The 137,395-nt window shown below is 35.5% G+C and overlaps 12 protein-coding genes, 3 long non-coding RNA genes and 1 pseudogene across 24 annotated transcripts; 10 read left to right on the forward strand and 6 right to left on the reverse strand.

Moving 5' to 3' along the window:
- Nucleotides 1-5,629: 5,629 nt before the first annotated feature.
- LOC103440305 (bZIP transcription factor 44) lies at nucleotides 5,630-7,322 on the reverse strand. The gene has a single exon (XM_008378979.4). The coding sequence runs from the start codon at nucleotides 6,547-6,549 to the stop codon at nucleotides 6,079-6,081; it is 471 nt and encodes a 156-aa protein (XP_008377201.3). The 5' UTR covers nucleotides 6,550-7,322; the 3' UTR covers nucleotides 5,630-6,078.
- Nucleotides 7,323-19,268: 11,946 nt separating this feature from the next.
- LOC103440304 (mitogen-activated protein kinase homolog NTF3) lies at nucleotides 19,269-21,772 on the reverse strand. Its single transcript, XM_008378978.4, has 3 exons — nucleotides 21,411-21,772; nucleotides 20,898-21,325; nucleotides 19,269-20,223 (listed from the first exon to the last, which is right to left on the reverse strand). The coding sequence occupies exons 2-3, from the start codon at nucleotides 21,318-21,320 to the stop codon at nucleotides 19,528-19,530; spliced, it is 1,119 nt and encodes a 372-aa protein (XP_008377200.3). The 5' UTR covers nucleotides 21,321-21,325; nucleotides 21,411-21,772; the 3' UTR covers nucleotides 19,269-19,527.
- A 104-nt stretch (nucleotides 21,773-21,876) lies between these two features.
- Nucleotides 21,877-23,022, forward strand: LOC103440349 (uncharacterized). Of its 2 annotated transcripts, none has more exons than XR_011583517.1 (5): nucleotides 21,877-22,018; nucleotides 22,132-22,266; nucleotides 22,371-22,489; nucleotides 22,599-22,721; nucleotides 22,895-23,022. It is a non-coding gene; the product is annotated as an uncharacterized lncRNA (long non-coding RNA). The 2 variants fall into 2 exon arrangements; XR_011583518.1 differs by having other exon boundaries at nucleotides 21,925-22,018; nucleotides 22,105-22,266.
- A 930-nt stretch (nucleotides 23,023-23,952) lies between these two features.
- On the forward strand, nucleotides 23,953-25,181 carry LOC139198215 (uncharacterized). Its single transcript, XR_011583519.1, has 4 exons — nucleotides 23,953-24,089; nucleotides 24,187-24,260; nucleotides 24,619-24,672; nucleotides 24,964-25,181. It is a non-coding gene; the product is annotated as an uncharacterized lncRNA (long non-coding RNA).
- Nucleotides 25,182-29,077: 3,896 nt separating this feature from the next.
- LOC103440303 (alcohol acyltransferase 9) lies at nucleotides 29,078-32,706 on the forward strand. The gene is made up of 2 exons (XM_008378976.4): nucleotides 29,078-29,609; nucleotides 31,616-32,706. The coding sequence occupies exons 1-2, from the start codon at nucleotides 29,178-29,180 to the stop codon at nucleotides 32,543-32,545; spliced, it is 1,362 nt and encodes a 453-aa protein (XP_008377198.3). The 5' UTR covers nucleotides 29,078-29,177; the 3' UTR covers nucleotides 32,546-32,706.
- Nucleotides 32,707-39,800: 7,094 nt separating this feature from the next.
- On the forward strand, nucleotides 39,801-43,445 carry LOC103440306 (cyclin-T1-3). 2 transcript variants are annotated; one of them, XM_008378981.4, is made up of 7 exons: nucleotides 39,801-40,195; nucleotides 40,602-40,846; nucleotides 41,529-41,610; nucleotides 41,767-41,901; nucleotides 41,981-42,153; nucleotides 42,277-42,428; nucleotides 42,727-43,445. In XM_008378981.4, the coding sequence occupies exons 2-7, from the start codon at nucleotides 40,611-40,613 to the stop codon at nucleotides 43,218-43,220; spliced, it is 1,272 nt and encodes a 423-aa protein (XP_008377203.3). In that variant the 5' UTR covers nucleotides 39,801-40,195; nucleotides 40,602-40,610; the 3' UTR covers nucleotides 43,221-43,445. The 2 variants fall into 2 exon arrangements, with proteins under 2 accessions (XP_008377203.3, XP_008377202.3); XM_008378980.4 differs by having other exon boundaries at nucleotides 39,944-40,195; nucleotides 40,496-40,846.
- A 9,220-nt stretch (nucleotides 43,446-52,665) lies between these two features.
- Nucleotides 52,666-56,765, forward strand: LOC103440307 (transcription factor bHLH110). Of its 2 annotated transcripts, none has more exons than XM_008378982.4 (7): nucleotides 52,666-53,064; nucleotides 53,420-54,152; nucleotides 54,706-54,834; nucleotides 54,939-55,004; nucleotides 55,108-55,173; nucleotides 55,809-55,871; nucleotides 56,113-56,765. In XM_008378982.4, the coding sequence occupies exons 1-7, from the start codon at nucleotides 52,928-52,930 to the stop codon at nucleotides 56,275-56,277; spliced, it is 1,359 nt and encodes a 452-aa protein (XP_008377204.3). In that variant the 5' UTR covers nucleotides 52,666-52,927; the 3' UTR covers nucleotides 56,278-56,765. The 2 variants fall into 2 exon arrangements, with proteins under 2 accessions (XP_008377204.3, XP_017189086.3); XM_017333597.3 differs by lacking the exon at nucleotides 52,666-53,064 and adding an exon at nucleotides 53,160-53,333.
- Nucleotides 56,766-66,884: 10,119 nt separating this feature from the next.
- Nucleotides 66,885-70,397, forward strand: LOC103410471 (bifunctional nuclease 1). 2 transcript variants are annotated; one of them, XM_029106614.2, is made up of 11 exons: nucleotides 66,885-67,252; nucleotides 67,629-67,929; nucleotides 68,126-68,296; nucleotides 68,397-68,446; nucleotides 68,584-68,640; nucleotides 68,743-68,808; nucleotides 68,983-69,057; nucleotides 69,237-69,355; nucleotides 69,660-69,751; nucleotides 69,960-70,015; nucleotides 70,105-70,397. In XM_029106614.2, the coding sequence occupies exons 2-10, from the start codon at nucleotides 67,647-67,649 to the stop codon at nucleotides 70,010-70,012; spliced, it is 966 nt and encodes a 321-aa protein (XP_028962447.2). In that variant the 5' UTR covers nucleotides 66,885-67,252; nucleotides 67,629-67,646; the 3' UTR covers nucleotides 70,013-70,015; nucleotides 70,105-70,397. The 2 variants fall into 2 exon arrangements, with proteins under 2 accessions (XP_028962447.2, XP_070683154.1); XM_070827053.1 differs by having other exon boundaries at nucleotides 67,113-67,252; nucleotides 67,619-67,929.
- A 1,205-nt stretch (nucleotides 70,398-71,602) lies between these two features.
- On the forward strand, nucleotides 71,603-83,494 carry LOC103440352 (phosphatidylinositol/phosphatidylcholine transfer protein SFH8-like). Of its 2 annotated transcripts, XR_011583852.1 has the most exons (15): nucleotides 71,605-71,912; nucleotides 72,138-72,453; nucleotides 72,583-72,682; nucleotides 72,788-73,054; nucleotides 73,153-73,230; nucleotides 73,346-73,450; nucleotides 73,537-73,586; nucleotides 73,683-73,782; nucleotides 73,884-73,982; nucleotides 74,081-74,194; nucleotides 74,403-74,532; nucleotides 74,698-75,101; nucleotides 75,422-75,496; nucleotides 75,621-75,742; nucleotides 83,323-83,494. XR_011583852.1 is itself a non-coding variant. In XM_029106615.2 (14 exons), the coding sequence occupies exons 1-14, from the start codon at nucleotides 71,879-71,881 to the stop codon at nucleotides 75,639-75,641; spliced, it is 1,893 nt and encodes a 630-aa protein (XP_028962448.1). In that variant the 5' UTR covers nucleotides 71,603-71,878; the 3' UTR covers nucleotides 75,642-75,914. The 2 variants fall into 2 exon arrangements, 1 of the variants encoding a protein (XP_028962448.1); XM_029106615.2 differs by lacking the exon at nucleotides 83,323-83,494 and having other exon boundaries at nucleotides 71,603-71,912; nucleotides 75,621-75,914.
- LOC103440308 (AAA-ATPase At3g50940-like) lies at nucleotides 75,793-77,369 on the reverse strand (annotated as a pseudogene).
- A 312-nt stretch (nucleotides 83,495-83,806) lies between the features above and the next one.
- On the reverse strand, nucleotides 83,807-84,334 carry LOC103440353 (AAA-ATPase At2g18193-like). Its single transcript, XM_070826762.1, has 2 exons — nucleotides 83,996-84,334; nucleotides 83,807-83,923 (listed from the first exon to the last, which is right to left on the reverse strand). The coding sequence occupies exons 1-2, from the start codon at nucleotides 84,332-84,334 to the stop codon at nucleotides 83,807-83,809; spliced, it is 456 nt and encodes a 151-aa protein (XP_070682863.1).
- Nucleotides 84,335-96,636: 12,302 nt separating this feature from the next.
- Nucleotides 96,637-98,535, reverse strand: LOC108173943 (uncharacterized). The gene is made up of 3 exons (XR_011583522.1): nucleotides 98,210-98,535; nucleotides 97,328-97,711; nucleotides 96,637-97,111 (listed from the first exon to the last, which is right to left on the reverse strand). It is a non-coding gene; the product is annotated as an uncharacterized lncRNA (long non-coding RNA).
- Nucleotides 98,536-98,880: 345 nt separating this feature from the next.
- LOC103440309 (inositol-pentakisphosphate 2-kinase-like) lies at nucleotides 98,881-102,461 on the reverse strand. Of its 2 annotated transcripts, none has more exons than XM_008378984.4 (8): nucleotides 102,045-102,461; nucleotides 101,819-101,957; nucleotides 101,446-101,649; nucleotides 101,080-101,227; nucleotides 100,568-100,608; nucleotides 100,356-100,466; nucleotides 99,547-100,146; nucleotides 98,881-99,338 (listed from the first exon to the last, which is right to left on the reverse strand). In XM_008378984.4, exons 2-8 carry the CDS (start codon nucleotides 101,918-101,920, stop codon nucleotides 99,183-99,185), a joined length of 1,362 nt encoding a protein of 453 aa, XP_008377206.1. In that variant the 5' UTR covers nucleotides 101,921-101,957; nucleotides 102,045-102,461; the 3' UTR covers nucleotides 98,881-99,182. The 2 variants fall into 2 exon arrangements, with proteins under 2 accessions (XP_008377206.1, XP_017189442.3); XM_017333953.3 differs by having other exon boundaries at nucleotides 101,819-101,966.
- Nucleotides 102,462-110,774: 8,313 nt separating this feature from the next.
- LOC103440310 (probable jasmonic acid carboxyl methyltransferase 2) lies at nucleotides 110,775-113,672 on the forward strand. The gene is made up of 3 exons (XM_008378987.4): nucleotides 110,775-110,997; nucleotides 111,143-111,826; nucleotides 113,126-113,672. The coding sequence occupies exons 1-3, from the start codon at nucleotides 110,923-110,925 to the stop codon at nucleotides 113,468-113,470; spliced, it is 1,104 nt and encodes a 367-aa protein (XP_008377209.3). The 5' UTR covers nucleotides 110,775-110,922; the 3' UTR covers nucleotides 113,471-113,672.
- Nucleotides 113,673-122,650: 8,978 nt separating this feature from the next.
- Nucleotides 122,651-124,181, forward strand: LOC103428660 (probable jasmonic acid carboxyl methyltransferase 1). Of its 2 annotated transcripts, none has more exons than XM_070826711.1 (3): nucleotides 122,651-122,781; nucleotides 122,874-123,560; nucleotides 123,669-124,181. In XM_070826711.1, the coding sequence occupies exons 1-3, from the start codon at nucleotides 122,770-122,772 to the stop codon at nucleotides 124,011-124,013; spliced, it is 1,044 nt and encodes a 347-aa protein (XP_070682812.1). In that variant the 5' UTR covers nucleotides 122,651-122,769; the 3' UTR covers nucleotides 124,014-124,181. The 2 variants fall into 2 exon arrangements, with proteins under 2 accessions (XP_070682812.1, XP_070682811.1); XM_070826710.1 differs by having other exon boundaries at nucleotides 122,660-122,807; nucleotides 123,669-124,130.
- An 87-nt stretch (nucleotides 124,182-124,268) lies between these two features.
- On the forward strand, nucleotides 124,269-132,209 carry LOC103428640 (abscisic acid 8'-hydroxylase 1). 3 transcript variants are annotated; one of them, XM_070826712.1, is made up of 10 exons: nucleotides 124,518-124,657; nucleotides 124,780-125,056; nucleotides 125,304-125,640; nucleotides 126,059-126,208; nucleotides 130,490-130,762; nucleotides 130,857-130,943; nucleotides 131,225-131,303; nucleotides 131,406-131,512; nucleotides 131,645-131,766; nucleotides 131,940-132,209. In XM_070826712.1, exons 2-10 carry the CDS (start codon nucleotides 124,806-124,808, stop codon nucleotides 132,061-132,063), a joined length of 1,530 nt encoding a protein of 509 aa, XP_070682813.1. In that variant the 5' UTR covers nucleotides 124,518-124,657; nucleotides 124,780-124,805; the 3' UTR covers nucleotides 132,064-132,209. The 3 variants fall into 3 exon arrangements, with proteins under 3 accessions (XP_008364981.3, XP_070682813.1, XP_008364983.3); XM_008366761.4 differs by having other exon boundaries at nucleotides 125,319-125,640; XM_008366759.4 differs by having other exon boundaries at nucleotides 124,269-125,056; nucleotides 125,319-125,640.
- The last annotated feature ends 5,186 nt before the right edge of the window (nucleotides 132,210-137,395 follow it).

Below are 137,395 nucleotides of genomic sequence, written 5' to 3' on the forward strand. Positions count from 1 at the left end.
TTTGTGCACCTCTTATAAAAGTAATTTTTTTCTAAATATAAAAATTTGAAGTACAATGATATATTTTGTATGTCAGTAATAACATCCGGAAAATGATATATATAAAAATAAGGAAAATTAATGAAAAGGGTTTGAAAACTTTGAGTTTTAATGATAAGGACAAAATAAAGGATAAAGTGAATAGTACCATGATTGACTTTTTAGTGTAAAAATGTGGTTTTTCGTTAAAGTGAACAGTACCGGGTGCTTTTCGTTAAAGTTCCCATAATAATATTATATGTTCAAGTGAAACTTCAAAGTTAGAGTTTTTGGTTTTTTATTTTTCATGTTTGGTTGTTTAATTAAGAATGAACTGCTTTTGATTATTTAGTGAAGGTTATATTTGTAACTCTTTGTACGTATAATTAATAACATTTGTAAACTAGCATTCAATGAGTGTTAAAATTTGTTTTGATTTAAGTGACTGTTTTCTAACCTAAATACATAGTTTTAAAAAAATTAAAAATAAAACCTATCTTAAGGAGGGGCCTCTTTCAAATTTCGCATAGGACATCTAAAATCTCAGAGACGGCCCTGCTTCTAATTGTACTCCCATAGCTATTTCAAACATAAAGTTTCAAGAATCAACAAGGGGAAAAGAAGAAGGAAAAAATTTTATTTGTTGTCCACATTGTGGATAAAGTAAAATAATTCCACATTGTGAATAAAGTTACTTTATTGCCCTCAAACATTTGTCATGTAATCAAAATAGATTGAAAATTGTATTGAAAATTCCAAGATCCAAGGGAGAAATTTTGACTAATTATTAAAGCTCATGAGGCTATCAGTTAAAATTAAAATTGAAAGAGAAAAATAACAACTCTTTATAAGTTCAGAAAAAGAGGGAAATCGACAGATCCGATAAATACCTCTTGGAAAAAGAAAAAAAAGCAGACAAATTGGAAAAAAACCAATAAAACCAAATCTTACGTCGGATGAGGTGGTCACTACGTCATTTCATGAAATTAGTTTAATGGGCTAAGTGGTGGGGTGGAAATGTATGGTTGGGTTTTATATCACGTAATGTAAAACCTTGTATAAATTCAAGTTAAAATAGACGCTAGTAAATTAGTAATTGATTTGAATATTGGTTACATTACACTAGATAAATCTTGGAGCATTAATTCTAAGGTGGAATAGTCGTGTACATGCCTTTTCTTTTACATTTATTATTATCTCATTGCGTGAACAACACGTTTTCATTTATGAAATATGATAAATTTAGTAATTTATTTTCACAATTCAACTTCTCTCAATTCAAGGAATGAAGAAGTGTTAATAACAACTCCTTATATACGTCATATCCTACTAAAGGTTTTTTTGTTTTTTGTTCTTAGAGGAAATGTGGGATACTTTAGAGCATGTTTAGTACTCTATTTGAATCCAACTTTTTGGACTCTAAAACAATTTTTTAGTTTTACACTTTAAATATTTGTTTGGTTAGACTATTTTAAAAAACTGAACACAAAATTAACTTAAAGATAGCCTATTTCCAAAAAACACAAAAAGTGATTTTTTTATTTTTTATTTTTTTGGTTTTTAAACTCCAAAGTACTACTTTCTCTCTCCTCTCTTCTCACTTCTGATATTTCTCCGCTAACTCTCTATCTCATCTCCCTCTTCTTTGACCATCTCTTTAGATCTCTTTGTCTGTCCAATTGAATTTAGTAATAATTTTCAAATTTACGAGGAGTTGGTGCAGGGTATTTTTTTTATTTTCTTTTTAACTATTAAAATTTAAATTTTGAATCTCATAGCAAATTTGTTAATCTTAAAAAAAAATAAAGAAGTTCTTAAGAAATATTTTAAAAATTCTAATTTTTTTTATTACAATACCAAACAGCTCCTGATATTCTAGTTTGCATGCATGTCGTAACAACAGCATGTTTATACTCTGCCTTAGCTTGTTTCTTTTTGTAATTTACCATTTTTTATAAAATGTAAACAACGATTAAAAACTCTTTCTTGCAAGTAGATTTTGTTGCATTTGTAATCTTGAAATTATATTCTTGATTGATAATGCTTCTCGTTCCATTTGATTAATCAAATATTTATCACCTTCAACCAGCCATTAATTTATACAAATTACTGGCTTCCCACTACACCAAAAGTCGTCTAATATGATGGAGAAAATGACAGTCTCCATTTTCTGAACTCACTCGTGGCTTTTAAATGCTTTCATCATCTTCTTAATCCATTGTTTAAACTTTAATTAATTTCTTAATCCATTGTTTAAACTCTAATTAATTACAATGTTCTACAACATTCTATTTGAAAAATAACATTTAGAAATTGGAAAGGCGTGACAAATGATTTCATCATCCTTTTTTGTTTTTTTTTGTTTCCTCTTTTAGATATTCCACCATTGTTAAATTTATTGTCGACCTAATCAAGCCACTCCCTTCACTTCTTTTTATGACCCTATTTGATTTCATTATTATTTACTTTTGGCATAATTTCAATTTATATTAAAAAAAGAATTAGGTTAAGGCATATAATAGTCATTAAAATAATTTGGTATTGAACTCGTAATCTACTAGATTCGAATTACAAGTGAAAAACAATATTATTAAATCGTAGTACTAAGAAACGGCATTAGATTTGTCAATATATCATATTTTGAACCGGATCTGATTTGAATCCAATGCAATTAATATGATATGGATCCATACTTCCAATCTGATTATCTGAATAAGATCCGAATCCAATAATCCAATTATAAATAGATCTAGATGTTGATCGAAATTGATCCGATCCAATAATAATATGACTCGTTTACAAGTTTAGATGCCATCATAATATTTGAGATTACAATGCAATATAAGTAACATAGATAGAGCTCTAGAATTAAACTTTAATTACTACTGATTTTATCTTTGGTTAAATCGAAAGGATGAAAGCTCCTTCCCTCTTGTTGTAGTTTTCTTGTTTTATTTTTCTATAAATAATTAATGAAAGGAACAAAGAAAAGAAGTAGCATCCCACACACTATCAAAATATTTTGATATATGTAGCAATTTCCTGTATAATTAAGTTTTTAATAAATTAAAATAAAACAAAGGGGACATCCCATGTCAACCCATGTTAATCGAGCAAACAAGTACGACACATGATGTACTTGATTGTCCTCTCCATATGTATCAGAAACAGGCTGTGTGACCAAAAAGAAAATAAAACCAGGGATTTCCTACTCGCTTCTGAGGAATCTGGCGTATGCCAGAGTTTTCTCTAGGGACTAGTTGGGCTTCGCCACTTTAATTCATTTTTTTGGGATTAAAAAGATTTACGTAGGTATTTTAATTTTTCTTTGGCCATCATGATGTGATTTATTAGCATAAAAAATTGAACTCAGAGCATACTGTGTAGAATACATACCTGAAATTCGTTGCTGACTACTGTGTCATCTCGTGATTGTTGCATATGCTCGAGTTTGAAGTTCTTACTTTACGTACCATCAATTCCAATTTTGTCCTGCTGGTTTATATTATGGTCTGATCAAAGTTTGTTGAGGTATAGGTGCATCATGAAGTATTATGAGTGAAAAAGTCACAAAATTACCTGGTGTTATTCATTTAAAAGTTATATTATGTATTGATGAACGTTAAAGTTAAAATGTCATACAAATAGAATATGGTGTTGATAAATATATCTAATGTTCCTGGAAATTGTCAATGTCATACACCAATTATATGTTTTTTAAAAAGCATTTCAAGTACGTTTTTACTAAAAATTGTTTTCAAAAATATTTTTCTAAAAGTGTTTACAGTTATTTTAAAAATACTTTCAAACGAGTTATAAATAAAAAATAAATTGAACCAAAGCAAAGTCATTGGCCAAATAATCAAATTGGAGCTATTAGCCAGCACCAATTGGCACAACAATCCAAACATGGGAAAAGAGGTCGAGGAGAAAGGGATAATTTTTTCATATTTTTCTCTACTAAAATAACTTTTTTTCTTGTCTCCTATGGTAGTTATTTATCATATTATTAACATATATATCACCAAGAACAAAGCAGTTAAATATATATGAAACTGTAGAATACTGAATTATTTTTAACTTCATTTTGTTTATTGGGAGTGTGCCCCCATATTGTTTTGTGATTAGATTCACATAAACGCTCTATCAATCTGGAAATCCATCGATCTAATTCTTTAAAATATTCAAAATACCTAATAAACTATTTAAAACAAGCCAAAAGAAGAATCGAGATCTCTCCGGATCTCGAAGCTTACTAGCGTGCCCAAAGATCCGAGCCGCTCAAGAGAGAGATTTGATCCCTTAATTTGTGAAGTGAAGTCCGTAAAATAAACTAATGAGAGTCGTATGATTTAAAATGAATGGTCTGAATCTCTAGATCTGTTAACTGCAAATACAGAGATCCGCAGAGGATTTCAATTTCCAAAAGAAAAACTTTATTTGAATGTGCACGGAATCTCCACCACCGGTATTTGAACGTTCGAGTAATTTGATCGTTTATAAAATGATGGATTATACAGTAACAATGATGGACCCAAAACAGATTAATAGACAGAAAATTCATTTAATATGAAGCAAAGCATCTCTTTCTTCTTGTCTTGAGGAAGATAACATGGCGTAGGCGCAGGAGAACCATAAGTTCTGGATCTTTATTTTCTCTTTTGGAATCTTTTATTTGCATAATTTTATCAATACAACATTGGCTTTACATATTTTTAGACATTGTTAAATGTGATGAAGCTTTATATGTATATACTATTTGAAAGACAATTTGTGGTGCTCGTTTTGTAATTTTTTCAACGATTCAAACTGTTTGTGTTTTAATATATCATTCATTGATCATCCTTGCAAAAAATTAGACAAAACTATTATGACATCCAATTGTAGCAAAGAAAATAGATGAATATGATTTTTCTAAGAAACGGTAATATGACTTTCATTTAATCGAATGGTCAAATAATTTTGGATGTGGGTGATTCCTAGTAAAGATGATCTTTGACGGAATGCCTAAACAATAAATGATTGAATCATTGAAATACGATATAGAGTAAGTCATACAAAAGATCTCTCAGATAAACTTAATTGATGAATCCTTCAACCAAGAGAACTACATGCATGCACACAGAGAAGTGCTCGAATGTAATCCTATTGGTGACTTAACCACTCCATATCATGATATATATTAACCACATTTTTAACTAGGTCGTCATTGAAATCTGGTCCTAGCAAAACTCACTCAAATCATAAAAGTGTTTAGTTTTCTAACTGGCTGTGACCTAAATAAATAAATAAACACAATATTATTGATAAATTGTGAATGTACACGTCCTTAATCAATAAATCAAGACTGAATAATATGATTTTATAGTGCCAATAATAATACACCATAATGCTAAATTACTGAAAATTCAAGTAATAGACCATTGGAGAAACTAAATAACGTGTAGAAGTGTTCTAATTACTTGTTTCAACTTGCATACTCTACGAAAGCAACCAAAACTTTCAGGGCTCGTTTGGTAGGTCGGATGTGATTGGATCTATTTTATAAACATTTTGTGTGTTGATACTTGTTTAAGTCAGAATAAAAATAATACACAAACAAGTGAAGACATTTAAAGTTAATAGAGAAATTTACATTGATAATTTAGCAATTCACACCGTAATACTCATTACAAATTCCAGAACCTACTCCTCTGGTCCCTCTCAATTTTGCCCATTTCCATCACAATCATCATATATTGGATTCTCCTAATATTAATACCTAATTACATAAACAAAACCAAGTTGTTCTTTCCTCCTCCAATCATTTGAGACTATGATGCAATTCCAAACACCACCAACACCAAAGACTAGGCAACAAAACGAATTGACCAATCACCCCCTCTTACCTTACATCAGGAACGTCACTGTAACAATATTTAAAACCAATAACATTTTACCAAACGAGATTTAGAGATAATTAAAATACATAATAATGTGTTAAGATTTTGAAATACCGAATCAGTGACATTCTGGTTAAAGGTAAAATTTTCTATTGTCATTGTTGCCATTGATTAGTTATTAGTATTGGTGAAGCATGTCGGCAGTGGCCATGATTGGTTGGTTAACATAAAGCATGTTCCAAGGGTTTATGAAGCTGTTGTGATCGGCAACCGGGGTGGTTTCAAAGTCTCCGCCGTAACCGCCGCCGGCGTCGATGTAACCTAGGATCTCGTTGAGTGACTCCAGTCTCTGGCTGAGCTCCGCCATCTGCGCTTTCAAGACCGAGTTTTCCGACTCGACATTCATGTGGTGCTGGGTGGTGATGTTTATGCTGGTCAGGATTTGGTTGTTCTCCTTCCGCAGCTGGGCGACCTGCGCCGTCAGATCGTCCAGGTGCTGCTGCTTCCGCATCCGGGACCGCCGCGCCGATTCGCGGTTCGACTGCATCCGTTTTCTCTTTCTTTGATCCACCAGATGATGCAGATCCCCTTCGGAGCCAGAGTTCTGAAGCTGAGTGGAACCAGAGGAATTTCCGCTTGAAGAAGCCATAGAAATATATGCAAACTTATATAAAAACTTAGATTAAACCCTAAACACGAAGAACCAAATACTAATTATTCAGATAATTAAGGGCGATTATATATATAATATAGGTATTAGGCAGTGCGGGGAGCCGATTTATGAGAAAACATAAAACCAGTAGAGGAAGACGACGGAGAAAGATTGGACGAGGTGGGTTCTGCGCCGGAGGGAGGAATCTACCATAAACCCGGAACGGAGGATTTCACTGAGAACTGGCGACATGAATCTCAAACATTAAGATCCAGATTTTCAGCATTTAATTTTCCAGAGTTTTATTTTCCGGAACAGAGAAATAAATCTGGGCAGAAACACAAGATTAAATTCAGATTTCAACTTCAAAGACTAATTGGATCAGAAAATATATGGGTTTTGGGTACAGAATCCAAAGACCCAAGATTCAACAGCAAAAACCCAAAATTAAGCTAAAAAAAAACACCCAGAAATTCTTGGAAGAAAACCCAACAGAGCCTCGGCCCTCAAGAGAAAGAAAGAACTCGGGAGGAGAATTTATGCTCTCAGACTGATCTGTAAACAAAAGAGGAGGAAGAGAAGAGAAGAGGAAGAGGTTTGTAATGGAATTGAGGGGTCAATTTATAGAAGGAAAATGCAATAAAAAATTCCAAAAGCAAAATCAAAGAAATTGGAAAATTGATTAAAAAATTAAAAATGAAGAAAAATAGAAAGAAAAAAGTTGGAAAAGTAAGGGGCTTTGGAATCTCGTCCCAACTCTTCTACAGATGGGTGCATTTTTACCCACCTTACTTATTACTGTTAAATAAATTTAAATTTTAAAATATGTGTCTATTTATTATACATATTTTAAAATTTAAATTTATCTAACGATGATAAAAATAATGATGATTATTATCATTTAATGAGAGTGATGAGTAAATATATTCTCTCTATAAATAGATAAATTATTCAATGCCTTGGAAACACAATGTGTATAATAAATATAATAATACAATTAATTAAAATTGTAAAAATAAAATTTATCATAATTGTATTATTACACTTGATGAATATACCGTGTCCGGCAAACTGAATCTCTCTCCCGCAAATGAGGAAGGGTTTGTTGGGGGAGAAGCTGGTGAGGCATGTGAAGTATGTACGAGATTTTCAGAACTGTCCAATTCCAGCTGGTGAGCAGTAAACTCATAAAAAAAAAATTTCTATAAAAATTTAATGACCCATTTTATGTTTTTTTTTTCTTTCTATTTTTGGGTTGAGAAATTGAGAAAACTACCCGGTATGTGACAGTATATTTTACTATATAAATGTCATAATCTTTACAATTAATTTTTTATCAGCATTTAACTACTTTAAATTTATTGATTTAGATATATTTTAACAATTTTTTTGTCAGAAGAGATATTTTAACATTTATTTGTGTTGAACAGGTAATGGATTATAATAACAATTAGTAACTTCATGATAGATCGTCAATTTTATTGGATTCATTATCAATTAAAAGATTTTTCATTTTTGTCAAATAATAAATGTTAAATTAAAAAGTCGACGAAGTTTCAACTTACGCCGTGATGCAAAGACAATATTCTTCTTCACCATTGTAATAAAAAGGTCATTTGCATCAACTAAAAGATTTTCGGGTCGAATGATAATTAAAAAAAAAAACAAACGATGATTTTGTTTATTTAGTTTGTACATTTTGTACTTTTTACCTCTCTTTCACCGTCATATACCGGATTTATCCGTTTTGGTAGCAAGTGACAGGTTGTGCCCTTTTTATTGATAAATAATGGAACAAGTGACACCTGAATGTAGCAGAAGGAATCTCAGGGACGGAGGTGGTATAAAAGTAGTAGGACAAGGACAATACCGTCTTTTAAAAATATTTTATGTTGGGTTCAAATCTGAAAGGATCGTCAACCCCGTCTCCTTCGTTTCCAACCATGTAAAAGCCCTACAAATTATGTGTTTAAATTTAAAAATTTAACCATGAATGTGTTTGTGTAAATTTTATTGGAATTCTATGATATATTTTAGATAGTTTCTGTTTGTATGTTAATACCTAAATATGCGAAATTTACCTTCTACAATACTATAAATAAAGCACAATAAGGTGAGAAATCATATCTCACAATTCACCAAATTGTCTCTCCTCTTTGTTGTGCTCCCTCTCCGCATATCTTTATAATTCTTTAGTTAAATAGGCCGACAACATATATAACGATTAAAAATAGAATTAAAGGAGTTTTATTTAAATGAAAATTAAAATTAAAAAGAAAAAGAAAAAAAGTAGGACGGAGAGAGTGGAAGAGTAAAAAACTATGATCAGATGTCGGCGAGGGAAAACAAAAAACAACAAAAAATTACTTTTATAATTTATTTTCATGATATTTCTTTCAGTTTATGCATGGAATGGTAGAATACTATTTTCTTTGATTTCTGGTTGATAAAGAATATTTTATTAATAAATAAATAAGCATATTAAGTAAATAATAATTTTATAATCAATAATTTTTAACATTTTATTTAAATAGTTAGTTTCTCTGTGTTACCCTACTTTTATTTGCACCAAGAGATTCTTGACATGTGTAGTTTTACTCGTTTTTATAATTAACCAATGATAGAAGGGTTCGTCGAGAAAACACTCTGTCAACATTTTCCCTCTCTCACTCTCTCTCTCTCTAAAATGTTCTTGGCGTTTCTGAAACTCTTTTTCTTTTTGCTGCTGATCATTTTTCTTTTCCTCATGAATGCTCTGGAGTTCACGAGAAAGAATTTCATAGCACGAGTGCGTTATTATTGAGTACTAATGATAGCATCAACGAAATAATATTCATCTTCATTTGTAAGCGAGATGTTTTAAATTCGATTCTAACCAAATATGAATTTGATCATATTATTGCTAACCTATTATGAGGCTAAACTCATCCCTCTTTATCTTTAGTAAAGATAATATCGATTGTTAAAAAAAAAAACAAAAAGGAAGTTTCATCGAGGGCATCCTAGGAGCTAAGCGGTTGATCACGGCCACGATTAATCCCTAAGCTATTAAAAAATAAGAAAGGGTGCATATACCTACCTAGATACCCATCTAATCCGTCTAGACTCGCCTAGGAGCCCGCTTAGACTGTTTAGGTCACAATTCTTACATAAACAGAAAATAGATAATTAACTTCTATTTTACATTTTATTTTTTCAATAAATTGTAGTGTTGGACAGTTGGATGAACATTAATTATAATTTATATATCATTCTATTTTGTAATTTATGTGTCCTAATACAATAATGTATTTTTTAAGTAATAGTAGATATTTATTTATATGTATATCATAAATTTAACTAAAATTTTTTTAAAAATAAAAATAAAAACTTAAGCCCCCACTTAAAAGCCTAGGTGCTAGGCCTTTGACGCTACCTGACTAGTGCCTAATGCATTTTAGAACCTTGTGTATGTCGTATTATTAGCAGTAGTAGAATTCAATTCCACAGTTTGATAGTTCAATTTTTTTATTTCTTTTCAAAAAAGACGAAAGAAGAATATAAACGAAATGTTAGTGCAATTCAAATTGTGTGTCTCTATCTGGCTAAATATATTTCAACTTTTATAAGTGTTTTAATAGTAGGAACAATACTTTCTTCTTTATTCATATTCATGCCCTTATAGCTAGAGGGACCACGATGTCATTCCGGAATATCGCAATGAACACGACTAACACTCACAACACTTTAAGCTCCAACAACAATGATTGAGGTGAATTCTTGCTGTTTATGGTAGATTTATTCTCTCCTGCAAGATTTTAATCTGTATATCGCATTATCTTAATCTGGATTATGTGGATCGTGGCATCACTTTCATATCAATTTGTCATTGTCATGGACAATTTGCCAGCTCCACAGTAATGTAATAAAATAGCAAAAGATACACAAGTTGAAGGGTTAAAATTAGAAAGAAAACCTTATCATTTACGTACACTGCAAAGAGGGATCATTGTAAGATCAGAAGAAAATTTTCCATCGGATTGGTGTCCTCCTCACTTTTCCTTTTTGTAATGAAGCGCTGTCTATTTTAGCTAGCTATCTGGTGCGTGTATGGTCTCAAGTCACTTATGAGCAGGAATCTCGTTCCACTACAGTAAAATGAAATTATTCTTGCACGAAAGGAAAGTGTATTTCCGCTTGTATCTGGAGCTAAAAAAGGACAGTGAAATATTGAAGAAGTCCTATACAGTGCATATATGGTCCATGTACGATGGTCCTATTCCTGTCTCGAGTTTACTACAGTAAGAAGCTTCTCCCCATATAGTTCTATTCCTAAACCATAGTTCTATATACACACTTAGCGAGTGTAATATTTGTTGACAATGAATCTTACACTTATGAGAGAAGGGACTTCGTATGAGTTTATAAGGAAGTTGGGTTACTCCCTATGTTGCGAACTGATTTATGGTAGAACCTCAATTTTTTTCATTTTATCGTAGTAAATTACTATCACACGTAAGATCTTTTATCGTTGTAAATTACTATCACACTTATCTTACGTTGCAAGTGAAGGAAAAATATCGGCTTTTAATAATAAGTTATAAAGTTTGGTCTTCAATAGGTGGGTAGCAGTTCACACCTTAACAAAGCAAAAAAGTGATTTGGCATGTAACTAAGCAGAGCGTTAAAGTAATTGGTTGTATGAAGAGTGAGTTAAAGTGAATGAATGATTCATTATCCTCCTATAAGGTCAAATTAAACACGCCTTAAGTCCTCCGGTTTGTAGGAAAACCCTAACCCAATTGATGGGTAGCAATTCACACCTTGACAAAGCAAAAAATTGAGGTCTTCACTCTGAATCAGAATAAGGCATGAGAGACGCCAACATAAGCCAATAAGATTATTTGGTGCTCTCTTTGCTCCCAAAGGCCACAACGAGCAGGTTAACTTTAGGAGAAATTAGGTTTTCATCATTCCTTTTGCTACTTCATTGATTAAAAGGAAAACTAATGAAGAGGGTTTGAAAACTTTGAGTTTTAATGATAATGACAAAATAAAGGGTAAAGTGAATAGTACCATGTTTGACTTTTTAGTGTTAAAAAATGGTTTTTCGTTAAAGTGAACAGTACCGTGGGCTTTTCGTTAAAACTCCCTTGATTAAAATCCTATTCCTTTTCAATTTTTGATCAAGGTCCTTGGGTATTAATAACATCATTAATTATTTTAATAATAAAATATTTTTTTTTTCTAAATATATTCATTTAATGTTAAAAATGTTACAATTAGTATATTTATATTTATTAAATTTTTTTATCTTATATTTTTAGTTTTAGTTTGTACCAATTTTCTTTTCAATTTTAATTTGTACCCGTATATTAATTTCTTTTTGTGCCCATGTTTTTTAAAGTTTATTTGTATTTGTACCCATATATTTTTTTATTTGTACTTTTTATTTTGCTAAATGTACCCGTGCTAATTATATGTACCCATTCATGTAAAACTTTTAATCTTAAAATGTACTCATTCTTAAATATACCAATTTGTTATATGTAAAATGTATCATTTTTTTTTATATAAAATCTATTCAATTTTTTTCTAATCCATTTTTAAACTTATATGGGTACATTCTTTTTTCTTTGATTTTAAAATGTATCCATGTCAAGTTTCATCGAAGAAATTTACTAATGTTATTAAACCTAATATCTTTTTTTTTTTGTAATTTTGAAGAATGTACCCATGTTTTTATACAATAATTTTTTTGCTTAATTTTGATGAATGTACCCATGTTTATACAAACACACATAAAATAGTATATTTATATTTTAATATTTTTAATCCCACAAATTATGGTTTTTTATTTAAAATCTCATTTATATAAACAATTAAAATTTCTATTTTTTAATTTAAAAAAATATATAGTAACGTACATAGAAATAAATTATCACATTAATTTCAGGGATCTCGATCAAAATTTAAAAATCAACAAGATTTCAATAAAAAAATATTCATAGTTAAAGATCACATCCAAAGTCTCTTTTAACTTTATCCTGAAACCCTAATTTCTGTGTTCCTCTCTGGTGAGAGTGGAACCCAGCTCTCTCCCCACCATGCACCCTACTTTGTTCCTTTTTTTCCTTTTCCGTGCCTCGAACTCATAGGGTGTACTCTCTCTCGTCCCCTGCACCATTATTTTTACTGTCATTTGGTGCCCACCAGAAGCACTAGTACGCCATATTATTGTCTGCAACTGCAAGCGCTGGAATATCAACCTCACCATTTGTAATTACTTTACTGTATTTCTTGTTTTTGCATCTTCCCTATAAAGATAAAGGATCTTTGTGACTAACAATTCACTCACAACTATGTGGATTGATTTAACACTATACATATCCTAAACATTAACTCATAATACTTCTTTTTAGTTTCTGGAATTCTGCCATACAATTGACGATAAAGTTAGAGAGAAAAACCTATTATTATTTCCGATTACATCCGAGAATTTGCCCTTTGGTCAATACCTAGATGCACTGCAGACTGTACTAGATCGATCTTGTAAATATTATTGTATTACATTCAAGATTTTGGGGACCAGTCTAGGAATTAAACAAAGTCAAAGGGACGAGATTATTGTCGAATATTTTACAGGAGCATTGAAATTACTGTGTCTGTTTGTAACTTAATGATTAATTAGTAGTTTAATACACATAATTAAGTATACTTTACAAAAAGCACTAATATATATTAACATTTCAACCGACTTTTATTTTTCTAATGAAGTAGCGGGCCAATGGTAGACACGAATCACGATGCAGTAGCAGTGTATATCAAAAGGATTTTTAGCCAAAATGGTTTTTAAGATTCACATAACTTTTCATTTTAATCTTTAACATTGAAAATCAATAAAAGTAATCCCTGAATTTGTTCAGCGTAAATTATTTGATCATTTCGTGAAAAATTTGTCAATATCCTCCTTAAATTGTCACCTGAAGGACCATGTGATCGCTTTTTTAATGAATTTTTGTCAAACCAACATCTCTACTTAGCGAGGATATTGACAAATTTTTTACAGATGAATCAAGATGATTTAGCAAACTCAAAAACTACTTCTATCGAACTAAAGAGTTGTGCCACGCTCAAATAACGTTTTAGCTAAAAAACCAAATCAAACTGCATGCCTTCTATACTGGCCTGACCTTTAAATTAATGAATTTTTGTAGAAACATTTGGAATACATTGAAAATGGATTAGTGAGAGTCGTATGCGTAATAGAGGGCTAATTGTTGTGGATTGGATGGGCAGAAAGTGGGATGTGGTCTTTGAGCTGAAAGCTTCTTACTCGTGTGATGCAAAATGCATGCCCACAATTGTTGGAAATTCTTTTGGAGCCAATTAAATAATTCAAATGCTCTTTACAAGTAACGAGTCTTTAGTTTTTGTTGTAGTATAAATTTAGAGAGGGAAGAGAGAGGGAGATCGGCATAGAGATCAGGAAAGAAGGGCTTAAGAAGTTTTTGTTGATATTCTTCATGTTTTGTGTCTTTATTTATAGTATATATGACGGGTTTTACTTGCCCAGATACATAATTTAGTATGAAATAGGATTCATAAACATAATCTATTATGATTTATACAATCACGTTCCTAATTAAATATTAACTGCAACACTTCTGTAATTTTTTTGCTACATTTTCGACTTAGTTTACTCCTATTGTTCGCTGGGCTAATATATATGTAAATAATCAAACAATGATCTTGTGAATGGGCCGAACTCATGACCCTTTTTTTTATACTCTCTTACAAATGAGTTGTCCTTAATTTTTTGGTAATTTTTCTTATTGTTGACACATCATATAATTTACAAATTTAATCTAAAAATTTGATCTACGTAACATTACTAGTACATTTTCCTATTACTTTTGACTTTTTACCTCTCAAATTGCGCCACATAGATAGAAGTTTGTTGAACTAAAATGACATGAGTAGCATCCTTGGATAATTACACAAAAATAAAAATCGAGTTCATGGAAGAAAGTATGATAATCACGAGAACAATGTCATAGACCATTGTCGTAATGAACCATACAAACTTTCTGTGTACATAAAAAAAAGTTGGGTTGGATTCACAAGTGTAGTGTGTGTACAAATAGTTTGGTGGCAATGTATCCTTTTACTCATTCTAGAAAAACAAGTTAATTGTGATGGGTTTGTAATTCCGTTGATTAGCAGTATTCATCTTCGTACTCGAGGTTTCGTATTTGATTTTCTTTTAAACACTTTTTTTTTTGTCAGACGGACAACGCTATCGTTTGTATAAAAAGAAAATTAATCAATATGAAGCAGATACGCAATTAAACTCCTTGTTTACTTTTGTTTGCCTTCTGTTTTCCATCATTTTCTTCTGTCATATACTACCATCAAGTGGACCTAAATTTGAGTTTTCGTTGCCAGAATTCTCTGTCTTTTAGCAAAAACAATTACGTGATGGAGCACATTGAGGAAAAGGTTTGGGAGAGATGCCAATACGTAATTAAAAAGGTCAATCAGCATCGTTTGAGACGTGATTCTCCAACCAACATTACTCCAAGCACCATATTTGCTTCTCTTTTTTTGTTTTTGTTATCAGGTATCGATCAAGATATCTTGAGAGAGATCGAGAAAGATGAGAGAGAAAGTGGTAGTTGGTTCGTAGGGTCTAGTAATTCAGCCTTTTGTAAAGGGGTGCCCCGAAACAAATTTTATTTGGTCTTCTTTTGCAGCCATGATTTTCACCTTTTTTTCTTTTCTTCTGCTTAAACTCTTTCTTAAAAAATAAAAATAAAGTAATTAAAACATTGAAACAGTCTTGATTCAAGCATCTGTTCTATTTGTGGGGTTTTTTCTGCCTTTCCTTAGCATTTGAGGTTGTTGGTGCTTGTGCTTCTTTCATTAGTGAGTATAAGTCTCTAGAAAAAAGTTGGGACTTATCAATCATCTAGTCTTCATGACTGCTTTAAAGAAAATATGGACATGCGGATGCTGTCGATATGTCCTTCATATGTTGCTGTAATTATTGATATATATTATCGATATGGTAAAGTTATATTTGTTAGAATGTATTCATATGATTGTTGGTTTATTGTCTTTTATATCCGCAAGTGCAGTTAACTGCAACGTAGAATGACTGATAACCTCATGCAAGAACATTAGTAGTGATTATAATTATATTTGGACAACATACAAATTCATATGTGTTGGTGAAGAAATCCTCTTCAAGGCTCTCTCCTTTAATTTTGCATATCATTAGAAGCTACTAGCTAGGGTTTCCTACACGTGAATATCATAAGCCCATGATCAAGCATGGAAGATCAGTTGTGTACGTTAAAGTAGTGAGTTTCAGAGTATAAAGTAGGCTAATGTACTTGTAGTGCTGTCGTCTCACCTTTCTCTGCACTCCTCTTACCAACCTTAAAACTAGGGTCACTTACTTGTCCATCAAATACTCTTGCATCTGCCTTCGTTGTGAAGGCAATTATTTTTGCTTGCAAGCAATCACGTCTCCAGATTTCGAGTTTATTATTTGCAGAATAAGGAGTTTTTGTTCATCATTGGTAGAATCCTAAGGAAAGACGTGGTGCACAATTAAGTGTAATGACATTATGGATTTATATAGCCGACACCACTTCATGAAATAAGGCTTGATTGTTATTGTTGTTAATTGGCTCATAGTTCTTACTGAGAAATGATAATGGTAATCTCTTCTACATACCTTTCTTGGTTTCTAGTCCTCTAATTGACTGAATCAAAAGAAAACAACGAATATAATTGAACATGAATGTGTAGAGGGAAAAAATGTGTTGTTTTGCTAACTAGAGTTGGTTGAGTTGGTAAGGATTGTTCTTTTCACTAGACCAATGCCTAGGTTTGGGTTCTTTTGCCGGCAATCCTTTTTGGTGAGTAATCGGTAAAAACTTTAAAAAGGGGTTAAGATCACCCCTCTGTAAATCTCTAAATAGACTTGTGAGATACCATAATGATGAGATGGGGTAGCCTCCTCTCTCTCTAAACATTTATAAAAAAAATGTCATGATTTATCTTTCTTAATCAGTGATTAGTTTAATATTCTGGTGCTGCAACTAGCTAGGGTTCGACACAAAATCCCTAGTTGATATATATGCTGGGAAGTGGAAGGAGCTAGTGATGAACTGTGAGATGAAGGTTTCGTAAATTCCCCCTTGCAATCAGTCAATCAAAACGGTGGACGTAATATTAGAATATATAAAAGTTGAACAAGATGACAAAATCGCCTAATATACTTTAGGTCTAATTATCCTAATTATCTATAGAATTATTATATATGTATGCATGCATGAAACACTTAGTGATCTAGTCGTGCATATGCGCAAGAACCTTCCCGTGCAGTCTTCCAATGTCTGCCAATAACTAGTGGGTTCTTCTATTTTGATCGGCTGGAATTATAAATATATCTGTATAAAAGAATGAAATTCAATACCCAAAAACCTAATTAAATCATGAATAAAAGGTGATTTTATTTTGAAATATGAGTCAATGTACCTCTGTTCATTCTCTAATCAACACGTCTAGCACATGTCTTAGAGTCTATAACAAGATCTCGAATGTAATTGTTTCACTATTTTTTTTATCTATATCTTCTATTACACGACTGGTTACGTTATGCGAATGGTAAAATGTGTTAAAGTGTCAATTCTATCTTAGTAAATTAAAGGACCGACCTTGCATGTCTTTATAAAAAGTTAAGATACTTCTATATTGCCAACCGATTTTGTGATGAAATCTCAACTTTTTTCTCGTGTTGTTATAATAGTTGAATATTTTATGGAATCTCTACATATGAACATAATGCTTAGTTGGCTAGCTAGGTTAGTATTTCTATAACAAGATCTTGAATGTAATTGTTTCACTATTGGTCACGTTATGAGAGTGGTAAAATGTGTTAAAAGTGTAAATTATATGTCAAGTAAATTAAAAGACCGACCTTTCATGTCTTTACAAAAAGTTGGAAAAACTTCTATATCGCCACCTGATTTTATAGTGAAACATCAAAATTTTCCAAGTTATCAGAATAGGTGGAAACTATTTTATGGAATCTCTACGCATGTGAGCATCATGGTTAGTTAGCTAGCTAGGTAGGTTAGTTTGGTAGCTGAAAAGTTGAAAGGTGATTGGTTGGTTGGACGTACGTCAAGAACCAATAAGAATTGACCCAAATTCTTTGGTGGAGACGAAGACAGATTAAAGGGTATAAAATGTCGGTGGTGCCTAATTTTTGCATGGATGTTTTGAGACCAATAACTCCAAAGAAATTTGTGTGTCAAAGAAGGACGACACTCACTCTCATCCAATTAAAACTCTCTCAATTTTCTGAAAAAGGGAAAAAGGAGAAAAGAGTTCCACCAAAAATACAAAAGAAAAAAAAAAAGAAAAATCTTGCTTTAATCGTCCCTTTCTCATATATGGCATTGTTTTTTAATTCATGGGAACATCACCACATGAAACACGACGCCGACTCGGCATGTATTTTAATTAGCGACGAAAAACTAATACGGGTACCGAAAACAAAAGTCACGAGATGAAATATTATACATATTGTGCAAGTGGTCATTTACCACAATGGTGGAAATGAGTTAAGTCCTTGCATGATGACGTGGATTCAAACCTCGTCGGTTGCTAATCTAAGAACTAATCTAACAAAATCTATCGTTTGACAAAAAAAATAAAATTTATTCATGTAATAAAAGCGAACGACAAAGTCAAATACTAAGGACATATGTATATTGGGACCAAGGTTAGGACCACTTAGAGTTCGGGAGATATACATGTGAAGGTCTTACAAGGACCGTCCAAATGTTTGATACATATCCTTTTTGTACCCACCAAGCATTCGTTGTAATGCCTGCAAGCGTGTGTCGACAGGTTGCGTCAATAATACCCAACAAATTATCTCGATATCACTCACCAGATTATTTCCGCATACGTCGATATCTGTTGATATGTGCACAACATAATTTGATTGAAGATAATAACCTCACCAAGTGTTCGATGAAATGCTTGAGTGAATAACTGAAATTGTCTTGTGCGCGTAAAAAATAACTAGTGAGGAGCATGCTTGTAGACCATGAGTTTTAAAACGGACAGGCCCTTTTCTTGGAAATTGGCCCAAGCCTTCTTGAAGAAGAAGGAGACACTCCAACCCAAACACAATTCGGGCCTCGAAAAGGGTACAAATAAAACCCAATGTCATTTATCTGGTAATCCCACATCGACTGTGCTTGCCATAGACGTCTACGTATGTTAAGTACCAAGCTCAATCACGCAACGCTTGTGACCCAAATGTGGGGGACATTAAAGATGGTGCGGAAGGTAAGTGCATTAAGTCGATTAAGTCGATCTCATTCCTCACAAAGGAAAAACGATCCCGACAGTGACTAGTACTGAAGGTATACGCACCACCTATCAAAGCGCGTATACCATGACTCGTCTTCCTGTATACGCAGGAATGTTCCATATGGGTCTCTCTACTAGGACAGCACACGGACCACATCTTATGGACCTCCATTTCTTTTATGATTCATTCGATAAACAGGAATACGCATTGAAGCATGGAAATCACTTCTTAATTTTGAACTGTGAAACTAATCGAACAGTGAAAGGAGAAGTATCACTACATCGGTGTCTCGATAGCATGCCTCCATGGTAAAATTTCAGTCGATCATACAAAATTTTGCGGACGTAAAATAGTATCTTCGTTAATTACAAAAGGAAACCAGTTCCGGACTCCATAGACGTACAAAAACACACATATATACAAACTTAAAACGCCGCCAATCATATGCAGGGCTCAGGCTCATAGCTGCTCGTAACTTATTATTAACAAAGCTATTGAAGGCGTGAGCGACCCACTGAAGCATGCTGCTTCAAGATTATTGGAATGGAAGACGCATTTCAAAGTTCTACATAACGAAGCTAGAAAGAAGATGATCAGGAAAACACCGCGGCATTGTCTGTAGCAGCTTCGGGATGGTAAAGAAGCATTTCCCTCCACATCATCTCCCTTATCGTCTCTTCTCCTAAATCCTCGTCTATGTCGAGATCAATAGGTACCTCGGCTGGAGGGTTATTACTAGGATCATACAATGGGGCCATGTATGGGTGTTGGAGTGCTTCAGTGACGCTAATCCTCTTTGATGGATCAAAAACAAGCATCTTTTGCAGTAGATCAATTGCTAGAGGATGAGCATCAGGGTAAAGGCGGGTTAAGGGGGTCCCCAGAGAAAAGGGCAGCGATTTTATGTATTTCGTTGCCTTAGGATTGTCTATAAATTGGAGATCCTCCTCCCTCTGGCTGCCAAGGATGTTAATTATGAGTTTGAGCTGGTTGAGGCATTCTGTACCAGGGAAGATAGGTTTCCGGCCAAGAAGCTCAGCAAAGATGCACCCAACAGACCACACATCAATCGACGTTCCATAGTTGTCACAGCAGAGCAGGAGCTCAGGGGCACGGTACCAACGAGTGACAACATACTCGGTCATGAACTGGTCCTTTCCCGTGCTGGTGCGTGCTAGCCCAAAATCACATATTTTTAAGTCACAGTTTGCGTTGATAAGAAGGTTTCCAGGCTTCAAATCACGATGGAGAATGTTTGCAGAATGGAGATACTTTAGGCCTCGAAGCAGCTGCAAGGAAATTCTATTTTCTTCAGTACAAGTGAAAAAAAAGATTAACACGAAAGACAACTGTGAACATATCCTCTCCAAAAGTTTTAAATTCGAAACAATGGAGGACAAATTCCGTAGAAAGAAATAAATTAACAACAAGAAGTACAAAAAAGGGTTTTTCCGAAAAAAGAAAAAGAACGAAAGGCATAAAGGAAGCACGGTAAAATCAAATCCACCAGCTCAATCCATCCATCATACTCATCCCTTAAAAGCCCTAGTCTAAACCAAATCAATAATTCAAATTCAAATCGATGAAAGAAACGGTAGCACCACCCAACAATCCAGCATGGTTACGATAATTCTACGTTCAACAATCCAGCATGGTTACGTTAATTATTTGAAACTTCTATGTTCAACAACATTAGTGCTGCGGTCTTGTCTCCGAATTTTCATAAAACCAAGCGAGAACTATCAAAAGTGTTCTGCAGTATCAGCTTCTATGTAGCATTCCAAAATGCAAACATGTTTCATCTTCCAAGTAGCCAACAATGGACAAGATAGCAAAGTAAATTCGACAATATATGCACGAGAGTACGAGTTCATACCGGATTAAATCACCAATTTGGTAACAATTTCACTAACAAAACAAAGCGAAAGATAATCTGAATCCGAAAACAATCAATTTACATTACCTGAAAGAGGAAATACTGACAGTGATCATTCGAAAGCGGTTGCGAGGACTTGATAATCTGGTGGAGATCGGTATCCATGAGCTCGTACACCAAGTACACGTCTTTAAAGCTCTTCCTCTGAATCGGCATCATCACATCCTTCAGGGCAATCACGTTCTCGTGCCGGAGGTGCTGCAGCAGCTTCAGCTCCCGCAGCGTCCGCAGCGCGTCGACTCGGTTCTCGAACGCATTGTTGATCTTCTTAATCGCCACCTTCTCGTTCGTCTCCCTGTTCACCGACGAGCAAACGATGCCGTACGCTCCCCGCCCGATCGGCTTGATCGGCACGTACTTGGTGTCGATCTCGAACAGCGTCTGCCACATCGAGTAGTAATGCTTCCCTTTCGACCCGATCCCGTTCGGAGGCTCCACTGGCGTCGCCATTTTTCCTTCACATTAACAAATTCGATTAATTTCTTCTTTTTTCCCGCAGAAAGCTTTCAGATTCTCATCAAACAAACAGAAAGATTTTACCTTTTTCAGTCCAGTCCCATCCACTCCGCTATCCCACGTCCGAATCAGTCCCAATTCTCATCCAATCCACCGCAAACTTGCCCCAATTTCACCGACACAAACCCTAGTTCCAATTTCGCCACCGAATCAAGTCATCTGGAATTGGGAACTCGGATTCCGATCTGGGTGCGTAGAAATATCGGCGTTTGACGAGCTGAGAGCTGTGGATTCGTGATCTCGTCGCGGTTAGAGCAGAGGGGGGAAGAGCTAGTGACAATTATGCGGATATTAATTATTTTTTAATATTTTCTGGATTATTATTTTAATATAATTATTATTTATTTCGTGTTTTTGTCCGATGGATGACGAATCGCAGCATCTCCCACCGGATTTCGCTCTTTTAACGCTAGCGAGAAGACCGACGGATATTTTTAATCGGCGGGACCCATCTTTGTGCAGGGCGGGGATTCAACGGCCCCGCTACGTCGTCGTCTCGTTGGAGTCACGTGATCGGCTCGTGACTTTAAAACGTGGCGCCAAATCTGTAGCCGGAGCGCCAAGCTTCGAAAAGGAAGAAGAAGCTTCGAGCTTTTGCAGAGACAGGGGCGACGGCATCGTCTTCCGCGGCTGTAAGTCTCACTCTCACTCGCTCGCATTTGATTCGACTCTTCAAAGTTTTCGAATTTTCAAAGTTTTCGAATTTCTATGGTTTCAGGCTTCGAATTTTGAAAATTTGATGCAGATCGCGGCGAAGTTCGGAAGGGAACCGCGGAGGTTTTCTTCCGGAAAGTGAAGGTCTGGAAGGACGACGGCGACGGCGACGTTTGTGGTTGATCCTGGGCAGTAACTGCCTAAGGGTTCTGCTGGAATTTTAATGGTATTATTTATATGATAATTTGCATTCTGGTGGTAGTATTTTTGGTTGGTTCTGATTGAATTGTATGGTTTGATTGACTTGCTAAACTTGCATGTTGGTATCAGGCCAAGAGAATGCCAGTGACGACAATCGCAAAATCTGTTGATGCAAATGAGCGTGGAGGTAGAAAGAGAGGAAATTTTTGTGGACGTAATTGAAATTGAGTGTTACATTCAGTTCCAGTGTAAGTACCTCGTGTTTGTCTCGCCATTTTTAATTTCTTGTTGGCGTCACAACCCCCAGGTGGTAATCAATTTTGAGCTGTTTTGATTACTATGATGTTGTTCTTGCAGGGATATACACTTCTGAGATTGATGGTACCATCCAATTGAAGAGTTATCTCACAAGCAATCCAGAAATTTGACTTGCTCTTAATGAGGAAGTGAGTATTGGAAGAGGTGGAGGCTCAGCCTATGGTAATCATTCCGCTGTAGAAAATGCTTTTAGGATGTCGGTGGTCTTCATGAACTGTCTTTCTTTAATAGTTTGCTGGGATTGAGTGTGATCTGTGAGATTTGATGTCAGTACTGTTAGTAGCATTGCCCTCTTAATCTGATTATGCTGCCTCTTCCAACGGATTATATTTTAGGAACGGGGTTGTTATACTGGACGATTGTAATTTCCACGAATCTGTACATCTTGATAGTTTCGATGTTGACAGAACACTTACATTGGTGAGTCTGATTGAGATACTGTAATTTTTAATCGTCTGCAGTACTTCATGAGGATGGAGATATAACTACTGTTCTGTTAGTGCTAAAGTTAATAGATCACGCCACTGTTTAATAGGTACCAGCAGATGGCGAATTTCCTTTTCTGAATTACCGCATCACTCAGGAGTTCAAGCCTCCCTTTCGTATTAATGCGTTAATTGAAGAAACAGGACTGCTTAAGGTGAAGAAAAAGTTCAAAAAATTCTCGTATCTTAAAATAGTAACATCTGATTCCATCTAAATCATGTTTTGTTAGGCTGATTTCCGCTCAAGCATTATTGCAGATAAAATCCTTGTGCAGATTCCACTGCCAGCATATACAGCAAATGCCTACCTTCGAGTTAGAGCAAAATTAATGTTGGATTTCTGGTCAGCTGTCTTATTTTTTGCTTCTGTTGACTGAAGAGCATAGACTTTAATTGTTAATTTTTATTTGTAGATATTTGACCTATACATTACCAAACTAGCCATTGATCATTAATGTATGATAATGTTATACTTTTATAAGCAACTCCACATATATGATTTACTGAACTTCTCTATCGTTGATTATGATTAACCATATAGAAAAGCATATAAAGGAACTCTTATGTAAACGTTGATACTTTCAAGTAGGGTTCAGGATTGACAGGATCAACAACAGTGGAGCAATTCCAGTTAGGCAGACAATTCATCTCCTAAATTATTCCTTTTCTTTCTCCTCTTTAATATGTTTCATGGAATTGGCCCTTGTATATTACACACTATTTATTATGTTTCAGTTCAAACTTGGGACAGCTTTTAGAAAATTTGGATGAACTTTTACTCAGCGATAAATCTTTAGGCAGCCACATGCAAGAATGGGGAAAAACTTAATCTTTCAAACTGCTTCCATATTTGCATTACCGATTATCTTGTCCGCTCTGGGCTACATCAGGGTTAGTTTTGAGTTGGAACCTGGAGCGGTTGGAAACACAACTGATGGGTTTGCTTCAGTGTTCGAAATTAGTAACAGGTGCCTTACATTGTAGATTGTTGGTGGATCTGAACTTACATTACAGGCAAAGCTGACATTTTCACAGGAATCACTTGGTATACACTATTTTATTTTGGAGCCTGTAATGCTGTATCATATTCAATGTCATTTATGTGTAAATTCTACTTTGTTTCTGCATTTGTACTGATGCAGGAAATATTACCAAAGAAGCTGGACCTCTTAGCATGACCTTCACAATACCTATGGTCAATCCTTCAAGGCTTCTGGTAAGATTTTCTCTTGACCTTCTAAGGACCTAACCGGATGCATCCAATTTCTGTTGACCTATGGTACAAACTCGGAGCTTAAATTTTCTTAATGCTATTAGAATTGTGTAGAAACAAGGGCTGGAAGTCTACGTAAGCAGTGCTACCAAATTAAAACTGACTCGTGTCCTACAAGTGAATGTTATGTGTAATTCAAAATTAGGTTCTACATTAGCCATCTAGGTGAGTTAGTTGACGTTAATTTGAGAATCAAACTCACAACGCGAACCAGTTCTGTATTTTTGATTTTTCATACGTCTATAATCATGTATTCTCAGTTATTCTAAGATGTTGTGTTTCTTCATCTGTCTTGATACAGGTAAAGTACTTGCATATAACAAAGAAGTGGAAGAGCTACAATCCATATCGATGGGTGAGATATGCCACACACTCAAATTCCTACGTTGCTGGGTTGTAATATCTCATCACCCTAGTATGTTTGATTTTTATTTCTCTATCGCTTATTTCGTTTACACCAGATCAAAAAATAGAGCTAGTTGCTTGTACCAAATCAGATTGAATCTTTGTTCTGTGTACTATCATGATTGACTCACTAAAATATAACTTTCTGCAATGTGGTAGAACTTTAGGGATGTGTTCTACTTATTGATGTTAATTATAATGACATGACGCAACTGGGCGTTGGACTCTGATGTATCAGCAGGGAGCATGCCCTCTACTGCAGAAAGGGGAACACATTGGAAGCCCATCGACACAATACACGAGTCACAATCAGGCTAGTAAACTGACCAGTTGAGTTCTCTGTGCTTTAGCGAATGTTTCGATTGACTTGCATCAAGACAAAAAATGTCAAGTTCAATTATTTTTAATACTTGTGTGCTGGAGATTATTAGGGTATATATACTGCGCAGTTTCGATGTCTTTTTGGGAGAACTTGATTCATATCACCATCTCTGAGATTCTGAACAGAAGTGGTGTGAAGGAAACTTGGATGATGGGACTCATCTTTCTCTAGATTATCCGTGGAATAGCCGATAGCGAAATGCCGTCCAGATCGTGTGCTCATTCCAAATGGCTAATACTAAAGAAAGCACCCGGATGCCACTTACTCGATTCAGCTAATCTACGTATAAAGTTTCCGACGAAAGGTATCTGCTGCCCTCAAATTTCAAATTCTTGATAATCTTTGACATCAACAATTATGCACAGATACATTTGCTTTAGGAATATGATGCTTGGTTTCGTTGCTTTTTCTGTTTGGTGATGAATATATTGGTTTGCTTTAGTTTGACTAATGGTTATTAACGACGGGAATCGTGTCTAATCGCCCGTCTAATCCTTCCTATCAGCGAAGGAACTTTGGATTAATTAAAGATATAGACATAATCTGGAATGAATTCTCATTCAATGCAGTAGAAGAAAGAGGACACCATATTTTAAGTAATAAACATTCATCGAATATCTTAAAATTTCTTAATTATACTTGAGGATATAATGAGTGTGTACTCTCGGTTGATTCAGAGCGTTCACCTCGTATAAGGTCCTGTAGTCTCGAGTTTACGATACTCTATATTGATTTTAGGAAAATTTAATTCACCAAACAGAGTAAAGGAATTCTTAAATTAAAGATGATATTAAGTTTCATGGTAATGAAACCTAGGTTTTCCCTTGTTCGCAAGAAATCAGGAATTTTCTAGGGAATAACCGGTGAACACTTACCCTCCGAATTTTATTATGCTCTAGTATATTTTTATGCATTGAATTTTTTTTCTATTGCATTTTAATTATTTGAATTCAAACAAAAAATATAACGGCTAAAAACTAAAATGCATTTAATACATCGAAACATGCTAAAAGAATCTCTAATTAGAAATTCTCTTCAAAAAATGTAACTCTCCGTTAACATGGAAATGGAGGACGTTTACTCAGTCATAGACTTATAAGATGAGTTCGATATTAATTTAAAGGAAAACTAATGAAAATGGCTTGAAAACTTTGAGTTTTAATGATAAGGACAAAATAAAGGGTAAAGTGAATAGTATCAAAATTGATTTTTTAGTGTAAAAATTTGATTTTTCGTTAAAGTGAACAGTACCGGATGCTTTTCGTTAAAGTTTTCTTAATTTAATTGTGCATTGGCTGGTTCATATGGTGGCATGTTTCTATTGCGGGTGAATTATCTCGTTGTAAAATATGGTATTCTTCGTAAGATAACAAAAGAAAAGATAAACTTCAATTAAAAGGACAGATGTTACTTGTTCATTGCAAAATGTTTGGAGAACTATCCATACTCGAGGTACATCAAGACAACGGTGATATACAGCAAGTCCAGCTGAGGGGAATCTTTTCGTTTGCTTCTTGTGTTGTCCAGAGGATTTTTGTTAGATTCTCTTTGTGAGGATTTTGAAGATCTGTTTATCGTACATTGTGTGGTAAAAAATCATTGTAATTTTTATTATTTAAAATTGAATATAAACAGTACCTGACAAAAACTGACCGTACAATATACGATGAATGGATTTAATTGGAGGATCCAACGAGGATCCTCTCTCCTTGTGTTGGCCTATTTTTCGGAAAAGGATTCTCGCCGGATCCTTTTCCTGGGGATCCCATGATCATTACTGTTCATTCTACATCGTGCGGTCAGTTTTCGTTAAGTAATATTTATAGTTAATTTTAAATTTAAAATGATTTCTGATCATACGATTTATGATGAACAGTCATGATTACGGAATCCTCCGGATCTCCAACAAAAGGATCCTCTCGCCGAATCCTTTTCCCTAATTTTTCCCATTTCCCGAAGCACGTGGCATCCAAATCATGACTGACACCCTGGTAGCTGATGATGCGGCCCCACAACCTCCAAACAGGAAGAACAATATGAGATTGTCTATTTCCCAAATCCAAATCCAGCTCGCCCCCTCTTCTTCTAGGTAAAATAAGGTTCTCCTAGAGTATTCTTTGCCATTGGAACGATTACGACGTTGTTTTGACACATTTTACAAAAATATGAGATTTTTTTACTTTTAATTTCACTTAATTTAACTATCCTTTCAATCAATGTGAAAGTTACCCTAATTAAGGTTTCTCTTTGAATTCATAACTCTGATAAATGGTCCAAGCACTCGAGTGCTGAGATGGCTGCACTTAGAGATTATGAGCTTGTTTGGATGTGCTTTTGAAATAATTGAAAACGCTTTTTGTGAAAATGTTTTTGAAACCAATTCTTAGTAAAAATACAAGTAAATTCTGAAAAAGCACTTTACGTGCTTTTGAAACCAAAAAACATTTTTTCTAAAAGCGCTTTTAATAATTTTAAAAGCACATCCAAACAAGTTGTGACCAATTTATTCACAAGAAAACAATAAGCATTCTATTTATAATAAACTAAATTCTAATATCTAAATAAAAACCTAATTCTAACATAGGACTCAATTCCTAAACTTATTATTTTCCAACACGTTTTACTTTCACCTCATCATGTAATATATAAAATGGAAGTGAAAGGTAAAAAGACAAAATTTGATCCTTTCCATCTTGGCAACTTCAAGGGTTGGCGTCTTTGTTGTCCTTTTAAAACGTATGCCTTTGGTTTGGGACAAATATTGAATGATGGCCAATCCATTGTCTTCTCTTTTTCCTTGATCCCTTTTCCTTTTGCTCAGTGCCATCAATCTAATGCTAATTAATCTTGTTTAATTAATCTCGAAACATCCAATATTAATCTAAGCTTGGCTTAATTATTACAAAGAGTCAAAAATGAGGAGAAATTTTTCAGTGTGCCTGGAACACAGAGTGGTACATTACATATTATTATTTAAGTGGATAAATGTTTTATTTTTCAAGTGTCCCTCCATTTGTATAATAATCATAGATGGTACACCACAAGTCATTATATAAGTGGAGAAAGCTTTTGTTTTGCAACTATCCCTCCATTTGTACAATGAAACGTGGTGTACCATCCGTATTCCGGGTATGCTGAAAAACCTCTCGAAAAAAAAGAATATTATGTTGTAATAATTTCCATGGACACTTGCAACGTTTTTGTCACCATTTCAAAGGAATATACTGATTTTGAGTAAAATAAAATTCCCAGTTGGGAACATAAGAGTGAAAAGTGTCTTGTTTTAATTTGAGTGAATTCATACATCAACACAAATTAAGTCAGTGTCTGTTTGCTATTGCGGTCAAAAGCAATAATCATAGTCAAAATTAAATTTTATATTAAATAAAGCATAGGTAAAAATTGAGAAAGAGTTATAGCTAGCCTAACTGACATATAATGACTAATAACTAGACTAAAAGACCTTTGCACGTAGTACTGGTTTGAAGTACGACTTTAATCCCATAATTAGCGCTAACAAATACCTAAAGACATGGGACCTCAAATTACCTAAGAAATGCTTGGTACTTAAATAGAAAGTTATTAGGACTCGAAAATAGTTATTACGCACTTATCAAAAGGACAGTTTGTAGGTTAAAAGAGCAAAACTTACAACGACACCAACAAAAACTTTCATGCATTATTGTGAGATTTTGTCATGCAACATTATATATCTTCACTAGATATCTATCTCATCGCATAACCTAATTACGTGATGAGACTGAAAAAGCGATATAGTCATGGTTACATGCAAGGTTTTGCGCATGAATAGGCAGTAATTTGCAATTAACAACTTTGCTAATGACTTTTTAATAAAATGGAGAAGTGGGGGCATATTGTAACCCCTAATACACACGCCCTCTTGCTAGCCTTACCCCACAAAAGGAATCTCATCGTACCATCCCTCATATCCAACCGTAGATATTGTTTCTCCACTCTACTACTTAGCTACCTAGCTCCCCTCTCACTTGCCTTGTCTCTCGATCATCTCTCTCTCTCTCTCCAGCCATCAGCAACTACTGCAAATAAGCAAGATGTTAAAATCTCAAGAACAACTTCCAGATTGTTACTACCCAAATCAACCAATATTAATCCACCCAAACTCCCCCACCCCAAAGCATTGCATCCACCTCTCAAATCTCGACGACCAAAAGTTTCTCAGATTCTCAATCAAATATCTCTACCTTTTCAAGAAATCTGTCAACTTAGAAACCCTAAAACATGCCCTCTCTAACGTCCTCGTTGGCTACTACCCATTGGCTGGGAGGTTGAGAAGCAACGCTGACCATGACCAGAAGCTCGAGGTTGACTGCAATGGAGAAGGTGCTGTATTTGCCGAGGCTTTCATGGACATCACTGCTCAGGATTTTCTTAAACTTTCCAGCAAGCCAAACAGGTCTTGGAGGAAACTCTTGTACAGGGTGGAAGCTCTCAGTTTCTTGGATATTCCTCCTCTTGTTATTCAGGTCAGTCCGATTCCGTATATTTTTTTTTCTCCTTTCTTTTTTCTTAATCGAATATGTAAATTTCCCATGGAAAAAAAAACAAAATTTTCTAATAAAACAAATTAACTTTGTACGTATATTGTCTTGGTGAATAGTAACTCGTTTGGAAATTGTTTTTAAAATCACTTAAAACGTTGTTAGAGGAAATGTTTTTTGGTCCAAATTAAAACACTTGATATGCTTTTCCAAGATTAACTTATATTTTTATCAAGGGTTGGCTCAAAAAATGTTTTCACCATACGCGCTTTGAACCATTTTAAAAGCACTTCTGAACGAGTTTTAAATCTTTCTCTAAGGTTCATATTTTTTTAATTTTCTTAGATTAATATATAAAATAGTAATATCACTAGAAATTAAATTTTAAAAAATACTTTTGACATTAAATATGGGAAGTTTGGCATTTTCTCAACTGCCTTTGGTGCTCCAATATCTTCTGGAATTACCGCTTATAGGAAAAAAAATTCATTATGACTAAAACATGTGGGGTACATCACGTGTTTTTATATAATTGGTAAGAAATTTTATTTTTTAAGTTATTAACATTTTAACATACATATCCTACTATTTATATAATGACACGTAATGTACCATCTCGTTTACTGGTCATATTGAAAAATTTCTCCACTTGTAGAGGTAAAATATAACATACCAATATATGCATATATATATAGACACACACACACTTCCAAGGTTTTTTCTGCCATATGGACTTTCCTTTTCAATCACTTATCTGAGGAAATAGAGGAAACAAAGTTCCACTGCACAGTCCTACGCTCAAGACAAACAAGTCGCTTTTCACCCAACAGAACCAAAAATATCGGAAAATGAAATGTGGCCAATATCTACCCTCGGTCCACCAGAAACAGGGTTACTTTTGTCTTTCCGTTAAGGTGACGCCAACCTTTTCAAAAATTTCAATCTAAATCTTTGGTATAAATTCTAGTGCTAATTAAGTGAAGAAAAAAAATTTAGAATCTCGTGATTATAATAAGTTTAGTGTTCGATTCTCTTTAAAGTAGCAAAAAGAGAATCGTCACCTCTCCTTTATAAAGGATCGTTATCAATAAAGTAGAAGAGAAGGAAAGTTAGCTCATGTCCAATATATATAGGAAATAGGATGGGTATTTAGTAGTAGTCATCCTTTTTCTTTTGAACTAAACGTTAAAGAAAAGGTGGAGTGCCCCAAAGATAACGATCCAAGACTCCCAAGTTGTGTGATTGTGTTGCGTGAGTGACCCCTTCTCATCTCATCATACTACCTAGCCTGAGACGATAGATGTCAACTTTAGGGTTTGGTGAATTTCATTTCGTGCTTTTTTTTTTTTTTTTTTGAGTGCTTTCATTTACATCCAATGTTTTCTTTATGCTTTTTTGTTCACCAAAACGTTTTTGCACAAATTTCTCATTTTGCACCCTCAGTCCTTTTCCAATTTAACATTTGTTTATTACTTTTTTGATAAGACTATAAAAGAACTTGCACTAAATTATGAAAAAGAGGATTCGAACTTGTGAAAAGAGAGACATACACACTACCATGACTAAGCTACCTAATTTACATCTACGAAACTTGTTTATTACGTAAAAAAAAGATAATTGTGAGGGGTGTGACAAGCAAAATTGGATGGAATCCAACAACTTGGCGTAAATTTGTGATTTTTGAAAATTTAGGTCCTTAACTTACCAAACAAATCATTAAGGGAGTTAATTTCAAATGGGGTGTGATATCCACACACATCCCATTTTACTTCTCACACACCTTTTTAATTTTCGACCGTTAGATCGAATGAATTGAAGAAGATCAACGGATAAAAATTATCAAAGGGTATGTGAGAAGTAAAATGAGATGTGTGGATAGCACACCCTTTTAAATTGTATGATAGTTCAGAAGGTAAACATTTTACTATTTTTATTTTCATGTATACAAAACTCTCTGTATTTTTTATATAAATGCAATTCCAATTTTGTAGGTTACAAATCTCCGTTGTGGTGGAATGATCATGTGTACAGCAATCAATCACTGTTTATGCGACGGCATTGGCACATCCCAGTTCTTACACGCGTGGGCCCACATAACAGCCAAGCCAGATCTCGATCCACCAATCCAACCGATCCACTGTCGCCACGTGTTAAAATCCCGGAGTCCTCCAATGGCAACCTTCCGTCATCCTCAATTTACCCTAACAAGCAACAATGGCCACGTGGACATAATGAGGCTGCTCCAATCGCAGCCGCTTGTCCCCACATCCTTAACCTTCACCCACTCCGACATCCTTCACCTCAAGAGACGATGCGCACCCTCGCTGAAGTGCACCACTTTCGAAACCCTGGCATCTCATACGTGGCGCTCCTGGATTAGATCATTGAATCTGCCACCGTCTCTGAACATCAAGCTCCTCTTCTCCATGAACATACGAAAAATGTTAAACCCTCAGATCCCACAGGGCTACTACGGCAACGGGTTCGTGCTAGCATGCGCCGAAACCACCGTGAAGGATCTTGTCGGCGCTAACTTGCGGCACGGTGTTAAGTTGGTTCAACAGGCCAAACAAGATCTAAATGATGAGTATGTAAGGTCGATGGTTGACTTATTGGAGGAGAAAACATTGAAGACGGATCTGTGCGCGAGTTTGGTTATATCGCAGTGGGCGAAGTTAGGGTTAGAGGATTTGGATTTCGGAGAAGGGAAGCCATTGCATATGGGGCCTCTAACGAGTGATGTTTACTGCTTGTTTTTACCTGTTGTTGGAGATTTGGATGCTGTGAGAGTTCTTGTGTCCGTGCCCGAAAGCTTGGTTGAGAAATTTGAATATTACATGACAGAATTTTCGTCTGCTGAAGAAAGAAACGGAGATCATCGTGCTAATGGATTCCATGACGAAGATCCAATGGAATATTAGATATTTGATTGAGGATTAATGAGAATTTTTGTTTGTTCATTGAATTTTTTTTATCCTCGAGTCTCAGCCAATGTATCATGTATGAGTATAATAATGGGAGCAGCTCACTACTGTAAAATGAGTATCGATAATTAATTGTAAACTGACTGACAAGTTTTTAATTTGTTTGAGTGTGTTTTGGTTTTTGCGACCATATCAAATGCTATTAGAACTATATATATATATATATATATATATGTATATATATATATGTATGTATATATATATGTATGTATGTATGTGTGTGTGTGTTGGGGGGGGGTTTATCTGTTGAAATTAAACTCTATAGCCAAACCCTAATTGGTTTAGATATTTATATATATTCGAGAAAGACTAGAGATGGAGTTTTATTTGGTAAGTTATTTCATGTGTGCATCAATCAAGAGGATGTGACTGGTTTTAATTACTAAGGCAATAAGTGATTTTTGTAAGGAAGTAATTCTATGAGCTTTAGTATTCTAGTTATAAGTTCATTAGGGTTTCTTAAATCCGTTAGTGGGTAGGATTCTAGAAGCATTGAGCATTACAATCACAACCTTATATAGAACTTCACATTAGTACGTGAATAAGGAGCAGTAGTGCATAGATAAGCATGAAATATATTAAAGCTTACAATATGATACCATGCAACACGTGCATGATGAAGATGATCGAACTTGCACATAACGAAGTGTATATCATTTTTTTTTGTCTATATCTTTTTTCTCATATGATAAGATTTGACAGGTTGTGTACTTTTTTTCTCCACATGGCAACACATCTCAAACACCATTAAGCTTATATATGGTTTACTTAAGTATCTTAAATCCAACATTAAGTTCAACAATATTAATTAATAGGTAGTGGGAAAAGTGATGGCCATTACAAAATTCCATGTGTTACGACGTGTAAAGACAAATCAAAGTTTCATCATTTGGTTGGCAATCTTGTACGTTTTACTTTAATTTCCACTGCAAAATAAATTAGCACTAAATCTTTCTTTGTCAATTCACAAGCTATGCTATACTAAAGGCATCATACACTATAGGAACGTCATAATTAGGTCCACTTAAATTTTCATTACCATCATATAAAAAATTCCAGAGGCAAAGATGTTAGGAAATTAATCATACTCATATATATACCATCTCTTCCAATAAAGTTTTTTTTTTTATCTTAAAAATAAAATGGGACTCGTGACACTCCTCCAATAGCTTGATCATTCAATTTCTCATCAATCCATAAGAGAATAAGGTATCTCCTTTGTTTTTTTGGTCTATGGAGGCCTCTATTATTTAGCATGCGTGTTCTAAAGATAACTTAATATAAAGTAGCATATAGTTACATTAAGGTGAAGTGATATGTGTATATATATGTATACATATATATATATATATATATATATATATATATATATTTATGGGAATATAAAATGAGAATCCAAGCCGTCCAAATCATGATTTGCTCCCAAATTGCATCACCTTTATTCCAAATTAAAGCGATTAAAATGTTTGCTTGAAGCATGCACCCCACAATTGAGAAATGAAAATATACGTGAACGATAAGCATCTTAAGTTCTTATGAATGGTTAATTAACTACTTCTCAAGGGCAGGCTAAGAACTGTGAAGATATGAAAAAATGTCCTACATCGAAAGTTTGCCTGAACAGTGTGTGTGGCTCCATAAATAAGATTTGGTTAAGAGTTGAAAACCCAGGTAAGAGTTAACACTTAACACTTCCCTAGCTAATACTATAAATAACAACAAATTATCAATACAAAAATAGAGCCTTCCCTTTCACTTTAATTTATTCATAAAGTAATTGTCAGTGGTGTGATCGTAATCTTTGTTCGAGACTTCGAGTGTGCTGACAAAGATCGATCTCAACTCATCTTATCTACCCCATCGGTTAGATCGGTGCATGTTATCTTTTTGGAGGAATCTGAACTGAAGTGTACGCACTTCACCTATTTTGTACAAGATATGATTTAAAACAATTGATCAAATATATGTCAATTTCCACGCTTACAATCGCACTCTTGGAAGATATAATATAAGTCCACCACCATCCAAAAACTTATATATATTTGGTTAGTTAGGATTCACAGACACACATTATCAAAGTTAGGATTCACAGACACACATTATCAATACATATTTTGACACACATTTTATAGGTCTGCTTTGTAATGTATTTTAACAATCAAATCGTCTATCTTTATGCCTTACCTCAAAGATCATGTCTACTAAAAAATACACAAATTTGAAACCATGTCTATTGGATTAAGTTCAATGTTTCTTTGTAAAATCATATTCGTTCATTTTCTTTACAGCAAATATATGTCTTAATTAGTTTTGGATCAGAATTTTTTGCATGATCTGTGAATATTGTAGTAAAATATAGACGGTATTGATCCTTGATATACGTACATTACGGAATAGACCTTCAAAAAATGTGCATAAAAAACGTATGTCCCTGACCGAAACCATATATATGTAGAAATGATACATTACATATATAATATATTGAAGACAATGCTTTTTTTGGCAATATTTTGAAGACGATGCTTCACAAGTAGCAAAATGTAGTGGGTAATCAAATATGAAGACGGCACATAATAAACATATAAGTTAGTAATGATTACTCGAGGCCACTAGGGCACTACTAGGTTGCAAAGTAATCTTTATAGACCCACATGAAAACAAATCTAGGATCTAAACGTGACACTTGAAAAGCATGCGCACACACATTATATATATTGTCCATTGAAGTCCAAGTTTTATAGTTGTTATTTGCTTTCTTTTGTTATTTTAATGGTACAATTAAGTATAGGCTAAATAGTCAAAATGGTCACTGAGATTTGCATAACTCATCACTTTGGTCCTTAACATTTCAAATCGATAAAAGTGGTCACTCAGATTATCCACCATCCATCATTTTGGTTATTCCGCTAAAAACTCCGTTAAGTGTCCCGGAGCTCTTGGCCGGAAGTTTGGGCAATTTTCAAAGCTTCGTAACTCAATCGTTTCTTAACCAAATTCGACTCATAATATATCAAAATAAAGATAGGAAAGTGTAGAATAAGATTATACCTATTTGGAAGTCCAATGGCTGCCGGAGATGCCCAGAAAATAGCCTCAAAGTTGACTAGTCCGAGGAAAAATTGGAAAACTCACCGGAAACTGGGTAAACTTTAAATGTTCATAACTTCTTCAATACTCAACGAAATCAAGTGATTCAAAAACAAAAATTATAATTCTCGACAAGATGAAGATAATAGTACCTTTTTAGATGGCTAAATCTCCGTGGTTTGGCCGGAAAACGGCTCGGAAGTGGCTAACTTGAGACCAAGACAACTAATTTCGAGCCGTTTTCCAGCCAAACCACGATGATATAGCCATCTAAAAAGGAACCATTCTCTTCGTCTCATCGAGAAGTATGATTTTCGTTCTTGAATCACTTGATTTCGTTGAGTATTGAAGAAGTTATGAACGTTTAAAGTTTACCCAGTTTCCGGCGAGTTTTCCAGTTTTCACTCGGACCAGTCAACTTTGAGGCTATTTTCTGGATATCTCCATCAGCCATTGGGCTTCCAAATAGGTATAATCTTATTCTACACTTTCCTATCTTCATTTTGATATATTATTATGGGTCGAATTTGGTTAAGAAATAATTGAGTTACGAAGCTTTGAAAATTGTCCAAACTTCCGGCAAGAACTCCAGGACACTTAATGGAGTTTTTAACGGAATGACCAAAATAATGGATGGTGGACAATCTCAGGGACCACTTTTATCGATTTGAAATGTTAGAGACCAAAGTGATGAGTTATGCAAATCTCAGAGATCATTTTGGCTATTTAGCCTTAAGTATATATTAGAAAAATGTTCAACACACACTTTCTTTCCTTTTACATATACATCGTTGTTTAACTTTGCCAATTGTTTATGATTTGTAGTTAAATCTAATCGCTAGACCTAAGGAGGGTATGAGAGGCTAAAAAATGAGTGCAAAGAACAACTCCCTAATATGATTATAGGCTTAATGAGTGTCGTTGCACTCCAAAAATGTATTACACACTATTTTTGAAGTGCTAATGTACCACCCTTATAAAATATAGGTAGGGACCAAATTTGTCACATCCCGGCCTGGGGTGGACCACTTCCCGGGCCCAATCCACCACCGTAGCACGATATTGTCTGCTTTGGGCCCCGACTACACCCTCACGGTTTTGTTTTTGGGAACTCACACGAGAACTTCCCAGTGGGTCACCCATCATGGGAGTGCTCTCGCGCGCTACTCGCTTAACTTCAGAGTTGCGATGGAACCCGAAGCCAGTGAGCTCCCAAAAGGCCTCGTGCTAGGTAGGGATGGGAATATACATTTAAGGATCGCTCCCCTGAGCGATGTGGGATGTTACAATCCACCCCCCTTAGGGGCCCGACGTCCTCGTCGACACACTTCTGGCTAGGGATTGGCTCTGATACCAATTTGTCACATCCCCGCCCGGGGTGGACCACTTCCCGGGCCCAATCCACCACCGTAGCACGATATTGTCCGCTTTGGGCCCCGACTACGCCCTCACGGTTTTGTTTTTTGGAACTCACACAAGAACTTCCCAGTGGGTCACCCATCATGGGAGTGCTCTCGCGCGCTACTCGCTTAACTTCGGAGTTGCGATGGAACCCGAAGCCAGTGAGCTCCCAAAAGGCCTCGTGCTAGGTAGGGATGGGAATATACATTTAAGGATCGCTCCCCTAAGCGATGTGGGATGTTACAAAATTGATGTGTTTGGTCAAGAGGATGAAAATTGATCGATTTCAAATTGAGAGACCAAAATGATGAGTTAATTAAGTCAATTTCAGAAACTATTTGAGAGATAAAAACTCTATAATATATGCATATTTTTTCTGACTATCATCACTTCAATTCTTCTAGCATTGCACTCCCAAGGATCATAAGTTTGAAATCATTTTCCCTTTATTATTAGGTGCACTTTTTAAAAGACGAAACGATAGTTGTTGACTTATTAGGTGCACTTCGTTTGTCATATAATTAAAGAATTATCGCCCAATCATATACAAAGCTTGAATCGTATCCATCCATTAAAAACAGTTACATTTGATATCAACCTGTTTGGTACAAACCAAAACTTCAAATCCTAATTCAAAACTTTTCATATATTAGTGGAGGTGGGTGGTAGTAATGAGTGTGCAATGGTTGTGAGGTGACATATAACAACTTAAAATGACACAACATAAAATGACATTGTCACATTGATAATAATTCAGTCGGTGGTGATTACTAAATTGATTTTCGTTACGTTATGTAGGATTATTAATTTACTTTTGTTATTAACACATGTATTAACTTATTAAAATTATAGCGAAAATTTATACAAGCAATATATTATAAGTTTTCAATATTGTGTTATCCGCCATTATTATAACATGAATTTTTTAAAATCATACTACATCGTAATTGTCACACTAAAAAGTTTCTCAGTGTTGTGTTTTCAGTTCACATATTCACATATAAGAAATGCTATCAACCTTTGCATTAACTTTTGTATCTTGGACATTTTTACTTCTTCACATAATACATGTCATTCTTTTATACAAAAAACCAAGACATTTAATGCCTCTCAAGTTATTTTATTTTTATTTTTTAACATTAATTCATAACCAAAGGCATTAAAGGTCTTTTAAAAAAAAATGACACATGTGATTTGTAAAAGTGAAAAAACCCAAGACAAATGCTAAGGATGCTCTCTAAAAAATAGAAATCTTCACGAACTCTCTGACACTTGAATTTTACGTCAATTCTCATACCAACATTATGAAATATTATGTCAAAAACTTGAAATCGCAAAGAATCTATGGAGAACTCTACTTTTGAAACAGTCCCTTAGAGCAATTCCACCGGAGTGGAATTTGCCCAGGACCCAGGAGAAAAACAGGGCTAGCACCCTGTCAACCAAGTCCACCCCTCAATTTGACTGGTACCCAGCCCGAGCTGGGTAAGAGCCCAGCCCAAAACAGACTGAGCAAGAAGCTGGGCAGTTTGCCTGGCGCGTGCGCTTCACGCAGGCGCTGCCGCGAGTAGCCAACAGGGCTGTCAGCCCACTTGTGCTCCGGATCCCATCAGCGACGTGGCATTCTTATATCCGTTGGATTTCCAACGGCTAGTTTTTCTAGACCGTTGGATTTCCAACGGTAAAAAAAATTTAAATTTTACTTTTAAAATATACCGTCCGATCACAGATCAACGGTCCACGTTAATTAACTAATTAAAATTTATTAAAACATACAGAAAAAATATTAAAAAATACATAAAATTTAAAAAAAAAATTATTTATTTTTTCTATAAATACCTAACTCTCATCTTCCACCTTACACCACATTTCAATATTTTCTACACTTTCTACCAAAGCTTTCATATACTTTTTGTGTGAAAAAAAAATACCAAAAAACTTGTGGTTGAAGAATAAAGTGTATTTGATGAGTTTATGTAATTTCATTTTAGTGTGTTTTTTTTTTTAGTTTATTTGATGAGTATGTAATTTTATTTTAGTGTGTATTTTTTTTTAAGTTTATTTGAAATTTTATCTGAAATTGGTTAAAAATCTTATCCGAAATAAACTTAAAAAAAAAAACACACCAAATAAATGCGCTGGGTACCAGCGCATTTTTTTAGGGGTGGAGATGCCTTGGCCTATTACTGTTCACTCCAGTCTATTACTGTTCATTTGAGTGGATAAATGCGCTGGGTGCTGGCGCAAAGTCCTTAGGGGTGGACTTGCTCTTAGGATTTCTTAAATTCAAAATACCAAGGTTAGCACTCCCCTCCACATAAGTTTTAATCTAGAGGCCCAGGACCCAGAAAAGTTGAGGCCCAATAGCAAGTGCTTCGTTGAGGCCTGAGCCCAGTTTTTGTCAAGCGACATGTCGTATCAAGAAGATGTTGGATACCAAACCAAGACACAACCGAACGGACTAAGATTCTCTCATCTTCTCTTTTTATCCCCTTCCATCCACTCCTTTCACATTCTTTATTTTGTCTTTCTATTTCTATAAAAAATTAATATAAAATGTTGACGTGGTTTACTTATGATCGTTTAAATGAGAAAAGAGTATTTTATCTTTCTCTTTCTATAAAAAATTAATATAAAATATTGACGTGATTTAACCGTGACTGTTCACATGATAGAAGAAAGAAACGGAGAGAAAAAAAAGAGAGAGGAGATCATCCTTCTCCCAATCGAACACCTTGACTTCGCAAGACCCAAGTCCGCGGATGGTTCAAACCACGTGCCAGTTAAGCGCGTGGATGGACGCGTGATGCGTGCTTTCGAAGGAAGCAAGTCAACGCAGACCGAATTAGTTAACGGTAGCGGACTTAACAATTCTAGGGTTTCCGATTTCCTCCTTTGGTAACGCACGCCGACGCTGCAGTGAGCTGTCCGCCGTCGTCTCAATCTTCCCTCTTTTCGCCGTCAGTGTTTCCTCGTTTTCATCAAACCCCTGGGAAACGTAGGAACCTCCTACTGCGAGAGGTACGAGATTGCCTGTTTATCTACTCTGGTCTCTTGAAGTTTTCCGTTCGGCTGCGAAGTTTCGAATCCTCGTCTTCGGTTAGTGTTTGATCTTTCAAATTTTCTTTTTTCTTTTTTTAATTTGCATTGTTTCTGGATACTGTTTTTCCTGTAAAGGTAAAATCTTTACTGTGATTTAATCACTATTTTGGCTTGAAAATCTTCAATTTTAAATCTTTTGTTTTTGGGTGAAACTGCAAATTGAAATTATAACTGGGTTTTGGTTTGAATTTTTGTGCTTAATTGAAAAAATAATTGTAATTAATTTTTAAAATTTTGTAGTTAATTATAGTTAGGTGGAGATTGCTTAAGTAAATGTTCACCTGGCTTGTTTTATAGGTTGATTAATCTTTGAGATTGAGATGCTAAAAACCAATGTTGGTTCATCCGTGTCGTGTTGCGAGTTTAATTTTGGTGTGCTGTGGCGTTATGAATTTATGATTAGAAGGTGACAATGGCTAGAGGGGTGCCCGGGAATCCTGCTGAACCAGGGGTTGCGGAAACTTCAACTTGCATCTGCATCCCGGAACCAGAGGAACCCCTGTGCTCTATGCGTAAGTGGTATTTTACGAGAGAGGAGATAGAAGATCATTCTCCATCTCGGAGGGATGGAATCAGCCTGAAGAAAGAGTCACAGTTGCGGAATTCATATTGCTCGTTTCTTCAAGCGATTGGGATGAAGCTTAAAGTGTAAGTTCAGTTGATTTGTGTATTGATAGTATCTCATGGTTGTCTTACTATACGGCATGTTTTAACTTGTTGAATCCTATAGAATAGTCTTCTGTTCTCTGCATCTCTTTTCGGTTTTTGTACTTGCTATATCTTAGATAACTCTACAAACTATGCTGTATTCTCTCTTAGCTTGAACATTGTTTTTGCTTACGTGCCTATCGGCCTCAAATAACAAGAAAATAAACTTCCGTAATGTTGAAGGCATGTTCTTTCTATGTCACGTTAATTAATCTTGCTATATATTGAGCTAACTATGAAGTTCTCTATTTGCTTATTGTCTTGAGATAAGTCGGGTCCCTTAAGACTGTTAAGTTCTTCTTCTGTGTCCCATTATCTTCAGCATTATCCAAACTTTTTAATGTTGCCATAATTGATTGGTTCAAACCTTCGACCTTTTTAGCCATCGTTAAGAAGATATAGATATTTTCTTCTACTCAATACTTTTGTATTTCATGAGGTTCCACCAAGATCCCTCAAATGCGATTAATAAATTACTTTTGGGGGGGGGGGGGGGGGGAAGATTTTTGCTTTCTATCATCTCCCTTTTCTGTTCGTATCCTGCATCTTATTAATCATTTATTGCAATTCCGCAGAAGATAATAATCAATAGTAAAAGTGATTACTACTACGTCTCATTCAGGTCTCAGACGACAATAGCATGTGCAATGGTGTTGTGCCACCGGTTTTACATGCGTCAATCTCATGCTAAGAATGATTGGCAGGTAATTCAAGTTTAATTGGCCCTCTAGCCAGGCTAGGGTTCTAATTAGTTTTGGATTTAGTTACTATTCTTGTCTATTGATTTGCCTTGCTAAAGATTTTCTGTTTTATGTTATTTGGACCTTCTGTTTAACAATATGGTTGTATACATTTCACAGACAATTGCAACTTCAAGCTTCTTTCTTGCTTGTAAAGTACGAGAAACGCCACGCTTTTTGAAGGATGTTGTTGTTGTGGCATTTGAGATGGTGCACAGTTTAGATTCTTCTGCCTTAGAAAGTATCAAACAAAGAGTATGTAGACACACCCCTTTTACGGCATTATACATATCCTTGTAATGATGGTTGCTTAACTTCAACCTTCTGCATTTAGGAAGTTTTCAATAAGCAAAAGGAATTGATTGTGGTTGGGGAGAGACTTGTTCTGGCAACAATTGGTTTTGATCTTGACATTCAGCTTGCATACACGTCACTCGTTGCAGCTTTAAAGAGTTTAAATATTCTCCCCGACCTTGCTCAGGTGGCATTGAATTTTGTTAATGACTGGTGAGCATTGTTTAATTCCTTATAGGAGCTCTGTGTGTGTGTTTTTGTGCTGAAGCATAATTGGATATTACGTTTGTTGTTTTCATAATTGGTCCTTTATATGAATGTATCATGTATGTGCAGCCTTCGTACATCACTGTGCTTGCAGTACAAGCCCCATTATATTGCAGCTGGTTCAGTGGCTCTTGCTGCCAAAGTTCAAAAAGTGAAACTACCAACACAACAGGGAAAAGTTTGGTGGCTGGAGTTCGATGTTTCACCAAAGCAATTAAATGGTGCGTTACAAGTCCTTACTTGGTTTTTATCCTTCTATTATATGGATTCATGAATCATGATCTTTGACGTGTGTATTATATTCATTTGGTGATATCCTCACGTAGTATGCTTTGCATATGGTTCATATTTTGATTAATGCGTTTTATTATATTTCCTCAACAATTACACATGGTTGTTGGATATAGTGTTAGATTTCCCTCTCTCTCGGTACCTCCATTCTATTCATACATCAGGACTTGGAATCATATATGTTTTCCTTTGTTGGAAAATGTCTATAACTTATATGCACTTTCTCAGAGGTCATTCAGCGGATGATGGGGCCAGGTGGAAAAAAAGCTCTAGCGCCCGAGAATGGAAGAGTCGTTGCATCTGAAACACTGCCTAGAAAGCCAAGTGGTATTGACGAGGGTGGTGGGGATGAGATTAAACCAACAAAAGAAGAATTGGATGATCAGAACTCAAACTGCAAGATTGCTTCTGCATCTGAAACTCTGCCTAGAAAGCCAAGTGGTATTGACGAGGGTAGTGGGGCCGAGATTAAACCAATTAAAGTGGAATTGGATGATCAGAACTCAAAATGCAGGACTGTTTCTGCTCAGACCAACGGTAGTAAGATTGATGTTGATCGGATTAGAGATGCTATAAAGAGGAGAAGGCGCGATAAAGTTGTAAATAAGAAGTCGGTTCATGCCATAGATGATGAGATAGATCCTGAAGCCTGGATAGAAAGTGAGCTTGAAAATGGAGTAGAGCTACAAAATGCATCCGCAACGAAGAAACAAAGGTTGTGAGTTTTTTCATGCCGTTACAGGCATCTTCCTTTGTGTATTAGAGTGTGATTCTTCGGTTACAAACTCGATTCTTCTAATTCTGTAAGTAATTTTTTTTTTTGTCGAAAAATTGTGTATGTATTTAAGTAGAGAGTTATTCTAGTAATTAAAATCTTGCAGTATACATCTAAATACGGCAAAATTTCTGCCTCATCTGATGTATGAAATTCAGGTACATTATCTGTCTGATGCTGTAATAATACAGTGGATCATCTCTCTTGTAAATAACAAAAATAAATAAATGGGACGGATTTATCCAGAAGTTGGGCTTCAAAGGTTTGCTATACTGGGCCTTCTGCGAGAGAAAATAAAAGGCCGATCGGTCTTTTAAAGTTCGGCCCATTTTAGTTTTGAAACAAGGGTAAAGTGCCTATTTTATCTAATTTTACGTCAACTCAAGTTAATTGACACACTTTAGAATGTAATATTGTCATTTTCTCACCTATAAACCCTTAACATTTCATATAGGTTGCAAATCTAACGTCTAATCTATCCTCCAAAGTTAACTCCATACACTATTTCTTTGTGGAAATTTATCCATATACCCTCTAATGTGTATCACATGCAAGTAACGTGACTTAAATTGGCAGAAAATTGAATATGGTAGCTTTGAATCTAATATTAGGGATGTAATTGGTAGATTTTTATAATTCAATAACTAATTTTTCCAAAAAATTGCTTTAGGGACTTATTTTTTACTAAAGTGATAATTCAAAGATTAAATTGATAGTTCATCATAAATAACACCAAGTCATTTCTCTTCAATTCATACTTTTTTTTTTAACTTTTTCGAATTAGAGTTTCTACTTATTTTTTAGGATGCTTAAACAAAATGGTTACTCTTATCACATATTTCCTACAAAATCTGTACCATCTTTCAAATAGAGGTAGGACCCACTTGTGTTGGTGGGCCTTACATCTATTAGAGATGTTGTACAAATGTGGTATATAAAATGGAAGAGGACATCCTTGGGATCCCCATATCCTAGTCATTTATCGTACATTGTGCTGTCAGTTTTTGTCAAGTACTATTTGTGTTTAATTTTAAATAAATAAAAAAGTCAAATGATTTCTAACTACATAATATACGATGAATGGCTAGGATGTGAGAATCTCTAAGATCCCCACAATTTGGATCCATATGGGATCCAAATCCATATAAAATGTAGTAGGTGTATCATTACTCATATATATATATATATATATATATATATAACAATATTATCTATACTAAGAGGAGGGGGTAGGCTTAGTCTCACAATGGGTCAACAATAATATGGTTCAAATTCGCGTTTGACGAGAATCGAACCTAAGACCTCTCACTTAAAAGAGGATACTATTAGACCGTGGTACTAAGTGTCGTATCATTACTCATACTTAAAATGCAAAAAGCCAACATAACTATCTATGTGACAATCAAATGGGAGATATTTTTTAGTGTGCCTGAAAAACGGGTACATACACCATGTCATTATATAAGTAGATGGACACTTAAAAAAAAACTTCTTTCCACTTGTGTAATAAAATATGGCGTACCGCCTTCGCATTTCAAACACCTTGAAAAATCTCTTATAAACTAAACAAAGTGAGCTCATTCTATCATCACGAATAATTGAATGATAGATCTTTTATTTGATGAATAAATGATTATTGTATTTTTTTTCTTATGCACAAGTTTATTTATATATCTTAATTCTTCATTAATAATTATGGGTGTAATCACTTCATGTTTACTTTCTCTTTTGCAGATGTCAATGTTCATTCGTACACATGTGGACATATTTTTCTTGATTTCTTTGAAGCCTTTGAATAAAGCATGGGCACTGATCACTTGGCATGTTCTTATATGGGAATTGAATATAGCCATTGAAAGAACATGTTGGTGAGTACCAAATTAATTAAGTTAAAACCATTTGGAACGTCATTAGGTATAGTGGATGCAAAAGGGGCCAAAGTCATAAGAGATTCGTTCATGATAGATTGGTTGTATCGAGCTTAAATCAAGCGAGTGAGAGATTCATCATCAATTTTTTTAATGTCAAATTAAACATGCTTGAAGTTTTCAAATTAACAGAGAATACCTCACCTCTAATGATAAAGGTGGCAAATCAACTCATTGGTTACTTCCATTAAGATCCATTTAGTTTGATTTCACCTTACACCATCATCACAATTACCAATATCACCTCTAAATTACGGTGATATCAACTTAAACAGATTTTAACAGATTCCCATTAACAATCCAATAGACTAATTTACCACCTCTACTTAACGGTCGGTAGCAAAAATCACCTTCAATTGCAGAGATATGTGGCTGAAAACCAAAATATAGCTAGCTAGGAAGATGAGAACTCGCATAGATTAATAACGAAATATTATTTAGGGTTCAGTGGGCGTAGAAAGCAAATGACAAAAAATTAAAATAAAAGTGATGGCCCCTTAGTGTTGGATTTCATGGCCTTAAGTTTTGACAAGCATATATTCTTCTGTTCCAGTTATTTGTCATCTTCTCAAGACACACCTTTAAATCCTGCAACTTTAGACCCTCCTTTTTAGGGTTTTTGCCATATATTTTCTTGAAAAGTTCATTTTATAATCGAGTGGAAAAGCATCACCAAATAATGATCATGGTAAACAATTGGAGGAAATTAAAGAGGGCGAAAAATTATCTAATTATTACAACTTCTTAATTAATCTCTAGCTTGCTATAAAGTGTCTAAACATGCAAATGTTGTATATTATATGTGTCAAAATACTTGTCAATTGTTCCACAGTTTCCTCGTAGCGAGATACAGTGCGTTTTATGGGGGTGTAGCTTCGATTCGTGGTGGTGCAGTTAATGTTTAGTGTTAGTTTAAAGTTTTAATATTGCGAATTGTATGAACTTGGTTTTGAATTATATTGTGTTTGTTATTACCATTCATATCTTGTAGACGTCTTTGATGTATATTTAAATTTTATCTAATGAACATTTCCTATATATAAAAGTGAAAATAAAGTATCATCATCATGTATCTTATTCTTTTATGAAGGGAAAAGGAAAAAAAAAACTTTTTCATGAACTTTATTTATGTGTGTGTGTGCGCGCGCGTGTGTATTTGATGTTTACCTTCACGTCAAGAGAGACTTTATTTCCCAATCCAATGTGTTCTTGTTTGGAGCTACTAAAGTTCTTTTAGCATCTTTCAAGTTCTGTATATAATTTAATTTTAAGGAAAACTAACGAAAAATTAAAAAAAAAACTTCTCTTTTAATGAAAAGTCATTTTTAAAGGTATAATGAATAGTACCAGAGAAATGCATAAATGTGGTTTTTCGTTAAAAATGAACAATACCGGAAGTGTTTTGTTAAAACTCCCTTAATTTTACTACAGTTACATACGACCTTAGAATCTCTTCACAGCTAGTAAACCACACTAAGAAAATTCTTGAAAAGTTTGCTTATCAAACCCTTTTGGGTTTCTCAGTAATTTCAATAATTATAAATAGGTTTAGTTTCTTTGACAAAAAATATATACATACACTTATATACACACACATATATATAGGTCTAGTTTAATGTAGAGAATCAAATCAAATCTCACCCAAAACCCTCTATGCCTTCTCTGTAACTTATCTCATTTGTTGACACCGGACCATTTATTTAAACTTCACTTAACAACGTTAACTCTTTAACTTATCACTTCAATAAAAAATAAAAAAACTCAAGATAAATTAAGTCAAAATAACACGTGTTACTCAATAGGACATAAAAGAGGCCATTAAAGATTTTGAGTACAAAAGATTTGAACTGTTTAGTGAAACGCGAGGCTGACGTAGGCTACGATGACTAGTGATTGGGATTGAATTAAGAAGGTTCTAATATTCGTTCCACTAAGCATTGAACAATACAGTGAAACTAATTAAACACACAGTGTTATGTGTACGTGCGGATTATACTAAAGTAATTAGACAAAAAAATATTGATATATTTGGAAAAGTTTACGATAAAGTAGCTAGGGTTATATTATAAGGCAACATGGTAAGTGCCACAGACCTAGTGAGTGTGTGATCCTGGCGTTGACGAGCAAGGACTCCAAAAAGACCTGTTATCTCTACTTAGTTTAATTAATGATGGTGATGGACCCTAACCCTAAAGTTATTAATCATAACAACTTTGCTTCTTTTTTGTGTGTAGGTTATGGGACATTTTGTTTGGAGATAATTTGGATTAAATAATGCTTCGACGAAGGGTCTACGTAGATAGAGCATCCAGTTTTTTGGTATGCTTACTTGGAAATTATATTTGAAGATACAAAAGCGTATTGGGGGAAGTTCGAGTTCGAGATTTCAGATGCAAGGGCTAATGCTCTTAATCAATTGGTCTACAAATCTCTTGCAATGTGAATTATATCTATGGATGAGATACAATGGATTTGAATGACTGTATAAGGAGTGACTTGTTATCATTTCAAACTGAAGTCCACATCCTTACCCACTGAGGAAGTTTGTTTCCCTCAGTTCTTTTTCAGATGAGATTATAATTAACTTCACTCCTTTGCACATGCATTAAAGAAAGTAGAGAAGAGACCTTTCAACCGAAGCTAAGTTCAATAGTTTGGTTAATTTGTTTTACTAGAGCTCGTGGCGGTAGCTTTTCTTTTCCCATATGTGCATTATATTCCTCAAGCTGGAGAATGATTCCTAGGGTTGATGAGAAAATGATTACCAAAATTATTAAATTTCTGAATATTTATAAAATAATATGTATGTGCATATATTTTAGAGAGAAACTTTCATGAAGGGAGGACACCACTATGAGCTCGTTTGGATGTGCTTTTAAAATGAATGAAAGCGCTTTTAGAAAAAATATTTTTGGATTTCAAAAGCACTTTAAGTGTTTTCTGCAAGAAACACCAGTTATGTGCTTTTTCCAGGAAGCACTTTAAGTGCTTTTCCAGGATTTACTTGCATCTTTACTATTGATTAATTCTAAAAATATTTTCATCAAAAGTGCTTTCAGTCATTTCAAAAACATATCCAAACGAGCTCTGTAGTAGTAGGGGTGTGCTATCCACACACCCCTTTTTACTTCTCACACACCCTTTGTTAATTTATGTCCGTTAATCTTCTTCAATTTATTCGATCCGATGGCCGAAAATTAGAAAGGTGTGTGAGAAGTAAAAAATGGTGTGTGGATATCACACCCCAAGTAGTATATTTCAAATTCAAACTAATCACATATTATTATGTGTTTTAACTTTCACACATAAAACATGATTAGTTTGAGATACTACTATACTACCACCGCGACATTATGTTTTCATACCAAATTGTATGACATGTATATATCCTATGGCACAAAAAATATGAAATGTTGATTAGTTGGATTCTTATTTGAATGCACGATTGAAAGATTGAAAGATTAACAAGTACTACCTAATAAGACCAGAGCAAGTTTGAATCAATTTTTTTTAATTGTGTTTATTATAGTTATTTGGATGAAAATAGTAATTGATGTATATAATGTATGCAACCATTAGTTGCACATTCATAAGGCCCGAATATTTTTTTTTTCAAAGGAAAAGAATTATTAAGATGTACGAATCTTTGAAGAACCATGAAAGTGAAAATAATAATTGAAATTTCTATTGTAAACCAGATGCAGAAGCAGCTTTAGCTAAATGAATCTTGGAAGATAGTGAGAGTAGGAAATTAGTTGAAAAAAAAGGTGACAAGCAAGTAAAAGAAAGAGGGGAAAGAAAAAGCTCATGATAAAGAAGAAAAGCTTTAAAGAAGAAATAAATAGTTGGAACTTTGAAGAAATAAATAAATTGAATTAGTGTAGTTTGTGAGATGGGTGGGCATGCATGCTTGCTGGAAGGCTAGCCAAAAGGCGAAAGAGCAGGCTAAAAGAAAAGTTAAGCTCGCCCATGCTCTCTGATCTCACATTCCCCTTTTTCGTCTGATGTGAACTTTGTGGGGCTGAGAATTATAATATAGCCCCTTCTTTTGATGGAGAATGACAACTTAAACATACTTTAATTGTTCTTTAATTCTTCAGCTAAATGTCTTTGTCAGCAGCTCAAACAAATATTTGATGGAGAATATAATCCATGTCCACAAGTATATATAGTTAATATTTCGATCCCACCCTTATTAGGGTTAATTAGTGAGGCTAATCTAGTTCAACCCTAGCTCCCATTGCAGTACTAGCTCGACCAGAAATAACAAGTAGCTGCTAGCTTTATTTCTTCCAATTGAACATAAATGCACTTGCAGATAGTAGTGACACATGGAGTAGGATTCTCTCCCCTCCAGATTACCTCCCCTTCCTTCCCCTTCACTCCGCTTTGTCTTTCTCTTTCTATAAAGAAACCAATAAAAGATGTTGACGTGGTTTAATTGTGAGTGTTCAAATAAGATAGGACGGGAGAGAAAATGGGAGAAGAGAATCCGGATCCGTAACACACACACATATCTTAAATATCGCATCTATTCAGACTTACATGTACAGAGGCAGCCTCAAATTTATTGTTATTTTTGAAAAATAGCAGACAGTTAGTTATGTACATCAAATATTTATATTTTGTCTGGCAAGAGTTTTTTGGGTTAGAGAAATTGTTTGCCACTAGCAGCTAGGAGGTATATGATTGAACAATTAATTAGGTTACACTTTTTTTTTATCCTGATCTATTTCAACCATCATAAACAAGTATTTTGAACATATATATTTTGACAGTATTCTACTCTTGAATAAGAAGTGAATTGCCTGCCCCTGCCTCCCTCATATTTGCTTTGTCTACCTCAAGATCTGGGCCGGAGAATGGCGAAAATACTAGATATATAATTGACAATATCAGCTGTACTCGTACATGAAGATAAAAAATTAATATTTATTCAATTTGGCGTCTACCAGTTAATTTGTGCCATTTGTGTACAATATCGCTCTTCACATTAATTACAAGCTTCTGTTGTTATATACATATAGATAATCACGAAAAAGATCCACAGATTGAAAGTAAAAATGCAGATTGTTCAGTTCGTGAAGAAGTCGATCATGCAGAAGAAAAGTTTGAATTAGAAAGGTCTTAGATATCCTAATTAAATATCAATCTTCTCTATAGATATCTCCACACGAATCTTTGATTTGTAACTGATGTGATCAATCGTCAATGTTCGTCTAATCTACTCAGCTTCCAATTAATCCATATGCATCACAAAGTTGCTTTAAAAACCTAAGAACAAAGGCTATAAAGTAGAGACCAATCGTATGACCAAAACATAGAAGCAACTGTACTGTCGTTGAACCTACACATGAATGGAAATCTCTTTTTGGGACAAGCCATTCCTAAGTACGTACACATCTCACTAACCCTAAACTATACCCGGTATGCTATTGATCTACTCAGTCGGACCTTCTTGTTTTACCTTCTTTACTATTCTTCTCATTTTCAATGTTACACAATGATTGGAACTATTACTTTCTATTCGACCCTTTATTAAACATTAACTTTGCAAAAAAATAATTAGAAATTGTTTGACCGTTCTGTCGAAATTTGAAAGTTTAATTGAATAACATGGTTTGTGTGTTATTGGATAACCGTTAGATGACTAAACAATTTCACATTTAATTTAGCAGAGTTGGTCTTTACAAGGTGACCTTGAAACTATATGGTTCGTATCATTGTGCAATATTGTATAATTATAAAAAGAGACGAGAATGTTCAATTAAAAAAGTTGCTACAATCACATAGTTATTCTAAAGGGAAAGGGATCCTCTCCGGATCCCTTCCACCAAGTCCACTCATCCGGGTCATTGAAATTTGATCCAACAGCTACAAACATGGGACCTCTTTAAAAGTTATAATAACTTTAACCGTTTGATCAAATTTCAATGGCCCGGATAAGTGGACTTGGTGAACTTGGTAGAAGAGATCCGGAGAGTATCCCTTTCCATTCTAAAGGATCCTCGGGGGCAGAACTCCCTCTTTACTTGATCTAACCCTAATTCCAAGGGGATAAACTAAAGATTATATATGTAATTAATTTGATTCGTACAAACACAAAAGGGCCACATGCAACATGCAGTTCTCTTAGTGTTTTATACAAATGTTGTCATGATAAAAAGATATCTTAGCTATTTCATTCAAAAGTTTATAAAGCCATGACTAGCTATGTCTGGCTTTGCTAGGACTACTTGTGATAGAAGTCTGCGTTCAACGTAGCTATATGCGCTAGTTGATCACACAAGGCTTCAAATCAAAATACTAGATTTGTGTCTACGTGTGCGTCTCAAACACTAAAAAAAAGGTTGCAATCATCGACCTTTCTTGTCCCTCTTGAAAATTACCATCCTCCAAGACGTGCACTTTAATCAATGGAAGTGATGTTCACCACCAAAAACCCTATGGATACAATTTTACGAAAAGGCAAAATTATTGTTGAGCAATATTTGATTGCCTCGACAATCATGTGCTAATTTAGTTATTCCTATAACATTACACACTCGTAATCCATCATTGTTACCTTCTTACAATCTGGTTCATGAAATTCCCAAGTAATTATACTAGCTTGATTATCTCATCTTCACAACATGAACACAAAAAATCTTAGGACGACTTAATCCACAATCCGCCATCACCATATGCATAAACTTTCAATTGAATTTTCATTATAATCGCTTTCCAATTTTACATCTAGTGATGATTTTTACAATTTAGATTAATGATTTTCAATTGTTTAAGCAATCGATATCACAAGATACACAAAAATAAGCTAACCTTCATTTACATCGCTCAGATATATACTCATAATTGAAGATGTACGCGCTATATTTTGCCAAACTGTGATAAGAGTATCATTTTGTTGTCAGATTTAATATCTTTTATAGAATTGACATATATGGTCTTTAAACTTATTTTGTTTACTAATGATGCGAAATTTAAGCCTAATTATCATTCATTGGACAGAATTGGAGACTCATTCACTGCAGAGAACTCCTATTTGCTGATTATACCGAGCATGCCAAATGGGGTATGTGTCTGCGTGTGGTCCGGTTGGAGACTCATTCACTGCAGAGAACTCCTATTTGCTGTATACACGGACATGTGGTCCGGTTGAGAGAGAGAAAGAGAGCGTGGTTACTATCATTTCTCTTCTCAGACCTGGTTGACAGCCTTGGGATCGAAGGCAGAGATTTTCATCATGGCATAGAGGAAGTATACAAATACACAATCATCCACCTGTAATTGCAGAGAGTGCAAAGTAACATATAGCCTAGCTAGAGAGAGAGAGAGAGAGAGAGAGCAAAAAGAAAATTTAAATTTAAAAAAAAAAAAGTGAGAGAGAGAGAGAGAGAGAGAGAGAGAGAGAGAGAGAGGTATGGAGATGATATAAGTACTCACACTCTCTCTTTCTTTCTTTTCAAGGCTACTTTAATCAACACATGATGTAAACTTGAAAGAGTAAAGAGGAAAACTCAGAAAAGTGGCTTAGCTTGGCTAAAAGCAAACCGAGCAAGGTATGTGGGTGTCACACCTGAATAACTCGGTTTCCTTTCTTTCAATTGAGTGATGGATTCTGGGAGCTAAGCTATAGTTACCCCAATTAGGTCTAGTTTATTACTGCTTATCTTGGGATTTTCAAGCTTTTTCAAAAACAAAACAAATAACAATTATATCATTAATTATGGAGTCTGCAAATCTCCATCGCCAACAGCATCATCAGCTCCAAGAGAATATTGTTGGGTCTTCTTCTTTAGCAGCTACTACCCCATCTTGCTATGCAGTTGGAACCAAGCATGCTTGGACCCCTACTACCACTTTGTAAGTCTCTCTCTCTCTCTCTCTTCCCCTCAGAAATTAAAATAATTAATTAGTGAACATTTGGTTGTTCATATATACTTCATAGGCAGTGCAGTGAGGAAGTGCATGGTTCCAGTTCATATATACTTCAGAAATTTTAGAGAATCGGGAATTTATCTTTCTTTTTAATATTTTCTTTTTTGGTATTTGATGCTCATATCAGTGAGGAAGTGCCTGGTCAGAACTAGAAGTTTCTTGCTTGTTAGGTTCTTGCTGTTTGGAATATATAGGTTCTTTAAGCTTTTTTTTCTATATATCATTTCGGAATTCGTTTTAATTAATTTTCTCATGATAACTTTAATTAAATGTTACGCAGGAGCAGTAGTGGTAACTCTTTATCAAATTCAAGCTTGGATCACCTCAACAGTTCCATGGTTCCAGACTTGGGTTTTCACTGGCGCACTAATATTACTAGTGATCATCAATCTGCCCATGACCTTGCTAATATTAAAGAAGAGCTCTCATCATCATCCTCATTAGATCATCACAGTTCCTTCCCAAAATTAACAGAAATGCTGACCGCTGCCGTGTCTAGCAGTAGCATCGATCATGACCAATATTTCCAATTTATGAAAAATGAGCAAACAGATCAAATGGTCATGAATGACCTCAGCGAGAAGCTCTTGCTCAAGACATTGTCTTCTGGATGCCAAATGAATAGTACTTTTAATGCTCCTCATCATCATCAAATTTCACCATCAGCTAGAGATCACCATCAATTTTACTCAAATGATCATCATCATCTACTCCACAACTCTAATCTAATGGGAGGTGTGCCGCCAGCGATGCCAAGCAGATCTGTGGGGCACTTCAGCCAAATTTATCCGAGCATAAACGTTTCCAACTTGAACCGATCGTTGTCTACACTCTCGACCTCTAGCTTGGACATGAACTTACAGGCCATGGATCTCTTAGGTGCTTCTGCAAGATTTAGTACTGGCGATGGTAGTAGTTTTAGTACTCAGCCTAATGATTCACATGATGCTTGTGGCTTATACAAGGAGAGGCAGAAGTCGTTTGGTACTCTTGAACAGATGCATCAAGGAAAGGTATTCTTCTTCTTATTCTTTTTAGCAGGACTAGCTATATTACCCTACTTAAAGCTTAATAATTAGATAAAATTAGCCTTTCTTCTTGAGTTAATCTACAAATGTATTTGTAATGTATTAACGTCCACGCATAACATTATGCCATGTCTTTCCATATACTATTAAAATAGTTGTTATTATGGTTAGTGAGACATTAACTGTTACACTAAGTTAAACCTTAAAACTGATATGTTAGGCTTATGGGATTTGACGTAGCGGAAGTAATTAACATGGTAACAATTTGCTAAACAAATAAAGTAGAATCCAAAAGTTAATAGACTTTTTTTCTAAACATCTTTATTTGCTTATATCACCAAAAGAACATTTAAGCACCTCTCCTTTTTGCAACATTGGGGTATACCTTCAACTTTATACAGTGTTTGCATCTTCTTTTTCAGAAGGCTTTTTTTTTTCTTTTTCTTTCCAAGACTGGTTTTGGTGATCAATTAACATCTGATTACAAAAATCTTAATTTACTCTTAATTATTATAAAATTTAAAAAAAATCAAATTAGGTATCGTCTTTCGACAATGAAATAACAGAAGTGAAGAGACCCGGCAGTTTGATTGAGCCAAAGGCAACTCAAGCAGCTGCGCCAAAGAAATCGCGATTGGAGTCGCGCACTTCATGCCCACCCTTTAAGGTAATATTCATCGTTATAGTAGCCAATTTCTGAAGCTGAAATTATTTTTTTGCAAAAAATTAAAAAAAAAACAAAACCTGAAGATTATTTGCTTTATAATACAGGTTAGGAAGGAAAAATTAGGAGATAGAATCGCAGCTCTTCAGCAATTGGTGGCACCTTTCGGCAAGGTATAGTATTTGTTCTGTTCTTTTTAGTCGACATTTAATTTATTTTCTCTCTGTTTATTTAAGTACCGCACGTAATTAGCAAATCTATACCATTTTATTGCAGACAGACACAGCATCCGTACTGATGGAGGCTATCGGATACATCAAATTCCTTCAAAACCAGGTCGAGGTATGTACTTAAGTGTTTTCATTAATCTTAAATATGCTTTAATCCCACAAACTGTACTATAGGTATAGTTAAGTTCTTCCTACGTTTGACACATGCATACATAACCCTAGCCGCTAGGGTTTCTTAATTTTTGCCATTCTTTTGAAGGTTTAACCTTACCTCTGTGATCTCTTTCTTTAAGTGATTTTTGCCAAGACGTAACACACATACGCGCACATATATATTGGGTCTTCTTCCTGGCAGGTTTTCTACATACATATAGATACCTGCGATTGCTTGTTTTGCAAATTAATCATGCAGTACTATATAAGTAATCTTGTCTCTGGTCTGGTCTTTTCATGCCCATGTGGCTCCATTGGATTGAACTAAACACAATATCAAGAAGAAAATAAAATGGGTTTCATCAATCTTTCTAAAAGAACAAAAAAGGAAACCACTATAGACGTACACTCGAAATATATTCATTTTTTCGTGTCTGGCTTAATCTTATCTTAATTTGCACTTGGGATCTAACTAAAGATGTTTTGTCATTCACTAATCACGACATTCGCAATATTACTCTGCATGCATGCTTGGTATGTGTCACAGATCGAATCATAATATTTCCTTCTTTTGATTTTACACGTTTTGTGCAGACACTAAGTGTCCCGTACATGAAGTCATCTCGCAATAAGACCTCTAAAACAATATTACAAGGGGTAAGTAGTTCGGGTTTTCTTTATGATTTGGAGTTCATGTGAGTCTAATATCATGATTAATCCCATACGCCAACCCTGATTAAAATGCCTAAAAATTGTTAGAAACTAGTTTTTGTTGTTTTATAAGATATTGTTGTTTTTCTTTAGATTTTAGTCTTTGCCCTACATGCATTTTTCTTGTGAAAGTTGTTGTTCATAATTTGGTTTATCTGACATCCTACTAATTAATAATGATGATTAGGGCATGGCGGAGATCAATGGAAATGGAGAGACGCGAGATCTCAGAAGTAGAGGGCTCTGCCTCGTGCCATTGTCTTGCATGTCTTATGTGACTGGTGACGTCCGCGGTGGTGGCGGTGGCTGTGGAGACGTTTGGCCAACGACTAACTTTGGTGGAGGGACTTAATATTAATGAGTGGCAATACATATGGTCAATATCATAAAATCAAGATAAAAAGTCTGGGTCAGCTGAATATTTGGCTTATTCTTTTAGAGAGTGATTTACGCACATTTTTTTTCTTCTTGCACACCCTTGTTTATTTGTGCATTGGATTGCATAAACCAAAATGAAATCGAAATAAACAAAGGCGTGCAGAAGAAAAAAAAAGGTGTACCGAAATCGTTTTCCTTCATGAAGCCAATAATAGTGAATCATAAATCCCCTCTTAGTTTAATGGAGCAAATTTGGTCGTCCTCTAAGGATTCATGGATGGACCAAGTTTGATCCATTAACAATTTATATGTACAACCCTCTCGGCCTTAGGGGACCTTGTTTCACATACTTTATTTATGTATGCAATTTATTAAGGATTTTTTTCACTGTTGGTTTTGAAATTGGACCAATCAATCAAAATGGTTCTTGGAATAGAAAATTATTAATTTGGTTTCTGAAAATGAGTTTTGCGGATTAATTTTATCATTCCGTTAACTTTCTTTTAAATTTTCTGTTAGTAAATCTCACTTATCCAATTATATGGTCCCACGTAAATTAGTCATAAAACTATTTTTTTAAATAAAAATTAAAACTAACAAAACTAAAAATATAAAATAAATCCTCGCTGAATCGCAGCTGCATCATTGGTGATGTCCGAAGGCTCCAAAAGTGGGCCGATGAAATCGAAAGTGGTAGACCACCACGAAAACGACGACGTATGGGCAAAAGCCTCGGACGCCCTACCGCGATTTTATGATTAGTCTGTGTGGCACCTATAATTGGATGTAATCCATTCATATGAAATTTGACGGAAAATTACCAAATAGATTTGGAAGACCTATTTTCAAAGGTTAAATTGATAAATTCTATTTCAAAGGCTATTTTAATTTATTGGTCTAATTTCGGGGACCAAAAGTTATAAAAACCCATTTATTAATGCTCAAAATAACGTATTATTATTTCCGTTTATTGAGCGGTGTATTCAATTGAAATTTTGAGAGATTTTAATGGATTTATAAATCGATGGAGTTCATTTGATTTTTAGAGTTTTCATGTAAAATTTTGATTCAATTTCCTTGAAATCTCAAGGTGAGAAGTAAGATTTGTGACTGTTTAAAATACACTAGCATTTGCCTACACACTTTATGTGTATGGACACATTTTTTTAGAAAATGAGAGAGACATAGAGAGAGAATGCAGAGGGGGTTTATTTTTTGGTTTATTTTTAATTTTTTTTAATTTTAAATATTAGAGATATTTTAAAATCACCTGTAGGTGAGGTTTCAATAAAAAAAAGGTAAAATTTGAACCTATGAAATTACATGATTGCCCATCATTTTTTTTGTGTGATAGAAGACTAAATTGTCTTTTCACCATTTTTTTGTTGACAAAGGGAGTTTCATTAATTAATAGAGATAACGAAATCTCTCAAATTCCCTCGAATTCTTCAACTTTTCAAAATTCTTTAAATCAATTCCTAATGGAATACACTAAAATGTCATAAAACTCTTTAAAATCCTAGTTAAATACATCCGGATTTCTAAGAATTTTAATAAAGGAAAACTAATGATAAGGGCTTGAAAACTTTGAATATTAACAAAAAATCATGTACTAACTTTATTTAATGGTTAGGACAAAGCCCAATACTAAACTAGCCCAATTAAAATGACCTAAGCAATGAATTTTCTATTTTGCCCCTGACTGCAATTTAATGTCCGTTTACCATCCATAACCTCAAATCTCCTTCAATCTTGGCAATTCCAATTCCAACTTTGAACCAGAAAAAGCAAAAGATTCAAAATTCAAATCCAAATCGTTCAATCCAAACGGGACGAATAAGATAATTTTCAAGAAAGATTGAATAATCCATATTATTTGATAGCTTCTTGATGAATTGGTGGGTGGGGTCTTGGAGTCCAAGACAGAGCGTCTCCTGTGTTTAAAATCTCTCTCCGCTGTATCGTCGACCACCCGGCTTGCAATTAGAAGGCTCTCTTCGTCCCAATCGGCCACCGCGGCCATGGATTTGAATCTGGGTTGAATGTAATAGCATTGCCGATGGTGCCTCTGATTTCGACTTCAACTGGGTTTGATTCTCTTTGCTGGTTTTTATCGGACTCTGTTGTGGCTCTTCTTTCCCCGCCAGTTTTCGTTTTCCGTTTTCAAAAAATACATAACGTATTAAATATCTTTTGTTTTATGTTTGTTACGTGTCTATATTTTGTATACGTATGGAGGTATGCATGTGTATGTGTAGAGTAGCGATCCATTGGGATCAGGTAATAGGTAATCTCCCCCTATTTCAGTTTGAAACCTGCACTGCTAACAAGCTAGGTGGCTTAAGTGCTTAATGTAAATTCGCAGGATGAATAAGTCTAGCAAGCTTGGAGGCGAGACCTACACAAAACGTGGCAACATTTGTTCAATGATGTTGCTAGTTAATTGACACGTTTTCATGCATGTGTCAATTTCCTTAGATGATTATGCTGGCATATTGTTAACACAAATACCTTCACAAGCCTAGTCATTTACCCTACATTTATCGACATATTTACTTGGCTGCTAAGTACTTGGCTACTAAGCCTTAGTAGGTTTGTAGCCGACCTCCACATCTATAAATAGCGATCACCACTTCTCAAATTTTCATCTCTCTTCCCACCCGTCAGTCACAATGCAGGTATATGTTGGAGTAGTTGCATACATAATATTAGTATTATATCTATAGAGAGATATTAAAAAACAAAAGAAAAGAGTGCAAATGTGTTAGTAGATTAGAGGTGATACAACCCACTATGATGCAGTTGCGAATCCAGCAGCATTAGGAGTACTTTCAGCCGGATTGAAATTAGCTCGGTGCGAAACAATGCCTTGGAAAGACAATGAAGGTAGAGCTGAATGGAACGAGGGTCACTGTAAAGTCATTTCTTGATTATGTTGACCCTACTTACAATATGATCAATTATTATCATATGCTTGTTGATTAAGATCAAGATGCTTAATTATTATTATTATTCTATTATTTTCTTAAACGAACATTGACTATTTATCAAACGAACACTAGTACTATCACTATTTTGTAAACTAAACACTGACTATTTCTTAAATGGAACACTAGTACTATCACTGTTTCGTAAACTAAACATTGACTATTTATCAAACGAACACAAGTACTATCACTGTTTCGTAAACTAAACACTGATTCGTAAACTAAACACTGACTATTTATCAAATGAACACTAGTACTATCACTATTTCGTAAACTAAACACTAACTATTTCTTAAACGGAACACTAGCACTATCACTTTTTCGTAAACTAAACACTGACTATTTCTTAAACGGAACACTAGTACTATCACTATTTCATAAACTAAATATTGACTATTTATCAAACGAACACTAGTACTATCAATGTTTCGTAAACCAAACACTGACTATTTATTAAACGAAACACTAGAACTATCACTGTTTCGTAAACTAAACACTGATTATTTCTTTAACGGAACACTAGTATTATCACTGTTGTACTATCACTGCTTCGTAAACTAAACACTGACTATTTCTTAAACGGAACACTAGTACTATCACTGTTTCGTAAACTAAACACTGACTATTTCTTAAACGGAACACTAGTACTATCACTATTTCGTAAACTAAATATTAACTATTTATCAAACGAACATTAATACTATCATTGTTTCATAAACTAAACACTAACTATTTCTTAAACGGAACACTAGTACTATCACTGTGTCGTAAATCGTAAACTAAACACTGACTATTTATTAAACGGAACACTAGTACTATCACTGTTTCGTAAACTAAACACTGATTATTTCTCAAACGGAACACTAGTATTATCACTATTTCTTAACTGAACATTGACTACTTCTTAAAATGAACATTATTTCTTAAATTAAACACTGACTATATCTTAAACCGAACATTAGTACTATCACTATTTCTTAAACTGAACACAAGTACTCACTATTTCAAAAACTAAACACTGACTATTTATCAAACGAACACTAGTACTATCACTGTTTCGTAAACTAAACACTGACTATTTCTCAAACGGAACACTACACACACACACACACATGAGTTCAATTTTATAATGAGATAGATCCAAGGCAATTGCATGAGACTTCCAAACATAATTCAAACCAAACATAATCATAAACTAGTTTCCAGAAGAAAAAAAATAACATAATCATAAACATTGATGTCAGTCTCGCACTTTAAGTTTCACTGATCCAAGAAATTTTCCCTTAACCTTCATTATTTTGTAGTGATTTGTGTAGAAGTTTGGATTATACAAGTGAATGTGCAATGTGATACACTCGGTGAAATTATGCCATTTTCGAATCTAAAGTTCATTATTTTGTAGTGATTTGTGGAATTTAATTTTTTTTTTAAATTTATTTGATGGGAGGCAAGGCGAGGAATTGGAGTTAATTAATTATGTTGGGGGTTAATTGGTATCGACTAGCAAAAGATTTTTTTTTTTTTTTGGACGAATCCTCTAGAAAATGGCATATTTGTAAATAAATGAGGCAATGACATATTTGTAAATAAATGAAAGTTTAATTCTAACAAAAGTGGGCTAACGGAAGGCAAGGGCATGGATGGAAAATGAATTTCTTATTTTGCACGTGAGGCTTCTTTGTTTTGGTTATTCTTTCTAGTTTTTGTCCTTTTTCATTAAAGTTTAAGTCATTTTTATTAAATAAAGTTAGTAAATAGTTTTTGGTTAATAAAAAGTTTGAAAAAGTCTTTTTCATTAAAGCTCCCCTATACTAATTGAATACACTTTAAATTTTAGAAAATCACTTAAAATCCTAATTAAATACACCCTATAAAAGTGACATTTGTTATCAACATTATATTTAAGTATGATTGTGTAAATATTAAATTTGATTTGATACTAGTTATTTTTCTCTATTATAACTTGTATTACTATAAATAAAGGCAATGCGTAGAGAATAACATATACTCTACACAACCATGCAAACACATCTCTCACCCTACTCTTTCTGCCGCACCTCCTCTCTCCCTTATCAGATTAAAATAAACCTAAACAACACTCTATTTCAATCCTTTGGTGGCATCAATTATTCTCCCAAGCTCCGTTTAGGTTTTCGGGCTCCAGGTTTATCCTCCCAGCATATTTTATGCGTTTCCACTTTCCACCTCTAGGCCCAATTTTAACATTCTTGATATCTGGTTTTTATTCTCAAAAGGAACATTAAATAATTAACACAATCCCTTTTTTTTTTTTTGACAAACCATATAATAATAATAATATACATTAAATCATCTAAATTACGGAAAGGAAATTCAAACGTATGATCTCAAATCAAGACGAATACTCTTAACCAACTAAAAACTACCCTTGCAAAAATTTAACACAACATAATTGGTCTTTGCAAAAGTTCAATAATAAATTATAAAATAGACAAGAAAAGAAAACATGTATGTAAATTGGTCTTTGCAAAAGTTTAAGTCCGGATACCCACCTAACCTTTATGAGTGATTTCAAATAATTACCTAAAATTTTGAAAAAGGGACATTTGTTAAGTTCACTGACGTAAAGTGATGACATGGATAAATATTAAGCGTGTTTTAACTCTTAAGTCATCTATGAGATTTGAATATTCAAATTGACACCATTTAACTAAGCAAATTTATGGTTTAACTTGACTAAAATGAGTTAATTTGGGGGATTGGAACTCCAAAGATGTCAATTAGTGAAAATCAACTTTAGTATTTGTACACCTCATTATTTAATGTCAGTAACGTCATCACTTAATATTGATAAAGTCCTCAATAACCTATCAAATGTTTGATTTTCAAAACATTTGTAGTTATTTAGAATGTTCTAAAAGGTTGATATTAATTTGAAATCACTCCAAAAAATTGAACAATTTTTTATACTTAACTCTGAAATTTAATAATTAATTTTTTTATAACGATTTAGTTACATTACTAAGTGAAAACTCAATGAACCAACTATAATACTTGAAATCGAACTTATTATCCACAAGAGTTAAAGAAAGACCAATAAGATTGTGGTAGGAGTATATAATTAGATATATTGGTTGCCATGTTTGAATTTAACAACTTAACAAATCTGCTTTCAAAAGAGAGGCCGATAGTTTGTCAGTTTGTGAAGGGCCTCTTCAATCAATCCCAACTGTTATTCTACGATTTCCGAATTTCCAAGGGACGTTGGACTGTGTACATTTCATTCGAATTTTTCTCTGTTAATTTTAAGATATTAATTAACGGACCACTCGGGAAGATTAACAATATTGATTTCTGGACCACGTATCTTCTTTTGTGTTTCGGTGTTTAGGGCTTTTATTCGCATGAAAATTAAGTTTGGTAAACGAGTTGCGTTAGTTGTGTTTGTATTGTTTTTTTGTATCATACTTGTTATCTTAATGGGTTATGAGATATCAAATCCGTTATATTAATAAGTTATTAATAAATGACTTGATTCATTAACGAATCGTGTCGTTTCGTGTCAAGCTAACAAATCCTGCAAAAAATTGTTATATCTAATGTCTATATTTGAAAAAGATATCTTATTGGGTTTTTAATGAGTAATCTGATAATGACCTAACTTGTTGATGGATTATTAACGGGCGACCTAATAACGACCCAAATTGTTAACGGGTTAATTTGAAGCTTGTTATTTTCGTGTCGTTTTATGTCGGGTTGACGAGTAGTGCAAAAAATTTCATGCCTAAATGAAATAGAGAGAAGGCAAAAATTAAGAAAAACAATTTAATTATAAAGTATTAAAAAATACCATATTCCAACTGGTAAGAAAACCCCATCTAAGGTTTTAGTTTGAACTGTCCACTCTCACTAGCCAAAAAGGGTTCCCCAAATGAGTGAGTTATTTAGTACTAAACGTGTGTTTTCTAGAAACAAAAAAAACCATACAGTTTGAGTTTTGGTTATTTTTTTGGACAAGCTCTTTCATCTTATCGACGTCTTTTTCTTGTTGATATAATTGTAGTCGCTTGTTCTCATGATATTCTGACGTAATTTTCTTTCTTTTAGACTTTTTGCTAATAAAAAAAAAATACTATCACACGCCATTTGTTACTTCTTACATACTTTTATTAATTTTTATTCAATGTTCTTCTTCAATCGCTTCAATCTAATGATCGAAAATTAAGAGTAATGTGTAAGAAGTAAAAATTGAATGAAAACATCTTTCATACGTTTTAGATGACTTGATTCACATAAGAGGTTGCCTAGAAAAAGGGTCATGTTACTTTCATTCATTTATTTAGCAAATCAATTATTTAATGGTGTAAGTTGCCTCTTAATTAATCCTTATTACCTTATTAAATTAATATTAGTTTACAATAATATGATGATTTCTTCCTTATTTTTCCTGTAAGTTGTCTCTTTTGTTCCCGATTACTTTAATAAAATTTCCACATTTTATCTGGAATATTAATACACATTAAAAATAAGCGACTCTGAAATTCTGCCAATATTCAAAAAGACTTTTGTTATATTATTATCTATATCTATATCTATACTATTAAGAGAACCCTCATTATCAACTTTTTTTCCCCTTTTTCCTATTTTTCCCTCATTTTTTATACACACTGTGGACAAAAGGAGGGTAAAATAGTAATTGTGTACCTTTTGACAAAATGACAATCATATCCCTATTTTTTCCTATTTTACCCTCTTTTTTTTTTTTTTGAGAAAAATGACAATCATATACTTATTTTTTTTAATTTTACCCTCACTTTTGATATATAATATTTACATAAGGATGATAAAACAATAATTATATAATATTAAAAAAAATGCATTTATTAAGAAAAATTGTTCATACATACAAAATGGATGCATTCTGCTAGTTTATTTATTATAATAGCTTTGTTTTGAAACTAACAGGCCACTGATTCCATTGACATGGACCAGATTTTAATATGATAAAAACCATGACTTGTGTGTATGAAATTCTGGATCAGCACACCAGCAAAACACTTTAATTAAAGGGCACATTTGGTAGGCTTGATTAGATTGGACGTTAGGGATAGATTTGAATTGATAGAGACTTGTAAGACATTATTTATAATTAATGAGTAAGGATTGGTTAGATAGGAACTCGGTTTCTCTGCCCTCCCACTTTTCATACACTTTTATCATCTTCTATTTTATGCAGTCATGGTTAAGTCACGTTAACATTTTATATTGATTTTTTATAGAGATAATAAGATAAAAAACAATAGTAATATAAAATGTTGATGTGGCTTAACTGTGACCGCACAAATAGAAGGAGATGAGAATGTATAGGAAGTGGGAGGGTAGAGAAGTCGGGTCTGTTAGATAGCCTACTTTATTGTGGATTCATAACACATCATGTATAATTATGTTCATCTCATATTTTGACGCAACAAACAATATACTAGACTCAAGTCTATTTTAGTTGGTCAAACCTATTCAAACCAGCCCACCAAATAAGCCTAAAGGTTTTTGCCATAATAGAGTCTTTTTTTTTCGCCACGAGATCCTTTTTTAGATTTTAGTGTTCGAAGTTCAAAGATTAAAAATTTGAGTAGTTGAAGAGAGAGAAAGATATATTCAAATTTTTGGTTTGTATAAGGTAGGCAAAGAAAATAGACTAAATAGAACCATAGAATTTAAAATAAATAACCTCATTTTTCCAATCCGTTGGTCTTCGAACAGTGAGATCCAGAGAGCGTCTTCTCAGCATGAGTTAAAGAGGATTATTTTTATTTTTTATTGAATAGGAGTTAAGAGGATTAGAGGTGAGGAAAAGGGGACAGAGATCATCTTCGGATATCTTTCTACCAAATCCACCTAGTCAAGGATGTAGACCGTTGAAATTTGATCTAATGATTACAAATAGGGAATTCCACTAAAAGTTATAATAACCGTAGCCGTTTGATCAAAATCCAATAGACTGAATTAAGTAAATTTAGAAGAAAGGAACCGGAAAATTGACTATTTTTTGGGACAAAACACAATTTTGTTATTTTTTTAGGGAGAAAGAGAATAAAAAGAAGAACCTTACCCACATCACTCTAAGAGCAAGTCCACCAGGGGTGGGATAAGCCGGCACCTAGTGGAAAAAACAGGCTGAGACTCAGCCAATCCACTCCAGCCCGTGGAATCGACTGGCACCCAGCCCAAGCCAGTCCACAGGCCGGCCTAAAATCGACAGACCTTGGGACCGGCTCAAGTGACGCCTGGCTGACGCCAGCGTGGTGTCGGAGGGCAAGGAGCCACGGAGCCGTCAACATCGCCAACACGAACAACGCCGCCAAATTAACTGCGACGACGAACATCAGCAACAGCCACAGCAGCACTGTGGAGTCCTCCTCCCCGTCGTCTCTCCGCCCGCTTCCCCCTTCCCGTCCCGTGATCTTCTTCGACCCCTTCGCACGGGCCGACAGCACCACCGCCCTCCAGCACGCCCGTGAAACTTGCAGGTTCGACCCCCCCCCCCCCACCCCCACATCAGGCTCGGGCCACAACGACTCGTCCTCGTCCTCGGTCGTCGACTTCGAGCGCACCTCGCCGCGAAAGATCCCCTTTTTTTTCTTTCCAGTCCAAGTTTCACAAAGAAAAAAAATAATCCAAGCTATAAAAAAATAATCCTAGCTTTATAATAATTATTTTTATTATTTTATAATAAAAAATAATAATATTTTAATAAAATTGACTAGGCTATTTTTTATTAGGGGTGGAGATGCATTGGCCTATTACTGTTTATTAGAGTCTATTACTGTTCACTGGAGTGGATAAATGTGCTGGGTGCTGGCACAACGTCCTTAGGGGTGGATTTGCTCTAAATAATGGACACACGTGGCAGTATTCTTGATCTCGTCGACCGCCGGCACCGTTGCACCTCAGTCCATGCAGCAATGATTTCATTCTACGCGCGCAGCCGCTACTTTCAGTCAGACCAGTATTATCCACTCCGCTCAAAAGTCGTAAATACCCTTTCCTCAGATCAAAATGTTGCTAATATTCAGTTGAAGTTAACCCAACACGAACCTCTCTAGATCTTTTCGGTGAAGATCATAGAAATTCGTAAATTGTATTCGTTAATCATAAATTATACGGTTTGTTTTTGTCAAATACTGTTTATATTTAATTTAAAATAAAAATATTTAAAATAATTTATGACCGCATGATGTACAATGAACATATATGATTCACGGATCTCCAGATCCTCACAAAAAGGATCCGGATTCGAAGTTAACTAGAGATTTTGTTATTTCGTACTACAGTTTAGTAGTATTCCTCTAACTTATAACTAATAAGTTTTATGTTAGATTATCGTTAAAGGAGAAAATGAATCATATTATTGCTAAGCTTATTAAAAAATCAGAGATTTTCGTGTACTAAAAACACGATTCGGTATAACCATTGTTATTATACAATTGATTCTTAAAAAAAATTAACCAATTGTATTATGACGCATAGTTTATTGAGTCATGTTTTTGGCAGACTAAAATTTCTATGAGTTAACAAATGAGCTCACATGTCAACAAGGACAGAACCGTAATTTAAGAAAACGGACTTGATTCGAGTTGTCCCACTACGAGTCCTTTTTTCTCCATCGATGAATACAAATTACACGGAGGAAGAAGAATCTCTTATCTTCTCGCCTCACCTTTTTCTGTGATCCTCCTTCTCCCTAATTTCTTCAATCTTCTGCAACCCAAAATAATCTCCATTTTCTTCATCCAGAAGCTTCCTCTCACTCGACTGATCATTTCTCTGTCTTTCGATCGCTTTTGGATTCAGATCCTTTTGAATTTCAAGTTGAAGTTAGTTTCTGGGAATTGGATTCCGGAACCCTTAGAATCTGTGGAGAATCGGTAAAATCGAGCTCCGGGAAACGCACGGCTAAGAAAGCTTTGATCGGTGATTAAAAAGGTCTGATTTTTTTTTTATTACGAAAAAAAGGTTTGATTTTTGGTTCTGATCAGTTTAAGTATTTGTGATTGGCTGACTGTTTGATACTCTCCAAAACTTGGAGCTGACTACTGGGTGTTGGAAATTTGAAAGAGAGTGAGGGAGAGATTGGATTTTTAATTTATTTTTTTAGCATTTTAATTTACTAATTCATGATTCAATTTCGAAATCATGATCTAATTACGAAATCATGCATTAATCAAGCATAAAAATTCCAGCGTATGTACGAATTTATCCAAATATATATGCTAAAAAAATATCGGTTTTTCGATTTTATTTATTTTCTCGGCAACCAAACAGCACATGTTTGATTATTAATTTGTTTATTTTGTTGTAGATTTTGGAGTAGTATAAGATGGCGTGTTTGCAAGGGCCGGTAATTTGCCCCACCGTTCGAGCAAAGCGATCGGGGTTTGACGCTCTGCCTGTGGTAGGCCCTTTGGTGAAGGCTAGGCTTGCATTCCGAGGGATCAGCGGCAGTATCACGAAGGCGGGTTTTGCTTCCCGCCCTCGAAATGCTCGGAAATTCACGAGAGTGCATTGTACTTTCAGTTCTTCATCGGATGGGAACGGAAGCATGGCGGAGAATTTCAATGAAAATGACGAAGATTATGTCAACTCTAGCGTACTTGAAGCCGGTACGCTATTGATCAGCTTGCTCATTTTTGTAAATCGTTAACGCCGTCTTGAAATTGAATTATGAATCTTTATGATTGAAATGCCAATGATCTGAAGCACCTGACTGAATGATTACGGTTTTGTAAACTTTCTTGCATAATTTTATATCGTATGAACCGTTGAGTAATAAGTGTCTGCGTATGGTTTTTGGTATAGTTGAGGTGAAGAGTGGAATTGATGGATTCATGATCAAGATGCGGGATGGTAGGCACATGAGGTGTGTCCATAACAACCCTCAAGGGGGGCATCTCCCCGATTATGCTCCGCATCCGGCAATTGTATTGAAGATGGAGGATGGGACCGGTCTTCTTCTCCCAATAATTGTTTGTATGTTATCCTGAACTAATAATTTCTGACATTACAAATTGTCTACTTTGAATTTTACCTTGGAAAGTCAATTTGAATTCGGGATTGCCTTTGATTGCAGTGGAGATGCCTAGTGTGTTGCTCATGGCAGCAGTCCGCAATGTTCCTATTGTATGGTTTCTCTCTACATTATCCTTCCATTTGAATTAAGATTTCGTCTTTCCGCGTTTGTGGAGCGGGCAAAATTAGGCCTTGCCAACATATTGGTTACTGTAGGAATTTTTAAAATTTTTGGGTTTGGTTTGCAGGCTCGGCCAACTATGTATCAAGTGGTGAAGGAGATGATTGACAAGATGGGTTATGAGGTATGCCTGTGTCCTCCTTCTAGTACAATATGACAATGCTTGTCCATTAATGTACATTCTTCATGATCTTTAATTGTTTTTGTTTGTTTTCGATCTCTGCAGGTCCGACTTGTCAGAGTCACCAAGAGAGTGCATGAGGCGTATTTTGCTCAGCTATACCTCAGAAAGGCATATACCTTCACACTTCATTAGGCTTAATTTTTGTTATTATATCTAATTATTATTACTATTCTTTTATGGTCATTTGAGGTAGGGGGAAAGCGGGGAGGGACTGAATTACTTCTGGAAATTTAAATTCTTAAGTTAGTTAGCGTATAGTGACACTATTAGAAGTGATCACAGGCAGGTAGTGAGACAGAGTGTGTCAGCTTCGACCTTCGACCTTCAGACGCCATCAACATTGCTGTACGGTGCAAGGTACATACTATGCTCTTTAGATCTACATTCTGAATTGTAGAAGTAGATTGCTTAAAATCCCTGCTAAAACTCTTTGAACTTTCAGAAATGTAGGAATATCGTAATCTACAAGGATAGAAGGCTCTAAATGCTTAATAGCCGTTTTGTGATCAACTGTATTCTCTCCACATTCTGTGCAGGTTCCCATACAGGTCAACAAGTACCTGGCATACAGTGATGGAATGAAAGTTATCGAATCTGGAAAGTTTTCCACTCAAGGCCCTGCTTCAGATGGATTATTATTTACTCAACTGGATCGGTAAGTATTGAATGTCTTAGACATGGGTCTTGTTTTCAATCTCGAAGGGATTATTCCTGAATCGAATTTAAGCTAACTGATCAGATGATGTAACGGTTGGTCTTGGATGAGGTGAGTTGTTAAGGGAATGAAATCTGACCGTGATAAGATGGTATGACTGGTTGTCTACATTGAACTTAAATGCATGTTCAGTCTTTCGGAAATTCATGTAGATAGGTGTTTCAATCTGATCAGGGTAGAACCGACGTCTAAATTTGGCATTCTTTAAAATAGAGGAGTTAATAGAAACTTTATATGGTTTCAGGCCAAATGGTCAACCATGTGTTGAAACGAAGGAGTTTAATCTTGTGCGCAACATGCTTATTGCTGCAGTTGAGGAACGCTATAGAGATGCTGGTAAATACGTTCTGTCAATTTAGTATTTTTTTCACCTATCAAAGTCCTGTGATGTTACTTTATTTAGTTGCCTGCTATTCAATGGGACTAGACTTTGGTGCTTCGGGCCCGTTATTGTTGGTGCTCTTTCATTTGTTGTTGGTTGTGTTTGTATAAAAGCTGTTGGAGCTTTTGAATCTCACATATATATTTTCATGCTCACTTACAGCTCAATGGAGGGACAAGCTCCTCCAACTTCGTGCTAGAAAGAACTTGGCATGAACGGTAAGAAGCCCGCCATTGTCCCCATACCAGTCGAAATTTTGAGTGTAACTGTAACTGCAAACCGAATTCATGTGTGTTTTTTTTTTCAGGATCGCCCGTAGGGATTTAAAACTGTACATAAACAGCATTCTTGGAAGTTTGATCAGCTCATCGGCTACACCCGCAATCCGCCGTGCATCTCCGCTTTTCTTATATATATATATATATGAATATATGATGTAAAAAGCTTGTGAATATAGTAAATAATTATATGTATGTATAGAGCATAGGTAAAACTTACTAGCAATGTAATGGCACTTGTTGGTTTCTGCAAATTATTCTGCCACTTAATTGAGAGTGCATATTGTGATTGGCATGCGTGATTCCATGCCAACTTATACCATATTTCTGAATGGCATGCGTTGCGTAGAAAAGTTAAAGCTCAGCTGACATATTGCCATGTGAACAGTTTAACTGTCACGATAGCGTTTTGAGCCACTAATACAAATCTGTGTAAAACTGTTCACATTGCTTTACATCATTGGCTCAGGACATAACTGTTGTGAACCATCACGGGATGGTCCAGTTGGGGATGATTTGAGATCTGTATTTTACACGGTATGTCTTGGGTTAGATCCTTGACGTTGGTGGATCATATGATCTATGACTTTTTCTGGCTCCGGAAGCGTGAACTGCTGGTCCCCTTTGAAATAAAAAGATGGACACCGTGTGGGGGTAAACTTGTTACTATCTTGTTTTATAGTAAATAGTTCACTGTTATGTGACTTTCGGGTCAAATAATGTTAATTAGTGTGGGAAGAAACATATGACGTTGTGTTATTCAAACGAATTGTCATAATAATGGTAGATTTATTTCATGTAAGTTGATTAAAATCATCTGACTACGTCATTTGGAAGACGAGAAAACTCCTTCAAAATTAATATAGGAAACGTAAAAGGCAAGAAAACGAGATGATTTCAACCAAAAAAATACACCGCATTCTATTATTCAGCCAAAATGCGTCATGATTTGTGCTGTTTTCTCTACCAAAATTATTGCTGTTTCCCAACAGGATCCTCTACGGATCTTTTTGGTGAGAATCATGAAGATTTGTAAATTGTGTCCGTGCGATCAGTTTTTGTCAAGTATTGTTTATGTTTAATTTTAAATAAAAATATTTAAAATAATTTTTAACCACATTATGTACGATCAACGAATACGATTCACGAATATCTAGAATTCTCATAAAGAGGATTCGACGAGGATGCGGATTATGCTGTTTCCTGAAGAAGGAAGTTAGTTTCATAATTTCAAACGGAGCCTGATTTACCTTTTTAACCCTGATTTCAGCAGCAATTTACGTTTCCCCAGATCCAAGCCAAGTTAAACACCGAAACCGCGTAAGAGTAAAAAAGAGAGAGAGAGCCAACCGTCGTCACGCCGGTGTTAAATTCCCGCCAAGTCCCACGCGCTTTATGCCGACGTGGCAACCTTCCCCAGTGGATTTAACTGGCACGTGCATATAACTTCCCAAACGGCGTTACACCGTACCAGTTAGTTCATCCGTCACCCGACGTTTTCCCGTGAGCCGTTCTGCAGTCGCCGTCATTTATCAAACAAATTAAAACCTGAATAAATTTAAATTAAATCCTACTTTAATCATGATTACATAAATTCTATCTTAAATCCGTCTCCTCCAATGGCTCCAGACTCCTCCTCTGTCTCACTCCGAATCTTCGTCTAGCTCGGAGACGCTGAGGCCTTTTCCGCCGTCGAAAAGCCCTGGTTCTTGTCTCATTTTTCACTCCAAGAATCGGAAATTCGGAAGAGGAAGTGTCGCTTCTGCGTCCGCCGCCGGTTTCAGCAGCTCTCGGAACGCCGCCATGTCCGGACCTCTCGATCGTTTCGCAAGGCCTTGTGAGTTCTCGCCTTCTTTGACGGATTCCTATCTCTTCTGTTCGTTAATTGCTTCCTATTTTCTTATTTATTTTTTGTTGAAATTTTGTTTCTGTTGCCTGTGCTGGTTCTAGGGTTTTGGATCGGGGTGATTGAATTTTTGATCTTGGACTAGGATTTTATCTTTGATTGGTAGCAATAGGGATTGATGATGGTAATTTTTGTAATTTTGTTGACGTTGATTAGGTTTTGAGGGGTTCTCTAGCCACGACGAAAGGAGGGAAAGGAAATCGGATTTTGAAAACTCGGAGGAGGAGAGGAGGACTGGAATTGGTGGGAATTTGAAGAAGAAAGCAATCAATGCGTCCACTAAATTCAGACGTTCTCTCAAGAAGAAGAGGAGGAAGAGTGGTGGTGGTGGTGGTAGTAGGCTGTCCACTTCGGTTTCGATTGAGGATGTAAGGGACGCCAAGGAGCTACGGGCTGTTGACGCTTTTCGGCAGGTGCTTATTTCGGAAGACTTGCTGCCTTCAAGACATGATGACTATCATATGTTATTGAGGTTGTTCATTGTCCCAGGAAACAGAGTTTCTTTGTTTTTTATTTTCCTGCACACAAGATTTGATATGGAAAGTTTGGTTTTTTCTGTTTACTTTGTATGTTTTGTTGCTGAGAAGTTATTTTGTTGCAGATTTTTGATAGCAAGGAAGTTCGATATTGAGAAAGCAAAGCACATGTGGGCCAATATGATTCAATGGAGGAAAGATTTTGGTACTGATACAATTTTGGAGGTAAATTCACCAAACAATTCTGCAATGCATATTTAAAAAAATGTTTAAAGATGTGGATATGCCACCCATAAGCGGAAGTAAAAATCACATTCTTTTTTCTTTCAGGATTTTGAGTTCAGTGAGTTGAATGAAGTTCGAAAGCACTACCCTCAGTCTTATCATGGTGTTGACAAGGAGGGAAGACCAGTTTACATTGAAAGGTTGGGGAAAGTTGATCCCACCAAGCTTATGCAAGTGACTTCCTTGGAACGCTATGTGAGATACCATGTGCAGGAGTATGAAAGGTGTTTTGCCATTAAGTTTCCTGCCTGCTCTATTGCTGCAAAGAGACATATAGATTCAAGCACAACAATTATAGATGTTCAAGGCGTGGTATGCTTTCAGTTAACTTCTCAAGTGTTTGTTAAATTTTTTTGTTTTGCATAAAATATACAAATGCTAATTTAACATTTCCATGTTGCTTCTTTCAGGGTCTTAAAAACTTTACCAAGTCTGCACGAGATCTCACAGAGCAGCTGCAGAAGATTGATAGTGACAACTATCCTGAGGTATGAGGACTCTATTTGTAATCCTTTCAAGAATTGATGCCTTTTCAGTATATGTGGTGATTTTAATTAAATCCGTATGAATTGTATCTTCTAATTTTTAAATTTCTTTGTGCAGACGCTTTGCCGAATGTTTATAATCAATGCTAGTTATGCTTTTAGGAAGGTGCTCTGGCCTACAGTTAGAGCGTTCCTCGATGCCAGAACAACCAGCAAAATTCATGTATGGTTGATGATACACCCAAGATTTGATGTCACTGTTGACTGAAGTTATCAATGGGGTCAACTGATATTGTTATATTTTTTCAGGTTTTGAGTAACAAGTACCAAAGCAACTTACTTGAAATAATCGATGCAAGGTGATTGATGCTCACTATTTTTTCAGTGGGTATGTGGGTTTGTTATCATTCTGTTTTCATAACTATTAACTGTGGAAATATTTTGGCTCTATTCAGTGAGTTGCCAGAGTTTTTGGGTGGTAGCTGTACCTGTTCCGATCAGGGAGGTTGTATGTCGTCTGATAAAGGGCCATGGAAGGACCCAAACATACTGAAGGTTGTGTGAGATGGGTTGTTATTTTTGTTTCACCTTCTCTTCCTCTCTCTGCTTGTGACCGTACTATTGTATGGCTTAAAAATAATGTTTTTTGCTTGCAGATGGTAATTAGTGGCGAAGCACAATGTTTCAGACAAATAGTTACAGTTTCAAACAGTGAAGGGAGGATAAGTGTTTCTGATAAGCCACGCAATCCATTGGTATGGACTATTCTACATTAGAAGCTGTTTTTTGTGTATATTATTTTGGATTTAATTCGAAGTTTTTCTCTGAGGCTATGTTTATATTTTTCGTTCAGATAAGAAGTAGTGATACATCTACTGCAGAGTCTGGATCTGAAGTGGAAGAAATGGGTTCACCTAAACCAACGAGGAACTACTTACAACCTAAGTTGACTCCTGTTTGTGAAGAAGTAAGTGTTGTGTTTGACAAACATCTGTTATTTGAGAATGATTAGCAACAGTGCAACTGAATCATTAGCAGCAAAAACATGTAGAACCAATCTTTTTTACTTTTGTGTAGCATTGGCTTTCTGAGCACAGATGTATTCCGCTATAAATTGTCATCTCGTTTTGTTGACATTTTGAACTCGTATTTGATATGCTTCAATGCTTTTTTAGGCTAGGGTAGTCGGTAAAGCGAGCATTGCTACTGGCTTGCCGGAGTACGATGAACTTGTTCCCATGGTTGACAAGGCTGTGGATATGGGATGGAAGAAACCAGAATTACAACCACCATTTGCTTCTAGAGGTTGGAAAGTCTAGTTATAGTTCTCCTGTCCCGTGTAATTACAATTTAGTTTATAGTTAGCAGAGGTTATGTTTACAAACACCATGCTACTACGAGAGTTAAAAGTTATTATTATTCGTTACAAATTCATAGTTGATCTAATTAATCAATTAAAATACATTGCAGGGGCATCTTCTCCAAGATCTGTGGGGAAAACAACAGATGCCATGCATGCTAATATCTGGACTATGCTTGTGGCATTCTTTGTAACCCTCATTTCACTAATCCGATCTTTTTCACTGGGGGCGACTAAGAAACTTAAAAACTCTGTTTCTGATTCTGCCCACAACATTCCTGACCTAACCGATGAGTCAACTGCCGTGGAGGAATTCAGGCCCCCATCACCCGTACCGGGGTTATCCAGGGAAAACCTTCTCTCATCTGCTTTGAAGAAGCTTGGTGAACTTGAGGAGAAGGTAGATATGCTGCAAGCAAAGCCTCTTGAGATGCCTTACGAGAAAGTGGAGCTACTGAATGCTGCTGTTTATCGTGTAGATGCGTTAGAATCAGAGTTAATTGCAACAAAAAAGGTAATTTTTCTCATTTGATAGTCGCTTCGTTGTGCCAATTTAGCAACAGTAGTGATATGCTGCTTGTCTTTACCTTTGAAATGTAGATTTACATTTTTTCTGGTGTTTCGGAATCCCTTATGCAATTTTGGATTAATTGTCTTTTTCTTCTTCCTCTGTCCAAGTTATATATATATATATATATAATGTTCATCTTTCCATATTTGCGTACTTAGTCAGTTTCGTGGCCGTTTCTCAATAAGCATAATTCATCTTTGTTTGTCCTTGCATTTTCGATCATTTGATGATTTAATTGGGACTGTACGTTGCTTCCTGATTAGGCTCTGCATGAGGCTTTAATGAGGCAGGAAGAACTTCTTGCCTATATAGACAGGCAAGAACAGGCCAAGCTTCGGGTTAGTGAAACATTATTCTCGTAATTGAATCATCCCAAATTAGAACATTTAATCAATGCCGGCTTTTCCTTTTTTATTTTCTTTTGTGCACGAAACTGAAAATTATGCTCGTTTTCTGTAACAGAAAAAAAGATGTTGCTGGTGAAGACAATCTCTGCTCCAAGAGGACCTGCGTGTGATATTTTCGTCATGCTTTCCTAGTATATTTGAGATGCATCCCCACATATCAAGTTCGTCTCTCCAGAGGTGCTGCTGTTTTTGTTTATAAGCTTCCTTCTATGTTACGCATGATAATATCGTGAGTAATGTAAAGTATTATACAACATTTCTCGAGTTCTTCTTTATCGAACTTTCTGTTTGTGCATACAATTGCTCTTCGACGATAATTTATTTATAGAATGGAGAAGTTACCACAGAATGTGTTTAAAAATTGATGTCTGTTACATCTGCGATCGCAATAGCGATAGGCGGTGGTAAGTATTTGCTCCCATCAGGTTCTATCAGTCTTTCCTCGGAGGAATTCGATAAGACCTTGAAGGGAAACATGAGCATCATCGCTCGTCATCAGCTCTCCGGCAACTTCAGCAGGCGTTGCTTGTGCCCTGTCGAGCAACATCTCAATTTCTCCGAAAAGTGTGTGCTCGTGAATCAGCAGGTAATTATATGCCAACGTCTTGAAACCACCGAAGGTGCAGTAGGACATGTGTATGTGCAGGTCCATCCGGCCAGGTCGCAGCAACGCTGGATCAAGCCGGTCCTTGTGATTCGTCGTAAACACGACAATTCTCTCCTCTCCACAGGTCGACCAGAGTCCGTCGATGAAGTTCAATACAGCAGAGAGGCTGATCTGTGAACTAAGAAAAACATTAAAAACCGATTGCTTTCAAATAACCAAAAGCGCTTCTAAGATTGTTATTACCTTGTCATCTTCCACGGCGTTGGGCTCGTTCTCCGAATCTCTGTTCTGCAACTCAACTGAACAATCAATGTCCTCGATCACCAATATCGACCGGCTCTTCGTTCCGATCAGTAACCTTCTCAGATCAGAATTGCACTGAACCTCCCTCAAATCCAAGTCAAAAATATCAAACTTGAGATAATTAGCCATGGCCGCAACCAAGCTCGACTTTCCCGTGCCGGGCGGTCCGTACAACAAGTACCCTCTTTTCCAAGCCTTTCCTACCCTCCTATAATACTCCTTCCTCTTTCTAAACCTCTCGAGGTCCTCCACCAACGCCGCCTTCATCTCCGGCTCCATCGCCATTGTTTCGAAACTCGCCGGATGATCAAGGTTGATGGAGCTCCAGTAATCCGTGCCATTGTAATCTACCGTGTGAAGCTTCACCACCTTTCTCTCCTCTTTAATTTCTTTGGATTTTTGTAGAATGTAGGGCAAGTAAGATCTCAGCACCATGTCCCTGTGCTTCTTATGGAAGCTGAGCTCTAACTGTCGGACCTCCGACTGCGAATTTTCGCCGCCACGTTTACTGCTCGGTTTTTCGGTGCTTATCAATGGTGATCAGAAACTGCTCCTCTTTTTCGGGCTTGTTGACTTTGATCCTCCGCGTAGCGGCGGAGACCTTGGCGCCGAGGTAGAGGTTGGCCGCCTCGAACATCTGGTTCGGGGTCAGGCCGTCGAGCTCCTCCACAACGACGGTGAGTTGGGAGGAGAGCTTTTGGAGGCCGGAGTAGAAGGACTTTTGGAAGGCTTCCGGGATGAGGTCGTTTGCAATCGTTTTGAACAGGATTGCGGAGGCGGCGAGAGAGGCGGCCGCCGATAGTATGGTTTTCGGCGACGGTAGGTTTTCATGCGACAAGCACCACATGGTTTAGTTCTTTTTTGGGTTGGTTTTTTTTGTGGGGGGGGGGGGGGGGGGGTGTATAGTGGTTGGTGGTGGTGGTGGTGGGGGTGGTAAATGAAATATTGAGATGCGGCTGACGATGGTTGTGTTAGGGGTTTTGTAGGGTTTTGCCTTCCGGGTTTGCGTGAAGAGAAAGACAGAGGAGTTGAGTTTGATCGAAGATAGTTAGGTCGGTGGTTTCTCTACGACAAGCTCGCGCTCTCTCTCTCCCTCTCTCCCTCTCTCCCCGTTCTAGAATTTTAGTTGTACGCTTTCCTATCGTGACTCGAAGTGCATAGGTCTCGTTTGTCTTTCTTTGGGCCATATGTAATGGATGGTCCACTTCAAACTATACATGTGATATCGAGATGTACCAATACCAAAGTTTTTTTCCTGTCACACTACAACGTGGTGTCACGAATTTACACACGTTATATGCGAGTTAGTAACAATGTATCGGTCGTGGTCTTCTAGTGATTTTACCAACATGTTATATGTGAGTCAGTAACAATATATAGGTTGTGGTCTTCTAGTGATTTTGCCACTAATCGTTGTTGCTCAGAGGTCAACATCATCTTTAGAGTTATCTAAATGCAAAAGCGTCATTAGTTTGAGCTTCCTTTCAAAAATAAAATAATACATGCTAAAATGCTAATATTCCATGCCATTTGGTCTATAAATTTTGGTACTAATTAATCAGTATTAAAATATTATCTCCAAACTTAAATCCAATTTTGCCACTTGAAAAATAAAAAAATCATCACTAACCAATTAGAACTCACAATCCGTCTTACCTTTGAAAACTCATAATGTTGTAGTCAATTTGACCATAACAACTCGAAATACCATTTAGAATCAGATCTCATACAACTCGGGAAATACTTCCCAGCATCAATAGGCAACCCCAAGCCAACAAGGTTCTTCGTTTTGTCATAAAAAGTAACCTTTCAGTTGTGTCAAGACTCAACCAATTTGAGCATAGGCAATGGAGAATTATTAGAATATGAATTGTTTAATATTTTACAAACCAACAAAAAAGGGAAGTTATTTTTTGGGGCCTTTAGAGATAAGGAAAAGATCCTTCATTTTAATGCACCATGACATATCACTTATAATAAAACCACAAGTTTTACTACTATTTACAAGAATGCCGTCATTATTGTCTACAATATAACCTCCACCATCAAAATTTGAAAAATGTAACGGTTACATCATTATCACCCATAAAAGTAACATTCATCTTCATTGTCTAAAAAATGTCATCTTTATTGTCTATAACTACCAACTTTTTGTTTTTTGTTTTGTTTCTTTTTATATTTATTCAAATTTTATATTGTGTGGAGAATGCACTAATTTATGTGCGATAGCTTCGGTACAGTCAATTAACTAAGTTATATGGTTTAGGTCCGATAGATAGGTATGGTCAATTTGTTACGATTTGTATTTTTTATGTTTTAGTTCACTGGGTTAGTTTAGGTCCGATCAATTAGGTTGTGATTTCATATTCCATTTTCTCTACATACAAAATTGTTCTTTTCACTTATTGCAATATTCATTTTTAATTTATTCAATCCAAAACTATAAAAACCAAAAAAGAATGCATTGAGAATATAGGTACACTATATTGCTCTACATACAAAATTGTTCATTTAGGTACTGTCAATTAGGTCCTATTCATTCAGTATGGTCGGTTAGGTACTATATAGTGTAGGTTCGATCAATTCGGTACAGTCAATTAGGTTGTGATTTCGCATTCCATTTTCTCTATTTGTATTGTTTTTTTTTTCATTTATCTTTGAATTCACTGTCAATTTAGCATCTAAAAGCCCATTTTTCTTCTTTCTTCCGAATACAACAAGATTTTTCCTAGGTTTTTTTAAGGAAAACTAATGAAAAGAGCTTGAAAACTTTGAGTTTTAATAATAAAGACAAAATAAAGGGTAAAGTGAATAGTACCAAGATTGACTTTTTAGTGTAAAAATGTGGTTTTTCGTTAAAATGAATAGTACTATGGGCTTTTCGTTAAAACTCCTCCCATTTTATTGGAATAACAAGGAGGTTTATGGTAATGTTGTTATGACAAACATGTTAATTATGGATCTAGTGTTTCTCTAATTGGTTTTAAGAGAGTAATAAGGGTAAATAGGGAAACTAAAAATGCAATAATTTTATTTTAAAAAATGATTAAATGTGACATGGAATAGTATAATACGACATTGTATTTTTAGTTTTTAATCTTACATAAGGTATTATTGAAAATGCATTCTTATTTAGGAATCAAAATGAAATTTTCAATTATTTTTTTGGTTGAAAAAAGGGCAGTTACTTAAAAATAACAATTAATAAATTGCTGGTTGAAAACCAGCAAGCAAAGAAAAGAAATTAAACATACAAAAATCTTAAAATCATGAAACAATCACAGAAGTTTGAAGTGCTGCTATGCCCGCCCATCCGTCATAGTTTCTATTTAATATTTGAAGTAGCCCGACAAATCAAGAACCCAATTGCAATCAGGAGTAAACAAAATACTGACACAATACGAGCGCCGACATTCTGCTCGTTCTTTGCTTTTATTTTTTGATATTTCTGCTCGTTCTTTGCTTTGATCTTTTGATCTTTTAATATTTCTGTAATATGTGGTTCAAGTAATAATTCAAAAACATATTGACGTCGCCAACGAAGCCGTCACAGAAGCTTAGTTCAAAGTTACGTTGTTCTCGTACTTGGCCATCACCGGAGCGCGGCAGTTTGGAGGACACCAGAACCCACATGACGCTGACACCTTGGAAAGAGTCGACCAGTTCTTGACTATTGCCGTCAACGGTGATCACTTGCAACAGTTTATCGGCCGCCGTATCAAGTTTCTGATTACTTTCGAATTCGTTGTTTTTGATGAGGTTGGTGTTGTTGCTGACCTTAATTCTGAGTGTAGGGCAAGACAGCCTCTTGTCCACGTAAACGTTGACTGCTTTAAACATTTCGTTGGGGACTTCTCCCTTGGTGAACTCTTCGACGGCGTACGCAGGGACTGGGGACCATGACGGACGCTTGGACGTTGGGAGCTCCTCCAATGCCATAATATTGAACGTCGTCGAGGATGTTGATTATAAGAGTTCTGAAGGTTTTTATAAGGTTCTCGAAAACTAGATTTGAACCCTTGGTTCTTAGATAAGATCAAAATCAAACTAATCGCTTATCTAAGTATTTGACTCTATCTAGATTTGATTTTTTTTTCATTTAACTTTAATATTTTGATGTTCCTATATTATCTATTGTTGAGAATGAATCCACATTAGAACAAGGAACCTGGATGAGTTTATATGGAATTAGACTACCCCATATTACAAATTTGTTTTATTTTCGTCAAATGTGAATTTGAATTATATTAGTGTTAGCGAAGCTAAGCCAACTTTTTAGATAATATCGTTTGTTAAATAAATAAATAAAAAAAGAAGCCTTTCTTCACCCTTCAGTTAAATATGGATTATTTTCAAACTGGTCTAATGAAAAATTTAGCGTACATATTTTTGGCCAATTTGTTGTAAAATTTTGCCCATGAAATTAGTGGCTAGTCTGTTTGCTACTCACTTAGGTGATGGTAGCTAGGGTCCTAATATCTCTTTAACTCATTCAACTCAATGCGTTCATTTGTTTAGTATAGAAGTATAATATATTACTTGTATTAAAAAAAACATCTTCTCTTTCTTTGTACTTTTAACCAAGCCCCATGGAATAAAATATTTGAATATCAATCTTATCGATTCCTATAACTATCATATGAAATTCAATCTTTTTTAAGAAATACGAGAAATTAATAAGAAAAGATAAAATGTGATGATAAGTTTACATTTGTAACACAACTAGAAACTAGGATAATTAAAACAAACAGAAACTTGATACAAGTCTAATTTTTTAAAACAAAATAGAAATAGTCCAGTTCATTAAAATAAGTACAATTCCTTAAATTTAATCATTAAATTATTGTTATTTCTTTCTCTTCCTTCTGCTTTAAACAACATTTATAGATTTTATTTTAAATTTTTATAATCAACCTATATCACAAGTTAATTATATTTATCTACAACATATTCTTTTTTTTTTTATCAAAAAGTGTTTGTAACTAATCATGTCGAGGATTTTGGTTTATTATTATGAATTTTTGTTTTTATTGGATAAAAGGTAGTTTCGAATTATCAACATGTATCACAAATTAATGTGTTTTACTTGTAGGTATATTATGTTTTTCTACCTTTTAGTTAGGTTTTATATCTCACTTATATGTATAATATACATTCATATATTTATTAGGAATTTTTTGTTTTTATTGGATAAAAGGTAGTTTCGAACTATCATCATGTATCACAAATTAAAGTGTCTTGCTTGTAGGTATATTATATTTTTCTACCTTTTAGTTAGGTTTCATATCTCGCTTATATGTATATTATACATTCATACATTTATTAGGAATTTTTTGTTTTTATTGGTTAAAAGGTAGTTTCGAATTATCAACATGTATCACAAATTAATGTGTCTTGCTTGTAGGTATATTACGTTTTTCTATATTTTAGTTAGGTTTCATATCTCGCTTATATGTATGATACACATGCATATATATATATTACTTGAGTATGGTCATATGTTCCGCACATGGATGTGTATTAGTATATTAGTTTTTTTTTGTTAAAAGATATTAAGTAGATTTTAATTTATCTCTAATATAAAATAAAAAAACAAAATAAAATGAGTATAAGAGAAAAAAAATAAAATAAAGAAAAGATAATACTGGACTTAACCTAATAACTGAAAATTCTAAATAGCCAAAATGATCCCTGATATTTGCATAACTCATCACTTTGGTCCCTAACATTTCAAATCAATAAAAGTGGTCCCTGAGATTATCCACCATCCATCATTTTGTCATTCCGTTAAAAACTCCGTTAAGTGTCCCGGAGCTCTTGGCTGGAAGTTTAGGCAATTTTCAAAGCTTTGTAACTCAATCGTTTCTTAACCAAATTCGACCCATAATATATCAAAATGAAGATATGAAAGTGTAGAATAAGATTATACCTATTTGGAAGCCCAATGGATGGAGATGGCCAGAAAATAGCCTCAAAGTTGACTTGTCCGAGGGAAAACTGGAAAACTTGCTAGAAACTAGGTAAACTTTAAACGTTCATAACTTCTTCAATACTCAACGAAATCAAGTGATTCAAAAACGAAAATCATACTTCTGAACGAGACAAAGATAATAGTACCTTTTTAGATGGCTAAATCTCCGTGGTTTATCCGGAAAACGGCTCGAAATTGGCTAACTCGAGATCAAGATAGCCATTTTCGAGCTGTTTTTCGGCCAAACCACTGCAAGTTAGCTATCGACAGAGGCACCATTCTTTTTTTCTGGTCGAGAAGTATGATTTTAATTTTTGAATCACTTGATTTCGTTGTGTATTGAAGAAGTTATGAACGTTTAAAGTTTACTCAGTTTCCGGCGAGTTTTCAAGTTTTCCCTCGGACTGGTCAACTTTGAGGCTATTTTCCAGCCATCTCCGACAACCATTGGGCTTCCAAATAGGTATAATCTTATTCTACACTTTTCTATCGTCATTTTGATATATTATGGGTCAAATTTGGTTAAGAAACAATTGAGTTACGAAGCTTTGAAAATTGCCCAAACTTCCGACCAAGTGCTCCAGGACACTTAACGGAGTTTTTAATGGAAAGACCAAAATGATGGATGGTGGACAATCTCAGGGACTACTTTTATTGATTTGAAATGTTAGGGACCAAAGTGATGAGTTATACAAATCTCAGTGACCATTTTGGCTATTTAGCCTAACTGAAAATTGTGCTTGTTTTCTGAAAGAAAAAAAGATCCTGCTGGTGAAGACAATCCCTGCTTCAAGAGGACCTGCGTGTGATATTTTCGTCATGCTTTCCTAGTATATTTGAGATGCATCCGCACATACCAAGTTCGTCTCTCCAGAGGTGCTGCTGTTTTTGTTTATAAGCTTCCTTCTACGTTACGCATTATAATGTCGTCACTAATGTAAAGTATTATACAACATTTCTCGAGTTCTTCTGTATCGAACTTTCTGTTTGTGCATACAATGGCTCTTCGATGATAATTTATTTATATAATGGAGAAGTTACCACAGAATGTGTTTAAAAATTGATGTCTATTACATCTGTCATCGCAATAGCGATAGGCGGTAGTCAGTATTTGCTCCCATCAGGTTCTATCAGTATTTCCTCGAAGGAATTCGATAAGACCTTGAAGGGAAACATGAGCATCATCGCTCTTCATCAGCTCTTCGGCAACTTCAGCAGGCGTTGCTTGTGCCCCGTCGAGTAACATCTCAATTTCTCCGAAAAATGTGTGCTCGTGAATTAGCAGGTAATTATATGCCAATGTCTTGAAACCACTGAAGGTGCAGTAGGACATGTGTATGTGCAGGTCCATCCGGCCAGGTCACAGCAACGCTGGATCAAGCCGGTCCTTGTGATTTGTCATAAACACGACAATTCTCTCCTCTTCACAGGTCGACCAGAGTCCGTCGATGAAGTTCAATATAGCAGAGATGCTGATCTGTGAATTAAGAAAAACATTAAAAACCGATTGCTTTCAAATAACCAAAAACGCTTATAAGATTGTTATTACCTTGTTATCTTCCGCGGCTTTGGGCTCGTTATCCGAATCTCTGTTTTGCAACTCAACTGAACAATCAATGTCCTCGATCACCAATATCGACCGGCTCTTTGTTCCGATCAGTAACCTTCTCAGATCAGAATTGCACTGAACCTCCCTCAAATCCAAGTCAAAAATATCAAACTTGAGATAATTAGCCATGGCCGCAACCAAGCTCGACTTTCCCATGCCAGGCAATCCGTACAAAAAGTACCCTCTTTTCCAAGCCTTTCCTACCCTCATATAATACTCATTCCTCTTTCTAAACCTCTCGAGGTCCTCCACCAATGCCGCATTCATCTCCGGCTCCATCGCCGTTGTTTCGAAACTCGCCGGATGATCAAGGTTGATGGAGCGCCAGTAATCCGTGCCATTGTAATCTACCGTGTGAAGCTGTTCGTGGCTAGAATTTCCACTGGGGGTGTTTCCTAGCCGACGAGCACACAGCTTCCCGAGAGGTTGGCGTCGGTTGATGATTTCTGTCGGGCTTCTGCTTTACTGGCAGGCTTGTCGGGCAAAGCTTGTCTGGCAAGGCTTGTCGGGCAAAGGCTGAAAGAGAAGGACAGAGTTAACTTTGAAAGGTGCCTTTGTGGGGCCTTAGGTGTAGGCCTTGAGGCTTACAATCAAGATTAAGTTTTAAGTGCTCAGGCGTGCCACTGCCATCTTTAGCATGGCAGATGTAAAATGGATGTTTGAGTTTAGTTGCACATATACCCGAGAGGCCGTGTTAGTTATGACAGGTGCCTTTGTGGGGCCTTAGGTGTAGGCCTTAAGGCTTCCTATCAAGAACTAATTCAGTACTCGAATATATGATGTCTGTTTTATGGTTTGCAGAAGTATTATAACTATCATACTTCTGATTATCTGAGCCCGCAGAGCAGAATGAATCCAAATAGGTGCCTTTGTGGGGCCTTAGATATAGGCCTTGAGGCTTCCTATAAGAATTCCTTCTATACTCAAACGTTCTACTAAAATCATAATATAATAGAAATAACACTAAGAGATAGATCGATTACTTGCGCCCCAAGTAACTTCGGACTTCTTGTTATCAAAGCTTGTCGTGGATGGGTTAAGTCCACATGAGGTTCTTTTTTATACCTTGAGGCTAAGGACTTTTAATGATCAATCTTATATGCCCGAAAGCTTAGAACTTAGATCTGGTTTGAACTATGAAGATATATTCAAATCGGATTCAAGCACTTAGAAAGTCTTTTAATAGCCATCTTACTAGAAATAACGTGAATACAACTGGAAGTATACAACATATTGCTAGGTTAATGATTGAAAAGACAAAAACAAAGAAGGTCGGGCAAGGTTTAACCTTGTCGTGCAAAGCTGATCGTCTAGCACTTCCTATCTTTGTGGTTTCTCAAGGGGTTTAAGAGTTGAAAAGAGGGATAGAGAGATGATTTTACAAAGAGAAATCGATACTACAGCACATGGTGCTGAGATCTTACTTGCCCTACATTCTACAGAAATCCAAAGAAATTAAAGAGGAGAGAAAGGTGGTGAAGCTTCTGTTTGGGTTAAAACTTAAACTTTGGGCTCAAAAGGGAGTTGGCCCAAAAAGAGGAGAAAAGCCCGAAGCCCAGTCGAAAGCTCAAAAGGCAGAAATGGCCTTTCCCGACTAGATGCAGCTCATCAAGGCCATTTGCTCACCTACTTAGAGGCCAAGTGGTGTAGACCAGCTAGCTAATCAGCCCAAAAGTACTTTACAGTGGCAGTACAAGTAAATAGTGGATGAGTCACTACCCTTCAAGCTGCACTCAGGCAAGATTACTGCTACATGAGGCCAAGCCGAAGTGTCTATAAAAGAAGAAAGAGAAATCAGAGATAAGGACACTCAAACAAACAAACAAAAGCACAAACTCTGCTCAAACCAGATTTGCCTTCAAACGAAGCTGTAGTCAGCCCAAGCCTTCATCCCTCTCGGGATAAACCTTTACCAAAAAGCCTTTGTAATAGCTCTGCTACCTGCTTCTTATGGAAGCTGAGCTCTAACAATCGGACCTCCGACTGTGAATTTTCGCCACCACGGTTACTGTTTGGTTTTTCGGTGCTTATCAAAACCCACTTGAAATCTACACCGTTGAAAGAATCAACGATGCCTTGATTCTTATCAATGGTGATCAGAAACTGCTCATCTTTTTCGGGCTTGTTGACTTTGATCCTCCGCGTAGCAGCGGAGACCTTGGCGCCGAGGTAAAGGTTGGCCGTCTCGAACATCTTGTTCGGGGTCAGGCCGTCGATCTCCTCCACAACAACGGTGAGTTGGGATGAGAGCTTTTGGAGGTGCGAGTAGAAGGACGTTTGGAGGGCTTCCGGGATGAGGTCGTTTGCAATCGTTTTGAACAGGATTGCGGAGGCGGCGAGTGAGGCGGCCGCCGATAGCATGGTTTTTGGCGACGGTAGGCTTTCCTGCGACAAGCACCACATGGTTTAGTTCTTTTTTGGGTTGGTTGGGGGGTATGGTGGTTGGTGGTGGTGGGGGTAGGGGTGGTAACAGAATGAAATATTGAGATGTGGCTGACGATGGTTGTGTTTGGAGTTTTGTAGGGTTTTGTCTTCCGGGTTTGCGTAAGAGAGACAGAGGGGTTGAATTTGATCGAAGATGGTTAGGTCGGTGGTTTCTCTACGACAAGCTCATGCTCTCTCTCTCTCTCTCGGTTCTAGAATTCGGACATGGATCCGGAGATGATCCATGTATCCGAATCCACCAAATTCATCATAATCCATTGAAATTTGATTCAATGGTTACAAATAGGAATCTACTTTAAAAGTTACGAACGGCCCCAAGAAATCTATTCATCTCATCTTCTTGTCTTCCATTTCGCATAAGCTATGATCCAGATTAGCTCATCAATATTCATAGCACTACTCTAAGACGTATTACATTATTGAGGTGTCGTTTTCCTCTTTCGTTTTATTTTTTTATTTTTATATATCCAACACATTATTGAATACAGCCAATGAGAAATCTAATCGATTTACGTGGTCCTCAGTGAAGGGTACGTATTCTTACCATGACTTTACGTACCAAACTATCAAAAGAATGAGAGGTTGTTAGATTATCCTTAACTGATTCGGAATCCTCTCCATATAAATTGTAATTTTCAATTATAATTAGTGAAACTTTAGCCGTTAGATAAAATTTCAATGGTCCGGATACATGAATTTGGTGGATTAGGATACATGGATCCGAAGAGGATCCATGTCTCTAGAATTCTAGTTGTACCTTTCCTATTGTGACTCGAAGTACATTGGTCTCGTTTGACATTTATTATATATCACAAACACACGATAATATATTTTCGATGCATAAATAGTCTATCTAAATAAAATAATCAGTAAAGACCGAGTACCAAACCAGAAAGAAAAAGGGGAAAGCCATCTCTTTTGTTTTTGGTCGTTGGGGACTTTTAAACTTTGCTTTTCTGAGCTACTTTCTTTGGGCCATATGTAATGGATGGTCCACTTCAAACTATGCATGTGATATCGAGATGTATCAATACCACAAAAAAATTTCCTGTCATATTATAACGTGATGTCACGAATTTATGCATGTGAGTTAGTAACAATGTATAGGTCGTGGTCTTCTAGTGATTTTGCCATTAGTCGTCGTTGCTCAGAGCTCAACGTCTACGTCATCATTAGAGTTATGTAAATGCAAAAGCGTCATTAGTTTGAGCTTCCTTTCAAAAATAAAATTACACATGCCAATATTCCATGCCCTTTGGTCTATAAATTTTGGTACTAATTAATCAGTATTAAAATATTATCTCCAAACTTAAATCCAATTTTGCCACTTAAAATATAAAAAGAGGTATTCATCAATTTGCCCCCTGAACTTGTGACTATTGGCCAATTTCCCCCCTCAAATTTTGGCCAATTTCCCCCCTCAACTCTCATAATTAGTCAATTTCCCCCCTCAACTTTAATTTTGGCCAATTTCCCCCCTCAACTCTCATAATTAGTCAATTTCCCCCCTCAACTTTAATTTGGCCAATTTCTCCCCTCAACTTTAATTTGGCTAATTATGAGAGTTGAGGGGGGAAATTGGCCAAATTAAAGTTGAGGGGGGAAATTGACTAATTATGAGAGTTGAGGGGGGAAATTGGCCAAAATTAAAGTTGAGGGGGGAAATTGGCTAAAATTAAAGTTGAGGGGAAGAATTGGCCAATGATCATAAGTTTAGGGGGGGAATTGATGAATACCTCATATAAAAAAATCATCACTAACCAATTAGAATTTAAAATCCGCCTTACCTTTTCAAAACTCATAATGTTGTGGTCAATTTGACCATAACAACTCGAAATATTATTAGAATCAGATCTCATACAGCTAGGGAAATACTTCCCAGCATCAATAGGCGACTCAAACCAACAAAGCACTCTTTTGTAAGAATCAGAATGAGATGTCTATCATACGCAACCTAACTTTTATTTTGCAAAGATGTTGCTTTTACAAGTCAAACTCGTGACTTTTTTTTATCATAAAAAACAACCTTTCAGTTGCGCTAAGAATTATTAGAATATCAATATCATCAATAGGCAATGGAGAATTATTAGAATATCAATATCATCGATCTTCCAATGAATTGTTTAATTGTTTTACAAACCAACAAAAAAGGGAAGTTATTTTTTTGGTCTAAAAAAGGGCAGTTACTTAATAATAACAATTAATAAATTGCTGGTTGAAAACCAGCAAGCAAAGAAAAGAAATTAAATATAAAAAAATCTTGAAATCATGAAACAATCATAGAAGTTTGAAGTGCTGCTATGCCCGCCCATCCGTCATAGTTTCTATTTAATATTTGAAGTAGCCCGACAAATCAAGAACCCAAATGCAACCAGGAGTAAACAAAATACTGACATAGTAATAATCATGCAGACTTCATTCGGCTGTGCTTCTATTTTTTGATATTTCTGCTCGTTCTTTGCTTTGATCTTTTGATATTTCTGTAATATGTGGTTCAAGTAATAATTCAAAAACATATTGACGTCGCCAACGAAGCCGTCACGGAAGCTTAGTTCAAAGTGACGTTGTTCTCGTACTTGGCCATCACAGGAGCACGGCAATTTGGAGGACACCAGAGCCCACATCACGCCGACACCTTGGAAAGAGTCGACCAGTTCTTGACTATTGCCGTCAACGGTGATCACTTGCAACAGTTTATTGGCCGCCGGATCAAGTTTCTGATGACTTTCGAATTCGTTGTTTTTGATGATGTTGGTGTTGTTGCTGACCTTAATTCTGAGTGTAGGGCAAGACAGCCTCTTGTCCACGTAAACGTTGACTGCTTTAAACATTTCGTTGGGGACTCCTCCCTTGGTGAACTCTTCGACGGCGTACGCAGGGACTGGGGACCATGACGGACGCTTGGACGTTGGGAACTCCTCCAATGCCATAATATTGAACGTCGTCGAGGATGTTGATTATTAGGCTTCTGAAGGTTTTTATAAGGTTTTCGAAAACTAGATTTGAACCCTTGGTCCTTAGATAAGATCAAAATCAAACTAATTAATCGCTTATCTAAGTATTTGACTCTATCTATATTTGATTTTTTTTTTAACTTTAATATTTTGATGTTTCTATATTATCTATTGTTGAGAATGAATCCACATTAGAAGAAGGAACTTGGATGAGTTTATATGGAATTAGATAAGATCAAAATCAAACTAATTGCTTATCTAAGTATTTGACTCTATCTATATTTGATTTTTTTTTTTAACTTTAATATTTTGATGTTCCTATATTATCTATTGTTGGCAATAAATCCACATTAGAAGAAGGAACTTGGATGAGTTTAAATGGAATTAGACTACCCTATATTACAATTTTTTTTTATTCTTGTCAAAGGTAAATTTGAACCATATTATTGTTAGCCAATTGTGAAGCTAAGCCAACCTCTTAGATAATATCATTTGTTAAATTAAAAAAATAAACATAAATAACCTTTCTTCGCCCTTCAGTTAAATATGCATTATTTTCAAACTGGTCTAATGAAAAATTCAGCGTACATATCTGTGGCCAATTTGTTGTACTATGATGAATGTGCTAACTATGGATATGATGCCGGAAATAGACCGATTTTATATCACTCTTCAATATAAATTAGCAAAAACAATGTCTCCTTGCATAATATGGATTCCAGACATTCATGATGATTAGGATCCTAATTTCTCTTCAACTCATTCAACTCATTGCGTTCATTTGTTTACTATAAAAGTATAATAAATTACTTGTATTAAATAAAAAAAAATCTTCTCTTTCTTTTGAACTTTTAACCAAGCCCCATGGAATAAAATATTTAAATATCAATATTATCGATTCCTATAACTATCATGTGAAATTCAATCTTTTTTAAGAAATACGAGAAATTGATAAGAAAAGATAAAATGTGATTATAAGTTTATATTTGTATCACAACTAGAAACGAGGATAATTAAAATAAAGGGAAACTTGATACAAGCCCAATTTGAAAAGAAAAAAAAATAGTCCAATTTATTAAAAATAAAAAACATGTGGTTGGGGACTCGTCCATCGATGAACTCTTCGACAACGTAGGCAGGGGATACGGACGACAACCGGCCCGCCAGCTTTGGGTGCTGCGATGACAACATTGCCACAACCTTATGGTCCTCGGGTTTATTGGTACTGAGAGTCAAAGAGAGAGAGAGAGGAGAGAGTAATTTGGAAATTTTGTGGTGTAATTTCTCAAGTTTTTGTGCCTTTATTTATAGCAGTAAAGAAAATAAAATGTTTGTTGTCCAAGCAAGGTTCTAAAAGAAGCTAGGCGCTAGTCGGGCGGCGAACTGGGGCTTAGCGCCTATGCGGGGCCTAGGTGGATTAGACGGATTTAAGTAAATCTATTATATTTCGTGTAAATAAGTGTCTGTTTATACTTAAAATATAAATAATTTCATTATAAACTACAAAATAGAATAATATATATATATATATATATATATATATATATATATATTATGAAGTATTGGAACATAATGAAAACATGGGGAACATGCATATGATGTGTATTCATTTAAGTATTCAACAAGTCCCTTACAATTTATTGAAAAAAATAAAATGCAAAATGAAAGTTATCAATTTTCTGTCTAAGTAAGTCGCAACCTAGGCGGGTCTGGGCGGCTAGGCGGACGCCTCAACAGGTCTATGCGTAATTTCTTAATTTTAAATGCCTAGGCATTAATCGGGGTGATGGCCAACCGCCTAGTGTCTAAGCGGGACCTAGGTAGCGCTAAGCGGAGATTTTTAGAACAGTGCGTCTAAGTAATACAAATACAACAAGGATACTATCTAAAAGCATATTTTTAGGGCGAACTAAATATTCGGTACTGCATGCGCATGTTTATGTAGGGTATCAATATATTTTACTTGGGGAGGAGGAAAATTAATTTATATAATAAGGGTGCTTACTTCAATTCTTAATTAGTAATCATGCCCTAAAAGATTTAATTTTTTTTGTCAAAGCCTAAAAGATTTAATTAGGAGACTATAGAATGCTATGAATGATCCATATTAGATTCCATATCTGAGACTTTTTTTTTATTTTTTTTAACAACGATATTATACACGTTAAGGAAGGGGTAGGCTAAGTGGCATATCTTAGAATATATGTTAGTTTTCTTACATTTCACAAGTAGTAAATAAATCATGTGGGTTAATTAGAATAAGTGTTATATTATTTTTTAATATGAACAAATACTTATTAATTTGATAATATATTTTGGGGTAAATTACATTTTACTCTCTTAGATTTGAGGTCAATTTTAATTCCTTACAACATCTTTAAAACATTTTAATTTCATATATTTACTTATCATTTTATTTCAATTTCATACATCCGTTAGAAAATCTGTTGAGTAAACCGTTAAGTGATGATGTGGCAAATATGGGATCCACATTTGTGCCACGTGGCAAAAAAAAAAACATTTAAAATATAATAATATTAACCTTTAAAAAAAAAACCATACAAACCCAGAAACACCCCGACCCATTTCTCCATCTCTTCCCTCTTCACCTCCCACCCCTTCTCTCTCCCCAAACCCACTCCTCCCTCTTCACACCCCCCCCCCCCGATCCCACCCCCGCAACCCGCCCACCCCACCCAAAACCCCAAATAGTCGTAGCTGCACATATGGCGGCCGGAGTACTGGTGGTTGGAGCAGAAGAGCTCGCCGCACTAGCACCTAAATCCGGTCAACCCAACCTTTCTCCAGCATCCGAAGCACCGATTGACCACACGCCTATTAGGTGATTTGCCCGATCTCGCAATCTCCGACGTCGTCGTCTTCTAGAAAGTCTTGAATGAGGCCTCAAAGTTAAAGGTAGGTCAGGGGGGGGGGTTAAGAGGGAGGTGTGGGTCTGGGGAAAGAGAAGGGATGGGAGGTGAAGATGGGGGAGATGGAGAAGTGGGTCGGGGGGGTTTCTGGGTTTGTTTGGTTTTTTTTTAATAGGGTAAATATTATTATATTTTAAATGCATAAAAAATATATTTTTTTGCCACGTGGCACAGATGTGGCAGCCACGTCATCACAAATGTGGATCCCATATTTGCCACATCATCACTTAACGGTTTACTTAATAGATTTTCTAACGGATGTATGAAATTGAAATGTTTTAAAGATATTGTAAGGAATTGAAATCGATCCCAAACCTGAGGGGTAAAATGTATTTTACCCTATATTTTGATAGTGGAATATATCAATCTCGTTATCTACTCATATTTGAACATGTTGATTGATTTATTATGTAAATACATTTCAGTATACACAATAATTGTTTCGTTTAGTCCATGTTGCTTGAGATCACTGGAGCTTATGCTACGCACGCTCGTCACCATTCCAACGAGGTTGCTCATCGCCTTGCCTGCTACGTTCTCTCAACCACTTGTGAATTCTCCTGGTTCAAAGAACCCCAGACTTTGTATGTGATGTTTTTCTTTCTGACAAATGGCTCTGTTAAAACTCGTCCCAACCTTTTGTACTTGGTTGAATCTGTTTTGGATTCTCTCTTTAAATGAATCAAATACCTTAGCCTTAAAAAAAAAAAAAAAAAAAAAAAAGAAGGAGATCACGTGGACTAGTATTTCAACTATAATATTTTTTTAATTTCACTATAGTTTTGATATGGCATTTGTTTTGTCTATCAGAGAGCTAATTACATCATATGATTGTATTTCCGTACTACAAGAAAAGACACATTTATACCACATTTCGCAACCTTAGGTATTATTTTGAATTTTTGGGCTATAAAGATCCAAATCATTCAAAATATCAACAGTGGTTATAGCCCTAGTTTTTTTATAGCCCCTTGAGTTCAAATGATAGAGGATGCATGTGTAATTAAGTCAAAATCCAACGGATAGATGTGCAATATTCATTTTTATGAAAAAGGATATTTTATTTAATTCAATGAAAAAGGTTTCAAATTGTATTTGGACAAAGATCTTGCGCAGTCTTTTTCCTTCAAGCCTTGGAATTAAGGAGCCTTCATTTCATATGTTTGATCGTTAGGGGCATTGATTTTATGGACAAGATGGATGCTTACCTTTGATTTGATTATTTTATACTTTCATTTCATTTCTGTACATCAAATCAAATGTCCATATAATGGACTTGGATTCTCTGCCCTCCCATTTCGGTGCCCTCCCTGTGCCCTCCTGTTTTTTGTGGTCACGGTTAAGCCACGTTAATATTTTATATTATTTTTTTATAAAAATAATAAAACAAAAAGAAATATTAATATAAAATATTGACGTGGCTTAACCGTGACCACAAAAACAGGAGGGCACGGGGAGGGTACCAAAATTGGAGGGCAGACAATCCAAGTCCCCATATAATACCAACCAGTAATTTTTATTGTAGGAAAATCCACACACAATTATGTGTTTTGCTCAATTAGAGCTATACATTTTCTTATTATATATGTGCTCCAGCAGCCAAAGGCTTTTTTATTTTTTTATTTTTTATTTTTTATATTTTTAATATGACTTATTTAAAAATACTTTTAAAATGATTAAAAATATTTTTAAATTTCCAAAGTACATAAAGTGTTTTTGCAAGAAGCATTAATTATGTGTTTTTTTTCTTCTAAGAAACACTTTGTGTTTATCAAGATTTGCTTGCATTTTTATTAAAGATTAGTTCTAAAATTATTTTTACCAAAAATACTTTCAGCCATTTCAAATATCTTCCAAACGAGCTTTTTTTGGTATGTTGGTTTTAGCTAATTGAAGTTTTATTGTCTATGTGGTTAAATGAGGTATTCTATTGTGTAACTAGAGATATATATCTACATCCTCAGTTGTTTCTAAGAATTTCGAGCATTGGTTCACTTATTGTGTTAAGGATAGAGCTATCCACATATCATTTTTACTTTCCACATAACTTCTGTCAATTCCTATTCTTTGATCATCATTAATTCATTTGATCTAAAGACTGAAAATTTTAAAAGTTATATAAAAAAATAAAAAGATGTGTATAAATAGCACCAACCAACTATCGTTTTATTAAATGCAGCAAAACACTGCTTTAATAAATTTCTTAATTTACCACGCATTGGCTTTTCGCATGGCCGGTTGAATTCTAACCGACATCCACACTTACCTGCATACCCCCAGTGAAGCCAACAATCAAGGTCCCTCTGCCAATGGAAGAATTATAACGGGGTGGTTTTTGTTAAACAGAAAATATAAATTCTACATCTAAAAGGCACATTTAATTACAACGAGACATTTTGTTATAAAATATTCAAATTTGGCACATGCCGTGCTGCGTAGATAGTAAAATACAAGTTAAAAGACAATGTCAGTGTGATAGTATGCCACTAACCCGACTCTATAATCTGAAATTTTCACCCGTTAAACTAGAATGCCAAAGCCTAAGTCACTGCCCTCATTTTAAAGGGATCAGGATCCTCTCCTGAGCAAATGGAGAGGATCCTCCTGGCCGAGCCCATCGGGCCGTTCAAAATTTATCTAACGGTTACAAACAGGGGGCTCCACTAAAAGTTATAATAATTATAGCTATTGAATAACTTTTGAACGGTCCGATAGACCCGGTCAGGAGGATCCTCTCCATTTGCTCAGGAGAGGATCCTTTAAAATAGCTTAGAGTTATGCTAGACAGCCATCATCAAGATTTGTCATGTAAACAGCTTAATTTTTTTTCTACACTAAGAGGTTGATATAGTAGATTTAGCCTTACAATGAATTAGCAATAATATAGTTCAAATTCGTCTATGGTAAGAATCACACCTAAGACCTCTCACTTTCAAGTGAAGAAGAATACTACTAAACCGTAGTACTAAGGTCATCTTTAACCAACCAGGTCAAAAGGTCTTAGGGCTAAAAATAGCTCGGAATGACATGAAAACCCTCTCCAATAGAGGGTTAGGCCAAAGGGCTTATGGGTCCCATCGGGCCCAAACCTTGAAATTAGGTCAGTGGGTTGGCCATTTCCAGCCTTCCAGCCCAACCCTCAAGTGTTAGAATGTCAAGCTTGACATTTTGCCAGCCCTCCAGCTCCGGAATGTCAAGCTTGACATTTTGCTAGCCCTTTAGCTCAGCCTATTTGAATGCAATGCCTACCTGGCATCAGCATGACACCATCTAGCCATTAAAAAAATTATAATTTTTTTCCTTATAATTACCTACACCATTAAAAACTGAAGATAAGAAGCCTCATGTAGATAAGAATCCTATCTAAATTTTGCACAACCAATTACATCTCGACACGTGGCACTCAAAATTCTATCTTAAAAATTATTAAGATTACATAAAAATAAGAAATCTGGAGAGGTACTCACTTTAGCGACACGTGTCACTAGAAATCCTATCCAAAAAATTATTGAGACTACATAAAAATAAGAATTTTGGAGAGTTACTCACATTAGCAATACGTGTAACTCGAAATCCTATCAAAAAAATTATTGAGATTATAGAAAGATAAGAAATATGAGGCTTAATCATTTAGCGACAAGTGATATTCAAAATATATCTAAAACCCTTATTTTAATATGGTAGTTTAATTTAATTAACCATTTTAATTTAATTAAAATAATAAATTATGTTTGGTCTATGACCCTTTGGCCCCCTCGGTTGAAGATGATTTTTTGTCAAAGGGCTATGTTTGGCTTATGATCCTTTGGCCCCCTCGGTTGGAGATGGTATAAAATATGGCAAGGTATTGTTCATGAAAATATAATTTCTTGCAGAACTATAAGGTTAAAGGGAGCCATTTGACCCTCATTCGGTTGGATATGGCATAAGTGGTGTAAATAGCTTAATTAAACAACAATCTTTCATATAAACCGAGACATTTTTGGGTGCCGAAAACACGACCAGTGCACCAAGTGTTTAATACAAATGGTTGGAAAAAAAATTTTCAACCACTTATTTTATGACATTTGGTGTATTGAGCGGTGTTCCCGACACATTAAAATATTTCTCTAAAGGTCGTACCCAGTGCGCTCCCGCTTTACGCAGGGTCTGGGAGAGGTGAATGTCGGCTAGCCTTACCCCCATTTTATGGAGAGGCTGCTCCCAAGTCTCGAACCCGAGACCTACCGCTCATGGGCGAATGCACTTGCCATCCCATTAAAATATTTCTCTAATCCAAATATTTCCAAAGACTTCAAAAAATGACTGCAAAGCCAACTTTTGATAGCCGAATGGACAATTAGTGAGTTTAACATGAAATTAATACAAATTATTATGAGCAATATTTAATGGTACAATAGCAATTACATTATGGAACAGTAGCTGTAGCCATCTTCGGCAATCACGTACCAAACATCGCATCTTTGACATACCTTTGGAGTGTATGGAACGTCTTTCTTCTCATCCTTCTTCTCAGTCTGCGGAGGACCGATACTCACAACCATAGCATTTTTTCTGAATTTCCTCACTTTCCCGATAATCTTTACTGGATCGGCATCCCCAGTTACCGTCACTGTATTTTTCGACGGGTCGAGCACAATGGAAGTTATCCCTTCTACTGTTGCAATTAACTTCATCACCTTTTTCCTGCACTTTGAACACAGCAGTTCCACTGACACTACAGTTTTCTGCAGCAAAAGCATAAAAGGCAATGGTCAGATTTGTTCCGTACTTCTGCGCTCAGAAATATAAATTCCATCTGAAGTATTTGCAGTGTGTCAGTGAGGTACTCGAGAGAAAAATGGTACGTCAATAACTAACTGCACAGCAGAGAGAAAAACAAAAACAAACCATGCAGACAAAATAATTGATTAGAGCTATACAGAGAATGAGAGAGCGAAAACCTTAGACATGATCTTGATCAAGAATGTGCGAGCGAGAATGATCCAGATCAAAGTAGAAAAAGCAAATGACAAAAGAATGCATGAACAAAAAGATACTATATATAAAATGTTCACTCTCTTTCTCTCCCCCCCCCCCCCCCCCCTCTCTCTCTCCCTCTCTATATTAAGTTATGCCTTCAGCACTTGGGGCATTCTTGGCACGAAGCCGTCGAGTACAAAATGACAGCGGCAGTAGTTGGCTTGAAGTAAATGCCGGTCAGAAAGGTTGTTAATTGGGTCACCTCTGCCCTCCAATATGCAATCAATGCAGAATTTACATGTGCCCACATCCCCTACTAGGCAAAAACACATCTATCTAAATTGCCCATCTCCTGCCAGTCTATCCTGCAAGGAATCAAACATTTTGTAGCAAAGATTTCAAGCCATTTTCATTAGTTTTCCTAAGATTTAAATGATGCAAATGTACTTCAATTTCAGATAAAGTCTAACAAGCTTTGCCTATGTGTGTGCTCGTACACATAGGCGTGTCAGTTTATTGTATGTTTTACTTTAAGTAAATATGCTGATTGCCGGAATACCTACTAATGAGGTTTTAGCTTAGGATGTCTCCAGAAAATTGATGAAGACCTGACATTAGACAATGTCTTGGGAAATAGTAATGGCAATCAGTTTCTCAATTCACCCTCAGTGGGGTCAGTTGAATGGGCAAACTTTGACGAACTCTACCCACTTCTCGAATGCTATTAATTCCTTCTTGGTTGCACTCGAATCGTCAACTCTAAAGGGTTTAGATCCACACAAACAAGCAGACAGGCACATCCACAAACAGACAGACACACAACACATAGGGGAGGGGGGGGGGGGGGAGAGAGAGAGAGAGACCTACAGAATGCTGAAGAGCTCACTGTTCAGCGCATGATTTATTGAACCCACGGCCTTTGTATTTGACATATGCTGATCACAATACCAAAGCCGATCAACCATAGTGCAGAGTCTTCCAATCTGGCAAACCATCTGGTCTAGAAACATGTCCCTGCCCTTCCAGCATCAGGAACAAATCTAAAGTTCTTCTTCTGGCAATGTGGTTAGAAATCTGAACTCCGAATCAAGCTTTATACCTCAGACAGTAGTAGTTAAATCTCATAGGTTACTGCTCAAAGTTAAATTTTTGGTTCCATTGTTCACAACTGTAAGATCCTTATGTTTACCTGACAATCTACTAAAGCATATCAATCTATATATATATATGCACAAATATGATTAAGTAAAACACAGGAACAGTAAACTGCTTATGCAAAAATGTCCCACAACTGAACTTAGATCATTCATTTGAAAATTCTTAGAGAACTCCATGGTTTCCTGTTTCAGTACAACAGTACGAAAATCTAGCTGTGTTAATTAATAGGCCATGTGGGCTTTGATGAAACACTGAAGTTAGTTGATACATCACTTTCCCTGTAGAGCCCAGAAATTACCTCATATCCAAGTAAACTCCCTTCCTTCTTATAGCAAGGTGTTTTTATCACATTCTCTTCTTCCCTCATTAATCTCCATTAACTTTATAACAAGATGAAATATTGACTTAAACGTCTCAATGTTACAATACGTAAGCACTAAAGCCGCATGCCATGTTCATGTTTACCCAATTACAAAGTTGCATTATATATGCATAACTCAATCTAAAGTAACTGCGTACAAACAAAGGAAATACAGAAATAATGGCCAAAAGCCAACAAGTCTACATACAAATACAATTACAACATCGATAATTTACAGAAAAAAGACTGTATCAGCTGACTTGTACTTACTCACAATCTTTAAGTAAAAATCCTCCATGGCATTGTAACTACTAATCTCAATTGGCGGTTTGAAGAGCCTTTGTGCTGGTAGTTTTCTTTTGTCTTTCCTCAGTTTCCACCATTTGATTGTAGCAGTTCACAATCTTTTTGTCCAACTCATAATATTCTTCCATCTTCCCCAAATGTTTCAAATCCAGGTCAATGAAATTCACCTAGGAAAAAGCAACTCAAATAAGATTTTAATGTCATAAGGACTGATTTACCCCACTGGGAATTTCACTTTTCAACTTAGCAGAGTAATGATTATAATTTTAAATGTGCTCTAGCTGTTAAGAAATGGTTAGATTACTAGAGAAAACCTTTGAAGACTGTAACATGCTATGGTAAATAGTCAGAACAAAATGGTAAACGGATATTTACCTTGTAATCAAAAGTTTGGTTGGTTGATTCCAGATACAAGTTATTATAAGGAGATCCTGGATTCCCATCTTTCCTTGGTCTAAAACTAATCATCAAACTGCAGTCCTTTGCACTAGTAGCTATCAAGAAGTCCTTCACCATCTTCAAGCTTTCATCCAGAGACATGGAATGCAATGACAAATATTTCTGTGACACTTTTTCTTTACCCAATTCTCCACATACCATGCAAGGCTCAGAAATAATGTCATAATACGCATGGATAGCCCCCTCGATGTCAAGATTATCAAGTTTCTGGGCCTCAAGGAGCCGGTCCAACACTCCAGATTTATGAACTGTTTCAGCAACAAGCTGTAAAAAACTCTTTGTGCGCTTTCCATCACCTCCCTGAATGACACCCTTAAGTGCATCTTCAAATGCTCCCCTAATTGCCAAATTGGTACTGTGTGCACCACCGCCTAAGCCCCCAAATATTAGAGAACCATTCAAGAATACACGGAAGTTGTTCTGTGGGGTTGAGAAGAGATCCTTGATGGCTTTATGTATCCTGTCGTTGGATCCAGAGAACAGATCGAGTGGATCATATTCACTATATTCTGATACCTGCAACATACATTTAGATGCATCCAAGTCAGAATTGAACATCTACTATAACAGGATTGGCCTTGTGTAAATTTGTGCACAGAAGTTCTAAGAATCAGATAAGATGGCATTCCCATTGAGCATATTGAACTCATTTGATTCATTTCAATTCAAATGAGTTCCGGTGTAGTAAAAAATTTAACTAAGAGAAGAACATATTAAAAGAGTACCTCTCCATCATGAAACTTCAGGGCTTGGTGCATCCTAAAACGAGTAATGCTTCGTTTAATGGAATTTCCTTCATCAATGAACTTTGAAGATGGGAGAAATCCGCATTTTGGCTATTTTTGGAAACAATTGAAATGGAAAAGGGAATAGTCAATTATAATTCAAGGGTATTCCTCATGTGAAGGCAAAAGAGACAAATTTACACGACAAGTACCTTTATCTCTACAGATATACAGGGTTCAACTTCTTGAGTAACTGAAATGAACAAAGCAGAATAAGCTATCACTTAAAACAAACAAACAAACAAACAAAAAAAACAAAAAAAAGAAGCAAACTTCTTATCATATATGCCACAAGACAATATTCAAATAGATAGATGTGTCTACATTGAATAAGATACAAATTTCCTATGATGCTAAGCAGAATGCCATCTCAAGGTTTCTCTTCCTGCTTCTCTGAGTTGTGGTGTAGGTGCCAGATGATATATTACCTCATACTTTATCCGAGAAATGTAAAAAGTAAAGGGATAATTTCAAGTGGAAGCAAGGAAAACAGGCATGCAAAAGAAAACCTAGATCATAGGCTAAATAAGTCATCTGACTTTGGAGCTCAATTAAACCACCACACAGAATACGATGTTAACCCCAATAGCTAAGATTGACAGACAAGTGCAGGACAGATAGTTCTAAATGTAAAAGTTGTAAATAACAGGGAGACACTAATTACCACGAGGAAAAAGAGAATGATCAGACATGAGAAGCACAGTATCACTTTGTGTGTCAACTTTAGTGGCATCAACTCGAGAAGCAGGACGCTGACTAATTACATTCTTCTCAACTGACTCCAAGAATTCCCTGGAAACAGGGACACGCATCTGCCAAAATTCAACTTGAAGGTTATACAACAATATTATATGCCACTCTTAAACCATTCATGCACAAGTTCACAGGAAAACCAAATCTACAAACTATATTGACATAGTTTTAAAACTTTCATGCATAGTTATCCCGGAAAGATAGACAAAACATCAACATAGTTTCCGTTCAACAAACATATTCATCTGTACATGTATAAACTCAGATTTTCACATACCCCGGCATCAACGTACGCAGAACCCAATAAAGGGCTCATGACGTGCTTCACATAGAGTTGGCAGGCAAGTTCTTTGTTAGAGGTAGCTACAATGTCATCCACGTCTTTCCACAAAAGAAGTTCGTGGGCGGTTAATGCCGTGGGACTGTTCGAGGCCTTTGACCCATTAATTCGAGCTTTCTGCAACCGCATTACTTTCCCAATCTACATACACAGACACACAAACTTTCTAAGCTCCAAGCATGATCATAATAACAATCATTTCCCAACTCCAACCCCTTTCACAAACTACCACAAATTTCAACTATTTCCATAAAAATTCAAATTAAAAATTAAAATGCAGGATTGAAGCTCAAGGTAGAGTGAAACATACAAAAGCAGGGGAGGATCCGGTATAAGCGAGAACAAGATTAGCAGCCCCTTCGCCTCTGTAAGCCCAATCAGCAGCGTCTTTCTTCTCCAAAACGACCTCCATAACTCGCCGTTGGCCGAGTTTCAGGTGCTCTCCGTCACTGCACATTCTAAAGATCCCATCTTTTTCCATTTCTTCAAATACCCAGAACCAAAAATCTGAAAAAAAATCGAAAATATGCAAGTACCTGATCGACGAGATAAGATCTGCAGTCTTGGGTTTTTGGGTTTTCTTCCACCCTTCAGGAATCAGCTGACGCGAACTAAACCCAGCTCGCAAGGGACGATTTAATAAAGATAAGGTGACGACGAAATCGCAGTGGGGAATCTCTCTTTGTTTGGACTCCAACAAATTCTAGTGGCGTCTGATCACTTGGTCAGTGGCCACCTTCCACCTTTACGCTTTTCTGAAAGCTTTCAACTTTTGGAGATGCTGATTTTGCTGTCCGCGTAATCTTATTAGATTATATGATGCCAAAATTGTAGCAACCTAAACCCAAAACCCGCTTATTCAATTGGAATTTTAATGGATTTATAAATTTATGAATTTTGATGAGATTTAAATGTTTCTAGAGATTTTATGCAAAGTTTCTCAAATTGTTGATAGAGAAATGTGAAATTTGTGAACCTTAAAAATACTAATTTTTTCAAAAAATTTCGAATTATTCGATCTTTTTAAATTATTTAATATTTACTTCTTGTTGACTATATATAAAAAAATTAAAATTAAAATTTAATACGCCTAAACTTTCACATAATTATTTAAAATTTTAATTAAATATCTTTAAATTCATAAAAGAAAATAATTAAATCAAAATTTCAATTGAATACAACTCTCTATATTGAAAAAGATTTTTGGTGAAAAAAAAAAAAGATAAAGAATTCGTAAGAACGAGGTCGGTGTCGACAAGATATCTGAATTTGGATTCGTTTGGGATGTGATTTAATACGGGCTTGGCCCATTACGGACTCATCCAGAGCACATTGAGCACTCAGAAGCCCAATGGACTGCTTTTTTTTTGGGTGAACGAAGCCCAATCCACTTGTACTTTTGCTAAACTATTGCTGTAATAACTTTACATTCTTACCACCTAAATATATTACAATTTCATATCAGTTTTGTGTCAACTGGGGTGCATGGTTTTGAGAACGAGTCTCACGTTGATGGGAGGATGAATTTTGTATGAGCTTATAAGTAAATTGGATTACTCTCCCATTACCAATTTGTTTTATGGTGGAACTCCAACTTTTTTCATGGTATCAAAGTAGGTTGTCCAATGTGTAAAGCCAAAAGGCCACACACGCTCCACGTCACCCCGTTGTGTTGTCCACGTATTGGGCTTGAAAATTCGCCACACGTGAGAGAGCGTGTTGAGAATGAGTCACACGTTGATGGGAGGAGAGACATTGCATGAGTTTATAAATAAGTTGGGCAACTCCCCAATTACTAATTGATTTTATGGTGGAACCCCAACTTTCTTCATTCATATGTGGCAAATGAGGTGGATTATGCAATTTTATTAATAGAAAAATAATTATGTTTTTCATTAATAAAATAATTATGAAATCAATCAAACTAATTTTTAATTGTCGTCAATGTATTTTCCTTCCCTCCCTAATCCAATTAAGCCTTTTTTTTTTTGTTGAAATTATTCAAACTCTAGGATTTCTAACTTCACATGCGGGCATTTGATTCTCTCCTTCTAAACCACAGAAAAATGAAAATAAAATTGTCGGCATGACAACAAAAAATTACAAGAGATTAAAAGCCATGGTTCCAGGCTCTATATTTTTTTTTCTTCACATTTTCTATGCCATTAGAGTTTGGATGGAGTGCTGGTGAAGGTAGGAGAGGGAATAATTGAAGGGAAATGAGGGAGGAGATTGTGGCTGCTGGAGATATGAATAGAGATAAAGTGGGAGAAGGAAACATACATAATTTTATGCAATAATAATCAGAGTGCATTTTTACTCACCACTTTATTTATCACCGTTAGATGAGTTTGAATTTTGAGATTTATGTTTATCTACTACACAAATCTCGAAATTCAAACTTATATAATGGTGATAAATAGGATGGTGAACATACACCACACTAAATGGTAGTGAGCAAAAATGCTCCCATAATAATAATAATACATGAAAAACAATTTACTTACAAAATATAGGAAATGTCATTTACTGAAAAATTTAACAAACATATCGACAAATTAATTTACATATTTTTAAATTTTTTGTCATGATATATATTATTAATATGTATATATACGTTATTAATATTTATAATATGAATTTCCATATGGGGTTTCATTGTTCATCATGATTAGGGTGTTGTGACATAAATTGTAAATATCTTGTGATATATAATAGGTCACTTATTTGTCTATGTGTAGTTTATTTTAAATTTGGATTGCTTTTATTTGGATGTTTAACATTAGGTGGGTTTTTTAAGAAACATGAGTTGCAAGAGTCTATATCTAAAGAGCCGTAAGTAAAAATATTAGCTTTGTGTATCAAAATAATTTTCTTATTTTTCATAAGAATATGTATTTTAGCGTGTACAAACATGAGCTTAATTTATTGCTTAGTAACATCTGGTATATGCAATGGTATTGTAGACATCGAAATTTCGATAAATAAATGTTGACCGATAAATCAAAGTTTCAACGCTCATGTATTACATAAATTTTACACGTAGCGTGTGTCTAAACAAAAAATCGAGAATCATCGGAAAAGTCATCAAACAAGACACGTGTCAACACCTGGCAGAAACGACTTATTTCATCTGGAATATTATATTCAAAATTAGGCCTTGGAAAATTCTATAAATAGAAGCCAATTTCATTCATTTCATTGGACCAATTCATATTACACCTTGAAGCTCTGAAGCTCTGAAACTCCGAAGCTCTCAAGCATTCAGGTTCCCGAAGAATCAAGAAAGCCTTCTTCGTTCTTCGTTCATAGTTCTTCCAAGATCAAGCCTCGACGACCCTTGGATCAACAATCATCCACCTTCAAGATCAAATCCCGACGGCCCATTTGAAGAACTTCCACCAATTCAAGATCAAGCCCCAAAGGCCTTTGAATAACTTCCACCAATGCAAGATCAAGCCCCGACAGCCCTTGAAGAAAGTGTTCATCGTTCATCATCCGTTCATCCCGAAGAATCAAGAAAGCCTTCTTCGTTCTTCGTTCATCGTTCTTCCAAGATCAAGCCCCGACGGCCCTTGGATCAACAATCATCCACCTTCAAGATCAAGCACCGACGACCCCTTTGAAGAACTTCCACCAATTCAAGATCAAGCCCCAAAGGCCATTGAAGAACTTCCACCAATTCAAGATCAAACCCCGACGGCCCTTGAAGAAAGTGTTAATCGTTCATCGTCCGTTCATCCTAAGATCAAGCCCCAACGACCATTTGGATCAACAACGTCGACAAATCCACACATCCAACTGTCCTTCAAGATCAAAGCCCAAAAGCCCTTGAAGGTTCGTTCATCACCGTTATTCAAGATCAAGCCCAAAAGCCCTTGAAGATCCGTCAATCATTGTTCTTCAAGATCAAGCCCAAAAGCCCCTTGAAGATCCGTTCATCACCGTTATTCAAGATCAAGCCTCAACGGCCCTTGAAGAAATGCTAATCCTTAAGATCAAGCCCCAATGGATCCTTGAAGATTCGCTCAAATCCACCTTCAAGATCAAGCCCACGGCCCTTGAAGAACGTTCATCCTTAGATCAAGCCCAACGACCCTTTGGATCAATCGCACATCCACAAATCAACACCTTACGGAGATCGAATCAGATGATCAAATTTGAGAGAGATTGTAACCCAAAATCATCAAATACAAATATTATTTTGTGCACGTTGTTCTTGTCTCTTTCTTTTCAGGAATTTTTCGTGTTCACAGGTATAAGGTCTCATTGAAGAGGAAAAGGTTGATTCCTTCAACGCTCCATTCTATGTCCCAAGTGAAGCGGAACTAAAATTGGAGTTAGAAAAAAAAAAAAAAAAGGGATCATTTACAATGGACAGCCTTGAAGCCTTTGAAATTGATTGGGATGGTGGTGCAGAAATATTTGGCGCATCTAGTAGGCAAAGAGTGGCCAAAACCGTAAGAGCTGTGGTTGAGTCCATAATCTCATTTTGAAAAAGATATCATGAATGATCTATTTCATTTCACTTATCAAAAACTCAAACCAAGGTCATCAATTTGGTTTTTTTCAGTCATTAGAAGGGACTGGATTCTTATCTTCGTTCACAAATTAAGGATCTTGTCTCATTGTCATTTTCATAGTTATGTTGTTGGTTTGCCTTTTCACCAAAAAGGAAAAAAAGAGACGTGCTTATTAGCTTTTGATATGATTTATGTGAACAATCGGGAATATATATATGTGGCCATCTATTATTACTTCTATTGGTTATATCCATCTGCTCAATTATTATTTGATAATCATGTGAACGAAACATGTGTCTGTTTATTACGATAAGTTAAATATTTAGTTAGTTGTTTAATCAACCAACTAATCACACAACTAACCCTTTATTTTTGTCATGCCAAATTTACGAATCAACAATTCACAATCATTATGTTTTTAGCAAAATTCAGTAGAGTCCTTGGTAGAGACTCTAGATTCATCAGGTCTGTTCTTAAGGGTTCTACACCATTAGTTAGGTGGTTAGTTAAAATGATTGTACAAGTCGGCAATTAATTAGTAAGTTTGTTAGTGTTTGGTTAGAGTTAGGATTTTTGTTATAAAAACAGAATTGTTAATCATTCTGTAAAAGTGAATACAAGTCTCATATTTCTATCTCTAAATTCTCTCGTTCATCTTTCTCTCTGTTACGTTTTCTTCTTCATTTTCTCTTGAATTCTCAAATATTTTCAATGTAGTTAACATCTGTGACTTTCCATTCAAGGCATGGTGGGACTATTAATATGTTTTGTAGCTTAATTATCTATTTAAACAAGCATCTCTACCGCTTGGGCTTTTGATGGCAACACCATGATGGCGTTTTAGTGCCAAAATATAGGCTTCTTAGGTCATCTCCAACCGAATGAGTTATGTTTAGCCTTGTCCAAAGTTATAGCCATGTAAAAAATTATTTTTAAATGAACAATGTCAGACCATATTTATATACCATTTTCAACTGAAGACGCTATTTTTTAGCATCCTCAATAATTTATTATCTTTAAGTTTGTTCTTTAACTTTATTGGTTCATTGAATTAAACTATCATATTAAAATAAGTTTATCCAGACATATTTTGAGTGTTAATTGTTGTTAAATGAATAAGGTTATCCAGACATATTTTGAGTGCCTTTTGAAAAAATAATTGAAATTTTTAAATTTAGATTATTGGAAGAGGTAAGAGAGAGGTGTGTATGGAAAAGAGTGTTTGAGATGAATGGAATGTGAAGAATTAGCTTAAAATAAGGTAAGATGGTATGGAAGGATTAAAAAGAGGTGAGAAATTGTGTAAAAATGACTTAGATATTTATAGAAAAAATTAGAATTTTTAATATTTTTTTTTAAATTTCGTCCTTTAGAGATAAAAAGAAAACACCAGCAAACGGGCTGCCAGGCAAGCTCAATATGCATAGCCCGATGGCCAAAAGGCTCTAATTTGGCTTGGTGGGAGCCACTTGGTCATGTCAAACCCTTCCACAAATCAATAATATCATAATCCACCATCAAGAAATTTTGGTTCTCTTTTCTCAATTTATACAGTAAAGGATTCTAGATTTGAGAATTTGAAGACTAGAAGTTGACACATATCAAGGGCATTTTTCGAATCATCATGTATTTGGCTGAGATTGTTAAATTATAGGGAACTTTAACGGAAAGCTCTTGATACTGTTCATTTTAACGAAAAATCACAATTTTACACTAAAATGTCAATCATGGTACTATTCACTTTACACTTTATTTTGTCCTTATCGTTAAAACTCAAAGTTTTCAAGTCATTTTCATTAGTTTTCCTTAAATTATATGCTCAATTTAGCTTTGCACGTGCCTATCTTTTCTAACTCTCTGAAATTTGTCATCATTTTTCTCATCAAATAATTCAAAGTCAACTTTTTTTTTTGTCAACTAAAAGCAGGAGCCTTTATTAAACACATAACAAAAATTCACAAATTACTGACCCACAGATAAAATATACAAACAAAAAAGAACCAGCTCAAAAACATAGAAAAAGCCCAACCCCAAACCAGAAAAAACCAAGAACAACCTAGATCTATGCTGCAGCCGTTTCCACACCAGAAAATCCCATCCAGCAGCCCGCTTCCACGCTTCCGACAAAGCATCCCCACTTCAGTCGCCTCTATCAGCTGAGAACAGCTCTTCAATCGCAATCACAAGCTGGACAAAAACTAGCAATGAAGCCTGTGGAGATACATATGCAAACGCTGCCAAAGGCAGAGAGAGAAGGTGGTGGTGTAGATAACACTCGAACTAGTAAGAACACCAAAATTCGATATACTGACTTGATAAATTGCGACGAATTGTGATGAAAAGTGTCTACAAATCGAATTGGAAATGACCAAAAAAAAAAAAAGAATGCCAAAGAATTGTGGAGAATGGACTATAAAGGAATTGGTAGGAAAGGGAAAATGCAATCACAAAGGGAAAAAACAGAACGAACAAAGAAGAAACTGTTAGAGTATAGGGTGTAAGATTGAGACACTTGTCATAATCCTATTATATTAGTTAGTTAGTTAGATGTTTCTCTAGCTACTATATAAGTCTAACCTCATGTAATTACTCGGTTAAGAAGAAATACATAGAACTTCTATTTCTCTCTCTCTTCTCTCTCTCTCTCTCTCTAAAACCTTCTATTGTTCTTCCTTCAATATACAAGATTATTGTGTATGAATGATTAATCGACATAGCTTAACATGGTATCAATCACCATTGTAGCTTACGCTTGAAGCTTCGATCCTTTAAAATTCTTTAAAATTAAATTCTAATTAAATACACCTGGAATGTTATAATTTTTTTTAAAATTCTAATTGTATACACTCATATTTCTAAAGATTTTAATAAATTATCTTAAAATCCTGATTGAATTTCAGAGAATCACTTAAAATCCTCATTGAATACCTCTACAAGAATTAAAATCCTTCAAAATCTCAATTGAATACACCCTTTATAGTATGTAAATTTTACATTTCCAAATAATTTTATTGTTCTTTCTAAAAAAAAATTATTGTTGCATTATTATTTTTTATAGGTCGTTTATTTTTATGGATTCCTGACACACCCCGTCCCGAAGGAGGGCGTGCTGGCCGTCACGTGAGAGTGACGTAACCATTTACACAGTTCGGAAGAAACAATGTAACCACGCCTTCCTCCGCAGAGATATTGTCCGCTTTGTGGTGGAACCCGGCGCACCGGTCCGACCCCACTCACGGGTTTGTTTTTGCAAGCCGCAGCTCCAAAACGCGTCTCTGAAGAGTACATGCGAGCGAATACATATAAGGCCCAAGGACAGCCCTCACGTCGTCGATGTGGGATACTACAATCCACCCCCCTTAGGGAGACCGACGTCCTCGTCGGCACACCGAACGGCCGTGAGTCTGGCTCTGATACCAAACAATGTAACCACGCCTTCCTCCGCAGAGATATTGTCCGCTTTGTGGTGGAACCCGGCGCACCGGTCCGACCCCACTCACGGGTTTGTTTTTGCAAGCCGCAGCTCCAAAACGCGTCTCTGAAGAGTACATGCGAGCGAATACATATAAGGCCCAAGGACAGCCCTCACGTCGTCGATGTGGGATACTACAATCCTGTTTCCACTCATTTAATATTAAGCATTTACGCCCATTTAGTATTATGGTCTGGTGATATTCCTCTTTACTTGGAAATGAGAGGTCTTAAGTTTGAATCTCGTGGATGACGAATTCGATACCAAATTAGGCTACCCATTGTGTGGCTTAGTCGAACTACCGCTCCCCCTAGTGTAAAAATATCGATGTACTAAGAAATATATATATATATATATATATTCAGCATTTACAATTTCTTGTAACTGTTAAACATGTTGCATATTATATGGGACAATAAATGAGTTTATTGTTTTTATTTATTCATTAATTGTATTAATCAGTCAGTTTATGTAACTGTATCATTGTATGATTACAGAGATTCTGGTCTTTACAATTGAGATTGGAAGTTTCGAGTTCAAGGGAAAAAAATTAAGTCCAATATTCCAAGCTTATTGTTCTGTTTATTAGTTAATTAAATTGCCGATTCTCCGTGGTGATTGTTGAGATTTTTGTTAAGAAATAACGATAGCTATTTTATTATAGTATTAGCTTTAATACAAATATCAAAGAAGATATTCGAGATTTTTATAATTATTAGTTATTAAATTGCTGATTCGCTGTGTTAATTGTTGAGATATTTTTAGAAGCAACGATGCCGATTTTATCATAATACTAAGCATTAATGAAAATATCAAAGAAGACATTCAAGATTTTTATAATTATTATCTTTGTTTATTTAGAAAAAAAAAGGGAATATTTTGTCTAAAAAGATCACCATTTAAATTTTTCCTGAGCTTCAGAAACCTCACAACCGGCTCTGCATTCTAAATTTCTTATAACATATCCTTAATTCTATTTACGATCAGCTGATTCTATTATACAGGTAAATACGTATAGATAGAGTTAATTAAGGACTTTCACTATTTTGGGGATTGAAATAGATAAGGTAGAGTTTTGTCTGGCTGTTGGCCTTAGGTTTTATTAACGTTAGGTTAGAATGCATGCATGTGGTCCCACAGGTGACACATGGCATAATATAGTACGTACGTAATATTAATTATTACGTTTTGTGTGAAATATAGAAGATATTCATTTTCTTTCCCTTCACGCTTGCCTCTTCGATCTTTACCAGTTGTTAAGATAAGTAAGGTTATAAGCCTCACCATCACGACCACTTTGGTGAGCAACAATATTCTTCGAAACGGAGTCTGTATATCCACCACCAACATCACTTCAAGGTTTCATAAGTAACAAATTATAGGCATACATCGATCTCTAGACTGTTGAGAGAGAGAGAGATGGAGGTGCTGCAAATACTTCACATGAACAAAGGCAATGACGAGACTAGTTATGCTCAAAACTCTAAAGTTCAGGTACACATTATTTTTTACTTTCAACAACAACATCATCCAATGATAACGAAGGACATTAAGCGAACAGAACTAGCCAAAATCAACTAATATTGTTTTTTTTTTACATGGATCTCGATTGATTAATCTAATTATTTTTTTTTTGTAGAGAAAAATATTATCCGTCGTAAAGCCAATAATTGATGAAGCTGTACAAAAAATGTTGTGCTCAAATATAGCACCAATTGGGAGCATGGGAATAGCTGATTTGGGTTGCTCATCTGGACCAAACACCTTACTACTCATCTCTGAAATAATTGATGCCATACATGCCACAAGTAGCTGCTCAACATCATCCACAGAGTTTAGAGTGTTTCTAAACGACCTCTTTAGCAACGACTTCAACACCATTTTTATGTCACTCCCGGCATTCTACAACCAACTGAAGGAAGAAAAAGGTGCTGGATTCGGGTCTTTCTTTATCTCCGCCGTGCCAGGCTCGTTTTACGGCAGATTGTTTCCAGCCAAGAGTTTGCATTTCGTGCACTCTTCTTCTAGTCTTCATTGGCTCTCTCAAGTCCCTCCTGGCCTGGATTGCCAGGCAGCTGGCAAAGCATTGAACAAAGGAAAGATTTACATTTCTAAAACCAGCCCTCAATGCGTTTTGGAAGCATATTCACTTCAATTTCACAAGGACTTTTTGCTATTTCTCAAGTCCAGGGCTGAAGAAATAGTAGGTGGAGGACGAATGGTGTTCTCACTCATAGGCAGGTCGTCCTCTGACCCATCAACTCAAGAGAGTTGCTACCAATGGGAACTCCTAGCTCATGCATTAATGAGCATGGTTTCAGAGGTAAATACATAGATAAATATGCAATATTTAGTTTTAAGTTTCTGTTATAGTTCTCTTCATCTCCTAAGAAAAATTTTCTTCGTAATTCAACTTTTTTACTACAAATTTACTGTTATTGAGAAACAATAATTCCAAGAATCAAACCTTCGAAGAAATGACCTATCAACTATTTAAGTATAACAATTGAGTTTACATTTTTTTTCTTCTTCTTTAAAATGATATTCAAGTCTTTGTTTTTATTATGAATGGAGTTTTATAGACTAACTTATGAAGAATCCGTTTTTTCTCTATTAATTTTCATAAGTAATGCTAAATATATAACTTTAGTCTATGAAATTCAAATTTTTCTAATTAAAACCCAATGAAGTTTATTTTCTTGACTACAACTCAATGACTAGAATTCACCCAACCATTTTACCAAATTAAGCTCGTGTGTCATATCTTTTGGGTTCCCACAAGTACCCTCAACTATGTCAGTATTGCACTTTGTATGTTGATGTAGGAATAAAATGGAAAGAGGTTTTATTGCTTGTAACGTGTATTGTTGGCATTTGAATTGTATTGATGTAGGAATTAACTTGGAAGTTTTTGTCTCCACAATAAATTTCAGACTCATCTATTGGTTAAAAAAATTCTTATTTAAAAAAAATTAAAAGACAATGCCTAATACATGATTCTATAAAACAAATTATGTGTATTATTTTCGGTTAAGAATATCACTGTACCTACTAAGTAATAACAGAATTAATGTACCTACATGTAAATATAAATATATTAATTAAGCACATATCTCTAACACCAATAAAAGTGCCTAATATATGTAGTAATACATTTACCTACAAAATATAAGAATGTTATTTGACTAAATATTAAACTAACGAATCTACAAAATATAGGTAAATTAATTTACAATTTTTTTTTCAGAATATATATTACTACTGGGTATATACATCTATATTGTTCATATATAATACGAATTTCCATGTAGGGTTCATTGTGTCATCAATGATTAGTGTGTGTTGTGGCATAAATTGGAAATATTTGTGATAATATGTCATTTATTTGTCTACATGGCAGCTTATTTGAAATTTGGATTTTATTCAGATGTTTAAAATTACATGGTTTTTTGTTTAAAAAACATGAGTTGCAAGGGTTTTATCCCTAAACAACTTAAGTAAATGTATCAGTTTTTATGTGTCCAAATAATTTTCTTATTTTTCCTAAGCATATATATTTTAGTGTGTACAAACACTAGCTTAATTTGTTGCCTACTAACATATGGTATATGCAATGGTATAGGGTCTCGTTGAAGAGGAAAAGGTTGATTCATTCAACGCTCCGTACTATGCCCCAAGTGAAGAGGAACTGAAATTTGAGTTAGGAAAAGAAGGATCATTTACAATAGACCGCCTTGAAGCCTTTGAAATTGATTGGGATGGTGGTGCAGAAATATCTGCCGTAGCTAGTGGGCAGCGAGTGGCCAAGACCGTAAGAGCTGTGGTTGAGTCGATGATCGAATCTCACTTCGGAAAAGATATCATGGACGATCTATTTCGTAGGTACTCTGAGCTCGTCGCCGATCACTTGTCAAAATCCAGAACCAAGCACATCAATTTGGTTGTTTCAGTCATTAGAAATGACTGAATTTTCTTATCTTCCCCATCTCTTTTTTATTTTTTCACAAATTAAAGGTTAGTTTGGTATTGCTATGCTTTTTTAAAAACTTGCTTCTACTCTTATGTGAGAATAAACTACTGCAAAATAAAGTTGTTTAGTGTTTAATAAGTTTTTCTTATGAAAGTGATTTTATTAAATAAAAAAAAACAGCGTATAACTGTTTGGTAAACTTTTTATATAAAACTACTGCGATTATGTGTTGGATGCGATAATAATAATTTACTAGCCTTTCTGCACGCGCTTATGGGGGTGCAAAAGGCCTTTTTTACATCACGGATCGCTACGCACGGTGTGTACAGTTATTTTTTCTTTTTACATTGGTTCACGTATAAAGACATTCTTACAGTTACAATGTGCTAAGCGCGATGTACAATGTTTAGTTTTAATATTTGTATTGTCAAGAGACATTCTTTTATTTTATTTTATTTTTGGCTAAAAATTTGTATGAACTTTTGCACTGTTAGATAAATTAAGATACTGCAAACCTCTCAACTTAAAAGGAGAAAAGCACAAAAATGAAAGGAAGCTAAACATAATGTTCCTGATCAATCTCCCATATAAAAAATGCCACAAAAAATGAAACTTTATGTCCACATGATAGCAAAAAAAAGTCACATATGAATATGCCATTTAAATTGTCCTCAAACTGAGTAAATAAACCACACAGAGAAAGTTAACCCTCTGTCTAAAAAAAAATATCACAATAAAATTACAAACTTGAAGTCCGAACTAGTCACCAACATATACAAACATATCTAATAATAAAATTAATAATATTTTAAAATTATTTCTCGCATTCCTCAAAACTAAAGAAAAATCGTATCAACAATAAATTTAAATAACATAATAAAAATGTTAGCTATGTTATAAATTTTGTATTTAAGTGTGAATCTGTAAATCCTATATTAGATTTGATTCTAGTTATTCTTTCCTATTAGAACTTGTATTTCTTGGAGAAGAATGATTATTCCCTCCCTTATTACTATAAACAAAGGCATTGCGTAGAGGAATATCATATCCTCTACACAACCCTACAAACACATCTCTCTCTACTCTCTTTGTCGTGCGCTTCCTCTCTCCCTGTCAGATAATATAAGCCAAAACAAGCTAAAAAGGAGAAAAATCTAATTTTAATCACAACAAATATAATCATATCGTGCTTGCAAGAGGATGTTTTTTTTAACTAGATAATATAAGCCAAAACAAGCTAAAAAGAAGAAAAATCTAATTTTAATCACGGCAAATATAATCATATCGTGCTTGCAAGAGGATCTTTTTTTTTTTAACTATGGCCCCTAAAGATATCTTGCGTTAGTTATTCTTTATTGCATTTTGAAAAGACATGTTTAATGTATCAGCAAGCGATAAACTTTTTCTTTATGATGCAAGTCCTAAAAATTTGTCATGTTTCACGTACGTAAAGTAATGGTTTATGTTACAAATTAATTTTAAATGTGCTTGTATAAGTGGATAGCTTAACTTTTCATTTATTTTTTCCGTCATAAGACAAATTACAAAAACAAAAAGAAGATGATTACCGCATCATATTAAGTATAAATTCAAAAAAGTCGCGTTCCTAAATTAGATTGATACGAAATATCTTTATACACAACATTTCTTCATTTCTTGTGAAGACTCATTGGTTGTAGAAAAACCAACATCCACATACATGCTAGTCAAGGCATGTTTCTCCTCTCCCTTGAAGCTGCCTGTGCAAAGTATTACTCCATCGTATATTTTCTTCCCTGAAACCATCTCTATTCCAAGCATTAATAAACCAAACTTGTGATAATTCCAATTTCTGAGTGGTAGCAATTTGAAACAAAGGGCAACCAAAGAATGCTATAGCAATGCGGATCACTTCAGTTGAAGTAAGGTTGGACTAAGGACATTAATCCTGCACGCATCAGTTACATTTAAAATAAACCAAATTTGTGATAATTCCAATTTCTGAGTGGTAGCAATTTGAAACAAAGGGCAACCAAAGTATGCTATAGCAATGAGGATCACTTCGGTTGAAGCAAGGTGGGACTAAGGACTATTAATCCCTGCAAGCATCATCAGTTACATTTAAAATAAAGTTGACTTTTAATTAATATATATACATTGAAAATAGAATTAGTGTCATTTTGTATCCGATACAATACCTTAATAAAATTAAACCGTAAATAATATAAAAATACATATTAGTGTACTTTGAAAACTTGATAGCCATATCTACGTCACTCAAGATTAATGAGTACATCCACCTTGCATTACATAAGTAATCAATATAAAATGGAAACCATCATATTAAAATGGACAGTGAAACTAAAATCCCCCACCTAGAACAGGAAGCTGAAAATCCACCCACCCTTTAAATTCTGCAAAAATGAGTAACCATTATTTAACAAATAAATTAGTATATAAAAAAGAAGTTAATAGAAAGGCAACCTATTGTAAATACAATCAGAATGACTGCACCAAAGCCTATTAAACCAAAAGGAAATGAGGAGAATGTAGACCAAATGAATAGGACTCTGTTTTGGAAACTCATGATACTAGGGTTTCAAATAGGGAATCTTAACGAAACACTTCTGGTACTTCTTGCCTCGTACATCAAAGAAGACCAAATAAAATGGTGCAAAATATACTTTTTCCGTATTTTCCTTGTGAAACCAACTTCAAAACTAATTATACAAATTAAAAAATTTCAAACATTCAATTACCAAGAAGGCTAGAAACCAAAAATGAAAATTTTATTAAATTAATTAAAATAAACTCACTGGCAGAATGAACATAAAAATGAAAATTTCTGCTAAATTAATTAAAATAAACCAATGCACATGGGGAACATAAACAACCTTTTGAATTAATCTAAAAGCACCACAATCTCAAATTAGCTCTTAAGATATTGTCTTCCCTGTCATTTTCTTAGTTATGTTGTTGGTTTGCCTTTTCACCAAAAAGGAATAAACGTAGAGATTTGAATATTAACTTTTTTTATGATTCAAGTAAGCAATCTAAATATATATGTGGGCATCTACTATTGCTTCTAATTAGTTGTATTCATGTCGTCAATTATTGAAGAGGCTTTTGGTACACGATACATTTGATAACCATGTCAATGGAATATGAGTCTGTTTATTATGATGTTGGGTTGTTCTTTATATTACCGATTAATTTTATAATGGAACCTCAACTTCTTCATTCCTTACCAATTACGTTGGATATTTGCATATAAATTTGTTGCTGTGAGGTGATGACACGTAAACTAATATATTTACTAACATATTCTTTAATATGATGAGGGCCGACATATAATGGTACATATTCATCTTTATTAAAATGTATTGGCTAAATAGCCAAAATGATCCCTGAGATTTGCATAACTCATCACTTTGGTCCCTAACATTTCAAATCGATAGAAGTGGTCACTGAGATTGTCCACCATCCATCATTTTGGTCATTCCGTTAAAAACTCCGTTAAGTGTCCCGGAGCTCTTGGCCGGAAGTTTGGGCAATTTTCAAAGCTTCGTAACTTAATTGTTTCTCAACCAAATTCGACCCATAATATATCAAAATGAATATAGAAAAGTGTAGAATAAGATTATACCTATTTGGAAGCCTAATGACTGCTGGAGATGGCCTGAAAATAGCCTTAAAGTTGATTGGTCTGAGGAAAAAATGGAAAACTCGCCAGAAACTGGGTAAACTTTAAACGTTCATAACTTCTTCAATACTCAACGAAATCAAGTGATTCAAAAATGAAAGTTATACTTCTTGACGAGACAGAGAATGGCACCTTTTTAGATGGCTAAATTGCCTTGGTTTGGCTGGAAAATGGCTCGAAAGTGGCTAACTCGAGACCAAGATAGCCACTTTCAAACAGTTTTTTTCGGCCAAAACACGGTGAGTTAGCCATCAAAAAAGGTACCATTCTCTTCTTCTCATCGAGAAGTATGATTTTCGTTTTTGAATCACTTGATTTCATGGAGTATTGAAGAAGTTATGAACGTTTAAAATTTACCCAGTTTCCAAAGAGTTTTCAAGTTTTCCCTTGGACCAATCAACTTTGAGGCTATTTTCTGGCCATCTCCGGCAACCATTGGATTTCCAAATAGGTATAATCTTATTCTACAATTTCCTATCTTCATTTTGATACATTATGGGTCGAATTTGGTTACGAAATGATTGAGTTACGAAGCTTTGAAAGTTGCCCAAACTTCCGGCCAAGAGCTCCGGGACACTTAACGAAATGACCAAAATGATGGATGGTGGACAATCTCAGGGACCACTTTTATCGATTTGAAATGTTAGGGACCAAAGTGATGAGTTATGCAAATCTCATGGACCATTTCGGTTATTTAGCCAAATATATTTTAGTAAGTGCGTAAAGTTTACGTGTCCAAATAATTTTGTTGTTGCAGTATCACTATCAGGGTCGAATTATTATTACATTATAAGGTTAATCTCAGTTTACTACCCAAAAATTTTTTGGTTTTCAATATTTTGTACATTAAGTTTTTATTTATTTATTCCAGAGTGGTACATAAAGTTATAATTTTGGGACACTTTCATACATCCATTAAAGTTGCTGTTAAATTTACCGTTAACTAATGACGTGACATCCACGTGAACAAGGACTGGGCACCACATAGATATTAAAAATTTAAAAATTAAAAAAAAAAAACTTTTGGTCTTCTCCCTCACCCTTTCCAACCCCCCCTCCCTTCTCTCCTCTTCCCCCTCCCTCTTCGACTCCACACCAAAAAAAAAAACCCCCAATCCTAGATTTCCTTAAAAACCCTACAACAGCCCTGCCATGAAGTCACCGATCGCCCTCGTGAAATCGCCGTTCCCATCGGACAGTAGCAGCACCTGGTAGCCGATCATGAAGCACGCATCGAGGTAGGAGAGGGTCGCTTCGGGACGCTTTGTTGTAGACCGTGATGGTGGCGGAGATGGATTTGAAGACGGCAGTCGAGAAGCTGAGGAGGGCTTTTGGGTGAGAGGAGTGTAGGAGATTTTGGAGGAGAATGATTTGGGTGTGAATAGAGATGTTTTGGGTGCGGCAACGACTATGATGGTGGAGAAAATGAGGGATTTGGGGGTTCTGAGGAGCCTTAAGATTGTGAGGGAGGCTACCATTTCGGTGGTTTGAGTTTTAGAGTGAGAGGGCGAGACTATGTGAGGGAGATAGAAGAGAGAGTAGATTTGGTGGCAGTTGAGGCTATAAGTGTTGTGACACAGGGGATGGTTGGTTTTGATGGGTAAGGAGAGAAAACTCTACCGAAGCCCGATTGAGGTACTAATTGCTGATTTCGAAGATGGCCAAGACATGGAGGCGACGATTGAGGCCTCCTCTACACCCACCCCTTTTGATCCCCCTCCCTTCTCTCCTCTGTTCTTTTGGCCTCCTCATTCTCTCTTCAAAAACACCATTAATTATACCAATTAGCTATATGATATCATCACATTCTTCCGACCTAGCAACCCAGCAACTCCTCTAAGCAACCAAGAATCGCATCCAACAGAACCCAGCAATGGAATCACCTCAAACCAGGAAATTGGGGCTCAGGTGGAGTCAAAGAGGGAGGGGGAAGGGTGGGTAGAGGAGAGAAGTGAGGGGGATCGGAAGGGGTGAGGGAGAAGACCAAAAGTTTTTTTTTTTTTTTTTTAATTATTTTTAAGGGTAAAAAACTGTTTACTACCCTCATGTTTCATGGTTTTCAACATTTAGTACATCAAGTTTTTTTCGTCTCAGAGTCATACCTAAAGTGTAAATTTTGGGAAAGTCTCATACATCCGTTAGTCAAACTGTTAAATCTGCCGTTAATTGTGATGTGGCGCCCATATAAACAATGACTGGGCGCCACATGTCAGCCACGTTTTTTTTCCTTCTTTCTTCTTCTTCTTCCTCCGACTGCAACTTTTTTTTTCTTCCTTCTTCTCTTTCTTCCTTCCCCTTCTTCTCATTCTCCTTCTTCTTCCTCCAAATGTGGGGAAGTTTTTTTTTTCTTCTTCCTCCTTCTTCCTTCTTCCTTCTCCTTCTTCCTTCTTTCGTCTTCCTTCTTCTTCCTCCGAATCTGCCCAGATTCGGTTTTTTTCTTTTTTTTTCTTTTTTTTCTTCTTCTTCCTCCTTCTTCCTTCTTCTTCCTTCCCCTTCTCCTTCTTCTTCTTCTTCTTCTTCCTTCTTCCTTCCCCTTATTATTATTATTATTATTCTTCTTCTTCTTCTTCTTCTTCTTCTTCCTCTTCTTCCAAATTTGGGGAAGTTTTTTTTTTCTTTTCTCCTTCTTCTTTCTCCTTCCTCCTTCTTCCTTCTTCCTTCCTCCTCTTCTTCTTCTTCTTCTTCCTCCGAATTTGCCCAGATTCGGCTATTTTTTTTCTTTCTTTCTTCTTCTTCTTCCTCCGACTGCAACTTTTTTTTTCTTTTCTTCTTTCTCCTTCCTCCTTCTTCCTTCTTTTTCTCCTTCTTCCTTCCTCCTTCTTGCTTCCCCTTCTTCTCTTTCTTCCTTCTTCCTTCTTCTTCATCTTCCTCAAAAAAAAAAAAAAAAAAAAACCTTCATCTTCCCCAGATTCAGAGGAAGAAGAAGGAAGAAGGAGAAGAAGGGGAAGGAAGAAGGAAGAAGGAAGAAGGAGGAAGGGGGAAGGAAGAAGGAGGAGGAGAAGGAAGAAGAAAAAAAAAAACCGAATCTGGGCAGATTCGGAGGAAGAAGAAGAAGAAGAAGAAGAGGAAGGAAGAAGGAGGAAGGAGAAGGAAGAAGGAAGGAGGAAGGAGGAGGAAGAAGGAAAAAAAAAAGAAACTTCCCCAGATTCGGAGGAAGAAGAAGGAGAATGAGAAGGGAGAAGGAAGAAGGAGAAGAAGGGGAAGGAAGAAGGAGAAGGAAGAAGGAAAAAAAAAAGTTGCAGTCGGAGGAAGAAGAAGAAGAAGAAAGAAGAAAGAAGAAAAAAAAAAAAAACGTGGCTGACACGTGGCGCCCAGTCATTGTCCACATGGGCGCCACATCATAATTAACGGCACATTTAACAGTTTGACTAACAGATGTATGAGACTGTCGCAAAATTTACACTTTAGGTATGACTCTGAGACGAAAAAAACTTGATGTACTAAATGTTGAAAACCACGAAACATGAGGGTAGTAAACAGTCTTTTACCCTATTTTTAAATATCCACGTGGCACCCAATCATTGTTCACGTGGATGCCATGTCATCAGTTAACGGAAAATTTAACAGTAACCTTAATGGATGTATGAAAATGTCCCACAATTATAACTTTAAAAAAACTTCATGTACCAAATGTTGAAAACCAAGAAATTTTAAGGTAGTAAACTGAGATTAAACCTACATTATAAGTCTAATTGAATATCACATAATTCCAACAAAAAAATTAACATAATCGATTAACATAAGGTGGCAATATTTGATATTTTGAGATAAATGTGGAAGGCCAACACATTTAAATCCTTTAAATAATTAAGTGACTAGCAGACAAATTGCATCATCGCTCATTTTTAATATACATAATATCGTTTATTAAAAAGAAAAAAAAATTGCAGAGGGTTTAATTAGATTCACGTGCAGCACGTGATTCAAACGTGTATATGCTTCTTGAAGCCATGCATGGATTAAAAATGTTCGCGCCTGCATCGTTTACTTTTTTATTCCTGTTTCCACTCATTTAATTTCAGCATTGACATTTTCTTGTGGGAGTGTTGATCATGTTGCATGTTATTATATGGGGCAATAATTGAGTTTATTGTTTTATTTATTCATTGTATTATTAATTAGTCAATTTAATATCTAAAATTCCAAGCTTTAGTCCTTTGTTTATTAGTTAACTTGTTGCTTCTCTGAGTTGATTGTTGATATTTAAAAAAATTAAAATAACAATACTACAATAGCGATTTATTATATGGTAAATGTGATTTTAATCCTTGCTTAAGATTATAATTAGAAAAATGTCTTATACAAGATTAAATATTGATTATAGTCCTTTGACTATACATCCATGTCAATATATATTATCCATGTCAGCTTTTATTTTTTTGGTGGTTTTATTGATTCTATTTTTCCAACATTGCCCATATGTGATTATGGACAATAACAAATTTTAAATGCTGAGTTAAGAGTGTGCAATTATTACTTAATATATTTTCAATTTTTGTCCATTTTAAACATAAAAGTTCAATTGTATGAATCTTTCATCGTCCTCTTCTATGGTGTTGTGCAGATTCGTTTCTTTGTCTAGGAAGTTTAGCATTTTCACTAAAATCGTGTACATGGGTTTTTGTTAGGATTTGTTGTTTGTTTGTGGAATACTTGATATATTAGTTCAATATTTGTATATGATATGCATATGTGTACTGCACATGGTTTCAAATGGTTCTCATGCCATTCGCTCCTCTATATTTTGGCGCACTATAGAAATGAGGTACATTAATCCAACATAGGTACCATGGTTGAGGTACATTAAAATTCTAATAATGTTTTTTTAATTTGCAGGTACCATGTATTAGGTACCATGATATAGGTGCCATGCTATAGGTACTGTGATATAGGTACCATGATTTAGGTACATTATTTACTTATTTGGTATGATGTATTCATTAAAATTTGATTTCTAGAGTTTTGTTTCGTTGTGATATGAAACTTTTTGAATTCTAATCAATACTTTCGTTTTCTTATTTGGTATGTATCTGAATTTCTTATTTTATAGGAGGAAATGAAGCCCTCAAATCAAATATTAATTGTGGGGGTATTTTAGGAACTAAAATACACATAAAGACATTAAATCCAATGAAATATGAGTTTTAATGTTAATTCTGAGGTGGACATCCAGTCAAGGGACCAATTTAAATTTTTTATCTTGTACCAGGTTTTTATGAAAAGTTGAACTATGCCAAGGATTAAACTCCACTTACCCCATTATTATATTAAGCATTAGTGCAATTGTGCAAATATCTAAGAAGACCTTTGAGATTTTTATTAGGGAATTTTTATTAGCACTTCAAAAATCTCATTCGACACTTCAAACTTTTTATATTTGGAAAGAAAAATACACTTATGAGAAGTGTAGAATGAGATTTTTGGAGTGACAATAACACTTTCCTTTTATTATATTATCTTTTTTTATTTAGAAGAAAAGGAATAATATGTCTAAAAAGGAGAACTTTTAAGCTTTGTTCCTGAGCTTTGCTGCTTTAGAAATCTCACAACCGGGTTCTGCATTCTAAAGAGATAGAGATGGAGGTGCTGCAAATACTTCACATGAACCAAGGGAATGGCGAGACCAGTTATGCTCAAAACTCTACAGTTCAGGTATAAATTATTTTTTACTTTTTACATGGATCTCGTTGGATTAATCTGATTACTTAATTTTTGTAGGGAAAAATGTTATCCACCGCAAAGTCAATCATTGATGAAGCTATACAAAAAATGTTGTGCTTAACTATAGCACCAAATGGGAGCATGGGAATAGCCGATTTGGGTTGCTCATCTGGACCAAACACCTTACTACTCATCTCCGAAATAATTGATGCCATACATGCCACAAGTAGCAGCTCATCATCATCCATAGAGTTTAGAGTGTTTCTAAATGACCTCATTAGCAACGACTTCAACACCCTTTTTATGTCACTCCCGGCATTCTACAACCAACTAAAGGAAGAAAAAGGTGCTGGATTCGGGTCTGTATTTATCTCCGCCGTGCCGGGCTCGTTTTACGGCAGATTGTTTCCGGCAAAGAGTTTACATTTCGTGCACTCCTCTTCTAGTCTTCATTGGCTATCTCAGGTCCCTCCTGGCCTGGATTGCCAGGCAACTGGCAGAGCGTTTAACAGAGGAAAGATGTACATTTCTAAGACCAGCCCTCAATGCGTTTTGGATGCATATTCACTTCAATTTCACAAGGACTTTTTGCTATTTCTCAAGTCCCGGGCTGAAGAAATAGTTGGCGGAGGACGAATGGTGCTGTCACTCCTGGGCAGGTCGTCCGCTGACCCATCAACTCAAGAGAGTTGCTACGTGCAGTGGGAACTCCTAGCTCATGCATTAATGAGAATGGTTTCAGAGGTACCTACATAGATAAATATGCAATATTTAGTTTTAAGTTTTTTCTCTTCATCTCATGATTTGGTTTACAAAATTTGATTTAAAAATTTGGTATATGCAATGCTATAGGGTCTCATTGAAGAGGAAAGGGTTGATTCCTTCAACGCTCCGTTCTATGCCCCAAGTGAAGAGGAACTAAAATTGGTGTTACAAAATGAAGGATCATTTACAATGGACCGCCTTGAAGCCTTTGAAATTGATTGGGATGGTGGTGCAGAAATAACCGCTGTAGTCAGTGGGCAGCGAATGGCCAAGACCATAAGAGCTGTGACCGAGTCCATGATCGAATCTCATTTCGGAAAAGATATCATGGATGATCTATTTCGTCAGTATGCCGAGCTCTTCGCGGATTACTTATCAAAATCTAAAACCAAGTTCATCAATTTGGTTTTTTCAGTCATTAGAAAGGACTGAATTTTCTTATATTCATTCACAAATTAAAGACCTGGTCTCATTGTCATTTTCTTAGTTATGTTGTTGGTTTGCCTTTAAAAGGAAAAGAAATAGCGATCTGATTATTAGCTTTTGACATGATTCATGTGAACAATCTAAAATATATGTGGGATCTATTATTGCTTCTAATTAGTTGTATTCATGTGGTCAATAATTAAAGAGGCGTTTAGTAACACGATACATTTGATAACCATGTGGACGGAATCTCTACCACTTGGAGCTTTCGATGGCAGCACCATGATGGCGTGTTAGTGCCAAAAGATAGGCTTCTTGGGTGCAATTTCAATGGATGGAGTATCAACCCTCAATGGCGTTCATGCCAAAACCTTTCCACAAATCAATAATTACAAAAGATGGCGCACAAATTTGAGGGGTCAAATCGATTAAGTGAATTCTCTGGTTGTCGTTATACCTTGGGACCTTATTTCAAAATCGCATCAAACCCTGTCGGCCAAAACACCAACCCAATTTTCCTCCAATTTTTCTTCCACACCAGCAACCACTCAATGTTAACACATGTTTTATCCAACAACTTAAATTGAGTCACTAAAATCGGTTGAATTAAACCTATCTGTGACTCAAATATATGTTGAAACTCAGTGCATGTAAGTACTCGTTAAAATTCAATTTTCCTCGTACGTTGATGTCTCTCACTTATAATTCAAGAGTTCAGTTCTTTATAAAATTTTCAGACCATTCTACCTACCAAATTACTCAAAATCTGCAGAACAACACGGTAGCAGAAGAATAAACATGCCTTCCCGTTTGCCACAAGAAGCTTATTATTCTTTTGGTTGTTACGCCGTGGTAGTAGTATTAGGTGCCTTGTCATGTCTGCTTTATCAAATTATCAAGTCAGTGAACTGCTCAAATCACGATATATCAACGGCTGAAATTCCTCCAGGCAGCCGAGGATTACCATTCATTGGAGAAACCCTAAAGTTCATGGCTTCCATTAACAGTGGCAAAGGGTTTTACGAGTTTGTCCGTCTTCGCCGTCTCCGGTAATACCTCTCTTTGAGTGCATGATCTACCCTTTACTCTATAATTTCTTCTGTTAATGAACGGGCCAACGGTCCACACTAATTATATTGTTCTCCAATTTGTAACTCGCCACTTGTACTGTGTGAGGTTCATCACAAAAAGTTTTAGTACAAATGTAATTCTAAGTGAAACCGCTCAATATAATTAAGTTATATTCAATTTTATCAATTTTTCAACATGAGATTCTTGTATTCTACAACACTGTAGTTTCTGTAAGTGCAGGCATGGAAATTGCTTTAGGACCAACATATTCGGAGAGACGCATGTTTTCGTTTCGAGCACGGACTCAGCAAAGGCAGTCTTAAACAATGACTTGGGGAGATTCAGCAAGAGATACATGAAAACTATTGCTGCGCTAGTGGGAAATCAAAGCCTCCTCTGTGCTTCCCACCAACACCACAAACTAATTCGTGGGCAACTAAGCAACTTGTTTTCTACCAATTCTTTATCAGTTTTTATCAAACAGTTTGATGAACTCATTGTTGATGCTATGAGAGGGTGGGAGCATAGAAGCTGTGTGGTCATACAAGACGAAGCAGTCAAGGTGACACAAATAATGCAATTTCTTCAGAACTTTGCAATTTTTCATTTCTGTATCAAATTTCCAAACCTTTACTATAACTGTGTCACGGGCACACACAGCTTAAATTGTCCCACATGTGAAATAACCGTATGACCTCCTTTGGAGTAATGAAGACTGAATGAATACTTTCAAGGAAATCATTTATATTCACAAGGGCCTTTCTTTAAAGCATGTGAAATTTTAAAATAAAAAATTAATTGTTTCTTGAAAAATCACTTACTAATACTTAACGTTTTCTATTATTGTTGCAAGCGTTTTGGGTTATATTAAAGTGCTTTAATTTATACATTCAGAAAGCATTTCAAAACAGATCATGGTTTGTTAGTTTTTGTGATTACTATTTGATATGGTATTTGATGTAAATTTCATTTTGGAGCAGATAACCTGCAAAGCTATGTGCAAGATGTTGATAAGCGTGGAAAGCGGATACGAACTAGAGGTGTTGCAAAAGGAGGTGGCTCATGTTTGTGAAGCAATGTTAGCATTCCCCTTGAGGTTACCTAGGACTAGGTTTTACAAAGGACTTCAGGTAAAATACTATATTCAACTACGCGTTCGAATCCTTCCTCCCTTGGCTGAGCCACTAAGGGGCCAGAATGGTCCCTCGCCCATCCTGCTTTTTTTTCCTTACTAGTATTGTAGATGTTGGTGCTGCATATCAGTCTAATTGTTAGGATGCCAAGTGGCACCATCTAGGTTGTCCAAGTGTACGGCCAAGATGGATAGCTATCTGATAAGATTGTTAGAATTGTTGTTAGAATTGGGTGGAAGTGTAATCAGTTAGACAGTTAGGGAGACTGCTTGCACAGCAGGTGAGAGTTAGTATATAAGGAGAGAGTTGTAAGAAGAAGGTTGGTTGTTGTTTTGTTGTTAAATGTAATACTGAGGAATTGTATACAATATATGAGGAAGTAGAGTTTGGGTCTTAACATTTGGTATCAACCAGCGTTGATCCTCTCAAGCCTTCATTGTTGTATGACACGCCAGGCTTCGAGGAAAGCCATGGATACCCGTTTGTCAGATCTCGAAACCACGATCGAAGATCTCAGATCAGAGCTCAAAGCCGAGATCAAAGCCAGTCAAGAATTAATTTTGCTACAACTGCAATCACTTGCAGCGAAGGGCAGTGGGGGATCGTGTGGAGAATCTTCTGAGGCGACTCCGACGAATCCCAATTTTCCGGGAGGGATGAACCCTAATCACAATTACAATCGCCAAGATTTGGGTTCTAATGCTGGTTGACCACCATTTTTGAGAATGGATTTCCCCAGATTTGTGGATGGTGACGATCCATTGGGGTGGGTGTATAAGTCTGAATATTACTTTGATTTCTTTGCTATCGACGACTCGAAGAAAGTGAAATTGGCATCGTTTCATATGGAAGGAGAAGCTCTGCAGTGGTTCCATTGGGCGAATTGTCTCACTCAATATCCTTCATGGGGTGACTTTACGAGGGTTTTTTGTCAAGAATTTGGTCCATCGGAATTTGACGATTGTGCTGAAAATTTGGTAAACTTGAAGCAAACAGGTCTTCTCAGGGATTATATCGTGGAATTTCAAAAAATGTCAAATCGAACCACGGATATGAGTCCTGCGATCCTTAAATCTTGCTTTATTGGGGGATTGAAAGCAGAATTGCGCCATGATGTGAAACTGCTTAAGCCACGAAATGTCCTTGAAGCTGCATCTTTTGCCCAGCAAGTTGATGCTAAGCTATCAGATTTAAAGGTGAAGTCTTTTCATAGAACTCCTACATTTCTACCTACATTTCGATCACCTACTTCATTGAATGTAATGCATCCCACAACCCTCGAAATTCGTCCCAAGAACCCTTCTGTGAGGCGATTAACCCCCGAAGAAGTTGATCACTGTCGCAAGAATGGTCTGTGTTTTCATTGCAAAGAAAAATATGGGAGGGGTCACATGTGTGAGAAGAAACAACTGCTTCTTATAGATGTTCAAGACTTTGATAATTTGGAAAAAGAAGAGAATGATATCGTTGAAACGGAGGAACCTGAGATTACTGCATGTGCCCTGTTTGGCACTCCTGCACCCCCTACCATTAATACAATGCGTGTGCAAGGATTTATCAAGAATTGTCCAGTTACAATCCTCATTGATTCGGGTAGCTCTCACAACTTTATTGATCTGAGTTTGGTTAAGAGAATGAAGTATACGTTGGATACGGGCCATATATTCAATGTTAAAATTGCTGATGGTGGACGAGTAGCTACCAAAGGAGTCCTGAACCAAGTTTTTGTCAAGATTCAACAATTCAGTTGCGTAATTGATTTGTATGCTATGCCATTAGGGGGCTGCGATATCGTCCTTGGAGTACAGTGGTTGAGAACACTTGGTCCAATTCTGTGGGATTTCGACAAGATGTACATGAAATTTTCCAAGGGTTCTCAAACATTTTGCATTTCCAGTCATAGTTCTTCTTTGAACTAGATTGAGGATAATCTAGCAGCTGATGCACTATCCAGGAATCCTGCGAGTACTGAATTGGCTGCATTGGAATTCTTAGATCCTGTTGAATGTTTGGCAATTTCATACCTTTATTCTCAGTGAATGGACGAACTGCGAAGACATGTGGAGAAGGATCCTTGGATACTGCACAAAATCCAGGAGGTCTTCAACAACCCTGCAGCTACGGATATTGTGGGAAATCTCAGATATCAATTGGATAATGAGTTTTTGAAGTTCAAGCACAGAATTGTTATAAGTCCTCAAAGTTGTTGGCGAGACAAAATTTTTGGGGAACATCATTTGAGTCCTATTGCTGGCCATGAAGGCTTTCTCAAAACATACAAGCAGATCTCTAGATCTTTTTACTGGGAAGGTATGAAGAAATACATTAAAGACATGGTGTCTAGTTGCTCCATTTGTCAACAGAACAAGTATGAGACAATTTCACCTCCTGGATTACTCCAACCACTTCCTATTCCTACTAAAATTTGGGCTGACATTTCTATGGATTTCATTGTGGGATTGCCTCCTTGTAAAGGGAAAACTGTAATATGGGTGGTGATTGATCGTTTATCTAAGTATGCTCACTTCTTGGCTATTGCTCATCCTTATTCTGCCACTATGATTGCTCAACTGTTTGTGGATCACATATTCAAATTGCATGGGATGCCTAATTCTATTATTAGTGATAGAGATCCGGTCTTCATGAGCAAATTTTGGAAGGAGTTTTTCACGATTCAAGGCTCTAAATTATGTTTTAGCTCGAGCTACCATCCTCAAACAGATGGACAAACTGAGGTTCTCAATAGATGCCTTGAGACATATTTGAGATGTTTCTGCAGTCTACAACCAAGAAGATGGGCTATATGGTTGTCTTGGGCGAAATGGAGTTATAACACAGGATATCACACTGCTACAAAGATGACTCCATATGAAATCGTTTATGGCCAGCCACCTCCACTTGTCTCATTTTATGAAAGTGGCACCACTAAGGTTGCTTCAGTTGATCAAGCTTTACAAGAACGAAATCGAGTGTTAGCCGTATTGAAAGCTAATTTGCAGGCTGCCCAAAATCGGATGAAGGTTCAAAGTGATAAAAAGTGAACTGAGAGGGTTTTTGAGGTGGGAGATTGGGTGTACCTCCGACTTGTCCCTTATCAATTCATGTCCTTATCCTCTCACTCAGTTCACAAACTGCAGCCCCGTTTTTATAGGCCTTTCGAAATTTTGGCAAAGCTGGGACCAGTGGCATATAAGTTGAAATTACCGGAGACTTCAAAACTCCATCCTGTTTTCCATGTTTCTTGTCTCAAAAAGCATCTGGGTGATCACGTGCAACCTTCTGTGCACCTACCGGTTATCACTGAATCTGGCATATTACAGGATGTCCCAACGGCTATTTTGGATAGACGACTGATGAAGAAGGGTCACACTGCTGTTTCAGAAGTACTAGTGCAATGGCAGAATCACACCACAGAAGATGCTACGTGGGAGAACTACCATGAACTCAAATCCAAATTTCCAGATATTGTACATTTGTAAAGCTCTGTGTAATCCTTTCTCAAAATGTACGCACTGTGTTACACTTTTAAGTTCAGTTTGAAGGGGGGGTATTGTTAGGATGTCAAGTGGCACCATCTAGGTTGTCCAAGTGTACGGCCAAGATGGATAACTATCTGATAAGATTGTTAGAATTGTTGTTAGAATTGGGTGGAAGTGTAATCAGTTAGACAGTTAGGGAGACTGCTTGCACAGCAGGTGGGAGTTAGTATATAAGGAGAGAGTTGTAAGAAGAAGGTTGGTTGTTGTTTTGTTGTTAAATGTAATACTGAGGAATTGTATACAATATATGAGGAAGTAGAGTTTGGGTCTTAACACTAATACCCTTTTCAAGTGTTTTCTCAATCTAATTATTTTCCATTCCAGGCCAGCCTTATTTTTCTCTTCATCCCTCTTATAAAAGTGCAGTCTTCACTTCCCCTTCTCATTTTATCAACTTTTCTTTGGCTTTAAGTTATATTTTAAAAAATATTCTTGGTACTCTTTACCTCATATTTGAGTTCCTGGGTTTGTACAACATTTTTAGTTCTCTTTATTGAAATTAGGGTCTTTTAATTTTTATGCAAATTACTTCAATCTCTCATGTTTTGAGTTCAAATTTTCTATGTATGTGAGAGAGTCCCCTACACAAGAAATATTTGCTCGGGCACTGCTCTTCAGTCCTCAAAAAATAAATATAAAAAAGGCCCAAAATATCTCATAATTGGGCTTTATATTTATCTTTATGGGCTTCTACGCCTAAATTTTCAAAACCTAACCAGGCTCTAACTGTATGATTCAGGCTAGAAAGAAAATCATGGGAATAATTGGGGATGCAATGAGTGAAAGGAGAAAAGGGTTAGAAGTTAAGAGTGAAGATCTTTTACAGCGGCTTTTGACAGAGGATGAAAAAGCATGTGGTGAAACAGGCACTACTGCCCGGCAGCTAACAGATGAAGAGATAAAAGACAATATATTAACCATGATCATTGCAGGTCAGGATACAACAGCCAGTGCAATGACATGGATGATCAAATTCTTAGACGAGAACCCAGAAGTGCTTCCCACTCTTATGGTAAGTCAGAGTTAAAGCTTCGCTTTCTCTTATTAATTTTGTTTATAGTTGTATTATTGAATAATATGCCACTTTTTTTTGTTGATTGAAACAGAAAGAACAACTTGACTTGGCGAGAAAAACTTCTTCAAAGTCATTTCTAACACTGGAGAGCATTAACGACATGCCGTATGCTGCTAAGGTACTATTAATCAACAAAACTCACTTCACTTTTGACATTTGTGTTATTTAACAAACCTAGAAACAACTTTCTTGAAGACTTTTTTTTTTTTTGTTCTTTTATCAATAACTATCGTCTACAAGAGACTACACATGTGGACCTCTTTAGAGTGGAGACTAATGGCAATTGATCAGATGGTCCTATGCCCGTTCTTGAAGACTCGCAACTCTTAAAAACAACATGTTTCTTGACATACTTCGTTTATTAATTGATTGAACAAATGAGTTGGGTGTGTCAATTAGGTGGTAAAAGAATCCCTAAGGTTGGCTTCTGTCGTGCCATGGTTTCCAAGACTAGCTCTCGAGGACTGCGAGATGGAAGGTTTGAGCTCTGAACAAAATATGTTTGTTTCATTTATTTTCCCTCTCTGTCTGTCTGTGTATGCAACTTGTTGATTGATTTTTGTTTCTGTGGGTGCATTAGGATTTAAGATCAAGAGAGGGTGGAATGTGAACGTTGATGCTAAATCAGTACACCTTGATCCTACGGTCTACACTGATCCCAACAAGTTCAATCCGTCTAGGTTTGACGTACGTATGCATGGATATAATTCACCTCATTCAATTAATTTCTTGTTAAAATTAAGTTAAAACATGCGTACATGATTAAAAGTTGCAACTCACGGAATTCGACTTTGTGATAAACCGCATGCATGCATGCAGGATGAGTCAAAAGTACCATACAGCTTCTTAGCTTTTGGGATGGGAGGGAGGACATGCCTGGGGATGAACATGGCCAAGGCCATGATGCTGGTCTTTCTCCACCGCCTCACCACTACTTACAGGTCGCATCTCACTTTTTTTTCTCTTCTTTTTTGATATCGATCATTGAATTTGAGGCCAGGGTTTCAAGCTAGAATTCAGTAATTAATCAACGTGGAATGCCAAAATTCATAATTATATTGACAAATATAGATGATTATTTACAAACTCTTAACTGATGTAAAACCTTATCCAGGTGGAAGGTGATTGACGCAGACTCCAGTATTGAAAAATGGGGGCTCTTCTCAAAATTAAAAAGTGGTTGTCCGGTAACCGTGACCTGTATCGCTGAGAATTATACCCCCAGATATCAGCAATAAGATGCCTAGCTGATTCCATGTCGATTAAAATCTCAAGGTCCAGACTTTTTCTGCTTGTTGAATGTTGGGTAGTTAGCTTAACACTGTATTTAAAATTACCATTAGGAACATATTCAGCTTTAATGTATAAGAATATTCAAGATGAAGGCATCGTTTCAATATCCATATATATATATATATATATATATATATATATATATATATATATATATATATTTCAATTCAACTTGATTCATGGAGCAAAAGCTCAACCCATTTGGAATTGGACACAGTAATAAAACCTACACCCTGACGAAAACGAAATTGGACACAGAAAAAAAAAAAAAAAAAAACTCCTCTTCTGAGAAGCTCTCCATCAATTCAACGCCTACTCTTTTTTTTTTTTTTTTTCAAACGATAAAATTAGTAGGTTAAATAGTTGTTAGAGGAGAAAAAAATCGGTGAGAATCAAAATCGCATTATATATAGTGTATTGGCATAATTGTTTTCCCCCAATGCAATAACTACCAATTAAACATCTAAATTCACTCTTTATTTTCCCTATCATTTTGATCAGCTCTAAATAAACTAAGGAATCCAAGTTATTTAAAATTCAGACAATGACATTGAAAGTGATTTAACTAATTTCTCATTCAACAAGCATAACCTAATAAAACAATTCATCATTCATGTACATGATCTGTAACATTGACACTTGAAAAATCTTAGTATAAAGATTTGGCATTTGGGTTAATCCCAAATTTTAATTAGCTGGGGCCAGAATTTTGGTTTTGAGAACATGGATTTTATATCTATATATATCTTTAGGACGCATTCTTGTTCATGATGTTGACTTAGACACATATGCCTCTCCAACTTAATGCAATCTAGTGTGTGGCCTTGTAATTAAAACCCTAAATTTTCTTTTATCACCAACTTTTTTCCCCTGTTTTGACTGAAATATATGAGAGAATAATATGTATAATCCGGCTACTTCACCAAGAATTTGAGAGGATTAATTGTTTGATAAATAATAAGGAGGCTTAAATGTTGAAATGGTCCATGTGTTACACCTCTTCGGTTGATTTGGTCCTCGGGTTTTCAATTTAGCCAATTTAGTCATCATGTTTCACTTAAGTTAGTCAATTTAATACTTTTCATCCAGTTACTGTTAAATTTTTTATAAATATGTTTCGAATTGGCTAACAAATAAAAATAAAAGATAAGAAAAACAAAAGAACTCAAAAGCAAAAGAAAATTTTCAAACCTCAGCATCTCCACCATGGAGCACACCCAAGGCAACACCCAATTACCGTGAATTATCCTAGCAACCACCCACACTCCCTCTAGTAAATCTTCACCCAACGGTTCCCAAGACGACGGCGCGTCGATCACCCTTCCCCATCCGTGCCATCTTCATAACATCAATCTGCACGGAAATTTTGGATCCCTTTCTCCTAATTTACCAAGTCCGGGAATCCGAGCCGTTGAAATTTGATCTAACGGTTAAAGTTATTATAACTTTTAAAGTGGGCCCCTGTTTGTAGCTGTTGGATCAAATTTCAACGGCCCAGATCACCGAACTTGGTGGATTAGGAAGAAGGGATCCGGAGAGGATCCCTTTCCAATCTGCACCACTTCCCTGATCTCCCTTCTCCCATACCCCTCATGGTTATGAAGATTTTTAGATTGTTTCATATCTGAACTTTTTAATTTTTGACAAAAATCTTATCATTTTTTTAATTGGAGTTTATTTCTTTATGTAATTAGAGTTTTTAATTTTTTAAATGAATTATTAAACGCTAAGATAACAGAATGGATTACATAACAGTGTACAATACAAAGACTAAATAGGCTAAATTTAAAACATGAGAATTAAATTGATTAAAGAGTTAAAGCAAAAAGACCATTTTGATATTTAAGCCTAATAAAAACTGGAAAAAAAAGAAGCGTAGGACACGTTTATTTATACAGAGAATATGAATTTTATTCTATAAATGAACTTTTAATTTCCATTAACCAAATTCCTTTTTCTCACATACTTGCTTTTATTTTTCTCCCCTCGTTTATTTTGAGTGGTTTAGGAGACCTATTGAAGCAGAAAAAAAAATGAAAGGGAGGAGAAGGAGGAGTTTGTTATTTAGTGGTGGTTGCACAAAATAATTAGAGTTTTGGTGCGGAGTTGTGGAAGGATTAGTACAACTCGTATTTGTTAGGACTTAAATCATTGAGGGGAGGCTTCTTTACAATGAAGCAGTTTCCTCTTATCCACTTGATATTTGTCTTCTGGAACAACAAAAGCCAAAATCCAAAAGCAATAAGCAGCTTTTCTCGTTTATTGTAAGGGCACGTAACAACAATTTTCCTTTCTCTTTCAAGACTTTTTAAGTTGTTTTTATTTATTCGCTGGGCACTAGGTAGCAAGTCCACCATCCAGCACCACCTACACTCGTGGTGTTATACGTTTCATATTTTTAGTAGAACATCTCCTTCAATTATTTTGTGTGGCCTCCATCCGTACAAATGGCACTAACCCTATGAATTTAACTTCGACAAGAAAAATACTCGTGGAATTAAAGTATTTTTTCTATACTACATGATTGGGATACAGGACACCTGTGTAACATATTGGACCACCCAGATCATCTCCAAAACACGATTTACATGTCTGTGGATTCATTATTTGAAGACAGCAACAAAACGTTAAATAAAACCAACATTATTGATCTGAAACGGATAATGTTTGGCTGTATAAACTTGGATAAAATATTTGATTTTATAATGTAGTTGTCTCTGTGTTTAATTTGCTGGATCAATAATATCGTTGTCCTGGGGTTTAATTATTTGCTTCTCTTCATTCCACACAGCTCAGTCACTGTGGTTCCGTCGCCGTTTTCGTATGGCAATTGACCATTGTGTAGAGTTGTCTCCCATCTTCCTCTTATGAAATTAAAAAGGGGCCATGTTGATGTGACAAATATGTGGGAGAAAGAAATAATTAGAGATTTTAGAAATATAGAAGGAAATGGAAATTGACTAACTAGCCGTCCCTTGTTGATTTGATTCTTGATGTTTAAGCATTTGTCATTACAAATTTCAAAGGGAAACTCAAACTGTTCCAATTCTATATGTATTAATAACTGATGTAGAACAAATTGCTGACTGGATTGAAGAGTAAATGGACTGATGGAAGATGAAGAGACGTAGTGAGAATTTGCATATTTAGCGTCCGAGCTTCGATTTAATGTGATGTATGATGGATTTTGGCCGAGCTTCTGTAATAAATTATGCTGTTTTCCTTTCGTTTAAATTCCTAAGAAATTTGAGTTGTTCCAAGGTGTTGTAAATAGGTTATTTAAGTCATTGGGCACTTCGTATTGTAATCATATTTCAATCAATAATCAAACAATCCCTTTGAGATTTTTCTCATTACTGGTGAATTCCAGACTTTTAATTCTTCAAAGAGTTATGCTTGTAATTCTTTAGCTTCATGCTGTGTCATAAATACACATGACAATTAAATAGTGTAATAGCCGATTTTGTAAACGCAATGAACTAATAAATTATAATCGCAAAAGTGTGAGTAACTTTGCAAGAGACAGACAAACAATTAGTGTGAACATAACCATGAGAGACCTAAATGGAAGACATGAGGCAATTATTCTCATCCATAGTTTAATTTATAGAATAACATGTAACGTATATACCTATATTTCGGGCACACATAAAAATCTCTCCAATCGGAAGGGAGAAGATAATGGCACAAAGCATGCAGAAGAGTTGACTAATCAGTCTAATCCCTTAGTTTTGGTGAAGCAAAACGTATTAATCTTACATTCCAAGCATGCGGGAAAAAAAATGACAAAACCTCCCTCCTCACCACCTCATCAAGCAAATACCAACACAACACAACAGGCACAACCTGTCATCAATCCATAGGGATTTCCGAGTGCCCACTTCCCAGTTTGTTTCTTTCCTTTCTTTATTTTTATTTAAAACTATTATTTTTTCCCCAAAATACATTATTCGCCACAAACTAAGCCAAATTTTGCTCGAGTTGCCTTAACTCTTTCGTAAAAATATATTTAAACAGAAAAATAACTTAATAATAATAATACTATCAAGTAGCATGTTCCTGATCATTACAAATAATCAACAATTCATTGTATTCTCGCCAATTAGTATTACGGTCTAGTAGTATTCTTCTTCACTTGAAAGTGAGAGGTCTTAGGTTTGATTCTCGCCAAATGCGAATTTAAACCACATTATTGCTAGCCCATTGTGAGGCTAAGTCCACTCATCTCGCCTTTATGTAGATAATAGCATGTGTTAAAAAAAAAAACAATTCAACGTATTCTCTGGGTTAATGCTAGGAAGACTTTATAAACTACAAGATGTACACCAATAAGAAATAAATACGTTAATCAACACTTAATAATAATCCAATCATCAACTTCCATGTCATTTAGTTTTCAAAATTTAGTCTCCCTAGCATTACCCTATTCTATGTGAGTCTTCCTGACTTCTGAAATAGTGGATTGTTGTGATGAAACCACCAACTGGTTTCCTTTTTAAGAAGAGAATAAAAAACAATTCAACATATTCTCCTTAAACATATCTTTGTGTCATTTTTGGCTGATCCATGTGACGATTATATAGCAAAGAGCTTGGATTTTCAATTTTTTGCTGCGAAACCATTTTTCTGTCACGTCTCAAAACTAGGATTGTAAAAATGTAGGCACATGAGAGTACAAATGTTATTAAGTGAATATATAGAAGAGTATTATCAATTCATTGTCATGTAAACAAAACGCAAATACGTATCAACATCACCATTGACCAAAAGGAAATGGAATTTTGGAACCATTATTTTGCACTTTTCAACTTCTATCCCCTTCCCTTCAAGAAATTTTCGGTATATCGAAAATATGGTCCAGTACACTAAATGTCAGAATACAATTGGTTGAATTTTTTTTTTCAAGTTTCCAACCCATTATATTATTACACTTAGTATATCCGACCGTGTTCCCGACACACTAAAAAATCTCTCATTTCTTCCTCCTTAAGCTAGTTGTCAACAACAGTACATACACCCCAATTCAACACAACCACTATTTCACCTTTTTTAATTCATTATCATATTCATGGAGAACACATATAATCATTTGGTTTAGTTGCCTTCAGAATATTTGGTCTATCTGCATTCAACTGAAGTATCAGTTCTTTAACAAAAAGAGCATAAATATAAGAGATAAACTGAAAAAGTCGAACATAACAAAATTGGCGAAATTTCACAAAATTAAACAGCGAGCATATATTTATATCAAAATGTCCAACTTTTGATTTCAATTTT

This window comes from Malus domestica, chromosome 08, assembly GCF_042453785.1.
Source record: "Malus domestica chromosome 08, GDT2T_hap1".
Lineage (NCBI taxonomy): Eukaryota > Viridiplantae > Streptophyta > Magnoliopsida > Rosales > Rosaceae > Malus > Malus domestica.

Coding starts and splice junctions, on each gene's coding strand:
- LOC103440303 (XM_008378976.4), top strand. CDS start 29,178: ATGTTAAAATCTCAAGAACAACTTCCAGATTGTTACTACCCAAATCAA. Junction 29,610..31,615: donor TTCCTCCTCTTGTTATTCAG/GTCAGTCCGATT, acceptor CCAATTTTGTAG/GTTACAAATCTCCGTTGTGG.
- LOC103440305 (XM_008378979.4), bottom strand. CDS start 6,549: ATGGCTTCTTCAAGCGGAAATTCCTCTGGTTCCACTCAGCTTCAGAAC.
- LOC103440310 (XM_008378987.4), top strand. CDS start 110,923: ATGGAGGTGCTGCAAATACTTCACATGAACAAAGGCAATGACGAGACT. Junction 110,998..111,142: donor CTCAAAACTCTAAAGTTCAG/GTACACATTATT, acceptor TTTTTTTTGTAG/AGAAAAATATTATCCGTCGT. Junction 111,827..113,125: donor TAATGAGCATGGTTTCAGAG/GTAAATACATAG, acceptor GCAATGGTATAG/GGTCTCGTTGAAGAGGAAAA.
- LOC103440352 (XM_029106615.2), top strand. CDS start 71,879: ATGTCCGGACCTCTCGATCGTTTCGCAAGGCCTT. Junction 73,231..73,345: donor ATAGTGACAACTATCCTGAG/GTATGAGGACTC, acceptor TTCTTTGTGCAG/ACGCTTTGCCGAATGTTTAT. Junction 73,983..74,080: donor ATAAGCCACGCAATCCATTG/GTATGGACTATT, acceptor TTTTTCGTTCAG/ATAAGAAGTAGTGATACATC.
- LOC103440353 (XM_070826762.1), bottom strand. CDS start 84,334: ATGGAGCCGGAGATGAATGCGGCATTGGTGGAGGACCTCGAGAGGTTT. Junction 83,924..83,995: donor AAGCCGCGGAAGATAACAAG/GTAATAACAATC, acceptor CTTAATTCACAG/ATCAGCATCTCTGCTATATT.
- LOC103440309 (XM_017333953.3), bottom strand. CDS start 101,965: ATGTGCAGTGACGGAGAGCACCTGAAACTCGGCCAACGGCGAGTTATG. Junction 101,650..101,818: donor CCGGATCCTCCCCTGCTTTT/GTATGTTTCACT, acceptor CTGTGTATGTAG/ATTGGGAAAGTAATGCGGTT. Junction 99,339..99,546: donor ACCAAACTTTTGATTACAAG/GTAAATATCCGT, acceptor GCTTTTTCCTAG/GTGAATTTCATTGACCTGGA.
- LOC103440304 (XM_008378978.4), bottom strand. CDS start 21,320: ATGGCGACGCCAGTGGAGCCTCCGAACGGGATCGGGTCGAAAGGGAAG. Junction 20,224..20,897: donor GTCAGTATTTCCTCTTTCAG/GTAATGTAAATT, acceptor ATTTCCTTGCAG/CTGCTTCGAGGCCTAAAGTA.
- LOC103428640 (XM_070826712.1), top strand. CDS start 124,806: ATGCCTTCCCGTTTGCCACAAGAAGCTTATTATTCTTTTGGTTGTTAC. Junction 125,057..125,303: donor GTCCGTCTTCGCCGTCTCCG/GTAATACCTCTC, acceptor ACAACACTGTAG/TTTCTGTAAGTGCAGGCATG. Junction 126,209..130,489: donor GGTTTTACAAAGGACTTCAG/GTAAAATACTAT, acceptor TGTATGATTCAG/GCTAGAAAGAAAATCATGGG.
- LOC103410471 (XM_029106614.2), top strand. CDS start 67,647: ATGGCGTGTTTGCAAGGGCCGGTAATTTGCCCCACCGTTCGAGCAAAG. Junction 68,297..68,396: donor TCTTCTCCCAATAATTGTTT/GTATGTTATCCT, acceptor CTTTGATTGCAG/TGGAGATGCCTAGTGTGTTG. Junction 68,641..68,742: donor TTGACAAGATGGGTTATGAG/GTATGCCTGTGT, acceptor CGATCTCTGCAG/GTCCGACTTGTCAGAGTCAC.
- LOC103440306 (XM_008378981.4), top strand. CDS start 40,611: ATGGCTAGAGGGGTGCCCGGGAATCCTGCTGAACCAGGGGTTGCGGAA. Junction 40,847..41,528: donor ATTGGGATGAAGCTTAAAGT/GTAAGTTCAGTT, acceptor CGTCTCATTCAG/GTCTCAGACGACAATAGCAT. Junction 41,902..41,980: donor TAGAAAGTATCAAACAAAGA/GTATGTAGACAC, acceptor TTCTGCATTTAG/GAAGTTTTCAATAAGCAAAA.
- LOC103440307 (XM_008378982.4), top strand. CDS start 52,928: ATGGAGTCTGCAAATCTCCATCGCCAACAGCATCATCAGCTCCAAGAG. Junction 55,005..55,107: donor TGGTGGCACCTTTCGGCAAG/GTATAGTATTTG, acceptor ATTTTATTGCAG/ACAGACACAGCATCCGTACT. Junction 55,174..55,808: donor TCCTTCAAAACCAGGTCGAG/GTATGTACTTAA, acceptor CGTTTTGTGCAG/ACACTAAGTGTCCCGTACAT.
- LOC103428660 (XM_070826710.1), top strand. CDS start 122,733: ATGGAGGTGCTGCAAATACTTCACATGAACCAAGGGAATGGCGAGACC. Junction 122,808..122,873: donor CTCAAAACTCTACAGTTCAG/GTATAAATTATT, acceptor TAATTTTTGTAG/GGAAAAATGTTATCCACCGC. Junction 123,561..123,668: donor TAATGAGAATGGTTTCAGAG/GTACCTACATAG, acceptor GCAATGCTATAG/GGTCTCATTGAAGAGGAAAG.